This window comes from Lycorma delicatula, chromosome 3, assembly GCF_047948215.1.
Source record: "Lycorma delicatula isolate Av1 chromosome 3, ASM4794821v1, whole genome shotgun sequence".
Lineage (NCBI taxonomy): Eukaryota > Metazoa > Arthropoda > Insecta > Hemiptera > Fulgoridae > Lycorma > Lycorma delicatula.
Genome location: NC_134457.1, coordinates 21,361,554 through 21,464,374, shown reverse-complemented (window position 1 = coordinate 21,464,374; position 102,821 = coordinate 21,361,554). Strand labels below are relative to the sequence as shown.

The 102,821-nt window shown below is 29.5% G+C and overlaps 1 pseudogene; it reads left to right on the top strand.

Annotated features, from left to right (window-relative positions):
* Window positions 1-444: 444 nt before the first annotated feature.
* LOC142321435 (dynein axonemal heavy chain 1-like) lies at window positions 445-102,247 on the top strand (annotated as a pseudogene).
* The last annotated feature ends 574 nt before the right edge of the window (window positions 102,248-102,821 follow it).

Below are 102,821 nucleotides of genomic sequence, written 5' to 3'. Positions count from 1 at the left end.
GCTAGTGTTGTCTGAAATGTTCAAAATAAAGGGTCGAGAGATGGCAGGCACACATGTGTTGTTATATTATTGTTAATCAGTAATTATTATTTATTATGGTTTTATTTTAGTTTTAGTGTTAATTTAATAAAATGAAGTATAGTATTATCTACCGGTCTTATTTATTTATTTTTTAAAAACATTCGTTAAACGACTGCATCGATAAGATCAATGGACCCAAATGAGGTACGAAATTTCATCTTGTCATCTTTAATATTTAACTGCAAGGACTATCTGACGATTATTTTTAGCCGACGGCGGTTTATTAATCCGCAATTGTATAAATAGAAATTATGTGATCTAATACTACAAAGTTAGTTTGTTTTGTTTCGTCTTGCATGTCAGATTTCCCCTATCGGTTAAGAAAGGTTATGGTCACTTGAAGAGTAGGCCGATTTGACCTACACTTGAATTTTATATTTAATACGTAAATAAATAAGTGTAGCACGTAATGAGATGTCAATCAGTGTGTGTCTTATTTTGAATTATTGTTTAATTGTTTGTTAGGTCGCTTCAAATTTCATCACTAGATTTTATCCAACTAGGTCAGTAAACTGTCTTAACCTAGCATTATTTAAATGGTCAGTACTGTTTCTTGGTTTTAAGCCATTGTTACTAAATTAAATTAATATTCCTTCTATAACCCAATTTATAATTATTGTTAATTATATGATTTGCAATTACAATCTTTCATCCTTAAATCTTTGAAATATATTTGTATGCAGTAACAGAATATTTTATTTTACTGCGCGATTTTAAGCGAATTCAATCTTAAATTATCTTATATCTTACTTGTTATATGTTATGTGACATAATTTGTATTAATAGTTTTGGTCCAAATTTGTTTAATTTAGGTTAGGAATAAGATTACCACATTGTTAATCGTTGATGAAAATCTGTTCTTTGTTTTAGGGGAAAAATGTTTTTAAAAAAACATTTAATTAGATCCTTTATTTGTAATTAATTTCAACCAGAATCATACAATTTCTCATGTTTGTCATATGTTTTCACAATTCCTAAAGGACCAATAAAAATGTTTAAAAGAAAAATATTAAACATAATTTTGATTATTTATTGGTTAAACTGTTGTTTACATGTAAATTTTAAATTGAAGTTGTAATGCGTAAATTGTTTTTTTCATAAAAAAATAGTGAACAATTACGGATAGTAATTTAATTTAATACAGACAGGTCTCATTATAGAAAAATGTTTAGATTTGTTTTAATTAGTTAAAAAATGTTATAGAGAAATTAATAAGCAGTATAAAATATTTAAAAGTTAAGATTATATATAATTCTTGGTTGTAGACAACCTTCAGTGACTTGTAGGCTGCCTTGTATTACAACTAATTATGAGATTGGTTAAATACAATAGCGTTTCCTAATCCTACAAGAGAAAATGCTTTTCATGAAGCTAGGAAATATTCTCTTCAGTGGATGCAATTTACATGTGAACTGCATACTAATAAAAAACAACAAAATTGATTTGATAATACATAGAATAATCTCATGTTATTAATCTTGCTTCCAGATTGTCGATTATAAATATGACTGTTCTTATTACATTTTAATACTATACATAGCTTACATTATTATCTGATTTATTTTTTTAACATTTTTCTATTGAAAATCAAAGATAATAATCAAAAATTTTGTTTTCTAATCAAATATAATAAAGCTTAGCCATTTTGTGCATTTGTAGTACAATAAACTGACAACCTTTGTTCATTACAATAAACACTGTTTTTACCCAACCACTGTCATAATCAGCAGTTATAAAAGACCTACATTGTCTCTGAATAATTGCCTACGACAAAGAATTATACTTATAATTTATACAAGAATTATACAGTACTGATCAGTAATTTCTCCTAAATTTTTTATATTGTCAGTCAGTTTCTCTTCAAAAGAGAAACTGACAAATTTTTATCAGCCAGTTTTTTTAATTAAATTAGAACATTTCGACAGTTTTTTTTGTAATATATCTGTATTAAATTAAATTAGTAAACTAAAAATTGTTCATTATTTTTTTTAATGAAAACAATAAACAATTTACTAATTAAAATTTGAATTTAAAATGTAAACAGCAGTTTACATCTTTTGATGCCCTTGTGTTTGACTACACATTAAATGGATCTACACTAAGGCATAAATCAAAAATCAGTGACTTCGGGACCACTCTATAGTACAATCTCAACCCTGAGGATCTATTAATAACAGGACTGCTCAAGCTCTGGGTCTTCTTATTAGAATGTCCAGGAGAGATCTGAGTGTTGAAGCGATGAGAGTGGTTTATGTTGCTCATGTTAGACCAGTTCTGTTGTTTGGGAGTGATGTTTGGTCGTCTTGTCAGCTTGGACCCATCCGGCCTCTCCAGAGCATTCATGGCAGATTTTTGCGTGTTGTTGGGTTTGGCTTTGAATACTGGTCCATACCACTAGGTGCCATGGGGGAGATCCTGGGGTTGGAGCCATTGCTGATGAGGCAGTAGTTGCACGATATGATTCTCCGTAGAGCTTATCAGCAAGGTGGACTGTCCTAAACTGCTTAATATCAGAATTCCATGTCGGACTAGTTCATCACATCTGTTCAGCATTGTGTGTGTTCTAGTTATGAGCTGCAAACTACTATTCCACGACTTCACAGACTGTGTAACTCGGTCTGTCTGCTCCATGATTTCTTTTGTGGTAGTGGCTATCAGCTGAAAAGAACATTTAAATTTTTGCAGTGTATTACTATGCCCTGTTTTCTTTGTGGAATTGTTTATTTACAACTAATTTATTGTTACTGATTGCATCTTATGTATGTTTTGCTTTTGCTTATCTTATTATTTATTTTTGCATTCAAGTCAATCGATTATCATGTCTTTCTTTTTTTGTTTTGAATTGTTGAAATCTATTGCTAACTTCGTTAAGATTATATTGCTGTTATAAATAATATAAATAACCTTGTAGTCATTATATCTTGTTATAGCTTGTAGTTGTTGCTTATTGTTGGCTTTTATTATTGTTATTTTGTTACCGGTACTTTTTATATTGTTAGATTGAGCTGATTATCATCCTGTTGTTATTTATTGTATTTGGTCTTCAAAATAAGTAATTGTTACTGGTTTTTTTTTCTATTATTGTGAATTGGCATATGCCGTTGATAAATAAATAAACAGTTTAACTGTCAATAATGCTCAGAGGTAGGTATAAATAATATCCAATTTTTCTTTTAAACTGGTTTATTGGTGCTCGAGGTATTGTAGAAACATATGACAAAACTGCAAAATTATACAATGCTGTGTGAAATTAATTCAATTTTGTATTAATTAGAAATATAAAATGTAATTGTAGTATTTTTTAAAAGAACAGTTGGTACTTACATATTAATGCCACTGCAGCTGCAGCTTTATTTAAAAACAAAGTAGTCAATCGGATTTCGGTGGAAAATGAACAGTCTCTTTATTAATTTTAATAAATGGTTATTTATATTTTTTTATTTTATAAATATAATTTAACCAAACTTAACCTATGCTCGCTAACCTTGACTAATTAACACCGCAATTTTTTGAGTATTTATTTAATAAATTCAGTAATTATTGCAATTATTTGTTATTTAAATAATCAAAACACTCCTGTTAATTAGTCAAGGTTAGCGAGCGTAGGCTAAGTTTGGTTAAATTATATTTATAAAATAAATAAATATAAATAACCTTAACCATTTATTAAAATTAATAAAGAGATATTTTTAAAAAGAAAAAAAAAAGGAATGAAGTTTGATCAAACTTCTTCTTCTTTTTAATTTAATATATTGATTTATTAATCTACGATAAATAATAATAACAATAAAAAAAATTATGATAAAATATCAGAAGTTGTTAATGAAATAAAATTTTTTATACTTTTCATTTTAAAAAGATGTGTATATCTAATTTAATATTTGTATAAGGAAGTCATGTGGTGTCCACATCAGTTTTTTACATTTTTGTTTATTTTTACTTTGTTTAGAACAGAATACAACCAGTGTTATTTGTGGAATATGTTTAAAATGAGGATAAAATGCATGTCTGCCTTATTCTGAATAATGATTTTACTTGTCATATAAATTGGATCGATTAAATTGCACGTTTGAAAAAATTTTCATTGTGTATGTTAGTATTTGTATCGTGAATTTAATTAATTGTTATCAAAGGAAGAAATTTTAAATATTAATTACTTTAAATTATTGAAGGTTAGGTACTGCAAAAGCTTAACTAAATTTTTTATCTGTGTATTTAAAATAAATGAGGTGTAGCTTAATTTAATTAATTAACTTCACTAAAATTATAAAATTTATGTGGTTTTACTTAGCTACACTGTCGATAAAACGTAAAATTTAATTTTTTTTTGTAAGTAGGTTATCTGTTTTATAAAGTTTGCAATCACAGATTTTTTTTTTTAGTATAAAAAGTGCAAACTTTTCTGTAAAAATTGAATTTTCAAAATTATTTATACTGCACATGTGTCGACCTGTATTACAAATCAGTATAAAACGATGATAAAAAATTCAAAACATTGGTGTTTAGATCTCGCTTAATTAGGTAGAAAAAATCCAAAAATGTCTCAAAGTTTGGTATTCGCTGTGTAGACGGGTGAAGCAACCCATTGGGTTGGTCTAGTGGTTAACGCGTCTTTCCAAATCAGCCGATTTGGAAAGTCGAGAGTTACAGCGTTCAAGTCCTAGTAAAGCCAGTTATTTTTACACGGATTTGAATAATAGATCGTGGATACCGGTGTTCTTTGGTGGTTTTAATTAACCACACATCTAAGGAACGGTCGAACTGAGAATGTACAAGACTACACTTCATTTACACTCGTACATATCATCCTCATTCATCCTCTGAAGAATTATCTAAACGGTAGTTACCGGAGGCTAAACAGGAAAAAAAAAGAAAACGAGAGACAGGTGAAGCAGCTTATAATTAAGACTTTGCCATTATAAAAAAAAACCTTTACATCGTCATATCAGGCAATTTTTTTATCTGCGAGATATTATCATTTTCATCACATAAAGCTGTCTGAGCTGAGCTAAGTTCTCTTCTACCATGTCAGCGTTCTCATTCCATCTATTTTCAGCTAAAACTTTTGATTTTTTGGTAGCTACCATTTCTTTATAGATCATCTATAATTTTTTACTCCTTCAGTTGTACTCCTCTGTTTTTTGCACTTTCTATAGATTGTTTTATGTATCCCTCTTCTCATGTTGAGCACCCTATCCGTACTCTAGATTTAATATTCTGAAAATATTAAACTTTTGCTTTCATTCAATTTCCCCATTACTTTTTCATTTTTAATCTGGTTGTCTATTAAATTATCTCTGACCTTCTTCATGTCTACATGTAAAACATTTTTTCTAGCTTTTTTTTTGTTCTCTTTTGTTTAACACCCATGTCTCATAATCTTTGTTTCATTCCGTCAACCTCCATGGCAGAGCGGTAGTGTTTCTGCCTGTAATCTGGAAGGTTTTGGGTTTGGATTCCAAAACCTTGGAGTTTATTTTTACAATATAAAATTCATCTAACATCAAGAAACTGTAATTGGGTATCATTCTGTTATTTCTGAAATAGATAAAATAAAAGAGTAAAATACATGGCAGATATAACGTTTATTTAAGTCTCACTCACCTTTTATTTACAATAAACCAGTGACGCCTTACTGTTCTCCAGTATTATTTTTATAAAGTTATATATTTTTAAAAATCAGCTAAAAATCTAATGGACCCGTGCTACTCCACAGCATTGCTATTAAAAAATAATGTTATATATTTATAAAACTCTGTGTAAAACCAATTCTGTTTATAACACTTCTCACCGCCAACCCATTTGATCTTTGAGTCATTCTGAGCAGAATAAAAAAAAATAAACTCTATCTGTTCAGTAGAACGCTCACATGGATTGGAAATATTTTTTCAGCACAATTTTTTTAATATGCAAGATATTTATTTTTTATCCTTCAATCTTTTACATAATTTTTTTTTTGAAAAGACATTTGTTTGCCTACTGTCATTTATTTTCATTACATTTGTTTCTTTGACATTTATTTTCATACCATGATATTAATTTAATTTTTTTTTTGTTATTAAAAAAAGAATGTCAGAATTTTTCAGCTGTCACTTTTTATTCTTGAACATTTTCTAAATTTTTGTTATTAAACTTATATATATTTATTATTATCTTTTAAACTACATAGGATCACTTTAGTCGGTCCATTATCCAAGTCTCTACGATAGGAGTGTTTGGGCCTTGCAGTCCTCCCAGTACTTTTTCATACATTCTGATCTTTGTGCCCTTTCTAGTTTAGAAAATGTTCGTATTGTGTTTTTTTGTGAGTGTGAAGCGAGTGTTTTTATATTGATTTTCTTGTTTAATTTTGTCATCTGTGGTGTATTCTGATAAAGGCAAATTTCCTTCAGATCCTCTCTTATTTCTCTGAAACCTGTGCATCTTGTCTTGATGTTTTTCAAGTCAAGATTCTACTGTACTAGCCGTTTCAGAAGGTTGAATCTTGCATCGTCATGACATGTGCAAAAAATCTTAGTTCTCCTCCGATGCGTGATATCAGTGACGGGTTCTAACTCTTTGTAAATGAATTTGTTGGGCACAATCCACCACTGCCTGTCTTTCTGGTACTTTTTATCGATGCAGGTCCTTCCAGTTCTTCTTTTGATTTTCTGAAGTCTGTGTTTGATTGTTTGTTCAGGTGGTAGAGTGTTTCTGCTGCATAAGTGGCTTCTGGTTTTATAACTGTGTTGTAGTGTCTTATTTTTGTGTTTATTAATGGACATTTTTTTATTGCAAGCGTACCAGGTTAATTTTTCAGCTTTAGTTAGTTTTTCATTTAGGTTGTTTGTTATTATTTGTTCGAGGTATTTAAATGGGTTACTATTTTGAATTTATTACCATTTATGTTTACTTTTTTTAATCGTGTTGGTTTTGTGGGCTTAATTTCTGTCTTTTCAAGTGATATTTTTAGGACAATTTTAATTGCATGTTATTAACTTCGAACTTCGTTGATGTCGTTTGTTTTTTTTTGTCTTCAGTCATTTGACTGGTTTGATGCAGCTCTCCAAGATTCCCTATCTAGTGCTAGTCGTTTCATTTCGGTATACCCCCTACATCCTACATCCCTAACAATTTGTTTTACATATTCCAAACGTGGCCTGCCTACACAATTTTTCCCTTCTACCTGTCCTTCCGATATTAAGGCGACTATTCCAGGATGCCTTAGTATGTGGTCTATAAGTCTGTCTCTTCTTTTAACTGTATTTTTCCAAATGCTTCTTTCTTCTTCTATTTGCTGCAATACCTCTTCATTTGTCACTTTATCCACCCGTATGATTTTTAACGTTCTCCTATAGCACCGCATTTCAAAAGCTTCTAATCTTTTCTTCTCAGATACTCCGATCGTCCAAGTTTCACTTCCATATAAAGCGACACTCCAAACATACACTTTCAAAAATCTTTTCCTGATGTTTAAATTAATTTTTGATGCAAACAAATTATATTTCTTACTGAAGGCTCGTTTAGCTTGTGCTATTCGACATTTTATATCGCTCCTGCTTCGTCCATCTTTAGTAATTCTACTTCCCAAATAACAAAATTCTTCTACCTCCATAATCTTTTCTCCTCCTATTTTCACATTCAGCGGTCCATCTTTGTTATTTCTACTACATTTCATTACTTTTGTTTTGTTCTTGTTTATTTTCATGCGATAGTTCTTGCGTAGGACTTCATCTATGCCGTTCATTGTTTCTTCTAAATCCTTTTTACTCTCTGCTAGAATTACTATATCATCAGCAAATCGTAGCGTCTTTATCTTTTCACCTTGTACTGTTACTCCGAATCTAAATTGTTCTTTAACATCATTAACTGCTAGTTCCATATAAAGATTAAAAAGTAACGGAGATAGGGAACATCCTTGTCGGACTCCCTTTCTTATTACGACTTCTTTCTTATGTTCTTCAATTGTTACTGTTGCTGTTTGGTTCCTGTACATGTTAGCAATTGTTCTTCTATCTCTGTATTTGAACCCTAATTTTTTTTAAATGCTGAACATTTTATTCCAGTCTACGTTATCGAAAGCCTTTTCTAGGTCTATAAATGCCAAGTATGTTTGTTTGTTTTTCTTTAATCTTCCTTCTACTATTAATCTGAGGCCTAAAATTGCTTCCCTTGTCCCTATACTTTTCCTGAAACCAAATTGGTCTTCTCCTAACACTTCTTCCACTCTCCTCTCAATTCTTCTGTATAAAATTCTAGTTAAGATTTTTGATGCATGACTAGTTAAACTAATTGTTCTGTATTCTTTACATTTATCTGCCCCTGCTTTCTTTGGTATCATAACTATAACACTTTTTTTGAAGTCTGATGGAAATTCCCCATTTTCATAAATATTACACACCAGTTTGTATAATCTATCAATCGCTTCCTCACCTGCACTGCGCAGTAATTCTACAGGTATTCCGTCTATTCCAGGAGCCTTTCTGCCATTTAAATCTTTTAATGCTCTCTTAAATTCAGATCTCAGTATTGTTTCTCCCATTTCATCCTCCTAAACTTCCTCTTCTTCCTCTATAATACCATTTTCTAATTCATTTCCTCCGTATAACTCTTCAATATATTCCACCCATCTATCGACTTTACCTTTCGTATTATATATTGGTGTACCATCTTTGTTTAACACATTATTAGATTTTAATTTATGTACCCCAAAATTTTCCTTAACTTTCCTGTATGCTCCGTCTATTTTACCAATGTTCATTTCTCTTTCCACTTCTGAATACTTTTCTTTAATCCACTCTTCTTTCGCTAGTTTGCACTTCCTATTTATTTTCTTAATTGCCGATAGTTCCTTTTACTTTCTTCATCACTAGCATTCTTATATTTTCTACGTTCATCCATCAGCTGCAATATATCATCTGAAACCCAAGGTTTTCTACCAGTTCTCTTTATTCCGCCTAAGTTTGCTTCTGCTGATTTAAGAATTTCCTTTTTAACATTTTCTCATTCTTCTTCTACATTTTCTACCTTATCTTTTTTACTCAGACCTCTTGCGATGTCCTCCTCAAAAATCTTCTTTACCTCCTCTTCTTCAAGCTTCTCTAAATTCCACCGATTCATCTGACACCTTTTCTTCAGGTTTTTAAACCCCAATCTACATTTCATTATCACCGAATTATGGTCGCTATCAATGTCTGCTCCAGGGTAAGTTTTGCAGTCAACGAGTTGATTTCTAAATTCGTTTGTTAGCAGTGCCAAATTGTTGGCAAAACCAACACGGTTTGTTTTGATTTTTCAGCCTATTTTTACTTTTGGGGGCATTTTTAAGCCATTCCCTCATTACCATTTCTAGTAGTTGTGTGACCTCATCCGCCTTGGTGCATGTATACATGTCTATAATTTATTTTTTTTAATTATCTATGTCTTAATTTTTCATTACTCTATTGACACTGGTAAAATAATAGTGCAAGACAAAAATACTTTATATAGATTTGAATACTAGATCGTGGATACCGGTGTTCTTTGGCGGTTGGGTTTCAATTAACCACACATCTCAGTAACGGTCGACCTGAGACTGTGCAAGACCGCACTTCATTTACATTCATACATATCAACCTCATTCATCCTCTGAAGTAATACCTTATGGTGGTTTCAGAGGCTAAACAAAAAAAGAAGACAAAATACAAAACTTGACAACATATTTTTTCATATGTTTTGTAAATGAACAGATTTCATCGTGTTTTTATAAATCAAGACATGAATGAAGTTTTATTAGTAACAACTTTAATTTTGTGATTTATTTATTAAATGTATGTAAGGAAATGAAAGATTTCCTTTCGTAAGAGATCTTGTAAAACCTGAGGTATTAATAGTATGAACAGTTTTTACCAAAATAAGTGATCAGATTCTCTTATGAAGTAATTATGAAGGATACTTAAAAAAGTATGGGTAAAGGCATATAAGAGGATTTTGCTGTTTCTTGCCTCCTACTAAATAAAGCAGAGTTTAAAGATGTTAAAGGATGCCTCCTATGATGCATATGTAATAAAGAAAAAAGTCTTCCAGTAACATTTAAATACAGATCAAATTTTATTATATAAGGAAGATTAAACAAATTTTCTGTTTTAGACAATAAATCAAATTTAAATTTAAATCTCAACTTTGGAAAAATATACATTATCAGTAATTCCAATTGAAAATTCAAATCCATCGATTGATTTTTACATTTAATTTAAATCTTTCAAAAAATTGTAATTTACAATTAAAAATTACCGTAAATTTTATTTGGTGGCAAAATATTGGTTTCATTATTTATCAACTGTTTGAAGTAGCAGCAGTTGTAATTCTTATTTTTATTATTAATGACTCGAGTAATTAACATTTACGTCATAGATTTTAATGTTTTATTATTACTTTATTTTTTTATTAAGAAGTCATATTCGGATTCTCTGAAAAAGCAGATATCTTAACGAAACTGTGTTAAATTTTTATAAAAAAAAAAGGAAGCGGTAAGCACTGAATAATAAAATTTAGTGAAATGATCATATTCTGTTACTAGCATGCGATATGCTAAACTATGTGATCGTGCAGCTGTTTGCTGTTTTATGGTCAGAAAAAACATTCAAACCACACTCTCAACATGATTTTGATGTATTATTGAAAGTAATAAATAATCTTGTAATAAGATTTTGTAAAAATATTTTTGTTATGCATCTGTAATTTATTTAAATTAAATTTGTAAACTACATTAGTCACAAATATAATATTTGCCTAACATAATGCTTTCATTATTCCTTATAACATGTTTATTCTATTTTTAAAACACAACACACACACACACACACACACACATATACACACACACATATATATATATAGACACGAGGTGCTACCCAAAAGTTCGGGGAATTTTACCATAAAAATGAAATAGCTTACCATAACTTCCACTATCTCCTTCAAAGTAATCCCCTTGGGCATTGATACAGTGATCCCAGCGTTTTCCCCATGATTCCATGCATCTCCGGAAGTCTGCAGCTGTTACTGTTCGAAGCACGTTCTGCGTTTCTTCCTGAATCTCCTCAATTGTGTTAAAACGACGGCCTTTCGATTGAAATTTTATTTTCGGAAAGAGAAAAAAGTCACACGGGGCAACATCAGGCGAATAGAGTGGGTGGGGAATCACTACCGTCTTTTTGGAAGCCAAGAAATTCCAAACGGCTAGCGATGGTGCATAACCCAGCAGTTGTTACCCCACAGATCTGAACGTTTGCGCCTAATGCTTTCACGTAACCGCTTTAAAACTTCACAATAGAACATCCCATTGACAGTTTGACCAAGAGGAACAAATTTCTTATGGATAGTGCCTTTGATGTCGAAAAAAACAATCATCGTGGACTTCACGTTGCTGTGAACTTGGCGTACTTTTTTTAGCCGCGGTGAACTTGGCGACTTCCACTGCGACGACGGCTCCTTAGTTTCAGGATCATACCCGTACACCCATGTCTCATCACCGGTTATGATGTTCGAGATGAAGTTAGCGTCATCTCTTGCTGAATTTTTCAATTCGCTACAGACAGTTACGCGATTTTGTTTCTGGTCGCTGTTCGACAGTCTCTGTACTAATTTTGCAGCGATGCGTCTCATGTTCAAATTGTCCGACAAGATGCGTTGCACGGACCCGTATGACGTTTGTAAGATTGCACAAACATCATGGATTGTTTTTCTATGATCTGCAACAATAGCCTCTCGCACTTTCGGATGTTTTCCGGTGTTGCGCTTGTTGATGGTCTTCCTGAATGATCATCGTCATCGACTGTCGTTCGCCATCTTTGAATTGTTTGTACTGTAAAAGAGTTTTAATTTTATTCATCGCATTATTACCAAATGCTTCCACAAGCATGCGATGGGTTTCTGCACCGGTTTTTTTATGCATGAAGCAAAATTTGATGCGGGTTCATTGCCGTTTAAAATCTGCCATTTAGAACTTCGCCGAAGCAGTAAAACCCAATGTTATTTTACCGCACGAAAGTTAACAATGCAGCCTCTCACCATCGCAGCTGTTGGTTACTGATTCACAAAGAGAGCCACTCTAGGTGGCAGCAGGTCGGACCAGTAATGGTTCGTGCGCGAAACTCAAATTGCCCGAACTTTTGGGTAACATATATATATATATATATTACAATATAAAACATAGTTACAGCCTGAAACAGTTAGAAATTTTAATTAAAGAGGCCTATCTATGTATTTCTTGGTAGTGTGTTGTGTGTGTGTGTAGGTCAAAGTAAATTGATTTTTTTTTCAGTGGTGTATTGAATTACATATTGAAATTTGTATTTGAAATATTTTTTTACTATCAATTTGTTTATTTCTATGATTAAAAAGTTATTTATTTTTTAACTTGATTGTTTTGTGTAGTTTACTAAGATCATTTTGGAAATGTGTTTGTTTTTGTAATATTTTGAATTTTTTTTTATTATTAATGAAGTGTTTTCTTTGTGTATGTATATATATATTTATTTATATATACCTTTTCAGTATTTGTCTATCTTTTTCTTTTCTTTGCGGTATTTTTAATTATTTTTAGTTCTAAAAGCATAAATACTGTATTCACTTTATCATAAATTTTATTTTCGCTTAAATAATAAAGCAATTGTATGTATTTCCTTTTTTTTTGTAATTGTGATATAACAATCTTACTCTTATCTTAGTGGTTTAAATAATTAGTTTTAATGAATTATACAGAAACGTTCCCTAAGCAGTGGAAAAAATTTCAGGACATTTTTCTACCGGTAAAAAATAAAAAAAGGATTGTATAAATGTGGATTCAGAAACTCTTCATTTTCATATTATAGCTTGTGAACATTTCTGTCCTGATTTTGCTTAAAGAGTAAACTGAAACCTTATTGAAGTTCTGAGAACTTAAATTAAGGATAAATTTCACGGTTTCAAACAGTACCCGCAACTTTGTTTCTAGTAAATTTTATAAAAGCTCTTGTAAAACACAGTTTTTTAGTTTTAATATTTAATTACCATTAACCTAAAATTTTGTTAAAATAATTTAAGAGAGTTTTAATTCTGAGAAAATCAGTTAATGTTAAATTAACGTGAAGAGTTTAAGAAGTTTGACTTTTATTAAAAAAACAAGACAGATTGTAATGTAATAGAAAATTACTGTACTATTACAAGACTCATTTCAATAATTGAAAATATGTTGAAACAAAAAATAATTATTAAAAATATATAAATAAATAAAATGTTTTGTAACTTACTATTACAATAATCGTTCAAAATATTCTCTTTCACTATTTACACAATATTCTACTCTGTTTAAAATTCCTGTGTGGATCTTCTTAATATATCAGGATTGCTTTTTATAATTTGAACTGTGTTGAAAATTATTCTTTTATGATTAAATTTTGTTATACATACTAATGATTTCATACGACCCCCGCAAATAAGTAATCTATTAATGTTAGGACAGTGACTTAGGAGACCGATTAATTGGTTCACCTTGCCCGATCGGTTGTTGGTAAATCTTATATTCAAATAACTCCCAACTTCTTGACAAAAATGATGGGAAGCCTTTTCATGTTGATCATTTTATGTTAAGACGCTTTTGAGTTATCATTGCTCGGAATAAACTTATAACAAAAGAAAAAACTAAGTACTAAATTAAAACTAAGTATTAAAAATTTAAACTTACTATAAATAACACAGATAGAATATCGCAAAAAAAACTTACGATTAATATTTCAGTTTGAATTTAACAATAAGCTAAATTTATTTAAAAAGAAACACAAAAATAAAAATATAAAATTTAACAAAGTCCAAGCGGGTTGTAAGGGCCCCTTCTCGCATAACAGAATGAAAAACTAATGTAAAAATTATAACAATTGAAAGAAAAAACAGCTGCATTAAAAAAACTATTCCCGGTACAAAATATAAATGATTTTACAAAAATATTAAATTTTACGTGTAATACTAAGATGTTGTAAAAATAGAAACATCCAGTCTAAAACCTCCTTATCTTTGCCCAAAATTTGACAAATGTTTCTGGGTAATTTAAATTTACGATGCAAGGCCACATAACGTACAATCCATAAAGATGTGTCACACAGTTAAGCGGCGACTGCATCGTACACATAACGGTGCATTTTCTGCTGACATGAGATACCTGTGAGTGATTTTATGTCCTAACCGTTTGTCTCGGTAATGGAACGTCTTCTAAAAGAGTAATGGAAAATTATATTGTAAGAAACTGAAGTACATATTCCTCTGAAGCGATCATAAAAAAAATAAATAAATGGTCCATTAATCAGCTCATCAATAATACTATACCACACATTATTATAAAACTTCTGTTGGTAATTACTTTTTACAGTAAAAAGTAATATGGTTATTGAAACTCCAGTGATTATTTCATAGATAATTAAGCATATTATTATTATTATTTTTTTTGTAAAAATTGGTTTTAGTAAATGAGATAGAAATTACTTTATAATGGCTGTCTTGAAGTTAGTGAGGAAATTTAGATGCAAAAACTCCTGACTAAAAGTCTAATTCATTTTCAGTTGATGTTACAGAGATTTTCTCAGAATTAAATTCTCTATAAATTTTGGTGCAAAATTTTACTTGTTTACCAGTAATTTAATAATGTTATTGTACTTTAAAATAACAAAGTTGTGCTTTGTGACAGCAGTTTTTCGTTTTAAAATGATTTTCAAAAAAATTATAGTTGGAACTTGTTTTATTTAATTTTTCAGTTCAATACCATATAAAACTATCTAATTTAACTCTTGATTCAAGTTTTAAGAATTTTAGCAAGGCTTTATTTTATCCTTAGAGCAGAAATCTGAATGAAATCTTTTGTTAGCTTTAACCCAAAAAGTTTCCAGACCTATTTTTATATGATCCTTTTTTTCTACTCTTTTTGTAGAAGGTGTCATGAATTCTTTGCATTTTACTTGTGAGAAACTGCTACATATATATATCTGCTATCTCTCCCTCACTCTCATCTCTAGGGCTCCTCTGTCTCTTCCCCTCTCTTCACTCTCCCACTCAACACTCCCCTACCCCTCTCTCATATATATATATATATATATATATATATATATATATAAGAGAGAGAGATAAATAATCTGTATATTGGACGTAGATGATATTTATGAAATTAAGTTTAATATTATAGTATCTAAATTTATAAAAGTCGAAGTACAGTGTAGATTATGAAAGACAAATTTTATTTTCCGATTGAGTCAAACATAAATGTGTTGAACTGAAGTGTAATAGAATTAGATAGAAAGAGTAAGAGAAAATCATAATGTAAGTCAGCAACGTCATGTGAAATAACTTAAGTGCTCTAATGGAATATGATGATTGAGCTTTGAGAAGGTACAGATGAATCTTAACATGAATAAGACAGGCCCTTAAATATTTATAATGAAAATTTCCGTTTGCAGAAATACATTCGGATCAAATGATAATTATTGAGGAGAGTGAGAGGCTCGAGTTTAGCTAAGTCTTAAATCTTAAATCTTGGGGCTTATTATATAGCCACTGTACAGAAATTGAACTCGACCAATCACCTCAAAAGCAGTATCCTTACCAGATACAAAGATACATCACTCTTTAGATTCTGGTATCTTCAGCATGGAAAACCTGGTAGAGTTAGACCTGCACCCCCTTAATTGATATTGGAGAAGAAGGAATCTATTGGTATAGACAATCTTGCCCGGCACCAAAAAATAAACCAAAAAAATAAAAACTAATTATACAAGGAAATTTTACAATATACTAGATATGTTCATTAATTTTTTCTAATTTATTTATTAAAACAAACTAGAAGTTTGAAATTAAATTGTTAAAGAAAGCAATTTCTTCTGCTAATGTGTGCAGTCGCAGAATCTAACTTCTAAAAATTTGTTTCCATTGTAAACAGTGAATAAACTTCTTTGGGTTTTAGGTTCATATTATTATATGAAATCAATAAATTTAATGGATTAGCACATTTAATTTAATTAAAGATTTTCACAATTGTTAAAGTGATTAAAAGCACAAGAAACTTTGTGAAAACATGCTTATGCTCCTATTTATTATAATTGTAATTTTATTTTCAGCAATTGTCTAAATTTTTATATTGCAAACTATTTTAAATTGCAGTGTTTCTTTTTTCATCAGGAGCTTTCTTATGTTTTATTAATTTGAGAAAAACTGTATGTATTTTCAACATCCAGCTTTCTGCTAGTTTTGTATCGTGTTCATACTGTTAAAGCTTCCGGTGTATCTAGGACAGTTCTGTGTTATAAGAGCAAATTGTGTTGTTACATCTTGTTTTGAAATATTTTTATTAATAAATAACCATTTTATGTTATTTTAATTCACAAACAAAATCTGTTATACTTTACTTGACATGATAAGATTTTATAAAAATACAGAAATTGATTTTTAATATATGTGCAGGTTAAGTAAAACGCATAACATTTTAAATACTGTTAAAATGAACAAACATAACTACTTAATGAAACATTCTAATTAGTTTAAAGAAAATCTTTTATCGTCTAAAGATTTTTAAACAAAATTATTTTTTTGTTATAAAATTTTAATTACAAAACGTTATATAAGTTTGAAATGATAATTTTTTTACATGTCCTTTAAATAGTGTGATGTGTATACCGTTTTAGAAGTTAGTTTGTTGTTTCACTCACAGGTAGTGACACTGTAACTGTTTTTGTAAGTTATATCTACTAATTGTTTATCCGGTATATTTGTGGTATACGCTATTCTGTTTTATTATTCATCTTTCTCTTTCTGTTTATCAGTGTCTTTTTCCTGCCCTCTCTTCCCCCTGACCAATAAAATATAAATATTTTATTTTTTATTCTTTTGTGTCTAATCACATTGAAGTGTATACTTGTTTTTTTTTTTTTTTTATTTGTAATATGTTTTTGATGCTGTGATTTTTTTAAATTAAGTTTACTTACTTTGCAGTCACATTAGTCTTACAAGTGGGTATTAATTAAATTAATTTCTTGTGTTATAATTATGCCTGTGAAGAATCTTCAGGTTAAAATAAGGTTTATTGTTTACTAGTTTTTTAATACTTAATTTAATCTCGGAAAAAAATTGTTACTAGTTTGTAAATTAAAATTTTCATCATTAAATTACTTACAAAACTGTATTTTACATTACTTAAAATTAAAAATGTAAATGATGTGCAAAAGATTTATCTTATTGAAACTTAAGTAAAAACTAATTTTTTGTGATTTTCTAAAACAAATGTTGTATGTCTACCTGTTGAAAGTTTTTTATAGCTTAATTAAAAAGAAAATAATAGTAATGATTATAAATGAATAAGGAAATTATGTAAAAAGTATCTACAAGAGAGATGTGTGTATATAAACTTTAAAAATTTCTATCGGTAAAATGTGTTAACTTAAATTAAAAATGATTTATATAGGTTGGTAATATAATTTTTCATAAAAAAAATTTATTTAAGGTATCTAGAAAAAACTTACTGTAGAACAACCAGAAGAATTTGTTTCCCCTACAAAATACTAAAGACCTGTTAATTTGGTGAAGAGTAATGCTTGAACATGCATTAAAAAAAAAAAAAATGTACTTATGCTGGGTTTTGTATTGTGAAATAAATAAATAAATTTTGTATTGTGAAATAAAACTCAGTCTTTTTTTATACTTATTATGAACTTTAATCAATTATATATTTTCCATTTTGCCATCTTTCTAGTAACTTCATGATTCCACACTCATAGAGCATGAGATTCTCATCCTTATCAGAAAAAAACTAAACTCAGTGAGATTTCAGGTCGCATCAACATTAGTGAAAGTTTTACTATTCAGAGTTTTTGCAAATATGAATCTGATGGTGCAAAATCAGGGCTGTACGGGGGAGATGAGACGATCACTTACTGACCGAGCACCAATAATTTTCCATGAGTTACCAAAGATGGGTGAGACCTTGCATCGTCTTTGTGAAATATCCATTCCTTTGCAATTTGGTAGTTCTGGCTGTTTTTCTTTTTATTGCTTTCTCCAGTTTTATTAGTTGTTGACAGTAAACAACTGAATTGATTCCTTGAAGCAGCTCAAAATACACAACAAACACTTTGTAATCCCACTGGTATGATGTTTTTTTAATGTGATTCAGCTTTTGATGTGGTTCATCACGCTTGGACCGTGATTGTTTGTGATTGGTGTTACTATAGACTATTCCTTTATCATCACCAGTGATGATTTGTTTCAAAAAAAGGTTTGACTTCATCGTGAAGGTCTCGGTGAACCTCTCGATTCGTGCGGAATCCAAACATCAAGGCAAACAAGTCCAAGACATTCAGTGTAATTTTCAATCATTGTGTGCGATACATTTAACCTTTCTGTGATCGCTTGCACAGTTAAAATGTTAATCTGATTCAAATATGGCATTTATTTGGTCTTCATTGACTTAAGTAGATCGACCAGAATGACGGTCATTTTTGAGTGAAAAATCTCCTGACTGGAATTTTTTGATATGTGCTTCTTTTAAGTGATCGATACCATAAACGTCATGAATCTCTTTGTGAGCCTCAGCAGTTTTTTGCTTTTATTGAAATAAAAAAGTTGAAAATGTTCCTTTTTTGGACTCATTGACATAAACTAACCGATGTAAAGTTTCACTCGGTTTGCTTCTAAAGCATGATAATAGTGACAGCTATCAAATTCCAAGAGAAAAAATTCACAATATCGATAGAAGTCCTTCAAAACAAACATAAAGCTGAAAACCGGAATTATTTTCTTCCCTCTTTTGTTGGTCTATTAAAAAGAAATGGTTTTTGTTTTCGAGCCTGTCTTCTGAGATTAATTTTGAATAGTAAAGTTACTTCATTTGTCGGCATAATTTTTTGTAAACCGAATTAATCTTTATTTCATTTGTTTTTTTTAAAATTGTAAAATATTAAATGACTATTAGATTTACAGTGCAAATATTAGATTTACTGATCTAAACTAAAATATAATGAATGAGAAAAAAATAATCCAGAATTTGAATGGGTAACGAGTGTGCGGATTCTGCTGCTAAAGATACATGTAGCCAACCGTCTTTCTCCACTTGTGTTACAACTACCAATTTCATAAATTCCATTAAAAGTACATTTTGAAGAAGTCTGAAGATTGACCGGATTGCTATAGCAAATAATAAACTCTGACATATAAAAATCACTGTGATGCCAAGGGACTCATCATGCAGGAAAGTTCGCCGAGAGGAAGTAATCCTCTGTTTTGATTGCGTTTAGGACATACCAAGGCTACTCACAGACACCTGATGTCAACGGAGAGCACACCATTGTGCGTCTGATGCGACTGCAGTTTGACTGTGCACCATATCCTTGTGGACTGCATATGCTATGCGGCCGTACATCGTAACTCTAAATTGCTGAGGGACATATGGCACGTCCTCAAAAATGACAAGAACGTACTAAACCGGGAATTATTACTTCTAAAAAGAATTAATATGCTTAATAAGATTTAACCCTCCAAAATGTTTGTATTATTTTGTTATTTGTATTATTTTCATGTATTATCCTAATTGTTTTGTTTCTTTTACTATTTGAATTTTATTCCTATTATCTTAGTTTTAACCCTATTTTGCTAATATTTTTATATCGGAGAAGTTTTGTTATTATTTTAACTTGGGTGATTGTATCACGAAAGCATTTTTTGCCCCCAAAAAAAGAGAAAATAAGTTGAATGAATGCTTAGTTTTATTTCTGAAATTTAATGAGTTATAAAAAAAAAGGTTACGGATTAATTAAAAATAAAAATTTGAAGAAGATAGCCTGATTTTGGTATATGTATCTTTCTTTGTGTGTGTATGTTTTTTTTTCTTTATATATTTTATTCAGATCTTATCATGAAAAAGAATATTATTTATCTAATCAATAAATTAATAAGTGCATTTGTTGTTTTGTTGCAGGATGTAGTGGTCATAATTTGTTAAACACAGTAGCATTTTAATACATGTATGTATCGTTCACATACTGTACATGTGTAATAGTTAATACATACATGTATATGTTGAAGTACCTGTGTAATATTGTTAAATATATTCATTAATTATTGAAGTATACTTTATATATACGTATCGGTTTATTTAATATTATACTGTAAATAAAAATGATGGAAAATCAAGTCGCCGGTAGAAGAAGAACTACCACTAAACACTCGGCTGAGGATCAAGCGCTTGATCAGATTGCCAAAGAGGTATGTAATAAAAAAATATTTTTTTCTTTATTATACTTTTTTTTTTTTGTTGCTGGTTTAAAAATCTTTGTTCATTAAACTGCTATTACTGCAGAGTCATTTATAAGAAAACTTGTCAAAAAAAATAGTGAATCTAAATGGTATGGTGATTTTATTACAGTATGATTTAGTTATTTCTTTCTGATTAGTTAGCGATTTCTGATCGGTATATGTCAAGTAATTTGAAATTAAATTAAGTCTATAAGTTTGTCTTTTACCAGTAAAAAGCAGCATTTCATTATTATTTAAGTTATATAGTTGAACAATTGATGTTTACTTGATAAAATTATTATATAAAATAAAAAAATCTTGCTCGCCTCATATTTAAAATTTTCTAATTTTAAAACAATTTGCTTTCCAATTATTAGAAGATTTCTTCTGTAAGTTTTATACAGTTAGTTAATTCTAATCTATTCCTTTCTCGATTGGAATATCCTGTTACAGTGTCGACAGTCGTGTTCATCTTTAATCTTATGAAATCCCTGTATAACCAAATTATATTTTTGACCTATCTTGTGTTGTTTGTTTATATTCTATTTTATCAATTCAATGCAGCTGTAAATCTTTTATCGTTTGATTCAGCTGAGATTTAGTTTTTTTATCTGCTACGTGTAAAATTTGCTTGTAATTGATCTTATATCTACGCTTTATTCTACGAAGCAGTTTGAAAAATTGAATAATGTTGTTCCGTGTAGTGCTTGTTTGTATCGCTTGTATCTAAATAAATCTGCATCAACATTAAAATTTTAGAAAATGGCACATTAAAAAAACCAGAGCTGAACAGATTTCATTTGAAAAATATTAAAATTACAGATGGATTAAATTTGATAAAAATGATATATTAAATCTATAGATCTAAACAGTTCAAATGCATTATTTGATTACAGTATTGTGCAAATTAATCTGAACACAGACTTTATTTAATAAAAAGTAACTTTATTTAGAAAAAAGAAATCATGTACAAAAAAAATTGTATAATTTGCGAATATCTAGTAGTTAATATGCTCTCTTTTTTTATCACATACTTGATTTAGCATTTATTCAGCAAGTACACTACACTTTTTTTGATTTCTTCATCATTAAACCATACCAATATTATTGCTTTAAAGAGGTTAATTTTTGTAATACAATTCATTGTTGAGAGCCGTTTTTTGACTTGCCCAAAGATTTTCAATTGGGTTTTTTTTAGTTTGGGGAATCGCCTGCTCACAGGAGCACTTTAATGTTATGTTCTTGGAAGAATCATTCTGCTTTTTTGGCAGTATGACATGGTGCTAAATCGTGTTGGAACACTTCGCCGCCTTGTGGGGATTTGTGTCGCCATCCTTTTCTTCAGAATTTTGATATACCCATTACTTTTCAACATACCATCTATGGAAGAAATTAACAAGGGTGTTCAAATGTGAAACAACCTCCAAAATAGTTTTTTTATGGGATTGTTTAACCGATAGGTTATAGATATAAGTCGAGGATGTATTTTCATCTGATGCTTTTGTAACGTATGTAACTCTTTGCCCTTGAACATAAAAATGTGATTCGTTGGAAAACAACATTTTTCCAGTTATCTTTGGTCCAGTTAGCATGTGCTTTGCCCCACAGGAGCTTTTTTTGTCAGTTGCTGTTGTTGAAATATGCTTTTTAACTGACTTGATGAGCTTTCCCTCCAGCTGCAAGAACTTGGCGTCTAACAGTTGTCACATGTAAATTTGTTCCATCAGCTGCTAATTCTCAATTTTATTCGAAAGCGGAAAATTTTGGATTAAGTTTATTTTTTCTCACTAATAACCCGTTCTGCGTTGGAGTAGTTTCTCTTTTACGGCCACATTTGCCTTTCGTTTGAGGTGAAAAGGAACCAACTTCTTTAAATTGTTTTAAAATAGCATTCACTGTCCCTATTTCAACACCACACTCAGATGCTATTAGTCGTATCCTATTGGTATGCTGGAAAAGTGAAATTTTTTAATACTTTTTTGGAGTTATGTCCATTATTTGTATGCTCGAGACACAGAACAAAAAAAACAAAAATATAATTTTGTGATAAAAAAAACTTTCACAGAACACTATTTATTGCTAAATAACCAAAGAATAATAACCTCACTTTACACAAACAACTTAAAGATTGGGTGCGATCAATTAAAATAGCCACAAGATAAACAAAAAATTCCTGGTGTTTGGATTAATTTGCACGCTACTGTATTTTAAAATGGTTTTCTAATCGTTTTTAAAGATAGATGTCACTAACAGCATGTGTTGTTAGTTTTTCTGTCAAGAATATTCAAAAGATTTTACAGATGAAAAATTTATTGTAATTTGTATAGAAAAGTAGTAATTTAATATTAGATAATTTAAAGATTTTTTTTTTATCAAGTTAAATGTTTTTGAAAAGCAAGGATAGATAAAGATCTATCCTGATAAAATTAAGAAAACCTAATTTTACTAGAAATGGTTTTCTTAAGATAAGATACATCAATGGTTCTATTTATTTCTTCTTTTTTTTTTGGTAATATTTTAAATGAAAACTATACAGAATTGAATGAGGAAGGAAGTTTATTGTTCAGAATGTTTGAATGAAAAGAGCTAGGACTACACTCTGTGAGAGGAAGTAGAATTCTGCGAGTAATAATATTTGTATTGTTTTTTTAGTGGATAGTTTATATAAATAGTATAAATGTAAGAGTTAACTAAAAGTTAATATACAAAAAAACTGCTTACCAACAGTCAACTTTGAAGCATTCAAGTGCTTTCAGAATTAAATTCCATCTTTAGGAACAATCATATTCATCCTATTTGTAATAGTACTTAAAACATCACAAGTAAATTATAAAATATCGTCATATTTATTTAAAATATAACAGTTGATCATCATATTTTATAAAATTATTTTAACGTAAACGTCCTGTCAATTTGGTTGTCTCAATTGTTGTGTTAAAATAAATGCGGATAACATACGACAACCAACTGTTATGTTTTAAGTAAATATCGTGATTTTTTATAATTTACATGTGAAGTTTTAATTACTATTACAAATAGGACAAATGTGAGAGAGAATTTAACACAGAAAGCACTTAAAAGCTTTGAATTCGATTGTTGGTAAGCGATTTTTTTGTATATTAACTTTAATTATATATTTATACCAACAGGTCATGCTTAACAAAATCAGTTAACTAATTGCTTATACTTATATGTATTTAATGTATTCATAGGGGATAATTTTCGGTTACAAGTTCTCGATAAATTTTTCACGCGTAAACTAAGAAAATATTTGGTCACTGGAAACATGTAAACACGGAGAAGAAAAGTTCAGATACCCACGGGTTAATTTACTAGTTAATAATTTTTATTTTATACGGTAAAGCCGGCTGTTTGGCGAAATGAATTTGATGTTACTAATTCACATTGCGGGGTAGAAAGTACAATGTTCTGCTACAAACTCTTTTTTATGTTTAATATCTTCAAAAAATCGTTCAGTCATTTATGATTTAGTTATTTATTATGAAGTACTTAATAAATTTTATTGGATAGTTAAAGAGTCTGGTAAGATAAGTCACTGTAAGTCCATTAAATCATAAATTTATTGTTATTTTCTGAAAGACCATGTATTAATTGTTCATACAACTTTTTAATTAATTAATTTTTTTTAAAGTAAATATTTGTATTACCGTATAAAATTATTTAAAATGTTTTAAAATTATTCCATCGTGTATAACATTTACTGTTATTGTAAAATTATAGTAACCGGTTACCCACAGTAATGTAACAACACTGTAAATCGTAAAGCAGAGAATACCGTTTTGGTTTACTTGTTCCTTTGTAATATGTACTCTTGCACAAATTTAACCGGTTGTACCGGCCGAGTTGTGTTTTTTAGCTACACATCAGTAAGAGTTCTAGTTTAGAGTGTAGGTAATCCTAAACCTGATATTTGATCTAGCTAGACTTAAGCAGTTACTGGAGTAAAATAATTGCTATCGCTGAAAACAATGATGCAGCCAGTTCCTGCATTGAAGATTAGTGTTTTATTTTTGGGCTAAATATTGCCTGCATTTCGGTGAGCTGGGCATACTTATGAGAGATCAGCATATCTGACTTAGTAAAAATGAAACTATTTAAACTCATCACTTTCCCTAACATGTTACGATTATTATTTTTTAGGACAGCTTGTTATTTTTGGGAGTTACTTGTGTTAAATCACCTATATAATTATTATTATAGTTATGGTACTTAACATATATATATATATATATATATATACTCTTAGATTTCGTTTGTTACCTTTTCACTATTATTTTGATAAATATATGTTTTTGTTTATTTATTTTCTTTTCTTTCTGTTTATATTTTTGGGCAGTAGATTTCTATATCTATCTTAATCAATCTTTTCTTCTGTTTATAAAGAACCTTTACATCATTTTATTTTTGTTTCTGATTGACTGTATAATGCAGTCATATCTATTCTTGCTTCATGTATATCTATTCTTTTACAACTTTATTTCATGTTAATGTTTTATATAATTCATGTATACTGTAGCAAGAAGCTAAATGCTCTACAGTCAGAAGTAGAAAGAGGAGTAAAGGAGTGTATGTTGTACACGTAAAAACATCAGTTATTGATATAAACTATTTAAGTAACTAACACTATAAATTAAAACAATGAAAACACAAGCAAAGTGACTTTTGTTGATATGCCAAAAACAATAGAAGCACGAAACTGTTTAACAGGCTTCAGAATTTTTCCTTTTGTCAGCAAAACTTTTATGATCTTTTTTTTAATTGTTATTTTTTTATTCATCAGTTATTTGCATGATTTAATGCTATTCCTTATAATTTAATAACTACATTATACGACCTCAACTTTCTGTTATTTTTTCCTCATTGAAGTTTCTACCCTCTACATATATATTTCTATTACCAAATTAACCAAAATCGAGGGCTTGTATTTTGAAATTAATTTTCACTCTTTGCTTTTTATTTCTTTCTTTTTTCTATTTTCTGTTTTTTAAAACTAAAGGTTTGAAAAATGGGAGTGTAAAATAGAAAAGTGAAGAGTGAAAAGAACAAAGTAAGTAAGAAATTGTTATTTTGTATATGAAATAACTTCACTTCATGTAAAAAGTGAAGATTGAACTTTGTTTTTTAAAAGAATTTTCTGACTTTTCAGAGCGTGTACTTTTCAAAATTAAACTTTTTCCAAGAAAAAAATTAAATGGATTTAAAAAAAAACAAGAAATCGTAGTTATGAATATGCCAGTTCTTCATTTCAAATGAAAGGAATGTTTTTGCAAAATTTGAACAGGATAACCTCCATTTGTAAAATAACTGCTAAGAGATGAAAATTAAATTTTTAAGCTGAGATAAGCACTTTCAGCAGAACTTAAAGAAAAATATTATGTAGTAGGTTTATTTGCAAATAAAAAATAGAGTTTGCCAAATAATGAACGGAGTTTTTTTAATACTAAATTTGTAAAGTTTTTAAACAATTTGCATTTAAAACAATATGAAAATTTTTTTTTTAACTTTTCACTTTTTCAAAATTAGTATAAAAAACACTTTTTTTAAAAAGTGCACATAAATAAATTATCTAAAGTGGAAACTGAACGTTAGAGTGCTCTTTATTTAAAACAGTAAAATATGTAAATTATGTTAAAAAAAAGACAGAATATTTTACAAATTACAGATTACTTTACAAATTTTGCAGAATAAAAAGGAAGTGAAAATTTGAAATGTAGTTTCAAAAATCAAGCCCCTGTAGGTTAAATATATGGCTAATCTAATTTATCTCTTTACAAGAGTACCCGTAATATATCTCCATTTATATTTGTTTTACTATCTTATTTTGAATATTATGTACTCGCCTAATTTTCAAATTCTCTCTCCTTCCACCTTTTTGGTGGATTATGGAAATTAGTTGGGTAGAGAAGTTTTTTTAGTAAATACATGGAACTAAAGTTTTCGACCTGTATTTTGTGTATTTAATGAATTGCATCCACTGCTTCATAGGAATTCTTTTATATATATATATATATGTATAAAATGATGTATTTAATCAGATTTTATTAACTTTTCAATGCAGCAGAAATTTTTATAAAACTATTTAATGAAGATACCAGATTAAAGCAGTAAATGATAAAAAATAGCTAGCAAAGGATTGCAAACACAGTGCTGTCCCGTATATTCAGTATAATTTAAAAATGTAAATTATACATTAAAACTAAGTTGTAAAGTAAGATTTATTTAATTTTAAATTAAAATTAGTAAATAATATTAATATTACTTTGTGGATCTTCATGACAGAGTGGTAGCGCCTCGGCCTTTCATCCACAGGTCCTGGGTTTGAATCGCGGTCAGGCATGGCATTTTTCATCTGCTATAAAATTCATTTGGGCTAAATGACCGAAGCAGTCATTGCTCGAAATCAGAAAAAAAAAATATTCAGCTTATACAAATGCAAAAATCAAACTGTATTCGGTGCTATGAAAATAATAATTTTTTAAACAAAGTAAATGGAAATAAAATAGTTTATTAGCATTACATTTCAAAAAATATGTTTTTCACTTTTTGAAAATTTGGGGGCTTTTTTAATGATTAAAATATTCACCAAAATTGATTTTAAATAAATGAAAATCATAATTTAAATAAACAATTTTGATATTTTTAAAAATTTGGTAGCCCCCCAACAAGGAAGCAGTTAAAAACGAAATAGATTTTCAGCATTAAAAATTAAAATTGTGAAAACAATTTTTTTTTTCATTTTGGGGCCTTCCTGACTCAAGGAGAAGTATTTGGATAAAATTAATATTTAAGAAAATTATCCCTAAGTGGTGATAATAAATTTAAAAAAAGAACTTTTTAAAATTGTTTAATACCTACAAAGATACAACTGTAATTTAAATAAGTAAAGTTGAAATTTTTCTAGGGTGGAAGTCTGGTTAATTTTTCTCCAAGAAATATTAAAGAGAAAGGGCTATCAAGAAAGTAAGATTTTTACATTTTAGGTGAGATTAGTAGCTTTTCAGATGGATTTAATCTAAAAAAAATATTTTATGTTACCTCAGACCACTGGAGTGGGATGGACAGAAAAGTTTATAGCAGTTTGAAAATCTTATCAATATAGAAAATATATATGCAAAAAAATTCCCATTAACTCCTTTACTGAAGTAAGACATAGCTAAAAAATAAAATTAGTCTTTTTTTGGTGAGGGAGTGAGTATTAAATAAACAGTTTTGGTAATTTGTAATCTTGATAAAAAATTTTAACTTTGTTATAAATCTTTTTTTTTAAAACACCCATAAAGATTTGAAATTTTATTTCTGCCAAAACACCTGTACTCTTTTTTCCAGTTTTTTCAAAAATTTAATAGACCCCCCTCCCCTGAAGGCAGTACCTATCTACCAAGTTTGAAGAAAATCGGTGTATGGAGTCCAGAGAAGAGAAATAAGACCAAGAACAGACCAACATATGCACAAACTGCCTGACAAATCTTTTTGGCTTGGAAGCAGTGGAATAAAACATTTTTTGTAGATTACTTTTTATTTAAATCTATTTTTTTATTTATTTATTTTCTTAAATTGTTTTTTTTTAATGTCTCCTTAAGGCACAAAACCCAAAAAAATACCATTTTTTTTTTGACTGATCTTTTTACGTTCCTTTTAATAGCTATTGCAGCATGTATCACTGTAGCCAGGAAAATAAAAAATGTAAGTCTTTTATTATTATGTTTAATAAAACTAATTGTTCTAAGATTTTATTTGATTTATAAAATGTATGCCTGATCTATTGAAAAATATAATGAATTGTGGAGATATTAAACGGAGGGCAAATAGATTGTTTAATGAGAGTAATTGAACTTAGATTTCTGAGCTGATATCTTGGACTATGGTTCGTTAAGGACTTGTGAATTAATATTTATTTGCATTTATTTTGTGATATATCTTCAAAACACGCTATGCAAAAAGTAGTTATAGATAGATCCTGTAACTATATGCATTTCTTAATAATGTTTTACAAATTACTACAGCTACTGGATTTTTCTTTTTATAAATCCATTAATTCTCTGACAGTTATGTTGATTTAGGTGCACATATTTATAAATACACTAGATGTAAAATTAGAGTATAATAATCCAGTCAGTTTATTGCAGCTACTTGAAAATAATTTGTAATATTTGCTCATTCCTTAGTATTTAAATTTTATTATAAAGCCCATTTTCATTTCAAATCTGTTTTAAATTTTAAGCTTCCTTTCACGGCGAGTATAATTCAGAATCATTATTAAGTAGCTGCCTTGTTAACAGAAAAAACGTTTTTCACAAATTTTTTTGTAAAATTAGGTATACGTTCCACTATTTATATTAAGTTATCATCCTTAATATTAATAATACGATTCAGTATTTTTAATTCTTCCAAATCTTTTTACTTCAGTTCTTTATTCTAACATTCTAAAAATTGTTATGTGTAAGAAGATTCAACATCTGAGAATTATTCAGCATCTATTTTGTGCACAAGAAATACATTTTGTTTTAAGTTAGCGTAATTTTAATAGCAGGCAAGATGCCTAAAAATAATATATTTGATCATAATTTTAACGTGATATCCAGTTTGATAAATATAAAAAAACAGCGTGAAACAAGATCAATAAATAAATGAAATAAAAAAAAAATTTATTAACATTGAAATCATAAAATAAATATTTCTAATTTCTAATTTAAAATAGAATACAATACAATTGATATATATTTTTAGTTGCTTATGCAGTATTGAAATCCTGTTTGCAATAGAATATTTCGCTGTTCCTGTTAGTCCTACTAAAAATTTGACGTTGTAGGAAAATGGTTAATATAGATATATAAGAGAACGGTTAGTATCTGTTTTAATGGAAAATGGTTTTTTTTTGCAATAATAATATTGGAAGCATTACGGCGAGGGAGGGAGGTAAGAAGCAGAATATTTTCAAGGAAAGGAACTGTTGAAAAGATGAAAGAATTACTGACAGAAAGTTCTAATTAAGACTAAGAGTTCTAATTAAACCGAGGAAGTGGTTTGTCAAATTACTCTTTGTGCGGAAAGTGGTATTTTATGTTTCGAATCAGATTTGGTCAAAAAGGAGAAAGAGATCTTGTCATTGGATTGTTTGAAGTGAACTGACAAAATGAGAAATTAGTAAGAATTGAGAATAATAGGAGAAGGGCAGAATTTGATGAAAGCGATAAAGACGAGGAAAACATGTTAATTAGGATATAGCCTACGTAGAATTTTCTTTCTATGAAGGATCGTAGAGGAAAAATAAAAGAAGTGGAAGAAGGATTGGCATATTTGCTAGACATCAAGAAGGGAAGAAAATGAAAGAAAACTCTGTACCAAGAAAAATGGAGGATGCTTAGTATAAACCTGTTGAAAGACAGATTCGCTGAAGAAGAAGATATTAGTATTATTCAAGAAACAATCGATATTTAATGCTCCAATATTTTGTTTTAAGAGGGATTTACTTGCAGTAAAAGTTGTACCACATATCAGGTTGTTTACTTTTCTAAAAGTAGAATTTGTTTTATCTTTGTGTAATGTACAAGTTAATTTTTAATTCTTGTGACTATCGCAATTACTTATTAATGAGTAATTACTCATAATGAATATAGACACAAAACAACACTTACTGTTTCTACTAGACTACAATTAGAATAACGTAGTAAATTGCATAGCTCTTTAATGTTATGTTTCAGCCACCTTTATTTTACTTCCGCATACAAGTCGAGCACTTCATAATGTGAACATAATTACCCAGCATTAGTGGGTGACAATTATTATACCATAACAGTGACTGTATCTTAATTGTATGTGGAGATGTGTTGTAATGTTACGCTATTAGAACGTACCATAATGTAAACTTAACTTTACAGAATTAAAATTTATTCTAGAAACAAAGAAAAATTTTCCTAATAGTATTGATGTGTATCATTCCACTTAACATTATTCTGGAGATCTGTAGTTTCTTGTCACTTAAAATAAAAATAATTTCAGAAGGATTAGCTTCTTTATTTCTCTACCACCACACAAATTCATGTAGATAAAGAGTTCAATAACTCGTGGGATGTACCCCATTATTTTTAATCTGCATTTTACATTTCTTCTTAATATTTTATGTATGCGTGCCCGATTCTAGATCTTCAAAATTGAGAGAATGGTTAACAGTAAATTGATTGAAGTGCTCCGAACAAAGTCAGTTACAACTGTTCCACTCTCCGACACAATTGTTGTCCCTAGCCTAATAAAGCAGAACAAGAGGTATGGGTATTGTCTCTTGTAGGAATAGCGATTAACAAACGCTGTTTAGTGTTCCTCAATATTCCCCTGAATATCCAATACCGGTCTACTTGCCTACTTCTTTTGTATTTTTCTCTCACGATGAAACCTTACTTCATCTATTTGTATAACTTGATCAACCCTCTGATCGCTTTCAGGTATAGCAGTAGAATATTAGCAGATTTGTCTGCAGTTTAGTCTACAATAGTGTTTTTATTCATTTTCAGTTCTTTTTTGCAACATTTTCAGTTGTCAGATGCCCGCCCAGTATTGAATTAATTGAACAACTTTCACAAGAGGTAATTTAGAATTAACAAGCCGCTTACCGCTAGTTTTTAGAGCATATTATATAAATAAAAATGGTTTTCATAAAAAAATTATTTTTCTATATATGGCAACTCTGTAAACAATTTTTAAAAGTTTAAAAGTAAACAAAAAAGTTCATTTAGGCATATTCCCTATCTCGCTTCATTTTCCCCTCTTGTCTGTCATTTTCTGTTTATTTTCTGCTATTTTTTTTGGAATTCCCCCATAAAAAAAAAAAACACTTTTTTTAATCAATTGGCCAAAAATTGATGTATTTTTAGTATCCAATAAGAATTAGGTAGGAATATTCTTGTTTAAAATTAAATTCAGAATTTTATTTTGAAACATGTGTATTACCATTGAATTCTTATTGGATATTAAAAATTCATCAAATTGTGGTCCATTGATTAAAATTAAGTGTTTTTGGGGGGGGGGGGAAATCTGAAAAGATCCTTTTTTTTAAATAATAAAAATTGTTTCTTAAGAATGGATTGAGGTATTTTAATGAAATATGGTGAACATTTTCCCAATAATATCATCTTCAAAATATAAATAAGTTTTATAATTATCCCTTTGAAAATTGTAAATTGGCACCCATTAACATTTTTTAATCACCATATTAGTAGTGTTGAAATATGTTTGATTTGATAAAATATTAAGCATTTTATTATGAACAATGTAACAGTTGTGTGTCTAAAAAAAATGTTTGTAAAACATCTTGAGGTATAGTTGAAATTGCTAAACTGGATTACAAAAATTATTCACTTTGACAATATTGTGCATGTTTTATTATTACTAATAATATAAATTGTTATTAATTATTTTTAATTCAGTTAATGAAGAAAGTGAAAACCGGTTCCAAATTATCAAACATATCATTTTTGTAATCTAGTTTAGCAATATCAGTCATATTTTTAGCAGTTAATCAACCAGTTGCTATTTTATTCAAAATATAAGGTTTAACATTTTGTGTAATAAAACGTAATTCAATCAAAGTAACATTTACAGAGCTATTAATGATAACAGAATTTAAATGTCTACCATTTTTGAATTTTTAAATGTAATATTTTAAAAATTATTTACTTTGTAGAAGTTCAATTTATATATACTTGTGCGCGCGCACGTGTGTGTGTGTGTGTGTGTGTGTGTGTGTGTGTGTGTGTGTGTGTGTGTGTTTAAATTCTATTAATAGAAACCAGCTACCTTAAAATTAAGGTAAGATGTGTTTTATCTCAATTTTCTGTATTGGGTGGTTTATATTAATGGAAATAAAATACAGTGTGTTGGGAAAGTTGCTGTGCACTGGAATTATAGAACTAATGATGAAAATAATATATAGTTATAGTTTTTAATTATTTCTTTGCATTCTTATTTCGTTATTTTATAGAAACTGATATTAGAATAACCGGAATAGTTTATAAAAGGTATTGATAATGACCTTCTCCAACATGAATACAATACTGCACACATTTCAACAATTTGTTTTCAAACACTTTAAACAGCTGATGTTCTGGAATGAATGCCGTTATTCCGGTTTTTAGTTCGTCAATCATGTGTGGTCTGTTGCGATACACTGCTTGTTTCACTGCTCTCCCACATAAAGTAATCTGGGGCTATTGTGCAGACCGGGCTCAGATCGGGCTATTGTACAGACCACAAACCCCTCAAAGACATTTAGTAAAAAGCCATTAACTTGCTAGCTGTGTGCGCTGTGGCGCTATCGATTGTGATTGAGTTCCACTTCAGTTAACTATGAAGTTAAGAGAAGTACTGAAGTTACTAAGTATTGAAGTGTGTTGAAACAGCACAATAACGATCACTATTGATTGTATTTTAAAAAAAAAATGGACCCACAATTCATGTTCTACTCATACTGACCCAGACTGCAATTTTCGCTTTATGTAAAGATTATTCATGTAATTATTGGAGGTTAGTTGTTGACCACAGTCGTGTATTTTGTAAGTTAATATACCCACCCAGATGAAACTACACTTGATCTGTAAAACAAACATAATATCGAGGATACCTAAAAAAATTTTGGTCAATAAAATGTTTAAATCATTGAATAATTTAAATTTAGTCTTTTGGCATAATCTGTGGGTTTGAGCTCTTGAATACACATTACTTTGTAGGAAAACATTTCGGTTCTTTTCTTACAGCTTTATGTGTGGTAGCAAGTCCAATATCTTGTTGTTGCGCTACCTTTTGCATTGACTTAAATGGACTCTCGGCTATAGCATCTGAAATATCAAGCAGCTTTGCAGCTTTTGATCGTTTAATTTAGGTAGTCTTCCACTTTGATCAGTGTCTTCACCAGAATCTGTTACCCAACATTTTTCAGTAAGAGTTCAGACTGCATTGCGGAGAGGATCAGGAGTATTTGGAAACTTTTAAGAAAACTTGCGCTTCACTAAATCAGTATACTAGTCACCTTCATTAAAGACGTGTTCAATGAGAAAAAATACATTCCTCTACTGAAAGAACCATTACATTTTTCGCAACTATTGATTCCAATAAATGAAACAAAACTAAGCATATTCAATCACAACTCAATAACTCGCATCTTGTTTATTACTGAGCAGCACTCAAGTATCAACTGAACTGAAAGAACAGAATGCACTATATAATTCTAAAGCATACCGCACAGTGACTTTCCAAACACTCTGTATAATTTAACAGGTCAAAGAAATATGATTGTTAAAAAGGGTAATTTAAGTAAAATACATGTTAAGATATTGACCACTGTGCTAAAATTAATTAAATTTAATATTAAATGAAATTTAAACCACCAAAACACAGTAAATAGACAAGTCAAACTTACCATATTAATTCCAAGAATCTATTTTCACAGGATATCACATCTTCGGTTGGTGTTCAGTTCTATATTTATTTGAATTAAAATTAGTTGTTTTTAAAAATTGTTACTGTTTTTATATATTTTTAATTTGGTTAAGGACAAACGCCAATTCCTACTGTCCAGTACTGGAATGATGTAATATTTAAAATGTATTTTCTTTTGTTCTAATATCATTTTTGCCAACTGTTATAATTTATTATTTTTTAAATTAAATTATATATATATATTATATATATATTAAATTTCATTTAAGTATGTCAATCTGTTCTTAAGATATAAGTTTTTATTAAAAAAAATACAAAATTGTGTACAGCGGAAAAATGAAGCAAGGTAGAGCATTTCTCTAGATGAAGGTTTTTTTTGTTTATTTTTATGTCCTGAATCAGTTCCTTAAATTTGAGTAATACTTCCTGCGACAGTTTGTGTGTGTGTGCACGCGTTAATTAAATTTTGAAAATTTAATTAATTGATGAACTTATTATTGACAATTGTACTAATTAAGTTCAATATTAACAATTTAATCACCAAAGCAGAATAATAATAAAACCTAAAGTAAGAAACCGGTATTGATTTTTTTAGGTTTTACTTGTTACTGTGTTTTGGTGGTTAAGTTTTTACAATAAATATATAATCCTTTTTTATTTAGTTTTGTTATTTTTATTAATTATATAGTGTTCATATTGCTTTTGTGAATTCTGTTATTTTTTTATTTTTAATGGATTTTGTGATTTTGAAATGTATTAATTAATTTTATGTGTAGGATATATTTAAATAATAATAATGTGTTCATTATGTATACTGGATACTGGGTTTGGGCTGTACTGTCTGATATGTTTGGCTCCTTTCTTGTCTACTGTAGTTATATTTTTGTCCTATGCTATGTGTGTTTCTTTGTGCCCTTGTCTCCCAGCTATTAAATCACTTTGTGTGTCTACTGCTGTTGTATTATATAAGATTCTTGATTTACTTTGTATTTCTATAAAAAAAAAAAAAAAAAAGTTTGATGAGCGAGATCCCTTTCTTTTTATTAAATTTAGACATGTTCTAGTGTAATGGAGATACAGCATGTTTTTTATACTAATATGTATTACATATATAAACCAACTTTATCCACCTATCCACCTAAGTACAGAAATTACTTAGTCACCTTATTTACTTTTTAATTTCCGGTTCTTAGGTGGATCAAGTTGGATTATCTATAATATATATATATATATATATATATATATATATTGTATGCATGCTTGTTATATAATGAATAATGAAGCTAAAGTAAAATTCCTGTTTTAAATGAAATCTCTTCATCCAGAAATATTTGTTGATTTTAACTGTACTAGTCAATGTTTGGGTTGGACATATTTGTACCCACAGACTTGTATGATTCTTGTGTTGAATTTAATAAAATATTTATCAAACAACTCATCTCAATTGTGCGAATAATAGTTATGTGATGATTTTTTAAAAAAGAGATTGATGCAGTAGACTGCAGTTACTTTTAGATGAAAAACACTTATTTCACATTGTGTTTGATTTGACTACATATTATTACTTATCCATCTATATTGTTATAAAAACTTAATTTAAAAAAAAATTATAAAAATAAATTTTGTCTAAAAAATAGATTTAAGTTCTATTTTTTCAAAGATTATTTCATAAATTGGAATTTATATTTCAATTTTTATATAAATAATTTATATTAAAATAGTGGAATGTACTTCTTTTTTTTTTTAATTCATGACATTATTTTCTCGACTACACCTTTATTGCTGTTGTTGCGGCAGTGTAGGTGTAAAGAATATGTATAATGATGGCCAAACTTTTGGGTATTGGTCAGGATATTTGCAGATGTCGACATTTAAAGACCACCTTAGACCATAAAACATAAAAGAAAAGTTATAGAAATTTCTAAAAGATGCCAGTACATACCTGTGTTGGTCTGTATTTTGATAGAAATAATAATTAACAGTATCATCTAGGATCTTTTTCTATTATCTTCCAGCAATTTAATTTGCTAACTATTTCCTGTTTCTTATTCAATAAGCTAAATTATATTAACTACATCTTATCTTCAAGAAATTATGCAACATTTATTTTTAAATAACATTAAACATTTAGTTTTTAAAGTTGTGTTTCACCAATTGTTCTTTCTCTGACTAAGTGTTCCGGTTGTTTCTGTGTTACGTAAGTAAATGTTGCGATGAATTTCCTACCATTAATAGCCAAAATTGACATAAAAGATGGTGCTATATCATTCCTGACATGGAAGTATTTTGCATTACCTGTACATTTGTCTGATAACCACAAAGTGAAATTACACTACTTCACAAGATGGGTGGGAATGCTACAAATCTAACCGCTGTATGACAGATCACTTTGAGCAGATACATTTCTAACAGTTTCAAAATTATATTAAAGAATGATAATTTTGTTTATTTATTTACGGTATGAAGAGTACATCCCCAAGAAATTCTGTGAAGATGAATTCAACATAAACGAGATGTTGTGGTCGGCTGGAATTCATAATAATCCAAAAATGTAATTAATGTTAACCAATAATCCAAAAGTAACTGGTTGGTCCAGTATGCATGTGGAAATCAATGAATCGTGTTTTTTTTTTCAAAACATAAGTACAATAAGGTTTGTGTATTGCCAAACTAATCGATTTTCAGGGGAACATGTAGGAAAACAAATAAAACGCTTTTTAATATCTGCTGAAGATGGGTTAACGGTTACATAGTTATCGTTAATAATGCAATATGTTGTACCTCTCTTTTTTCTGTTTAGCCTTCCAGAAGTCAAAAAATGAACTATCAATTTGTACATCCATACTCTGCAGCAAAACATAAAGTAATAATAATGATAATGATAATGATAATATATGATATGATATAATATATGATAAAAGATAATAATTTTTTTTTTTTTGAGGAGGATGGTAGAAATGCATTTACGCACGGAGTGTCGGGCTCCCGCTGATGGTAGTATCCAATCGCTATCAGCAGACTACCATCTAAAACCTGGTCGACTAAGTCCTGGTAGAAAGGGGGTTCCCTTTCTACCATGACTCGACCCAGAACCGTTTAACACATTACTTCTTGTCGAGTCCTCCTATACTAGCCTGATTAGGTGCTACCTAATTTTCAGGACTATCCAAGTCAACCTTTTTAGCCCTGAGAATGTTGCCGTCGAATGGGCTACACTTTCCCAGCTACTCAGGTCACGGAGCATCATCGTAACTACGTTGTGAGGACTCAGTGCTCCGTGATCCGCCTCTAGTGTCCCACAATCTGCTGCCCACCGAGCACATTTAAAAAAGGTGTGCTCAGCGTCGTCCCGTAAACCGGGGCAATACAGGCAGTCAAGTGACGGCGCTTTCCCTATGACATAGAGGTAAGCGCGGAAGTTCCCGTGACCGTTAAAAATTGGGTCATGTAGTACTCCACTTCTCCATGCCGTCACTCCGTCCACGGTCTGACCAGAGGGATAAGCCTTGCGGTCCATCGTCCTGTGGTCTCGTGGTCCCAGGTCTCTTGCCATGCGAGGAACGTGCGAGTGCGGTCCTCGTTGGCAATGGTAACCCGGTCTTTGCCTGCCCATCGCCTCCTGTAGATCACCTGGCGCTCCCTTGCTAAAGTAGCAATGGGTATGAACGCCGGCGATCACAAATACTGCAGGCTAGGAGACCGTCCGATTCGCGGAAGCGACTCGCAAGGCTGCGGTGCGTTGCACCTGCGCGAGCCGCTTCCGGTTTTTCGCAACTCTTAATGCCTGGGCCCACACTTCCGACCCGTATAACAGGATGGAATGCACCGTGGACACCAGCAATCGCCGTCTGCTGGCCTTCGGTCCGCCGACATTCGCCATAAGCCGGCTGAGAGCAGTTACGGCTCTCGCAGCTTTGTCGGCGGCTGTACGAAGCTGAGTTTCCCGTCAGTCATCATACCGAGTCATCCCGTCAGTCATCATACTTTGCGGCCGGCTTGATCTCGACAACCTCTACCCCGACCCGCAGGGAGAGAATGGTGTCGATACGCTTCTTCGTGAGAACTACGATCTCCGTTTTGCTGAGGGCTAGAGACAATCCATGATTGTCCAGCCAGGCACCGACTCTGTGCATGGCCCGACCGAGCCTCAGTTGGGCGCGCTCCACGTCGCGGTCTGCGACAAGTAGCGCAACGTCGTCAGCGTACCCAACCAAGGCAGATTCTTCAGGCATCTCCAGCCTCAGCAAGCCATCGTAGACGGCGTTCCAAAGGTCGGGGCCGAGAATCGATTCCACGCCGCCCCTGACGTGATCGTAGTCCTACGCCAGACTGCTGCGGTCTCGTAAATGAGACCGCGGTTCCTCACGTATGCGTCTAACATTCTGAGAAGGTATTGAGGCACATGGAATGAATGCTCTAGGGCCCGAATAATATCGCTCCACCGTGCGGAGTTGAACGCGTTTTTTACGTCCAACGTAACGAGAAGGACCACACGTCGCGAAAAATGATTGTGGTCCTCTGCTCGCCGCACTGCCTCAACAACCTCCTGGATTGCGTCTAGGGTCGACCGACCCTGCCGGAAACCGTACTGGTTAGGTGACAGGCCACCTGCCTGATTCATCGCCGTAACCAGTCTTTTCTTTAACAGCTTCTCCAATACCTTCCCAGCTGTGTTAAGCATATACAATGGGCGGTAGGAGGACGGCGACTCTGGATTTTCTTTTCCCTTGGGAATTAGCACAAGAGGCGCGGTCTTCCACCTGGCGCTAAAAGACCCAGCCTTCAGACATGCATTATAGTAGAAGATGAGACCTGCAGCGCCCCACTAGTTTGAGTACCTCAGCCGGTATACCGTCGGGACCAGGGGCTTTTTTGCCTTTCAGCGACCGTAGGACTCCTTCCAATTCCTCCATCGAGAAGAGCAGGAAGTCGCCCATGTCGCTGAAGTCCCGCTCGGCACGGACCAAGTGGGCCGGGAACAACATCTTAACGACGTGTTCCGCTTTAGCCTCGTCTAGTGGAGCTGGTGACCGCGAGATCCCCAATCGCCGAGTTACTATCTTGTAACCTAGCCCCCAAGGGTCTGCATCCACGGTCTCCGTCAGTTCTCTCCAGCAGCGTGCCTTGCTCACGTTGATGGCTCGACGGAGCCGCTTCTTTGCTGTCTTATACTCGGCTGACCTGGCGTTCGCGTCAATGCGATTCCTCGCACGTTGGGCCACCCGTCTTAGTCGAAGACACTCTCGGCGCCACCCCGCAATCTCCGGTGTCCACCAGTACACGGGTCGCTTCTGGTGCCTCGGAATAATAATAATAATGCCCTGAGGTAGGTAATCCCTACGTCCGGAACACAACATCTACGTTCCACTTCCAGGGCTATATATAATGTACTTACGTACATTACATATAGCTGGCTAACAGGGTTCTCGGATATGCTATTTTTCGGTCGAATTTCAAAACTGGATTTCGCGGCCACCTGAGGTACGAAAACTTTTAACGAATATAGACATGTATTGATATCACCTTTAGAGGTGGCGATGTGGGGGCCACGGTTGAAGTTATTTGCAGGTGTAACGGAGACCTTTCGTTGTCCACATGCCCCCAGCGATGGCAAGCACGTAGTTAAGGTGCCCATGTTTTTCGTGGCATGGGAGCCCTGAAAACCTCGGTGTGTAAGGGCCTGGAGTCAGTGCAGAGACTGCACATCCGCTCTCTGCCAAGACATATGTCGGTTCCACCTGAGTACCGGAACGGACCTCCAGGGTTGGTAGCCCTGGAGTGGGGGTGTACCCCGGCGGCTAGCCTTACTACAGAAGGGATAAAACGATCATGCAAGTTGAACAAACAAACCTGGCAGAGGGTTCACGTAAACACCCCCGTCTAGAACCAGCCGTTTCGCCTGAGGCAAAACGGAGAAAGAGTGCGGAATCAAGAAGGATTGAGATTGAAGCTAGAAAAAGCTTACAAAAAGCTTTTTTCAAGATTAGTAATGTACCTAAACCCAAATAATACTTGGTCATTACAAAGGAGGATGGAAATTTCTCGAGGGTGAGTCCTTTTCTCATTGCTCGGGAAATAACTAAATGCGCTGGAGGGCCTGTTAAAGAAATAAGGAAGACCTTCACAGGATTTCATGTGGAGACTGTAAATGATGCTCAGTCTCAAAAGATCAAGTACTTATGGTCTACCACTTCACTCATGATGATGAGTTTGGAAAATTTCTTCACTTTATTGCCTGGTTTCTATTTTCAGTTACTATTAATAGAACTAAACTACAGTAATTTTTTTTTTTATTTGGCAGTATGAAATTGCCTGTTAACTGACCAGTTTTAGTTTCTGTGCTATGTAGCATATAGTTTGATTGTGTTACATTTTGTCCTCTCTGTTTTTTAACTGCTTATACTAATGAAATTTTTATTTTTGCTACTTTGAAACAAACTTATTGTGCTTGCTTAAATACGAACATAAGAGACGGGGACAAACCTCGCACTCCCACCCAGTTCCATCATGGAGTCTCACGTGGCATTACAAAGTCACAACTAAGGATCGTCCCCAGCAAAACAGAGCTACACCTCTCGGCTGCATGGACTACCGTACCCTCTGCAGCATAGTCACCCCCTCCCCCTGCCAGCAGCAGTCCCATTATCAAATCACAAACGATACAAAAATAACCATGGCACAATACCAATACGCCTACCTCCGACCAATCCAATGCCTAGGCTGGAACCCTAGCCACCCCGGATCGTACCATGAACAAATATCACAATCAAACACCCTCTGCAGACCTACACACCGTGAGAGTGCGAAGAAAGCCAGCCACTACAGACCACTCCTCGTGAATCATCCAATTAATATGGAGATTCAGAAAGGAATACATTCTCTCAAGTTCCCTAATCGCTCGTGAACGCTCTACCTCATATCGGGGACAGACATAGAGGAGTCCACTGTATCATCAGTTCTACAATCCAGACATTGACTCGAATCCTAGCCAAACTCGCCCGAAATGTGCCATGCCCAGAGAAAATTCCATCATCAGTGTATTTCTGCATCAAATTGATTTTTCTATTATTTTTTGATAGTAATTAATTCAGATATGAACTGGAATTATCAAGCCTTGCTTACAGGTAAATCCAAACATACTATAATAAGCTGTAGGATACAAAAAATGTTGATTCAATCTGTTACGTGTAATCAATAGAAATTTAACATTTTTTGACTCTCATAAATCAAATCGAGCAATTTGTTAAACTTTATTTAATATTTGTCATGTGTTTCAGAATGAAAAATCTAATCAGGTAGGGGTAAAAGATTATCTGTAATAAATTACTGCTTTTTAATAATAAATAATGATTGATGTTTATTTTTTCATTATTTATTGGACCTATTTGAAAGTAGTTTCAATTACTAATCCAGTAATCGATTGGTTTAAGAGTTATTCATGAATCATTCCCCAACTTCCCCTCACCAAACATTCACCATTCTTTCTATACTTTACAATTATCTCCCAGCCAGCACATGTGACCCTTCAGAAAGGGGAACGGATTGCTTCCTCCAAACACTAGGGCCCCTGAAAGGCATATTACTGTTAGGCGGAAAGGCACTACACCAAAAGTCGAGGAATTGACTGAAGTGGAATCATGTCAGAAGAACGAAGCTCATATGCGCTTAGTCTCCCATGATCAGCCCCGGTCTAATGGATTGAAATGAAAAAAATTCCATCCATAAATAAAACAAAATAACTATAACCACCATTAAATAAATAATGACCTGCTCAATAAAGGAAAGACACAGCAACAAGGGACATTTGCCCAGGTTCTGTGATTAGTAGGAAGGTACAAGCTCTCATGTTATCCTTGCATTCTGTTCCATTAGTAATTTTAGTAATAATTATACTAACATTTAAAATTCTTTTTGTTTAATATTTTTAACGTCTGAAGAATTTAAAGGAAAGGTTATGTTATTTTTTTTCTTAGAACCAACAAAGTATGTACACCAGTGTTTCTCAGCCTTTGGGGTGCATCCCCCTACGAGGTGTGATAACACTAAATGGGGGTGCAAGCATATCAAAAAGAAAATATTATTAAAAAAATCTATTAGTTTATAAACTTATAATATATTTATAAACTTATAATATATTTATAAATAAGTTAATATACTTTTAAATACGATTGTATCAATACTGCCTGATGTATTTAATAATTAACTTAGAAATAGTAAATTAAAAACAACTTTAATAATTATTAGCGACTCCCTTGAGCCTGTCTTGCAGAGCAAAGGTTTTTTGAAGGAAGGTGGAATATTAGAAATAGACATTGAGTTCTTTTTTTATATTTAGCTGAGATCTACATTTTGTCTTCTTCAAAGCAGCCATCACAGAAAATCCGGTTTCACAAAGGTAGGATGTTGAAAATGGTAATACTTAATGAAATGCTGTTGTTTTCAGTGCAGAAAACTCATCATCCACCATACCCTAAATTCAAAGCCTGATTTATTACTAAATTGTCTTTTGATTTTGCCACTTGCCGTGAAGTCTGTGAAGATCTCTTCTTCGGCATTGAGAGCCCTTCAGGAGTATTTTGAAATGGATCCCTAACCCACTTGACAACTTGCTAGCAAGTTGTTGTCAGCAAGAAAATACTTTGCAGACATGGCTAAATTATTTACAATGGTTGCAAAAACAACTTTCACATGTTGTTCTTCAGCCTTGTAAGTTTTAACTCATTCATCAACATTTGCAAACATTTCTAGGTTTTTTGCTTTAAATTTCTGCTCCACAATTCCAGTTTTCTACAGAACACATTACTTTATCTCTCGTATCCAACATAGTGTATTCACTGCTTGGAGTTGAAGATTCAAGTTATTTAATTTCTTGAATATGTTGACCAAGTAGCTCAATTCCATCACAAATAAACTCAATACTTCTCGGCTTCCAGTCAGTTTTCTTCTTCTAGAAAAATGGCAATTTCATCTCTTAATTCATAAACATGTTGCAAAAATTTCCCATGCGATAACCATCTTGCCTTATAATTAAATAGTAATGCCAAATGCACTGCACCTTTACCTTTACAAAGTGCAGAAAAGATTCTTGATTTTAAGGGTCTCATTTTTACAAAATTTATTATAGCACAATATTCAGACCAGGACTCATTTCTTTGGAAGCCGGAGCTTCTCTTTGGATCATGCAATGTGTCGAGAACACTGTGGAGATTTTCGTTTCACAAGTCCTTGTATACTTTGGAATCTTCCAGATATTGAACGAGTACCATTGGTGCATATTCTGACGCAATTTTTCCATTCTATGTTTGTGTTGTTTATAAAATCATTTAACATACCAAATAATGCGAGTTCTGTTGCTCTGAGTTCTACTGGTTTACAGAAAAGTAATGTTATATAGTTACATCTTTTATAATATCCCTTGTTTATAACACCAGATTTTATTCACTCTCTTCAATGATGCTACAACAGAGTTCCAATGTATATTTATTTTCTACTTTATATTAATTAATCACTTTTAAACCAAAACTATGAATACTATATACTTTTTGTGATACTAACAAATTCAGGTAGTGAAAAGTTACATATAATAAAGTAGTTTACTTCTAAGTTACTGAAGTAATAACATTGCTGGTCATTAAACACTGACTTATAGTTGATTTGATATTCTTGTCATTCAGTTAACTGATTACCTTAGCAATTACTCTATCAAAAAAAAGATTATAAGCTTTTTTTTTGAATAAATATAATGTTAGTATTTGTAAAGCAACAATTCATGTTAAGTTGGTCTAGTGGTGAATGCATCTTCCCAAATCAGCTGATTTGGAAGTCAAGAGTTCCAGCGTTCAAGTCATAGTAAAGGCCATTACTTTTATACAGATTTGAATACTAGATCATGGATACCAGTGTTCTTTGGTGGTTGGGTTTCAATTAACCACACATCTTAAGAATGGTCGAACTGAGACTCATTCATCCTCTGAAGTAATGCCTAAACTCCTGGAGGCTAAACAGGAAAAAGAAGGAAAGAAGTTGCTGTACAAACCTGAATTCATTCACTCTTAATTTTCCTGGTTACTCATTGTGAAAGATTATTATTGAAAAGTAATAACAAAATAACATGTTTAATAAAAAGTCTCTTCTTAAAAAACATCAAAGTATAGAATCTTGGATACAACTTTCATTTGAATAGATTATCTAACTAGATGCTTATCTAACTAGATTCTTTTAAATGGAATAAAACAATTATTGCTATTTTGATATTATATAGCAATGAATATTATTTTTTTAGACAAAAAAATTAATTAAATTTTTTATTTATAGGCTTAGATAAGTTATTGAGTACAGCTGAAGTTGTTAAAATCCTTCAAAAAGAGTTGAGTGAAATGAAACCAGAATTAGAAGCAGCACAAATAACAGCTGATGAAATGTTAAAAATGATAGAAGCTGATCGTGTAAGTGAACAGATATAACGTTTTTAAAATGTAATTTATCATGTATTTACATAATTCATTATTTTAAATCACTGAACTATTTTTAATAATGATCATGCTACACTTTATTTTTAGATGAAAATTATAAAAGCTTTATCTGTAATCTGTGTAGAAGTTCTGAAAGCTGAAATTTTGTGTTGTCTGGGGTAATAAGAAGAGTTTTTATGAATGTGTTAGTTGTGATATGTATTCTACATCATAATGGGTTTGAAGGGGTGTACCTTTATATGTGTTATGTGATTGTGAGGTAAAAGAAGTTTATACTTCCATGTTTTTCATATTCAGCTGTTTTTGTCAACTTTGTCAATATATATATATATATATATATGTGTGTTTATGATTTTTTTTTAATATTCTTTATGTAGTAGTATGTAAATATGGTGTAATTTGTGTCAGATGTTTCATTGTGTTTAGTTCTTCATTATAGTTGTTGGTAGACAAATAACCACCTGATTAATAGCTCTACATGGCCTTAACAAAAACAAGTTTTATTAATTTAGCAAATACTGTTAATAATTTTAAAGTATTATCATATTAAGTCATATGATCTAATGTATTATATTTAGTACTTTTAATTTCTCAACTATATACACTATAATACAGAAGAAATTGTACGCTAATCAGAACAGATTTTGTATATCAAGGTTTTTGCAGATCTTGACGTTTCATAACACCATATAACAAAAAGAAAAATGCATTTTATCAATGAAAAATTTCTGAAAGAATGTATGTATGTATCTAAGCCTATTTTTTCCTTGATATCTCCAAATTGAATGGACCAATTTGGATGAAATTTTTTATTGTAATTTCTGTATGTGGGGCACTGGTACCATTTAATTTAAATCGAATAGCATTTAATTTATTGATTAAGAAGCAGGGAGATAACAACTTCATGCTTCCTATATCTAATTATTTTATTCAAAGATTAGGTAATTTTTTTTTCATAATTTTCCCTTAAGATACTTAAGGTAAGGTAAGGTACTTTTTGATGGTTTTTGGTATTATTCAAAAACCCATAAAGGTGAGAAGGAGGCAGCAAGAAAACTTCACTTTTTTGTTGTTTCTGGACTCAAAAGTTACATTTTTGTATTAATGATGATTCCATTACATTAATATGTTACTTTTGTAATGTATTCAAGCAATTTCACTCATGGATGGGGATAGGTAGTACTAATTTGTTTTTCCATCAGTTATTGTTTTTCTAATACCAGTGACTGGATTAAGCGATTTTTATGAAATTTTTTATGACTTCTGAATGTGCATCAATTATCATATAATTTTGGTTACAGTAAATCAACAGGGTGGGGTGATTTTGGTCACCATGAGTTCCATATCTCAGAATTTTACTCAGAGTAGAATAATTTATTTACTTAATTACTTTACTTGCATACTTACACACTCTTGCGTTCCTCTTAATTTTCCTCCTAAGCAGTAGTCTGTTCAAAGAGAAGCTGTGTAGCTGGGAAAATATACCATAAGAAATTGTTTACTTAACAAAATAATATTACTGTTGAACTTTAATATTGTAATTTGTGAACAGATATGTTGTAATGGTTTAATTATATATAAAAATTAACTATCCTAAACAGTTATTGAAATAAAGTTCTCAAGAATCATATATTGTATTATATTCAGAAGTCATCACAAAATTAAATAAAAATGAATTAACTAGTCTAAAAATATAGAAAACAATTTGATAAAGAAAAAATTATGGTTATTATCTCCACCACTGAATGAAATTGCTCGAATACATACAAAAGAGACATTCTAATGTAATGGAATTTTTTTTTTTTTTGTCTTCAGTCCTTTGACTGGTTTGATGCAGCTCTCCAAGATTCCCTATCTAGTGCTAGTCGTTTCATTTCAGTATACCCTCTACATCCTACATCCCTAACAATTTGTTTTACATATTCCAAACGTGGCCTGCCTACACAATTTTTCCCTTCTACCTGTCCTTCCAAAATTAAAGCGACTATTCCAGGATGCCTTAGTATGTGGCCTATAAGTCTGTCTCTTCTTTTAACTATATTTTTCAAAATGCTTGTTTCTTCATCTATTTGCCGCAATACCTCCTCATTTGTCACTTTATCCACCCATCTGATTTTTAACATTCTCCTATAGCACCACATTTCAAAAGCTTCTAACCTTTTCTTCTCAGATACTCCGATTGTCCAAGTTTCACTTCCATATAAAGCGACACTCCAAACATACACTTTCAAAAATCTTTTCCTGATGTTTAAATTAATTTTTGATGTAAACAACTTATATTTCTTACTGAAGGCTCGTTTAGCTTGTGCTATTCGGCATTTTATATCGCTCCTGCTTCGTCCATCTTTAGTAATTCTACTTCCCAAATAACAAAATTCTTCTACCTCCATAATCTTTTCTCCTCCTATTTTCACATTCAGTGGTCCATCTTTGTTATTTCTACTACATTTCATTACTTTTGTTTTGTTCTTGTTTATTTTCATGCGATAGTTCTTGCGTAGGACTTCATCTATGCCGTTCATTGTTTCTTCTAAATCCTTTTTATTCTCGGCTAGAATTACTATATCATCAGCAAATCGTAGCATCTTTATCTTTTCACCTTGTACTGTTACTCCGAATCTAAATTGTTCTTTAACATCATTAACTGCTAGTTCCATGTAAAGATTAAAAAGTAACGGAGATAGAGAACATCCTTGTCGGACTCCCTTTCTTATTATGGCTTCTTTCTTATGTTCTTCAATTGCTACTGTTGCTGTTTGGTTCCTGTACATGTTAGCAATTGTTCTTCTATCTCTGTATTTGAACCCTAATTTTTTTAAAATGCTGAACATTTTATTCCAGTCTACGTTATCGAATGCCTTTTCTAGGTCTATAAACGCCAAGTATGTTGGTTTGTTTTTCTTTAATCTTCCTTCTACTATTAATCTGAGGCCTAAAATTGCTTCCCTTGTCCCTATATTTTTCCTGAAACCAAATTGGTCTTCTCCTAACACTTCCTCCACTCTCCTCTCAATTCTTCTGTATAGAATTCTAGTTAAGATTTTTGATGCATGACTAGTTAAACTAATTGTTCTGTATTCTTCACATTTATCTGCCCCTGATTTCTTTGGTATCATTACTATAACACTTTTTTTGAAGTCTGACGGAAATTCCCCTTTTTCATAAATATTACACACCAGTTTGTATAATCTATCAATCGCCTCCTCCCCTGCACTGCGCAGTAATTCTACAGGTATTCCGTCTATTCCAGGAGCCTTTCTGCCATTTAAATCTTTTAATGCTCTCTTAAATTCAGATCTCAGTATTGTTTCTCCCATTTCATCCTCCTCAACTTCCTCTTCTTCCTCTATAAAACCATTTTCTAATTCATTTCCTCCGTATAACTCTTCAATATATTCCACCCATCTATCGACTTTACCTTTCGTATTATATATAGGTGTACCATCTTTGTTTAACACATTATTAGATTTTAATTTATGTACCCCAAAATTTTCCTTAACTTTCCTGTATGCTCCGTCTATTTTACCAATGTTCATTTCTCTTTCCACTTCTGAACACTTTTCTTTAATCCACTCTTCTTTCGCCAGTTTGCACTTCCTGTTTATAGCATTTCTTAATTGCCGATAGTTCCTTTTACTTTCTTCATCACTAGCATTCTTATATTTTCTACGTTCATCCATCAGCTGCAATATATCGTCTGAAACCCAAGGTTTTCTACCAGTTCTCTTTATTCCGCCTAAGTTTGCTTCTGCTGATTTAAGAATTTCCTTTTTAACATTCTCCCATTCTTCTTCTACATTTTCTATCTTATCTTTTTTACTCAGACCTCTTGTGATGTCCTCCTCAAAAATCTTCTTTACCTCCTCTTCCTCAAGCTTCTCTAAATTCCACCGATTCATCTGACACCTTTTCTTCAGGTTTTTAAACCCCAATCTACATTTTATTATCACCAAATTATGGTCACTATCAATGTCTCCTCCAGGGTAAGTTTTGCAGTCCACGAGTTGATTTCTAAATCTTTGCTTAACCATGATATAATCTATCTGATACCTTGCAGTATCGCCTGGCTTTTTCCAAGTGTATATTCTTCTATTATGATTTTTAAATTCGGTGTTGGCAATTACTAAATTATACTTCGTGCAAAACTCTATAAGTCGGTCCCCTCTTTCATTCCTTTTGCCCAGCCCGTATTCACCCACTATATTTCCTTCCTTGCCTTTTCCAATGCTTGCATTCCAATCTCCAACTATTATTAAATTTTCATCTCCTTTTACGTGTTTAATTGCTTCATCAATCTCTTCGTATACACATTCTACCTCATCATCATCATGGGCGCTTGTAGGCATATAGACGTTAACAATCGTTGTCGGTTTAGGTTTTGAATTTATCCTTATTACAATGACTCTATCGCTATGCGTCTTGAAATACTCCACTCTCCTCCCTATTTTCTTGTTCATCACGAAACCTACTCCTGCCTGCCCATTATTTGACGCTGAGTTAATTACTCTAAAGTCACCCGACCAAAAGTCGCCTTCCTCTTCCCACCGAACCTCACTAATTCCTACTATATCCACGTTTACCCTATCCATTTCCCTTTTTAAATTCTCTAGCCTACCAACCTTTTTTAAGCTTCTAACATTCCACGCTCCGACTCGTAGAATGTTATTTTTTACTTTTCTGGTGACCCCTTCCTTAGTAGTCCCCACCCGGAGATCCGAACGGGGGACTATTTTACCTCCGGAATATTTTACCAAGGAAGGCGCCTCCATTATTGCTTTTGAAAATGCAGAGCCACATTTTCTTGGAAAAAAAAACAGCTGTAGTTTTCCATTGCTTTCAGCTGCGCAGTACTCAGAGGACTGAGTGATGTTGATATGGCCGTTTAAGTCATTGTGACTTACGCCCCTAACAACTACTGAAAGAGCTGCTGCCCTCTTTCAGGAATCATTCCTTAGTCTGGCTCTCAACAGATACCTCTCCGATATGGTTGCACCTTCGGTCCAGCTACTCTGTATCCCTGAGCACTCAAGCCCCCTCACCAACGGCAAGGTCTCATGATTCATAGAGGAGGGTAATGGAATTATCTGTTTATTATTATTTAATCACTATTTATATTATTATATTTATTGTTAGAGGTTGTCAAAAAGTGGTGCTAATTTCTTTAATAAATTAAGTCTTTGAGTTTATGATTATAATCATTTTATTGTAATTGTAAACATCTTTATACGTATAACATTAATGATTTGTAAATCTTTATGTAAGTTTATTGTATTAATAAATGTAATGACTGAAATAAGACTTGATGAGTCCTTAGAGACTTGTAGTAGTCTCTTCGAAGACTGGAATAGGACTGCTTGAATGAAGTGAGGAGCTTGCTTATATATACTGTATATAATAGAGCTGCTGAATTGTCAGGAGCTAAATGCATCCGAAAGGAGCTGTGTGAACTGTATGAAGCTGCTGAGTCATCAGAAGCCAAGCATGAATTCAACCGAAGCTGAAGATCTTTAAATGTTAAAAAGTCCTAATTTAAATGAAAATTAATATTTCTCATTAATAGTGAATTTTAAATAACATGAATAAAGCCTAAGTCTATACAGAGAAGTACATCAATTTTTTTACTTAACTGTTTTAGGATGAATATAATATTGCAGTACCCCAAATTTAACACCAAATAAAAATAAAGTAATCACTGATCTTATTAGAAATAAGCTTTAATTGAAAAATAAATTATTTTTTTTTAAATGTTATTCATTGAACACTTTGTTATCAATCAATATACATAACTTAATTTTTTATTGAATGTAAAAACACATTCATATGCTGGAGGCATACTCACATCCAATCCATATAGGTGTGGCCTATTAAACTTAAGAAAAAAATTTACTAATGGAACAAATAACATACAAATAAAATGAATTACAATCCTAAATGGATTAATTTGAAATAAAATTATCATACAATTAAAAAATATTTAATTTCCAGGTAGAAGACACTGATGTAATGAACTGGTGATATAGGAAGAAACAGTAAATAAAACAAAAAACAATCTTTGTTATGTACAAGTCAAAAATAAGACGATAAAGATTAGCAAGAAAATACATTCATTTATCGTAAAACAGCTATTACTCGAGTGATATCTTATTTGACTGATGTATTAATTATTACTTACCATATGGGATTTGATACAATAACTATATTTAAATATTAATTGAAACAAGAATGTGATACTTTTAATAAATAAGTAAATTTTTTAAAATTATTCTTAACAGGTTATTGCTGAAGAAACACGAGCAGTTGTTGAAGTGCAAGAATCAGATGCTGCTAAAATTGCTGCAGAAACTCAAGCCATTGCCGATGATGCAGCTGCAGATTTAGGTACTACATTAGATAGTACAATTTTTTATTACTATTATGTTTTAAGTTTTAGAGGCATTAACTAATGTGGGCATTAGCTCATTTCTACATCAAAAAAGAAAATAATTTCTTTCCTTTCCAGATAAAAATGCTAGCAAGGTAGCCAGAAGACTAGTTTTGTTATAACAAATCATTCAGAAATAGACTTGTTGAATGATATTAAAACTCAAAGAAACACAAGAAGTTGCAAAATAAATTAAAACATTAAATCAAAAGCACATATGAACTAACTTCTTAAAATCGAATGCCTAGGTTTACCCTTAGCCCATCTTTTCTTTCTTCTTTTTTCAACCTTCCTGAAGGCCTCAATGTAAAACTCCAGAGTGTAAGAGGCCTCAGAGATGGATTCTTCCAATCCTTCACAGAAGATCTCCTGTTGCCAACATGAGATGATACAAATTCCAATTGTGTGGTCAGCAGTAATCAGAGTAAAGACTTGATGCACTGCCCACTAAAACTTGTGGGGCAACTCACCTTCTCATTTAGAGGCCTCCGTGCCTTCAGAGGCTCCATTTTTATTTTTTCTGAATCCTCTTTTTCTAATAACATTATCTCTGGTTTGCAGTTCCCTGAATGGGAATTTTTTCAATCTAAAGTTTTACTTTTGAGGTATTTAGTTCAGGCTTTCTCTCAGTTTTGGCTTCATTTTACTTTACTACTAGTCGTAGGCCCATGCCTAGACTTTATGGAGTTCTTTTCTTTGGAAACATCTGCTTTCTTCTGTGTTGGTTTTGGGCTGTTTACTCTTGATGGTCGGCTCTTCATTCTTTGATTGATAATATGTTCAATTATGTTTGCTTGGATCAGTGCTAGTTCAGATATTATGCCCTTTGGAGCTACAGGGGCTGCAGCAACCTGCACTTATGATGCAATCTTTGGTGTTCGAATTGAGCACAATTTTCCTAGTTTCCAAGTAGTTATACATTTATATTGCCTTCACTTTCTGAACAGCTACTTCTTCCTTGTAAGTCGGGCAATTGTGGGATCTTGCAGAGGGGTGTCCATGACAATTGACACATATAGGCATTGGTCATCAGGATGAAATGACTCACCACAAATGCAGATTTGTTTTCTGGTACCTCTTGCTGCGGTCATTGACATCCAAAGCATTGCAGTAGGGTTGGGCTAAAATGATGTACATCCAATCTGTGAAATCTTGTTTTTATTTTCTCCAGATGCTTCAGTTTATTGAAGGACAGGATGTACAATGCAGAGGGAACAACTCCTTCATTTTGTCATGTATTCAATCGTCAACGCACAACATGATCATGTTCAAGAGTCATGATCATGCCTCCTGACCCTGATGCAAACAGTTAGAAGCACAATCACAACCAGCTCAGATAGCTCGGGATCGCCAATCCTACAGTCAACAGGAGAGTTCCTGAGTAAAACCATTGTTCTGTTGCCCGATATAAGTGAAGATATCGAATTTCTGTGTCATTGCTTGCCCCAGACATGTGTGTAGATGATATTGTACAAATGTGGAAGTTGGGTTTGATCCAGTGCATTATTATTATTCTTGCATTTCTATTTTAAGAGCAGTATATCACTTTATTCATTTTTAATTTAGGATTAACATGGAGGAAAATATTGGTGATTAAGTTGTGATAACATAATATGGCATCCCCTTATTTACTATTTTTTTTTATAAAGTTATTATAGTTTAATTTAGTGAAGTATTGAAGCTATTTGAAAATTCTGATTTGTTATAATTATTTCTTAATATATTACTGAATAAATTAATCTTGCTAGTCCTTCTAACTAGATGAAACTGGAGTTACCGTTTTCATATCATCTTGGTTTTCATTCTATCAAAGATTATAATTAAGCATTAGGATGTATGGAAAAAGATAATATTTATGCCTCATAGGGGTAAGAAATGTATTAAATAAGTGTTAAAGTTGTAATGGATTTTATATGTAACTGAAAGTTTGCTGTTATCTGTGATTTTATTTTTTTAATATATAAGTGACACTTTGTACATTGCTCAGATCTAAGAAATTTTTATGTTTTTTCAGTTACTATCTATCTGCTTTTCTATTGTCCATTTAGTGAATTGATAATGAAATTTTTAATGTCACTTGTAAGATATACAAAACATTCAGAAAGTCAGACAATCAGTATTTTTTTTTTTTTTTTTTTTATTTCTATTATCTGGCACATCTTAAACTATTTTTCTGTATAGTTTACATCATAATAAAGTTGTTCATTTTATTATAGAGCAAAGGTATTTATAAAAATAACGAGTAATACAGTGCTCTTTTTGTATCATTCTTGTTACGATGTTAGCTACAAGTAACCTCTTTATGCAATTTATTTAGTGGAAAGACATTTTGGTTTCAAACAACCAAAACGTGATTTCCAAAAAACCAAATGTGGCCAAGTATAACAATGTTTTGGTAATGTATTGTGCATCCATTACATGGACACTTGTTTTGATTCTGGAGTCTTGAGAGACATTCATTTTCATCTCCTGTGACAGAATGCTTAAGAACTCATCACCATCCTTCCTGTATCAGAGTAGTCTAAGCATTATCAAATTTTATACTTCTCAGAAAGTATCTCTGGCATGCAAGCATGATCACGACTCACCATGGTTTAAATAGTATACAATTTCATTGAAAATGGTGCTTGAAATTTCAGGAAAAGAAGAGATAGAGAATGAAATTGTGAATTATGTGTTCTTACAAAATTTTGATTTGATTGTATTAATTAAATTCCCTGATCGCAGATGTTCATCTGTTATATTTAGCACCTTGCGAATTATCATTCTCATATTCTTCACTGAACTGTAAACCCATTTTTCTCACCATTAAATTATTCATGGCATTTGAACACTTAATACATATGCCAATGAATTTTAGCCCATTTCTTATTTCTTACATTTAAAGAATGAATGACAAACTGTATTTCAAGATAGTGAACTCAATAAATATGTAATCACTTGATTTAATAATATAATTTTTGTCATAACTTCTAAATATTAAGTAAATTATTTTGTAGTTAATTCATTCTTAATTTAACGTGCATAGAAATGAGTAGTATTTTTTTTTTTTGCAATTTTCTATATGTTTTTTGTGCAAAACTTGTCTACTTTCGTTTTTTTATTACAATAACTCTTATATATATTTTTTTATTTTGTAATTTCCTAAAAGAAAAGCTGTTTACGTCTTTTCTAAAGTTATTATATACTGAACCCTAATAAATTTGTAATAGGTCTGTTTCCATTAATTAGCAAAAAAAAAATACATTTTTTGTAATTAATTAGTTAATTGATTGATTGATTGTTCATTTGATTAAATAGAACAAGCATTACCAATGCTACGTGCTGCTGAAGATAGTTTAAAGTCGCTAAATAAAAATGATATAACAGAAGTAAAAGCTTTAAAACAACCACCGGCTGGTGTTGTATTAGTTTTGGAAGTTATTTGTATTATTAAAGATATTAAACCTAATAAGGTAAGTTATCTCTAATTTAATTGTTATTCTTACAAAACATGAAAATCATGACAATGAAGTTCAGTCATTGCCATTTAAATGTTTTTTTGTTTTTTTTCATTTAAAGAATGAAAGGCAAAGATGTACTATTCCATTATGAAGAGTAGCATATATACTTCATTAATAATTAATATATTCAAAATGTTATGGTCCTAAGAAAATTGTTGGTTTCTGTAGTTACTGGTAGGATCCTATTTGCCGGACTATTTATTTCTTATAAACATATATTTAAAAGATTATTGCTTATTTATTTTTAAAATCTTTACCATTTTCTGTTAGTTTATATATTTAAATGATGGATTTTTACTTCCATCAACAAAATGTGTGATAAAAGAGTAAGGGAGTGTTCCGTTAATTCTGTAAATATTCCACCTTCATATTGTATTTTGTTATTTATGTTTTTTTTTTTTTTGCATTCATATAACCTAACTGGTTATTCACCCATTAAAAAACAAGGAAAAAATTCTGCTATCTAATAACAACTAACTCTCTTTTTCGTGTTTCATTAATGTTAACAGAACATAGACTATTTCTTCTTATATTCTATTTATTTTATATATATTTGCCATACATATATTTTCCTTCTTTATAATTAATTTTTTTTGCAGGATTTCCTTGAACTTTAGTTATTTTTATTTTTAATTATTAATTTTGATCTCAGATAAATCTTCTACATAAAATTAAACACCGAATTTTGTTTTTGAAAAGATACATTTTTGCTGGTAGTAATGTAAACTGTTACCTTTTTTCTCATCCTGTCTAATTTTTTATCAATAATGATCCAGTACAAATAAAATACATCTTCGCAGCACTTGCATACATAAGTTATACAGTAATTACACGTATGTTACACTTAAGGAAATTAACTCACTTGCCTACCTACTCATGGTAAAATTAAAGTTTCTAAAAAGTAGCTGATAGTTTGACCAAAGTTTTCCCTGTATGATTTTTATAAATGAAATAACAAAATAAAATTAAGTATTTTTTTCTAAATTTGTGACTAACATGTGAAAAATGACTGTAAAATATAAGACATTTTTTATTCAATTTTTCTGAAAATCCAATAATGATGTTAAATGGATAAATGTATGCCTAAAATCAATAGTTCAATAAAAACTTTGGAAAAAGAATTATTTGATTTAAATGAACATTGGTACATACATTTATAAAACATAGTACAGGTTCTCTCTTTATATTCCTTGCCATATTTCTTACTTTGTCATGCTTTTTTCTTTCTTTTTCCTGTTTAGCCTCCGGTAACTACCGTTTAGATAATTCTTCAGAGGATGAATGAGGATGATATGTATGAGTGTGAATCAAGTGTAGTCTTGTACATTCTCAGTTCGACCATTCCTGAGATGTGTGGTTAATTGAAACCCAACCACCAAAGAATACCGGTATCCACGATCTAGTATTCAAATCCGTGTAAAAATAACTGGCTTTACTAGGACTTGAACGCTGTAACTCTCGACTTCCAAATCAGCTGATTTGGGAAGACGTGTTAACCACTAGACCAACCCGGTGGGTTTACTTTGTCATGCTGGAGGTTTTTACCTTTTTTTTGTGAATTTTTTACTGATTTTTTTTTTATTCAACTGAAAATTTGGAAAATTTAATCAATTTAAAAAAAAAAACAGATTTAAAAAAAAGTGTCTCTACTTGAAGTAAAAAATAATACTTTCAATGTTTCTTTTAAATTTTGACTTTTAAGGTTGATGGAAAATTAATGATCAGTTAATTTTTTTAATTTAATTTTGGCATCAACTTCTTTAATTTAAATTTAAGATAATAATTATTATGTCTTAATTTTTAGTGAATGATTGAGCTCATGCGTGAGCGCACACGCGCGTGTGTGTCAATTTAGTTGTATTTTTGGTTTAACTATTATGATTAATATATTACTATATCTTATTATGATTAATAAATTAGTGACAATGGTGAAGAATAGATGATGTGAGAAATGGACTTTCAAAATGCTGATAAATAATTTTTTTGATTATCCATATGAACTATATAACTATGTATGGGGAGTTAGGTATTTTAGACTAATGTAGTGAGTAAACTTACTACAATAAGTTACATCCTATTTATTTTTCAAACATACATTTTGAGTAATATGTTTCAATAATTTCTGTTTTATCATCTTATTTTGGAATAAAATAAACACTCATGTAATTTTATGATCCCTTTATTTAATTTTTTATTATATTACCAAAATACAATTTTTTTCTAGCTTCCTGGGGCCATGCCAGGCGAAAAGATATTAGATTACTGGGAACCTGGAAGAATTATGTTAAGTGATCCAGGTGCATTTTTAAATTCATTGGTTAATTACGATAAAGAAAATATGAGTGAAACATTAATTAATAAATTAAAACCATACATCAACAATCCTGATTTTCAGCCAGCTAAAATAATAACTGTAAGCTTTATCTTTTGTTCCATTATCTTATTTATTTCTATAATTCTTTTCTATAATCTTAAATTTCTAAAAGAAATTATGGAACATATGGAAAATATGGAAGAAAAAATGGAACAGTTATACAATTTTTATGATTATGAGAAAGAAACAAGCTCTTTATTATTTGTGTAACTTAATGTACACTTTAGTACATGTGTTGTAGTTAACTTTGCTTGTGAATACTTTTTTTAGTGTCAGTTAAAAGCAGTACAATATAAAATGCTTGATCATCATCATGAATAAGTTGTAAACTCCGTAAGTAAATTGCTGTGAAATACGTATTTCATGAAGATGTATGTTTATATATATGTTGTAGTTCCATTACTCTGCTAATGAACTTACCTTCATGTATAGAGTTATGCATGGTTAAGGATGAAGATGTAATTCAATAAACCAAGCAGTAAAATAAATCTAATTTGTAATTAAATAAATCAAGCAGTAAGATGCATTCTTACTAGGTAAGATGCAGTAAGAAGCAAGGTGTTGTAAGAAGCATTCTTACTTGCATTTGCATTCTATGTTGAGAATGCAAATGAGCATAGAGAAAAGCCAAATACTGATAATAACAAACAATGAATAAATTAAGTGGCATTACGTAAATACAAGGAAAAACACTAGAAATTATTAAAAGTGTAGGTTAAGGTGTGAAACATCTGAAGATGGGAAAATCATTTGAGAAACGTAAATTGGTAGTAGAGACAGATAACACAGTAAACTTATCAAAGTGTTTGTAGTTTTATGTAGAATAAAGAAGTATCAGTGAAATGTAAAACAGAAATATTTACAAATTATGAACTTAATATTCTATCATACGGTTCAGAATCAGGAGTTACTATAAGAAGAGTAGATAGTAAAATACATACACTATGGTGAAGCATCTAAGAAGAATGGTAGGTAAGGTAACTAAAATGATAAAGCAAGAAATGCTGCAATAAAAGAAGATGAAGAATTTAGAACAGTACTGGGGGGAATCAAAGTTTGGTTACTTAGAGAATGCAAAATTAAAGAAATAGAAAAACTAGTAATTTAATCCAAGTAGAAATAAAACCTAATGGCACAGCCTGAGAGTAGGATGTACAGATAGTGTAAAGGAAGTCATGATAAAGATAGCAGTGATGGAAAAGGTTTTTTTTAGGTAAGATTGTGGAGAGAATACTGTAAACACATACACTGTTGTTCCAATGATATCTGTTAAATATTTTTTTTTTTTTTTTTTTTAATTTGATTTTATAAATAAAACAATAAATATAAAATAGAACAATTTTGCTGAGACTTTGTATAATTTCTTTTATTACTTTTTAAGCTTAATCTGTTAAAATGAATATGTAGTCCTTCTTTATTTAATATATTTTTTTATATTTTTGCAGGTATCAAAAGCATGCACATCATTATGTATGTGGGTACATGCAATTTATAAATATTATTTTGTTAATCAAGCTGTACGCCCAAAAAAAGCAGCATTAGCAGTAGCAAATCAGCGTCTTTCTTAAAAATTAATTTAAACATCAGGAAAGCTTTTTGAAAGTATATGTTTGGAGCGTAGCTTTACATAGAAGTGAAACTTGGATGATCAGAGTACCTGAGAAGAAACGATTTTGAAAAGAAGCTTTTGAAATGTGGTACTGTAGGAGAATGTTAAAAATCAGGTGGGTGGATAAAGTGATAAATGAAGAGGTATTGCACCAAATTGATGAAGAAAGAAGCATTTGGAAAAATATAGCTAAAAGAAGAGACAAATTATATATATATATATATTAGTTTTACTTTCATGAAAATAATTTATTTTGACCATGTGCACACATAGCATGCTGTGAATAGTCAAGTGCATTTATGATTTACTTCAACAAATTTGGAACCCATCAAAGGGAAAGCTATTTATTCAAAAAAATCATCAGGGAAAATATAATGGACATGGTCTATCAAGATGTTTGCAATGTCAGCAGGTTCGCATACTTTCAATCAGTGATTGTTAAATGTGGTATTGTGAATTTTTTAGGTAGTATTGTTAATGATAGCAGTTTTTGGGATTCCTGAGCATTTATAATCTCAAATGGATGTATGAACAACTTTAAATTCACCAGCTCATTTTTAGGAATTCTTAAAAACTTTTTGTATATCTGTCGATGTTAAACCTTCTAAAACAAAGCACTTAATATCTTGTTTGCTTTACTCAATTGCAAAAACCAAGCGTTTGAAACTAACAGTATGCCATCTAATTTGTCATACTTGACAAATATCATGGTCATTTTTTCATACCTCCACCATTTCTGTGTCAAGCTGAGAGTCTTCAATCTACAATGATTCTTCGTATTATATGAAGATATTTAAATATATGCTTCTTTTTTGTTTTTTTGTATTTGGAAATTGTGTATTTTGTTTTATTTTGAAGTCTTGTTTTATTATTAATGTTTTTGCAGCCTTTACTCAAGATTTTATTACTTTTTCATAGTTTGAAGCAGTGGAGCATTTTATTGTTCATGTTTTTCAAGCAGTAATGATCAAAGTTACCCTTTAAAAAAAAACCTGGCATGTTTGAGCATGGTACATAAATTAATTCATTCAACTTCATTTTAGGATAATGGTGCTTATCACACATGACGTACATGTTTTCATTTATGCTATGTGTCTTATATAACTACGTACATGTCACAAATTTGATAGAACTGGAGTTCATCTATAATGAGTGGGTATCTCAAATTGGAAACATTAATTTTTCATCAAGCTCTCAAAGTATAAGTTGTGTAATGTCTATTTGTGAGGTTATTTAAAATCACATGTTTACATAAAGAAACCAAGATGAATTTAATTTTTTTTTAGAGATGAACAATTGATTACATAAATAACACAACCAAAACAATGTTATACCCCAGCTATCTATGAAAACAAATATGAAAAGTTTTGGAAAAGTTACAAAAAAAAATAAACAGATTCCATTTCCATGTAAAATATTCAAAGCTTATATGAATTAATTCAATTAATAATTCATTAATAAAAAATAAATAAAAGAAAAAGAAAAAAGTTAAATATTTTGTTCTATGTTTAGGTTTTAGATGGTTTGGTAGAATTAGAAAAAACACTTCAAAAAACAATGGACCATAAACGTATGTTGGAAGCAAATGCCAAATTATGTGAGGACCGTATGAATCGTGCCTTTAGATTAATTGGAGGATTATCAGATGAGAGAGAAAGATGGATTAACACAATTGCTGCATTTGAAGTTGCTTTAGTTAATGTTGTTGGTGATATACTTATCAGTTCAGGTAGGTTTAATCTGTTTCCCTTCATTTTAATAATTTTTACTTCATTGTACAAAGTAAAAAGATAAATGAAATAAAATAGGTTAAAAAAATAATAAACTGATCTCATAAATTCCATTAAAAAGATAATACTTTTTCAATTATTCTTAAAAAATTACTTTTTAAAGTTTGTATCAAATTAACAAATTGTTGGTAGTTTTAATTTAATGTTGACTTCAAAAAGTTAAAATTTATAAGAAAATTGAAAAAGCATAATATTTTTTTTAGACAGTTTTTTAAGATCTGTTTTATTGTTATATTTTTTTAAGTATATTTTAGTAAAAGATCAGAGTAATATACCCTAAAGATTTGAAATTTTACATTATTTGATTGTGTGATTCAATAATTTTCATTTATAAATCAATAATTTTGATTTACCAAACTATAGTTATATATTAAACTAGCAAACCCAGCAATGCTTCAATATTGCTAGATTTGAGTAATATATATATATATATATATATATACATATATACAATTGAAAGTTTGATAAATCATATTGTCATATGATTTATGAACATTATGAAACTTCAGCAAATTTAACCTTTCCCTTTTCCCTTTCCCACCATTTCTTTTTTCCTTTCCTCCTTTCTTTTTCTCCTTTTTTCCATTTTCATTTTTACCATATTCCATTTTACCCTTTTCCTCCCCTTTCCCTTTCCTTCCCCTTTGTCTCTTTTCATTGTTTCTCTTTCACCTTCATATTTCCCCCTTTCCCTTTGTCTTTTCTGTCTTTTGTCTCCTTTCCTCTTTCCATTTCCTTTTTCTGTTTTCCTTTCCGCCTTTTTCTTTTTCCTTTTTCTGCTTCTTCTGTTTTACCTTTTTTTATTTTTCCCTTTTCTGATTTTTCCCTTTTTCCCCACCCGTAAATTGGTACAATAGTTTTTTAGTCTATAGCAGACACACATATCGAAAACACTGAAATGGAATCGTAAAATATTTAGTATAGCATATGTTACTTTTACGTCCAACAGACAGCACTGTTTTTCAAAAAAAGCATGTTTTTACCTGTCACAGGTGTGATACCTTAGGTATATAAATAGCTGGTATATAAAAACACACGCGTACTCAAATACAATGTTGTGTCAAAATTTCAAAGCATTTATCTTAAATGACATATATATATATATTAAAACAAATTTTTTACAGATTATCTGAAACAGTGATGTAACGAAAATATGATTCAGTCTGTTTTTGATATTACAAGATATATTTTTTTTAAATTATAGAATGATTATATTTCTTATTTCTACAAATGCAAATTGTACAACATTTTTTAATAATCATTTGTTTCAAATTAAAGGCTTTAGTTTTTATTAAGCTTCCATCTCTTTTATTAATCTTAGAATTACTTGATTCTTTGTACAGAAAGCTAGTTGTATTTCAAATCATTGCATCTTTAAGAATAATATACATAGTTGCTGTAGGTATTATTTGAAGGCAACTCATTACTTGATTCAAGGCACTTTAATTTAATTAAAACATAGCTTAATTCTAGTAATTTAAGGAATGTGTAAACGTATTTGAAAGGTAAGTAAAACACTTTCTTTTATTTTAACAGGTGCTGTTGCATATTTAACTCCATTTACTGATAAATATCGTAGAGGTTTACTAAGTGAATGGTTGAAAATATTAATAGATATGAATGTACCTCACACAGAAAAATGTTCACCAGTTGCAACACTTGGCGAACCAGTTGTTATTCGTAAGTGGCAATTAGAAGGTTTACCGCGTGATTATTTATCAACTGAAAATGCCATTCTTGTTTTTAATTCTAGAAGGTGGCCACTTTTTATTGATCCACAAGGTCAAGCGAATAGATGGGTTAAAAATATGGTAAAAAATTCCATGCTTTTTATGAAATTTTTAATTTTATAAAAATATTTTTTAGTGTTTATGAAATACTTAATTTTAGGATTTTCTAGCATAACATTAATTTTTTATGATTAAATAAAAAAAAACTGGGTTACTGGTTGTTTTATTTGAAAGCTTGCTGCCCATAATTTGTGATGGTGAAAATGACATGAAATTATTTTTTTAAGGTGAACTGAAACCAAATTAAAAACACAAAAGAATCTTTTGTATTTTTATATTAAAAATATTTTAGAAATTAATATAGATATTAGTGGATGAAGGTGTGCAACTTGTATAAAATACAACTTTTATATTTTTATTTGTTTTCTATACCTTAAAAGAAAATAATTACAATCTTATATAATCTCTGCCATTGATCATTACGAAGAAGATATTCATGTAGAATTACGATTTAGGTAAATTTATTAATTTTAATTGTACTAGTGGAGCAGAAACAATTAGACGATTTAAAACTTGAAAATGAACACTTTAATTGCAGATGAAATACTAACTAGGTACACCATTATAAAGAACAAGGCCAAGCATTTATTTTTTTCACTCACATTTTGAAGATAACATCATGCAAGTAATTATTTGCAATAAAGCACATCTCTGTACATTGTCTGATATCGTCCATGAATTTTCTCAGCAGATCCACTGGAATTGCATGAATTTCTGCCTGGATGAAATCTTTCAGTTCCTGTATAGAGAAAGTCAGGAACTCTTACTGGCCCAATTTCATTGTTTAATAAGTGCAATCGAGCTGGTAAGAGTTTTGTAACAAATATTTATATTTTTTGATTATTAAATGGAATGCTTAAATATTGTTTTTTATCTATTTATATTATCTATTTGTTTATTATTTATTATTGTACACCGATTGTCTATTTCATAACATGTATTTTTTTTAAACAAAATTCTAAATTTATAACAGATTCTGATAATAGAAAAGTAGTGTCTTACTATTTTTGATATCAATATCATTTTGTTAAAAACAGTTTTATTTTGTTTTACAGAAATTTTTATTTTTTGAGTGGAAGAAATGATAATTTCAAGACTCTTGGCAACGGTTTAAAATTTCATTGTAATTTTTTAGGATAAAATTTTACATTTTAATAATCAATGATTTGAAACCTGGACTTGCTTTAAATCAGAGCTATCAGTTTGTGTTTATTACAGTAGGGATATTAAAAAAAAAATACTTATTATATTGTACCATATATATACATATTATTGTACCATATAATATACACATTTTCAGGGGATTTTATTTATGGTATAAATAATAAAAGAGTGAACTTGTACATATCTCCAAAGGAGGAATCATGTTGAAAAATTAATTTGTGATTCATAATATTTTTGTCATTGATCTGAATGCAGAGTCAATTTTATTATTTTTTTTAAAACTATTTCATTTGAATTTGGCCCAAAATTCAAATGGAATTGGACCAAAAAGTTTATTTGAATTATTTTTAACTCAGTAGGTTCTTTCGTTTAATTTTCTGTTGTTTGAAACAGTTTACTTTAATAATTTTATAAATTGTCCTTCTGCCATTCTAATTTTTTTTTAAGATCTCATTTGAAGAAGGTTTATTTTTCATAAAACTATAAGTAATTGAGCATTTACTACTGCTAATCTCTTTATATTAGGGTAAGTCAAGCAATCTGACTATTTGTAAACTAAGTGATCGTGATCTGATGAGAACTATTGAGTCAGCTGTACGATTTGGTAAAGAAGTATTAATTGAAAATGTTTTAGAAGAATTAGATCCAGCTCTTGATCCAATATTGACAAAACAAACATTTACACAGAATAATCAATTAGTGAGTAACATAAATTTTAATTTCTTTTATACTATTTTACTACTGCTATTTTTTGGAAATATATTATTTACAGTCAAATTTTAGGATATGAATATTTAATAAATGGTTAGTTATACACATAAAATTTAGCTTGTTTAGTGTGATATATGTTGATTATCTTTAAAAAATGTTTTTTATATTGGGAAGTTTTTTAACTTTAAAACTTACAAATATGTTGAAAAAAAAGAACAGGATGCTTTTAGAGCTCTGCTTTAGAAAACCTTAACTTGATTATAATTTATTAAATTTGTAACCAGATTGATTGAAATTTTCAAGTATTGTTTATGTTGTACTATAAATAGTTTTATCAAATCTCAGAATAATACTTTTGTACATTTCCATATTTTATGTTTTCTATGAAGACATGTATATCTGCAACAATAACTCATAGAAGTATGAGACAAATGATTCAATACTGACTGATGCCACTTAGGCAACAAAAATTATAACTTTTGAGAATTCTGTTTATTTTAATTTTTTTATGTAAATTTAATAATCCGTTTCTGAGATATCTATTCTCAAAATCAACTGCAAATAATGCTTCGTCAGATGGTAGAGCACTCCAGAAGTGTACAATATAAATTTTCAGTTGCAGAATATATTCACTGATTGTGCTTAACTTTATTTAGTGTCATATGATAATTGATGTATTGTCGTGCCTAAATAGATATATTTAAATAATTTTATATATATATTTTATGTTATCTTCCTAAAGTAATACAAAGTAAATTCTTATCTTTTTATTTTTCTCTTACCTATATTACCTACAGTATTATATCAAACATTTTTTTGCACTTTCTTTACATATTTAAATCATAAAAACTTACATAATAACTTTCCAAAAAAATTGTCAGTAGGTTCCTATCAGTTTCTTAGCATTAATTTTTGCTGTACATCATTTTAATTTAATGTTTTAAATATTGTATTTGCTCAATTGTTGGGTCAATAAAATTATATTTGTGATTCAACTCCTCCAAAAATCACATATGCAAATCCTTAATCTTTCTTTTCATAAATGATTGCAGTTATTGTGACAGCACATCTGCCAAGAATTCCATGAATGACCATGAAAATGCCCTGAATTTTATAAACACCTACAGCTTTGATAAAATATGGTTATTATTGTATTTATTTTTTGAAAACAAATGTTATCATTTTCTGCTATTAGATTGCTTCTCCAATTTCTCCAGTACTTTCTCTGTTTGCTAGATTAGCAGATGCTTCTGTTAAATGCATATTCCATTTGATAAGTGCTATTATCAATTACTAATTTATGTTCACAAAAAGCAGTATTAGTACTGTTCTACTAGTAAATAGATTGAGAACTGTCTAGGCAGGCAATTATCCATCCTTATTCTACTAGTTCCTTAAAAATTCTATAACACTAAAAAATCTTTCAGTTAAATCTCGTGGTATCTTCTAATTAAAGTTATTTTACTTTCCTAGCATCATAGGTCTAGAGCTACGCTGTAAGCAGGAAAGTATGGTAATCAGTCAAATGAGGCATGTGCTTTTTTTTGTATTACTTGAAATTTCATCATGATTCAGAAACCCCAAAAAAACAATAAATAAATATACTGTGAGTGAAGACATAAATATAAAAATCACTTGGTTCCAAGTCCAGGCTGTAAGAGGGATGATCAAAAATATCCCACTGGAATTGATTCAAAAGTTCTTGAGTTTTTTGAGTACTGTGCAGACTAGCATTGTCATGCAAAAACACAACATCAGATAATAGCATACTGCGATAGCTGGCCTAAGTTTCTTTAAATTTCACCATAGACTTGCATCAAATGGCTTGTGTTTCAGCACTTTGATGATGATGATGACGAACTTCAAAATGCTGTGAAAGGTTGGCTCAGTACTCAGGAACTGAGTACTGAGCTGAACTGTATGAAAAATGTATTTGTAAATTAGTGAAACGCTATGATGAATGGTTGAATTTAAATGGTGACTGTTGAAAAACAGTTAAAAAGCTGTATATAATAACAAAATGTTTTTATCTGTGCAGGTTTTTTATATATAGCCAAACATAGGTTACTTTCCAAACCGCCCTCATCCAAAAAAAAGGGAGAGGTAATGTTTATATGTATATACGTGTTTGAAACCTAATAACTTTTGACTGGATAAACAGATTTCGGTGACTTTTTGACTATATGAGGCAATTTGTTTGTAAACTTTTGGTATCAATATCTCTAGGGGAAGTGTTGATAATTTTTTGGGTTCAATTTTCTCAAAATTTTACAAACATAATCCCACTCTATATTAAGCTCATTACATGTGCATGCTTGTCTTAACTATTTTTTTTTTTTAATTTTGCACCAAAATTTCCCCTTCCCCAAAAATCAGAAAGCTATATTTTTATTTATGCATATTTTTTAATCAAAGTTTTTTGTCTTCCTAGGCATAACAGTAGTACAAGTGAGCCAAAAAATGCTTTGGCATCAATATTGGTGGTGGGAGAGCCGATCAAAGTTTTAAAAATAATTTAAATTTTAATGAATTTCTTAAAACTTTTTTTGTTTATTTTCATGTATCGTTATTTTTCCATTATATAAGAATAAATAATTAATGCCAGGAAAGTTGTATTCCTGTTAGCTTTTTTGTCAGCTGCTTTTTAATATAAACTTAATAAATATCATAGACATTATCAAATATCATATTAAAGGTGGAAAAAAGAAGATTTTTTTTTGAATGTATTTTCACCAACCAACTTTCTTTTCTTATAAAACTGAAGTAAATTTTTTTAAATCTAAATACCATGAGTTTCAGATAATAAATGATCTAAATATGTTAATGTTGTTTACTTTATTATTGAGCTGTTTTCGTTTCTTTTTTTTATGAAAAATAATATTATAAACTAATTTTTTATCCTTTAATCATTACATTTGTTTTTTTACAGGTTATAAAAATTGGAGATTCAGTTGTTCCATACAGTACAGATTTTCGTTTATATATTACTACAAAGCTAAGAAATCCTCATTACTTACCTGAAGTATCAATCAAAGTGTTACTTGTTAATTTTACTTTGGTTCCAAGGTAATTCAATTTAAATTAGTCATTTTTAAATTAATTTCTCTGTTCATTCATTTCAGAATAATACTTTTAAAAAAATCTCTGCATGGAACTAATTTAACATTTTCAAAACAACCTCTATTGGCCTACTCCATCATAGCTTGTCATGCTTTTGTACATTTCTCTTAACAATTATTTTTTAATACACTTTCTTTTCATAGATTTAAGTTAGGTTTGTAAACACAAAAAGTTGATACGAGTACATTTTGTTTGCCTCTGAGTATATGTAGGTGTTAGTGAAGGGATATAGTGAGAGTACATAGGATGAGAAAGGGAATGAGGGAGGCTTCAACTGCAGAATGTATGCATGTATGGACATACTCAGGCGAGTGTGTGTATGGTGTTTTACCCCACTCTGTTGCTGTAACAGTATAGTTCCGAGTTGCATCTGAAATACTCTTTTTAACCTGTATGAAAACTATACTTACAAAACTTACTATCCTTTAAATATATTTTTTCTTTAGGATATCATTTTAAAAAATGTACTTATGTAAGTTTTCAATTTACTAGAGATTATTTGATTAATAGATACATAAATTTAGGAATTTGTGTAAAAAACGTATTCTAAAAGTAAAACAAAGGATTTTTTACAATTTTAAAACTTTATAGTTATAAATAAATTTGTTTTTTAATCATCTAGTTATAAACCAATTAAAATGAGATAAAATAATTTCTTTTTTTAATTATCTTTACACTAAAAACTATTCAATAATCAGTAATAATTACAACATATATCTTAAATATTTTGTTTTTTATTATCAGAAACTAATTATAATCAGCTATTAGCACTTGATGTAAGTCGTCCTTTGAAAATTGTGTAGTTATGATCAAGAAAAACAATAATCTCAAGTCAGAAATATTGGTAAAGTGAAGAAGAGGTTTGTTGTTTCCTTCTGTACCAAGTAACATATCCCTACAACAAACTAAGTCTGTTTCAGTATAGGTAATATTTAGTTTTACATTACACTTGCATTCTGTTCACTTAAAAAACTGGCTGTATACTAAACATTTGGAATATTGTAAATTAGAGAAAGCTGTAAAATATAATTTAATGTAAATTATGTTTTTTTTACACCAGTCCAGTAATTTCACTGACATAAATTGAGCTAGTACATTCTGTTCAAACAGAAAGTTCAATATTTGTCTGAACTGTTTACAGTTGAATCTGTCATGTGAATCCTAGTTTACTTACTGTTTCATTGATGTCCCAGTCTTCATACCAGTTTATGTGACTTGGTTGTTACATCACAAAAGTGTTGTTTTTAACTGTGATCTTTATTTTACATAATCTGTGCCTGATCATGCTACTATAATAAATAATAAATGATTTCAATGCACTTTCTCACCATTCTTACAATTTTCCATTTTTTATTGTACTTATTAATAAATAGTTTAGCAAAATGAATCCTAGCAGCAGAATATAATTATTTACAAAATTATTTTTTTTACTTACAGTTTTATCTTATTTTTATTTAATACTTTTACAAATATCTATGCTTCATCAAAGTGTTTTATATGAAATTAAATTAAACGCTTCATTAATTATATTTATGTTTTCCAATTCAATCACTGATGTAAAATAAACTAGAATATTACAATCTTTACCAAATGCAAATATATAAATTAAAACACTTAAACTTTAACAATATAGACATGACATTTCCAGATTGTTTGCCAGAATCAGTAAATTGATAACCAATTACAATTAAATATAAAAATAACAATAAATTAAACAGATTAGATAAATTAAAATGAGTAAGTAATACACTAACCTGATCAGTAAATTAAATGGCATACAGTAAATTAACATTTCTCTCAGAAAAAAAGGCAAATATCTAATTAATTAAATTAATTAGCTAAATTTACTAGCTCTATACTAATATAATTTATAACGCACGTGCACGCACACACACACACACACACACACACATTTATATGTGAAATATATATAATATAGCAAAGTATTTTATATAATACTTTTTTATGTGAAAAAAAAAAATAATATATCACATAATGTAATATAAGAAAAACATATATAGACCATTGTATATAATTATATAAAATAAATAATTTCTGTTATTCAAATTTATTATAATATTCCTGCACAACAAGGGAATTAGCCACAACGATAGAAAAAATATATATAAATATAAGACGAATTATTCTGTTCCAATAAGTTCATTTTATATCAGCAACTGATGTGGTACATTCTCCATATTTTTAAATTTTAGATTATGTTTGTTAATTTAATTTATTCTACATAAAATACTCTGATGAAGCAGAGATCTCTGCAAAAATTCTTACATGGAAGGAAAAAACAAGTTATGTAAAGAACAAATTAATTCTATAAATAATATTACTATTATATTTTTTTCCTTATCTATTTTATTTATAAAAATTTTATGTACCAAATTGGTTTATGCAAGTTAGTTTTTTATTTTCATTAACTAGAAGATGACATTACTTTTTTTATTTCTTAGATACTGCTAAAATCAATGTATTAGTCTAAGAGCAAAAATAGAATACAAAATGTAAAACAACTTAGTATATGTATATTTTAATTTCTCAGATTTTTTGAAAATATTATAATTTGGATTAAAAATAATTGCTTAAAAAACAATCTAATATTAATTTTGAAAGCAACTGTATTGTACGTAATTCATTAATGATTGATCAATGTTATAAAATTAGTGGCTTACTAAAAGGTACAGTGTAGATGTAAGAATCCTATGAAATATATATCAGGTCTTACTTTCTTTCTTTTTTTTTTTTACCAGTGGATCTGAAGGTTAGTGGTGTATTCTAATCAAGGTCTACAAAACTGACATAAAGCCATGGGTAAATAATCTTGTACTGCAAAGAAAAGTCAGAAAGCATGGTCAAAATATGTGTTTCTTACCATATTAGTTGCCATAACAAATTAACCAGATATATATTAAATACTCTGATATTAAATACCTGTTTAAGCATTGGTTAACTAGTGATTCTTGAAATCAAGAACTAGAGTTAGATCTAACTCATGGTATTGTTACTTTTATTTGGATTTGAATACTTACGTTATCATACCAGTTTGACTGTTGGGATTCAGTTATCATTACTGTCTCAGGAAAAATGGCCTACATCTATCAAGATCAATTATTGAATTAGAAATGATTCAACAAAGATTTTTTGGTTACATTATCTTAAAAACGTATTATTTTTATTTATTTTTTCCTCAACAGTGGTTTACAAGATCAATTGTTATCATTGGTTGTAATGCAAGAAAGACCTGATTTAGAAGAAGAACGCTGAGCAATTGTTATCAGTAGTGCCCAAATGAAATTTGAATTAAAAGAAATTGAAGATAGGATCTTACATAGATTAAGTACTTCCACAGGATCACCAGTAGATGATATCGATCTTATTATCACATTAGAAGCTTCAAAAGTAAAAAGTGAAGAGATTAAGGTAAATAGATAATATAATAATATTTAATCTGCATTTTCTTAATATGTTGACCATAGTTTTATAAGTCTTTTCTAGAATAGATATTTTGTTATGTATTATTTTGATAACCGCTTAGCTTAGTTATAAAAACTATTATCTTTCCATACAAAAGAAAACATACAATTAATAATCGGTTTAGAATTAATTTATTTCTTTACATAGATAGTTTGCTTCATTTATAATTGGAGCCAAGACATGACATTAATTAAATGGTGCAAACAACTAGAGATAAGCATATATACTGTTGTTTGAAGAACTGCATAAGAGAAAATGCATATTGATGTTTCAGCAACAATCCTCTTGATGGCAAAAGTTTTTTTGTGAAAGCCAAAGAAGGAATGAAGCAGAATAATGTCAGGTAAATGTTTTTATAGCAGGAGATGTTCAATGGAATCTGAAGATAGACAAGGGTCCTTCCTACAAATTATATCCAACTGATTGTTTAGCTTAATAGTAGATCACACAGAAATTAGTATTTCTTAGGGATAAGTCACTTATTTCAATTTATGGTAGGCATATTTTACCACTACATTTGAAAACACAGGGTTCTAATATTTTAAATGATCCATTGATATAATTTTGTAAACCCATAGAACAAAACACATTCACAAAAATCAGAAGACTATGGAGAAAATTGGGGGAACAAACATCTCTAAAGTTCAATGAAGCATTGTTTTGCAGGATTCCAGTGTCACCATACTATTAAATAAACTGTTATCATCTAATAAGTCATATTCAGAAAGAGGTACAATATATAACTTTTAGAAGCAATTAATTTTATTCAGCATAGTTAGGAATAAAAACAAGCGGGCCGCTATTAATAATTAAGTAAATTTCTTTTATTCATTGTTCATCATGATAAACTTTGTTTTCTTTTAAAAATAATGTAATTTAATACACGACACTTTCTAAATAGGAGGAAGAATAACTTTCCACCAAATTAACTGCACCAGATTCCCACATAAATTGGTAATATAAAATAATTGATTCCCACATTTGGTGGTAGTTAATTCTAACTACCAAATTCCCAACATAAACAATATTGTAGACATTATTGATTCCCATTAACAACACATTTGCGATAATGTTGAAGAAAAAATGTGAGAATAAATGCAAACTGATCTTTCCAAATCAGACCTCTATGTGTTTAGAAAATGAGACACATTATAAGTTACTTTTTAAATAAAAACTAATTTTATTTGTCAATATCTTTATTTGTCAATCTAAAGAAATTAGTCTCATATAAAAATTGAAAAGTTTCGATATTTGAAGCCCAATATCTCATTTGAGCGACTTAAAATATATTTAAGTTCAGTAATTTAGAGTACAGCAGTAAAAATTCTAATTATTATCTGCTGTTATTCCTACATTTTTCAGAATTATATACTAGATTTTCATGGGAGGGAACCTATCTTCCTCATAGCATTGGCTAGGTCATAACAACACGCTACCATTACTGTTCAATTGAATTCACACACTGAACTGGATCATCACACTCACAATCGTAACTTACCACAATCTGTTTTGTCAATCACTTGGAAACTGTTTGTTACTTGCTGCTTTCACAGTATGAAAGGAGGAAAGAAAGAGGTATTACATGTATAAAGACTAGCAACAATGTTTAAAGTTAGCTCATCTCTTCCTTATTCTCTATACATTCATCTCTATAAAAGAGTGGCACTCAAAAAAAAAAAAAAATATATATATTAGGTTCACAAAAATATGAGAGCCCTGGTACAGTATTAATAAATTGGTAAAAATGTGATTTTTCCCCGAAAAAATGATTAAAATTTTTTTGAAAATTCTAAAATATGCATGTGATGACTTAAAGAAATCTTTTATACTTGTGTGTATAAAATGATGGAGTAAAAATATTTGGAATATTATTACCAACTAGTAAATATAAAGGTAATGTATGTGTAAATTAAAAAAAACTACGTTTATTGATTTTACAATATCTTTGCATTGGTATCAAACTCTAGCTTTCTCAGTGTATTTTTTGTATTTTTTTGTTACATTTTTGTTGTTTTCCACCAGGGAATGGATATGCTGTAGAGTAATTAATTCTCCAAAGATGATAAACATGTTAGAATGTTATATTTGTTGGTATCCCTGTACAATTTCAGAAGAGCTGAACTGATTTTCATAAAATGGATATAAAAAGGATATGTCTTAATCTTTGGAATAACATTGGAAATATGACGGAATTTTGGAAAACAAAAACTTATATGCTTATAATTCATAGATAAATATAAAACAAAATTATCTTAAAAACAGATAAAACAATGTTATACATGACTGATTATAAACTTAAGATTAATATTACTTTTTTTTTTAAATTGTTACGAAAATATTAACATAAATAATGTGAAGAACATTTAACAATTAATAAGTAGACATCAAAATTAATGTGAATAGTTTCATGAATTATTCCCTAGAAAGTGAATAAATTACCAATGATCCAAACAGTTTGGGATATAGAAAATTTAAAAAATATTATTTACTACTTCTAAAACTATTAGCATCGATGACATTTTTAATATTTGTAATTTATTTAGTTATGTCCTATGAATAAATGTTGTTCAAATGAGTAATATTTTTTTCTAGATAAATTTTTGTTTAAAAAAGTTAGTTAATTTTAATATGTATAATTATTTATATATATTTATCAATATTATTTTTTTTTTTTTTTTTTTTTTTTAAGGCACTCGAAAATCCTGCTCCAACATGGCTGTCTGTTCGTTCTTGGAGAGAGATTCTTTCATTAGAAATCTTTCAAGGTTTTTCTGAAAGATTTAAAAATAATGTTGAATATTACAAAGAAATTTTTGATTCTGAAGAGCCTCATAGGTCATTTAAGTTTTTTTTTATTTATGCATTTAAAATTATTTTATTTCTCTGTTTAAATGTTTGCATTTTATTATTAAAAATTAGAAACTTAGTGAGAGGAGTTCAGAAGTTTATTACTTTCTGAGTTTTTTATTATTTAATTATTTTTTCTATGAAACTTGTTTTTCATGCTTAGATATGATGCAAAAACTAAACAAAATTACTTCTGTAAATACAGATCAATTTTCATAATAGTAGACAATTTTTTTTGTATTATATTAGTCTAATGACTATTTTAAGATTCACTACACAGAAGAATAATTTTTTAAATGAGTGACATTTTACTTACATTTATATAGATTACTACAAATAATTTTCAAATCAACCATTCAGGTAGAAATAAAATAATGCATCTGTTTCTACAAATAATACAAGAAAACTAGGTATTACACGATTAAAAATGTTACAATTGTAATCTGTAATTAATGAAAATATTTAATTATGCATAACAGTCAACAAAATCTAACAGTTTTTTTGTTGTTTGTTAAGGGGAATCTATAAATCGAATAAGAGGAAACATGAAATAAAAGGAATAAATATTGTATAAAAGGATAACATGCATCATGTTTTTTAGCAGTGACATTGGGTTATGATAATTAGAAGTAGTTGAATATATTCATTATTCGACAAAGCCAACTAGCTAGTACAAATACTAGTGTAATGTCTTCCAATAAGTACACCACTGGAGAATTTTTTATAAAAAAAGTGATGTCTTTCAAAAGAATTATTTTCATTTTGTATTCATTATTTCTTATTTACTATTTATTATGTAATATTTGTTATTTTGAGAATAACTACATATTAATTTGATTGTTGTATTGTCAAATGTAGGCATTTATTACTGTATTAATTTAAAACTGCTATGTTATATAAAAAGTATACTTATTTCATTACAAAGTAATAACAACTGCAATTTATTGATCATTAATTCAGCTAAATAAAAAATAATTTTGCAATATATTTCAGTAAAAAATTAAGGTTTTGTTTTTTGCAATTATTCTCTATCTGTAGTATGTAATAATGATTTATAGTTATAACCTATCACATACAATGCAACAAAAAGAACTGTAGTCCTTTTTACAATTCACTTTTTATATACATTAACTGACAAGTTTAGTTCCTCATAATGAATAATCAGTTCACTTTGTTATGTTAAACATGTCTATTCTTTATTTGTATACCAGTTTATTAAAAGACAACAAAAGACATCTAAATAGATTTTTTTTTAAAGAACAAATGTGTTTGATTTACCACAGATTAAAATGATGTCATCAAAATCAAATTTTTCTTGGGTTGGCTAAATGAATTAATTATAACAAAGTGTTTTGTAGTATTTGAGATTTTTGCAAAGTAATTAATTAAAATTAATTATTGATGTGATCAATTTGGAGAACGCATAAAATACAAAAATTCACATCGATTGATTTGTTAAACAGTTATTAATAAATGCCAACGTTATGGAGTGAAACTGTGTTTCCCAACATTGGGTAAACTATGGGAATAGGTTATTGAACATGGTTTTCTGAGATTTTCCAGTTGTTATCGAATTGTCAGATTGTAAGGGATGCAAATCGATTATCATACTCAACCCTGACTCAGAAACTAATTTGAAAATTTTAGAGAGTTTTTAGATCATTAATAAAAGAAATTTTTGAGAAAATATTGCATGTATAAATATAAAAATAAGATTTGTTTATTGATCTAAATCTTACCATGCTCTTATTACTACTAAAATATTTTTAATGTTTTAAATTTTTTTAAAACCTTAAGTTAGTTTGGCTGATATTCATTCAATAAAGATATCTTCTCAGTTTAATTTAATTCTTTTCTAAACTCTTCATGGCTAATGATAGGAGATTTTATACAAGTTCTGAATACTAGAAAAGAATTCTAATATTTTTTGATTATAAACTGAATTAATTTGAAAGTTTTTAATTGAGATCAAACAAGATAATCATATATGCTGGAAAATGTATTTTCATCACAAATCATTATTACTAGAACTTAGGAAAAACCAATAATATTTTTTTTTATGTTTATAAACAGGAAACGTTTACCACAGCCTTGGGATAAGAAATTAGATTCTTTTCAATTTCTTATTGTATTAAAATGTCTCAGACCGGATAAAATTAGTAATGCTATGCAAGATTTCCTAACTAAACATCTTGGTTCTAGATTTATTGAACCACAAACATCAGATTTAATTGCAATGTATCAAGAATCTCGACCTAATGTACCATTAATTTTTGTTTTATCTCCTGGTACAGATCCAGCTGCTGATTTATATAAATTTGCTGATAAGGTATGTAATAATGTACATTTTAGATTTTATTTTCTACTTTTTTTTACCTTTATAATTATTATAGTCTCCACAGTTTTTCAACTCCAAATTTTTATAAATCTATACTGATGCCATATTTATCTGCATATTTTCAATGGTTTCTTTTTTTTAATCAGTAATGTCTGTTTTCATACCTTTTTATTCATTAGAAATCTTTAAGTGAAACATTTTTTTTTTTCATAAATACAAGTACTCTTCCGTTTTATTCAGTTATCTAATATATTTTTTTATATTACTGTCCGTGACAGTCTTTGGGCAGAATTAATTATACAAAATCTTTAATGACATATAGAATCAAATTTTCTTTGAAATAGATATATTTTTATAAGAGTATTTTTAGGTTGCAAAAGCAATTTAAAGCATTAGGATACAGATTAAAAGTGTATATCATTGTAAAGTTCATTACAGTAATAAAATTTCAGACATAACACTTTCTTCATAAAAAAATTTTGGTGTTACATATTCTCAGGAGTAGGATTTAATTTAAGTCCTTGTCGGATATAATTAAGCTATTACAAAAAGGTAGAAACCAGTCTTAAACTTTTTTTGTAGGATTATTGTATTTCTGTGAATCCTTTGGATTTATGTATTATGTGAATATTTAATCAGATATTTATTAGTATTATTGTAGTATATAAAATACAAATTTCTAAAATATCATATTGAGAAAAAAGTTGAAAATAAGTTGATAGATTACAAGCAAAGGTTTATAATATATCATATTTTAAACAAAATTAAAATTTTGAAGCAAATAATTGTAGCAAAACATTATCCCACTACAGTTAAGATTAATTGAACTAAGTGTAATAAGTATTGTAGTATTCAAAATAATCATATAGTTTTTCAAAATGTAGCTTTCATGTCATAATGCTTTCAATCACTTCGTAACCATGTTCAGTGACTGATACTCTTATCTTAATATTATCAGTTGTTACTGGTATTTTTTTTCTACTTACACACATTTAGTACATAATTGAAAGTGCATTGTATTTGTTAATTTATTGTGTGTTTGCATATTTCATATTGTACAAGTGATTAAAGATGTGATCGCGCATGATTAAAGTGATTAAAGATGTGTGTGCGCGCGCATGCACACACACACAGTTATAAGAACATTATTAATGTTGTCTCTTATGTGGCTGTGGAGAGTTTTTTTTACTTGTAAATGTAATTAATTTTATTTATCATTTAATATTTTTTGTAGATGAGAATGACTAAAAGAATGTTATCAATATCACTTGGGCAAGGCAAAGGACCAGTTGCTGAAAAAATGTTCATTGAAGCAATAGAAATGGGCAGTTGGGTTTTCTTTCAGGTAAGTTTTTTTTATTTATTGTAGTTCTGTTAATTACTTTACTTTATTTCATAAATAAATGACACAACATAAATTATTTTGTTTGAAAAAATTCCAATTTTATACTGCTTTATATTTTTATATGTTTTTTGAATTATCAATAAAAGTCTTAGTAAAGGTGTTAAAAATATTCTTATCTCAATTAAAACTGATTACACCCTTACTCCAGAATAACCTTCAGCCATCTGACTGACATGCTGTTCAAAAAATTCATCTGAATTATACATAGCTGACACATCATTTCTTAATAGTCTCTTTTAACATCCAAAAAGAAAATTTTGATGCCTGCCAACTGTAATTTTTCCCTACTTGCTACTGTCTTTTCCAGTCATTCAAAAATGACCTTCCTTTCAAACTGTCTTTAATTTTTGTAAGTAGGAAAGTCAAGGGCCTAATGATTAATATTGATTATCTGTGCATGAAACTCCAAATTTTTCAAAATACTTTTTTGTGCAGTTAATTTCCTCCAAATAGAGGGCAACTTTCCTCAGCTTCCTTTGCCATTTTTTTTATATATCTTTTAATCAATATAAGAAGTTAAAATTGAATTTTAGATTAATTGTTCATTATATCTGAAGTTAACTCTAGTCAGTCCTTTCTTCCTAAATTTAGTGTTTTCAATTTTTTAGCTGTGAAACATTTTTCGCTACACCATCACAAAGGCTGGTGTTTGATCTCTGAATGATAGTTTGTATAACTATGCTTCATAAACAGTAATCTGATTAAAAAAACTGTCAATTAGCATATGATTTATTTCATTATCAGATCTAAAATCAATATTAGATAATTTAATATTCTAATAGATCTTTATCAAAATTAGATATGATTTCTTGATCAGTATCTGATTACATAGTTGTTAAAGAAATGCAAATACTTAGAATTACCTTAATTTACATCCAGAAGAATAGTTCTATTATTTACGGATAAGAATTGTATTATTTTATATTCTTCAGTTTTTTCGACAAAACAAAAAACCACTCCAATTACATTAAAAAAAAATGTATTATTTAAATTTTGGAAAATAAAGTGGACCAACATATTTTACCTACAATAAAATGATAACATTCATTCTTTAAAAAATGTTTATAGATTAACTTCCAGTCAAGAAGTTTATAAATTTTTATTTTCCAGTATATTACATATTGAACAGTTTTCTTATCCAATGAATTTATCTTCATTCATAGAAAAAACATTTGAAGTTTTTTTTTAAATCTGACCAGCTGTTTCTTTTTTATACTTTTTTCATTAATAGTTATATACAATTTTAGAAGTTACATATAATTTATAGACATTGGTAGTTATGGTATAAACGTTCAAAGAACGTGCCCTAAACACACTTACCACTGACACACACACGCGTGTGCGTGCATGCATCATGCACATGCACATACATACATACATGGGCATGTGTATGTATAAAGATGTGACTACCAACTTTATAAATTCATTGCCTTTTGCTAAGTCTTTAACTATTGACCCATTAAAGACAGTCTGCTTATAGTTAAGTAATAATACCAACATGCATCATTGGATAGCCTTGGGGTTAGCATCTAGGATTTTTTTTGTTTCTGAATTACATTTGTTAATATTGGAATGGTTCTTTTTTTATTTTAGATGAAATTTTGATTGAAAGAATCCCATCTCAAGTTAAATTAACTGTTGAATTAGAATCTTCAAATTATCATTCAATTGTTTTACTATGTTTTCTATTTAAAGATAATAATAAGCCTCCTCAGAAATGTTTTAATATATTTTCACAATTATAAATGCAATCGGAACAAAGAATAAATATTTTATTTGTTACTGAACAGAATAAAAGGAAACTGAGGTAGAATCTCGATCAGAGCCACATTATAAAATTCTCAATAAAAAATTCTAATGAAAGTAGAAAAGATGAAAGACTATTATTGAGCAGAGAAAGAGCTATAAATTTCATTTTAATGGCTATTAAAATAACTTTTAATAAAATAAATTGATTTTTATTTAGAATAGTAACAGTTTAGATATATAGAGTAAGCTAGAAGATAATTGTTAAACAATTGAGATGAGAACTTAGTTTTAGGTTTTAATTCTATTTTTAGGATTTTTATTTCTAAATTTATTAATACTGATGATTAAATTGAATATTTAAATATGTGATTATTTTTTTCCATTTTTATTTTTATAGAATTGTCATTTAGCACCTAGTTGGATGCCAAGGTTGGAATTTCTTATTGACAACATTGATCTTGATGTAACACATCGTGATTTTAGAATTTGGTTGACTTCTTCACCTACACCATCATTCCCAGCATCAATATTACAAAATGGTAGAAAATGACTGTTGAACCACCTCGTGGAATTAAGGTATTAATATACCTTAATTTGTTTAAAATAAAATTGGAAACCAATTATATTTTAAACAAAGACTTGTTTTGTTCATTTATGTTATTAAAATTGTCACACCAGAACAAATATGAATTGTTTTTTATTTAATGAATTAATCCACCAGAAGCTTATAGAGAAGCTTGTGGGAATATAGACATGGAGTTTTGCAGCATATGAGTAATTCCATGCCTGATCAGAGTTCAAACTCAGGTCTCCCAGATGAAAGGGTGAGACGCTACCACTCTGCCACCGTGATGTACAAATTTAAATTCTTAAATTAATTATTAAAATTTCATTGACTTTAATATCAAACTCGATGTATTTTGAAGTTGTGTGTAGGAAAGTTGTTGTTATTAATATCTTGTCACAAAATTAAAAAAAAAAACATTTTAGACTGAAGATTAACTTTTTGACCTCTTACCTATTACACGAGTATTTATTTTATATAATACAGCTTTGTTTTTTTTTTTTAATACCATCTCTTAATAACTAAGTATAAGGTTCTAAAGTTAAATCCCCTAATGTTAAATATATAACTAATTGACTTCTGATTAGGAAGGAAAAAATTCTTCAGTTGAGTAAACTCTTTTTTTTTTATTAAAAACTGCTCTAGTCTTTTGATAAATTTTTTTTATGATTATAAGTATCAATGTAATATAATAATTTCCCATGAACTTTAGCTTGACATAACTGTTGTATTCTAACAGTATTTTATGGACTTTCACAAACCTATTTGTTCCATTTCTTTCATTGTAATTATAATTGTCTGAAATTCTTTTAAAAATCTGTATATCTACAATTTATTATTTCATAAGTAAATAATGAAGGAATGGTGGAACAACCATTAATTTAAATTAATAAAAGATTGTCTACAGTTTTAATATTTATTCATTTGTTGCCTAAAAACTACCTCAGAATTTTATTTATGTAATCCTAAATTCTGTTGATTATTATATATAAGAGATTATCTATGCATAATAAACTTCTCTAATCAGTTTATCATTACCAAACCTAGATATTAAAGGAATATAATAGGAATATTTTAGCCTATTTTTTAAAAATATAATTGTATATAGTCATTTGAAGAGAGGTTATGATGATAAACTATTTTATATAAGAACTTTATTATTTATGTCTGTTCTGTAGCACTATTACCTACTATTAATATTATCTTCCTATTTACTATTAAAATTAGATTTATTATCATTTGTTTATCATTACTATATTAAATTGTACCAAATGAGATGATGAATAGCTGGCTTGTGTTTATAAAAGCATTTATTGCAATTAATTTAGCAAGTATTTAGCAATGGATTGTATCAGTGTTGTACCATTGCTTAAAGTATTATTGATTCACTTAAACACTATATCTGTATAATATTCAGAATGATTCATGAAGGATGTAACAGACTTTCAGGACATGTTCTACTGATGAAAATAGAGAAGAAGTCCATATAAAAATAGGTTCACAAGTGCTTCAATATGCATGAAGTCTGACGAAAAGATTCGCCAGATTTCTTTGGAAAATTTATAAGACATTGTTATAAATGATTTACATGCACTATTCTATTCACTTATTTAAATGTTTATTGCTGTTCGAATGCAATAACACTTGCATTTAATTAGGTGATCGTGGAAAGAAGCCATACAAAAGCGATAGTAAGTTGTCAAAATACACTGATGAAAATGTCTGCCGAGGCATTGACATCGGTGGGATCCTGATAGTGGCTAAACTGATGTCTCTGATGTATTATTAGGTTTAGAGGGTCTAAAACAGTGTTTTTAACCCCACTCTTTTGTCTTTTACCCAAATTTCTTGAAAAATACAGTTCTGGGATCAATTTTTAAAAGGTGTTTAGGCCAGATTTTTAAGGTTACTATATTTACCCCTTAATTTAGATTTTAAGAACTTCAGTTTGGCTTAATTTTACAAAGGAGCAGAAATCAGAGCTAAATCTTTCACCAGCCAACACTCGCTTTCTGAATCAATGTTTATATGTACTTTCTTCTTTATTTTCATCAGTAAAACATTCCCTGAAAGTTTGAATCACAAGCATGAATCGCCTGTGTGCATGCGTGTGTGCGCGTTATCTAGTATTGAATTTTGTGGTGCACCAGCTAAAAATTTGATAAATTTGGATTTATAAAACTACTTCTTTTGTCTCTTATTTTATACATATTGTTTCCTACCTAGAAGGTATGATCTGAACCAGTTACCGGCTGCACCTCTACAAGATGTGATCTATCAGTTATTGGCTACATTTGTAATTCTATTTTTTCCCGTTTTTATTGAAGGCTTTCAAAATTAAAAATAAGTTTTTAAAACACTTTTCTCATACTATTTGGTGTTTGGTGTGTCATTATACTATTGCCAATTATCATAGGGAGGAACATGACAAATTAATTAAACATTGAATAACTGGCTTGAATGTTTAGAAAAATACCACAGCATTGTATGAAATCAAATTTACAGTAAGACCAGTAATTCACATACAATAACAATAAATGAATGGAAGAGTAAGTTGTTGTCATTTTTGAAAGATGGAAACACAAACATCATACCTAATGGTAATGAAACTGGGTAATTTTTTTTCACTGCCTTCAAGATCTTTCCAGGGGGAATAAATGTATTGAATAATTTAATAGTGTAATGAATTTATTGAAATTTATTTTCTATTTTAAGTTCATTACAACTGTTCTCAATACTCCATTTAAATTTTAACTAATAAGCTAATTAAATTATAAAAATTGTATTTATTTTTTTATCTTAATTTGCATCATTTCATAACATGAAACCATCTGCTCTTTAAGTAGAAATTTTATTGTTGTTCCATTGGTGTCCATTTAAAAAAATTTTATTGTATTTAGAATATTTATGATTTTTTGTAGCAGCATCTTCATTTTTCTTACTTATATTTATTTATGTTTTTTTTTCTAAATAAAGGCAAACATGCTACGTGCATTTACTGGTCAAGTTGTTGAGTATTCTGATTTCATATCTTCTGAAAAACCAAAAGTATCTGAATTTAAATGGCTGTTATTTTCATTATGTCTGTTCCATGGTGTTTGTCTTGAAAGGCGTAAGTTTGGACCTCTTGGATTTAACATACCGTATGAATTTACAGATGGTGATTTACGTATATGTATATCACAGCTTCATATGTTCTTAACAGAATATTCTGATGTTCCATTTAAGGTAATTTTAATTTTTTTTTTAAATCTTAATTAAAATTACTTTTAGTTTATTGTTATTAATATACAACTCTTTACAAAATGGTGTTTAATAAAATAAATGAATAACTTAAATAATTAAGGAGAATATTGATTCCAAATAGAAAAACAGAGTGATGGATTCACATTTTTGTAAAAACTGGACAACTGTAATACAGGAGTTTCATTAAAAAGAAGAAAAGTACAAACTTCTGTTTTCAAGAGAATGTTTAAAGAGAACTTCTATTTCAAGAGATATTTGTTCATTTGGGGAAAAGTAATTTTAAATAAAAACTTTTACTAATTTGAAATTAATAACTAATATTACTAATCACAAAATTAACAGTAAAAATTTACTGTAATAACTATTCTGAACTAAGGATAAATAAAATTTAATTTAGCATTGACTAGAAAAAGTTAAAATTTTAAAAGAATTAAAACTTGTTACATTTTACATCTTAATATAATTTTGAAATTGATATTATTTATTAGTTTTAAATTTATTATACATTAAATTGTTATTTTATTAAAAATGTTTACATAGTTATAAAAAAAATATATTTTACATGAAAAAAGCTAATGACAAGAAATGTAAACATTAGAAGTAGCGAGAAAGTAGTAAAATATGAATAAAATAATAAATAATGATATATAATGAAATAAAAGGCTAGAAAATAACACTGTTTCCTTTATAACATTTTATAAAATAATTCTAATTTTTTCAATTTTTATTTTTTTAATCTTTTTCAAACATAAAAGGCACTTTTTTTATTATTATCATTATTTATTCAAACTAAAAAAATAATTTAACAATCTCAGTGTAAAATTGACTCTCATATTAAAAATGGAAAGTTTATTTTTATAATTATTTGTATTAGATAATTTTGATAATTATCTAATACTAGAAAATTTAGATAAAATATTTTTATATTTCAAAAACTTAAAAAGGAACTCGAAGAAATTTGTAGTACACTACAAATCATATGCTAAGGCTCTCAGCAATACAGGAATAAGTCTTATTTTTTTACTACTTTTTTATAAAAATAAGAAATGGAATGGGGAGAAACAGTGTAAGCCACTGTGACCAAGTATGACCTGCATAATACACGAATATATAATTTTTTACAAAAAGTTCTTTAACAAATTTGATGTAAAAACACTTTGATGTCATGAGGCTGTATGGGTATAGAGATATGTAATAAAAGAGTTAACCCTAAAAAAAATGAAACTATAGAATAAATTATTTCACTGTTCTATTTAGAATTTTGAATGTTTTGCAATAGTGACAATACCTGATTTAAGACAAGTAATGATGGTATTAAGAGAAAATATATAATAAAATCCCTTTTAAAAATTTCTTCATTCACAGTATTAATGTTATGTAAAAAGTGGTCAATCATCTATTTACCAATGTATTTTTAAAATGTGAATAGGTCTTCATTTTCATTAATGATCCATCTGTTTAATCTTTTTTGACCTACTTTTAGCAGTAAAATAATAGTATGTTAGTGAAATTTAAAAAGGAATCGAGCAACAAACTGAATGAAATTTTTTTTATTTATTTTTATTAAAAAGAGTAAAAAAAAGAAAAACAAAATCAGTTTAGATACATCTTAAGAAAAAACAGAATTTATAACCTATGATAAGAACTATGTAGATGAAGTAATCTTCGAAAAGAGACAAAAAATACACGAAGTAGGCAAATTTAGGTATCTTTGGGAGATAGTAACACACCGACTGTACTTGAAAAGAAAGAATTAAAAGTAGAATTCGTAAAATTGAAACAACTTATAGACTGACAGTGGATATTTATAATAAGAAATCTTTAAGCTATAAATCCAAATTGTGATACTAAAAAAACAGTAATTTGTCCAGAAGCCTTATATGCAAGTGATTGGAAAGTTTAATGTAAGAAATCTTTTATAAGAAAAAAGAAGAATCTTAAGGAATATTTTTGAACCCAAAAGAACTAATGAAGGTTATAGGCTAAAATTTAACAAAGAAATTTACCGAGAAATAAAAGATTTATAAATGGAAATACAGAAAAGAAGAATGAGGTTTTTGGCCATATTTATAGAATGAGTGACAATAGATTTACGAAACAATTATTTAACTTTTACAGGAAAAAAAATAGCTGGCATCAGGAAGTAAACCAAGACCTAGAAAAACTAAATAAAGATTTGAAAAAAATAATAACGGGTAGAATAGAATTTGTAAAACAACTGAGTTTTTCTAACTAAATGAACAAGAAAAACTAAAGAACGCCTCTAGAAAATTTATAGAAGAGCAAAAACAAGCACTCTTGGAAAGAATTAGAAAGTACTGGAAGCAATGGAAAGAAGAGAAAAAGAAAAAATAAAATGCAGCAAGATCTAAAAAAATATAATCAAAAGAAGAGTGAAATTTTTCCATCTCTTATTAACAAATAATATTATCCCGGTCAGGCATGTAATTTTTCATATGTTTCAAAATTTCCATATTCCACACACAAGCTTCAAGCTTATGTTGCAATATTATCAAGCCAAAAGAAAAAGAGAATTATTTTACAATCGTGGTTATAAAAAATATTTTAATAATAGTTAGTTTCAATTTCATTGTTCAGTTAAAAATACTTTGTTTTTCTGCATATTATTTGTTTTTTTGAATTTTTAACTTTTACATTTTTTAATTTGTTAACTTGCTACAGTAGCATGAAAATTAATCTGATTAAGATGTTATTTAATAAAAAGTAACTTTATTTAGATAAAAGATATTTACATGAACAATTACAATTTATAAATATCTAGTAAATCATATGTCCTTAATTCTTAATCACTTCACATACACGATTTAGCATCAGTTCAAGTGTACAACACATTTTTTTTTAATTTCTTCATTATTTAACGATATCAACAATATTGCTTTAATGAAATTGATTTTTGTGACAATCCATTTTTGAGAGTCATTTTTTGACAATTGCCCAAGGATTTTCAATTGGATTTAAGTTTGGGGAGTTAAGTGGCTGTGGAAGAACTTTAATTTCATTCTTCAAAATGTTTTTCCACTTTTTTGGCAGTATGGCACGGCGCAAATCTTGTTGAAACACTCCATTGTTTTGTTTAAATTTGTTTTGAAGGTATTTCATAAGACTTTCCTTCAGAATCTTATATATCCACTGCTGGTTCATCTACTGCTGTGGGCCTTCAAATTTGAAACAACCCAAAAATTTTTTTCTGGCGATGTTTAACTGGTTGTTGGATATGAGCCAGTGATGCTATCTGATGTTCTAACATATGGAACCGTTTTTCTCTGATCATAAAAATGTGACTCATCTGAAAACATTTGTAGTCTTCTTTGGTCCACAAGAGTCTTTTTTTTTTCAAGTTGCTGGTGTTAAAAACTGTTTTTTAGCTGGCTACGAGCTTTTCTTCCAGCTGCAAGAAATTGGTGTCTAAGTTGTCACTTGTAAATCTGTTCCACTGACAACTAGTTCTCGATTTAAGTCCACAGCAGGCAATTTTGGATCAGTTTTTATTTTTCTTACTAATAACCAATTGTCTGTTGGATTAGTTTTTCTTTTACAGCCACCTTTACCTTTCCTTTGAGGTGAGAAAACCAATTTCTTTAAATTGTTTTAAATTACCATTCACTGTCACTAGTCCAACACCACTCGCAGAAGCTATTTGTCATGTGTGATACTGGTATACTCGGAAAGAGGAACTATTTTTAAATATTTTTGTTGTTGTTATGTCCGTTATTGTATATTCAAGACACACTATTAGATAAGATATTATATACAGCTGCCTAAGGTAAACACATTAAACTGCTACTTCTTGCAAAGTTTGGTCTTGGCTGCATTTGATTGTCATTAAATAGTTAACGAATTGTCAGTCAGTTTATAAAATCTGTTTATTTTAAAATATTTTTTATAAATTTGTGATTATTTTTTTATAATTCAGCCATTAAAAATTTTCATGTTTTTCTAAACCTTTATATTACACCATTATTAATAAATTAACATTAGACATTGAGAAAATAATAATTGAACAGCTGATCTAGAATTTTATTAATATGTTCAAACATTCAAAAATATGCAATTAAAAGATAATTGTATTTAACATTAAAGAAAAAGGCTTTGTTTTTTACCTTTTTTTTAGGGAAAAAGCAGTAAGCATTTTTCTCTAATTAATAGTTATAATAATTCTACTGCTATAATGATAATCAATAAATTATTCTTTAATAAAGTTAAGTATTAATTTTTTTTTGTCATATTTTAATGCTACTCTTTGCTGCCCTTGTTTCTTTGTGTGTAAAATTTTAGCAGTTCTTTTCTTTGTTAGTTGGTCATAACAGTACTGCTACACTTACCTAATTTATTATCAATTGTGCCTTGGATGAGGCACATTTTCTGTATAGCAGCATTGATGCCATTGAATTTTGCTCACAATCTGTTAAGTTGGAAATATAGACCTTATGGGTCTCTAACTCAAAATTTTACTGAAAAGATAGATAATTTTTTTCATATAATTTAAATGTCTCTTGAGTATCTAAGATACCTGATCTTATTCAAACCCCCATTAAAGGGGCAGAGGCAAAAAAATGTTTTTCTCTTTTGTCATTTTTGGATTCAAAATTACATTCTTGTTCTAATTAGATGATTCCATTACACTAATATGTGTGTTGGTTGTGTATTCAAGCAATTTCATTTAGGGGAAAGGATAACAGCCCTATTTTGTATCCATCAGTTATTGTTTTTCTAATAACTTTAGACTGAATTAAATAATATTTATGAAATTTTGTAGAGATCATTGATCCCATTTAATTTTGGTTAAAATTATTCCAGGGGGTAGGGAGATAGAGTCATCTAGGATCATGTATTGTAAAATTTTACTGGAAGAGTAGAGTAATTTTTTTACTTGTATACTTGAATGTACCACTTAATTTTATTTAGTAGTAGTAGTATTTTAGAAGTAGTGGTATGGTTTTGCTGCAAGTAGTTTGTCCTGGACTAACTAATAACTGGCTGTTTTCAATTTATATGTATTTATTTATTTCCCTTATTATACAGAGGTTCAACATCACTAATGTATGTACACATTCTGATACACTATTCTGATTGTAATTGAGTGGTTTAAATTTAAAAAAAAAAAAACAATTTTAAATGATATATGAGGTTTGTTCAGAAAATAACCAAACATTTTTAATTACGCACCAATGAAGATATTCAATGAAGTACGGATGGCAACATTGTGTTCCTCATAACCTCCTCTGTAACCACATTTCTTGGATTGTTGATTTTTAGTTTTCATGTTATTGTTATTTGCGTGCAATATATTCAAGTGTTAGTAGCGATTTTCATAATGTTCGATTTTCAGGAGAAATGATACAACGTAAAATTTTGCGTGAAGCATTTCAACTTTTGAAACAAGCTTACAGAGATGATCCTCTGGGTCATGTGCAATGTTACGAATGGTTTTCACGACTTAAAAGTGGTCATCAGTCCATTGAAGATGACACTCGTCCAGGAAGGCCTTGACTTCAACTGATGACACCCGCATTCAAAAAACCAACAATCTGGTGTTTGCAAATCTCAAATTGACTGTCAGAGAACATGCAGATGAGATTAGCATCTCAATTAGATAATATCCTGACATTTTGACTGAAAAATTGAACATGCATCAAGTTGAAGCAAAGTTTGTTCCCCGTTTGATGAAATGATTATTAAACTAACAGCAGAAAGAACATCGAGTGAGTGTTTATCGGCAACTTCTTGAACAAGTCAATGATGATGAAACATTCATGCAAAGGATCATATAGGGAGACGAAAACTGAGTTTATGGCTATGACATTGAGAGAAAAGTTCAAGCATCCAAAAATTGCACATTACAAAAATCGCTACTAATACTTAAACACATTACACTTAAATGACAATAACATGAAAACTTGACGAAATACCAACAATTCAAGAACATGTGGTTACAAAGGAGGTTATGCAGAACATAATGCTGCCAATTGTACATCACTGAATGTTTCTGTTGGCGCGTAATTAAAAATGTTTAGTTATTTTCTGAATAGATGTACACTCTTATCCACTGTATAACAACAGGTAAAAATATTTTTAAAATTTTGAAACTGATAAACAGTTGTTTCCAATTTTTCCATTTTAAATAGAAGTCTTTCTATTTATAGTTCTTTAAGTTATAGCTGGAGTACAAAACCACAGATTATCTTATAAGCATCTCTGTCATGATAGAGTGGTTAATGAGAGTAGGCACTTGAATTTTAGTTGATATAACCTGGTAACCAAGCTCATAAAAGACATAACATATACGAAACTAAAGTTTGCTCATTATATTTTTAACAACTCATTTAAATAACAAGAAACATCTCATATATTGAGATCCATGAGATAGAAATATCTCATGGAAAAATACGATTCATTTTATTTGTTTTACATATATATATCAATTTTTTAGTATCATAACACTGACAAAAAAAAAAATCAGTACAATATGTAGACAATAAATATTAAAATATGGACTTATACCGCACTCATAGAAAATTTGAGTTCATCTCAGTGATTATTTCAGTTACAGTGGGTCTTTTAAAAAAATTGTATCGATTTGCAGTAATTATATCGAAATGATCTTTTGACATTAATAGTTAAAGTAGAAATGCAAGAATTAGTTCTTTGTGAAATCGGAATCATATTTATCAATAAACTCAAAAAGAAAGTTTTTGTTTACATTCTAATAATTGTTCACATGAAGGAGTGAATCAAGTACATTTTGTAGTTATATAAATTACAGTCTGTAAATATTTACAGTCTAAGGCAATAACCAACTAAATTTGAAGCAATAAATGCTCTGCTTTTAAAAAAACATAAATACTTAATGATTCATTTAATAGTAATTGCAATAAATTGCAGTTACAAATTACTTGATAGTGGTGGCAAATAATTTTCAAAAAAAATTTCAACTAAATATTAATTTTCTATAATTAAACATTACAAAATAAATCAAAGTAGGTATATATTATACACAAATCACATAAAAATATAGTGTTATACTTTATATTTAATAAATTAAATAAAAATGATACATTTTTAAGGAAATAAAATTATTTTAATTATAAATGGATTATGAAAATATAAAAGAATTAGTATTTTTATAATTTGGAGTGATCTGTATTTTCTTCATCAGAATGCTATTAATATAATAAGTTATATAATAATAAGTATAATATATAATAAGTTAGCTTAGTTTAAAAAACTAAAAGTTTTTTAAATGGCTCTCTGATTTCATTAATTTTACTCTATTAACAAAGCATCCAAGTTAATAAATATAAATTTGTAGTCAACAACTTTTTTTTTAAATTTCTTCTGTAAAAATATTCTCAGAGAATTATTTTAATAAGATTACTGAAAATTAACATAATGATTTATTAAAAACACCTATTGTTCCTTATTAGCAGAGTGATCTGAAATTTTATGAAGGTAAAGGTTTATAATTTAGCATGCATTACTTACATATTTTATAGGATTGATTTGTCGATTATTATAAAACTTGGAAATTGCACATATCAAAAACATTTAAAAATGCAACACCACATTTTCATATTCTTAAATTACATGTTTCTTGCTAATTAAATGGGTTCTTAATAAAATAGTGTAAAACAAATAGGCTTTAATTAGTAACAGTTTATATATTTAACAATTATTTACAACCGTCACAAGTCAAACTCTGGTACCTTCTTTCATTAGCCTTTTCTATTTTTCACGCTTTTCTGTAATTCAGTTTATAATATTCAAGTTTCATGCTTTTCTATAAATTCTTTCTTGAAGAATCTCTTTGTTGTTTCTTTCAGATTTTTCTTTCTCTTTCTTCTTTTGGAAGTTTCTCTGTCGGATAGAATATTTTATTAAGAATCCTGTAAGTCAGAGTCCTGTTTATACTTGTATTCTTTAAATTTTTCTGAATTTTTTCAGGTTTTGACATATACTGCTGGCCAAATAAATTATGGTGGTAGAGTAACTGATGATTGGGATAGATGATGTATCATGAATATACTGGGTGATTATTATAAATCTGAAGTGATTAATGGGCAATATAATTTTGATGAGAGCGGAGTTTATCATCAGGTTGTAAAATAATCTTATTAAATGTTAAAAGTTTTTGCTTTAATAATATAAAGATGTTTCTTTTTATAAAATATAATATACTTTGAAGGCAGAATAACAAGGTTAATTTATATGATTCTTTATACACTGCTTTACATACTTTATATTTAGTTAAAAAAGTTTTTACATCTTACAGCAAACACAATAATCAATATTTTGATAAACTTAGACAAGTTTTACCTCTGAAACCTGATTTTATTTTAAAGGTTTAGAGGATTCTCTAATGTCCTGATGAACTTGTTTAAGGATTTTAACTAGGACTAATTAAATAAGAATGAGGTATTTTATAAAGTCAACTTTGATTTACAATCTATTAAAATTGATTGCACCTCCTTGTATGCTTTTAATTGTTCAAAACTCTCTCTACTTCAATGCAAGGAGTCTGCAATTAATACAAATTATGAGGACTAGGTTGTTTTGAACTACAAGTAAATGTAACCTTAACATCTTTATAATATATTCACCTACTTAAAAGGTGATAGTAACAACACTTCTTTTCTGCTTGAATAATATGTATTGCTCTTTAATGTGTTTTATATGTGGCAGTGTGTAGATCTTCTATTCTTAAATGTAGAAATTTGTATTGTGATCTGATCATAGGTAACTTTTTGTTTTTTAGGTTCAATAACATTTATAGTTAGCATCTCTCTTTCATTTAACTCAAGTAAGTACCAACTTAGAAAAAAGAAATTGGTGAATTATATTTTAAAATATTATAAACCACATTTCTTCTTATTGGTTTAAATAGTTGCTCAACCATATTCTGAAAAGCCAGTTGAAGGAGGCTTGGTGGAATTAAGCATGTCACATTAAAGCTTAATATTGTCATGGAAACCATTAGTGTGAGACAAACTATGAAGTATTACTATATTATATAAACTGTGTGTTGGGACACTAAATATTCATATGGATTCCTTATATCATCTGGTAATGCTTCCCTATGTTCATTAGATAACCAACTGCCATATGACAATTCATATCATTCTTATTGATTGTGTTTACTTATAAGGCATTATATCATGATATTATGTATTCTAAATAGCACACTGACTCAGTGATAATATTTCAAATAATGATGTGACTAAAATTTATATATCTTTTAGATTCCTTGAATGAACAATGTATGTGGTTATTTGTCTTTATAAAACATATCTCACAATCTGCAATTATATTTTTGTTATATTATTTGTAATTGGGAAAAGAGTTATGTAAAACATTGAAAGTTTTAAGTAATACTTAAATATTTATATAAAATAAAATTTAAATAAATATTATTTATGATTATATATATATTACTTATTTCAGTTGCCAGAAGGTACAGCACTAGTCGATAATGTGGGATATATTAGATCATTACCCGTAAATGACTCACCCAGTTTGTTTGGTTTACATCCAAATGCTGATATAACATGTGCTCAATCAGAAACTTTTTCATGTCTAAGTGTTTTATTATCACTGCAGCCATGTAGTGTAGGTTCTGCAGCAGCCAGTCAAGAAGATGTCACCTTCCACTTGGCAGAAAATATTATCAGTCAGGTTCCTAAACCAAAAGGAAAAGAAGCCATTGAACAAATACAAAACAAGTATGAAATTCAAACTAATTTTTATCTACTTATATTTATGTTAGCTAGATAAATAGTGTTTATTATATTTTTATAAATTGGGTTTTATTAAGAGTATAAGATATCCAAGCTTTGTGTCTTATGATACACATTTTTCTGTGAAACTCCACTACTATAGCTGAATCCCCAACGTTACCTTTTGTCCAAAATAATGTAAAAACAAAAAAATCATGTAGTTAATTGACATAAATCATTGGTTTTTGTAAATCGTAGACAACATTTAATTAATACGTTTTGCTGCTTCTCTCTTTCAGAATAAGAGAACCATAGTACAAGCTTTTGTTTTATCAGGTTTTGATGTGAATTACATTAATTTTATACTTTAAAGTATCAAAAATCAATAGTTTATAGCAGGTGAACTTGTGAGTGCTCTAGCATGTGCACTTACAGGGATGTACAATTATGTGTGCAAATCATTTATTGTAACTGCGTATATTTTTACAGATTATAATTTTATTAAACTTGTTATCAAATAATTATTAATAAAAATCATCTATTAGTATACCAAAATATCAAAAGTAAGTAAGTATACCAAAAGCAAGCTTAATGTAAATTTTCCAATTTAGATAAAAAGCTTTTTGAATCTATGGATTCAACATCAGTTATAAAATATAGCTTTACATAAAATAGTTTATTGTGACAATCCAGTAAGTGAATTTTAAAAAGCTTTTTATATAAACTAGTCAGTTTACATTAAGCTTTTTATTTTGGAATGCCCGTAGACAATTTTTGTTAATATTTGTGGGTTGTGTAGTTATCTAAAAGTTACAAAATGTACAAGAATAATTACCAGAATACAATCAAAACATTCTAATAGATGGATGTAGGTGAGGTAAACACCTGAATTTGAACCCAGGGCGTCTCGGCCTTTCACCTGGAGGTCCTGGGTTCAAATCCTAGTCAGGCATGACATTTTTCACACGCGCTATGCAGCACTCATCTTATCCTCTGCGGAAAAAAATTGCTTAACTGTGGACACAGAGATTAGATTAAAAAAAAGGTGAGGTAAACAAAATTAATATTTGAACTAAACTGTAAATTGTTTTGTCAGAACTAAAAATCTGATGTGGACACCACATGACTTCCTTGTACACCTATTAAATACATACACACATTTTTTTAAAATGAAAACACGTAAAATTGTATTTCATTAATAACTTCTGATTTTTTTTTTATTATTATTATTGAATTATTATTTATCGTAGATTTTTTTTACTATCAGAGGTTAATAAATATATTAATAAATCAATATATTTAAATTTAAAAAAAAAGTTGAGAAGTCTGATTCAAATCAATGTGCCTTTCCCTTGTAAGATTCAAATATTTCATTAATTAAAATTTTATTTGGCTATAACTCTGGAACCAATGAAAATAAGTACCACTTATGATATACCCTGTTGAAAACCTCTCTCAATGAGGGCTTATTACTGCAGTTAAGAAAAAGTCCAAAATCTAAATTTTTATTCTGGGCTTTTTTGGACACGTTTGGTCCAGTCAATTGCAATCAAAAGAGGAGGTGCACAACTAGATGTTACAGCAGTCCTAATTCAAAAATTTCAACATCCTATGGCTAATTGTTTTTGAGTTATGCGAGATACATATACGTATGTACATATGTACGTACAGACACCACACCAAAATTAGTCAAAATGTCAAAATGCATGTTTCTGTTGGAATCTGAAAACCAAATTTTTTGTGATCACAGTACTCCTTTACTTCATACAAGGAAGTAAAATTAATTAACCTAAGAATTACATACGATTTTTATATATTTAAAGTAAAAATATTTCTTTAATAACAGCTCTTTTTCTGCAAGAAAATTTCAGTTATATCATATGTGGTACTATGCTCAAAAATTCAGATATTTTACTATTCATATTAGCTGCATTTATAAATATTTCAAAGAAACCATTATTTGCTTGTAAAAAAAAAAAGAAAAACCCAGATTAATATCTGTTGCTGTGTCAGTAATTCCAAATACTTTTTAAAATGTTAATGATGAGTTGAGAAAGGGTGAGATTTTTATTGTTGGGCTGGATGGGTATGTGAGGAAGTTTGTTCTTAAAATTCTGCGACAATATTTCTAAGTTCTTTAGGCATGACTGGAAAAATTTTATTTTGGTATAAATTTTCTAATACAGATGTTTCAAACCGTTATTTCTGGATTGCACTTGTCTTGGTGTAGTCATACGAAAATAAGCAATTGATATATATATGCAATGAAAGTTATATACCATTATAAAATGCATGAAAGTAGATCAATTATTACTTGAATTACAAAGTGCAAATTCTTACTTTTTGAAATTACTATTGAAAGTCTTACAATTTACTCCACTAAATGAATTACAAATTCAAGACCAGTTTTAGTTTCTATACATATAGCATATAGGGAATTGTGTTACATTTTGTTTCTTATTAACTGCTTATACTAATAAAATTTTATTTTTTCTGCTTAAAAAACAAACATATTGTCCTTACTTAAATATAAAGATAATTTAATATTAAGTATAAATTATCAATTTTAGTTGCCATTATCAAAATTAACATAGTATCTGAATAGATTTTAACTTAAAAATTACATTATTTTTTTTAGGATCTTAGTGAAGATGTTATCAATGATGTGGAGGAAAGAAGTATTGAAAGTAGTTTACAGACATCAAAATGTGTGGCTTGCAGTAAATTAAAATATAACTGTATATGTGATAATGTCGGTAAGGAATGTGATGATTTCAACAACTTTTCTTATAAAGAAAAATGCTTGCAAATTACAGAAAAAACAATAAAAGAAAGAAACATCATAACATCTAATCTTCCTATTCACACATGTGTTATTTGTCAGAAGTCTTTCACACAGAGATCTACTTTAGAGTCCCACTTATCTATTCATTTTGTTAACAAAAAATATTTGTAAAAAAACCTATAGTCGACCCCGTAATTTAAAAACCATTCTCTCTATTCATACTGGAGAGAAAAAATTCACTTGTAATTTTTGCAAAAAAACATTTAGGCTGAAGGGTAATTTAAAAACACATCTCTCTATTCATACTGGAGAGAAAAAATTCACTTGCAATTTTTGTAAAAAAACGTTTAATCAAAGTAGTAGTTTAAAAACACATCCATCTCTCTATTCATACTGGTGAAAAGAAATTCACGTGTAATTATTGTAAAAAAACTTTTAATCAGAGTTGTAATTCAAAAAGACATCCCTGTATTCATACTGGTGAGAAAAAGTTCACTTGTAATTTTTGTAAGAAAACCTTTAGTCAAAGCTGTAATTTAAAAACACATCTCTCTATTCATACTGGTAAGAAAAAATTCACATGTAATTTTTGTAAGAAAACCTTTAGGCTCAAGTGTAGTTTAAAAAGCCATCTCTATTCACACTGGTGAGAAGAAGTTCACTTGTAGTTTTTGTAAAAAAAGGTTTAATGATAGCAGTAGTTTAAAAATACATTTCACTATTCATACTGGTGAAAAGAAATTCACTTGTAATTTTTGTAAGAAAACATTTAATCAAAGGAGTCATTTAAAAACTCATCTCTCTACTCATACTGGTGAGAAAAAGTTCACTTGTAATTTTTGTAAGAAAACCTTTAGTCAAAGCTGTAATTTAAAAAGACATCTCTCTATTCATACTGGTGAGAAAAATTTCACTTGTAGTTTTTGTAAAAAAACTTTTAATCAGAGCAGTAGTTTAAAATCACATCTCTCTATTCATACTGGTGGGAAAAAATTCACTTGTAATTTTTGTAAGAAAACATTTAATCAAAGAAGTCATTTAAAAAGACATCTCTCTACTCATACTGATGAGAAAAAGTTCACTTGTAGTTTTGTAAAAATTCTTTAATCAAAGCAGTAATTTAAAAATACATTATTTAAATATGAAGATAATTTAATATTAAGTATAAAAATTGTCAATTTATACTTAATAAAAGTTGGCATTATTGAAATTAACAGAGTATCCGAATAGATTTTTAACTTAACAGTTAAATTAATTTTTTTAGCATCTTAGTGAAGAAGCTATCAAGCTATCAATGATGTGGAGGAAAGAGTAGTGAATGTAGTTTACAGATATCAAAATGTGTTTTGAAGTAAATAAAAATATAAAGTTATATGTGTTGATGTCATTTCTTATAGAGAAAAGTGCTTGCAAATTACAGAAAAATCAGTAAAAGAAAGAAACATCATAACTTCTCATTTTCCTATACACACATGTGTTTTTTTTCAGGAGGCTTTCACACAGAGATCTATTTTAGAGTTCCACTTATCTGTTCATGTTGTTAAAAAAAACTTAACAAGAAATTTTTGTAAAAAAACATATAGTCTACGCAGTAATTTAAAAAACATTCCTCTATTCATACTGAGAGAAAAAATTCAATTGTAATTTTTGTAAAAAAGTATTTAGGTTCGAGGGTAATTTAAAAACACATCTATCTATTCATACTGGAGAGAAAAAATTCACTTTTAATTTTTGTAAGAAAACCTTTAGTCAAAGCTGTCATTTAAAACACATCTCTCTGTTTATACTGGTGAAATGAAATTCATTTTTAAATTTTGTAAATAAACTTTTAATCACAGCAGTAATTTTAAAAGCCATCTTTCTGTTCATACTGGTGAGAAGAAATTCACTACTAATGGTTGATAATAAATTTTAGATAACTTACCTGGTAAAGCCAGTAAAATTTTGCCTACCGAGATTTTTATTTTCAAAAAACTTACTATTCAAAAGAAAATTTGACACTAACATTATAAATATGGAAGGAACATGTGGTGGATTGTAACTTCCTGCACCTTTGACCGATTATAACAAAGAATGGAATGGAGTCAATAACCTGTATACTGATTTTCAGAAAATTAAAAAAAAATTGGTTAATTTATTTTGAAGATATAAAGGAAAATGATAACTTATGAAAATAAAATAGGATTATTACCCTCCCCCATCCCAAAATGAAATTTCAAAAATCCATAATGAAAGTGCCATACTTACTTAGGAATCTAAAAAGGAACGCGTAAAACCATTCCTACATATATATATTTTTTTTTTCTTCAGTCATTTTACTGGTTTTATGCAGCTCTCCTAGATTCACTATCTAGTGCTAGTTGTTTCATTTCAGTATACCCCCTACATCCCACATCCCTAACAATTTGTTTTACATATTCCAAACATTGCCTGCCTACACAATTCTTTCTTCTACCTGTCCCTCCAATATTAAAGCGACTATTCCAAGATACCTTAATATGTGGCCTATAAGTCTGTCTCTTCTTTTAACTATATTTTTCCAAATGCTTCTTTCTTCATCAATTTGTTGCAACGCCTCTTCATTTCTCACTTTATCTACCCATATGATTTTTAACATTCTCCTGCAGTACCACATTTGAAAAGTTTCAATTTTTTTTTTGTCAGGTACTCTGATCGTCCAAGTTTCACTGCAGTATAAAGCTATGCTGCGAACATATACTTTCAAACATCATTTCCTGAAGTTTAAATTAATTTTTGATGTAAACAAATTATATTTCTGACTGAAGACTCGCTTCGCCTGTGCTATTTGGCATTTTTTATTGCTGCTGCTTCGTCCATCTTTAGTAATTCTATTTCCTAAATAACAAAATTCTTCTACCTCCATAATCTTTTCCCTAAAATTGCTTCCCTTGTCCCTATACTTTTCCTGAAACCAAATTGGTCTTCTCCTAACACTTCTTCCACTGTCCTCTCAATTCTTCTGTATAGAATTCTAGTTAAGATTTTTGATGCATGACTAGTTAAACTAATTGTTCTGTATTCTTCACATTTATCTGCCCTGCTTTCTTTGGTATCATGACTATAACACTTTTTTTGAAGTCTGATGGAACTTCCCCTTTTTCATAAATATTACACACCAGTTTGTATAATCTATCAATCGCTTCCTCACCTGCACTGCACAGTAATTCTACAGGTATTCCGTCTATTCCAGGAGCCTTTCTGCCATTTAAATCTTTTAATGCTCTCTTAAATTCAGATCTCAGTATTGTTTCTCCCATTTCATCCTCCTCAACTTCCTCTTCTTCCTGTATAACACCATTTTCTACTTCATTTCCTCCGTATAACTCTTCAATATATTCCACCCATCTATCGACTTTACCTTTCGTATTATATATTGGTGTACCATCTTTGTTTAACACATTATTAGATTTTAATTTATGTACCCCAAAGTTTTCCTTTAATTTCCTGTATGCTCCGTCTATTTTACCAATGTTCATTTCTCTTTCCACTTCTGAACACTTTTCTTTAGTCCACTCTTCTTTCGCCAGTTTGCACTTCCTGTTTATAGCATTTCTTAATTGCCGATAGTTCCTTTTACTTTCTTCATCACCAGCATTCTTATATTTTCTACGTTCATCCATCAGCTGCAATATATTGCCTGAAACCCAAGGTTTTCTACCAGTTCTCTTTATTCCGCCTAAGTTTGCTTCTGCTGATTTAAGAATTTCCTTTTTAACATTCTCCCATTCTTCTTCTATATTTTCTACCTTATCTTTTTTACCCAGACCTCTTGCGATGTCCTCCTCAAAAATCTTCTTTACCTCCTCTTCCTCAAGCTTCTCTAAATTCCACCGATTCATCTGACACCTTTTCTTCAGGTTTTTAAACCCCAATCTACATTTCATTATCACCAAATTATGGTCGCTATCAATGTCTGCTCCAGGGTAAGTTTTGCAGTCAACGAGTTGATTTCTAAATCTTTGCTTAACCATGATATAATCTATCTGATACCTTGCAGTATCGCCTGGCTTTTTCCAAGTGTATATTCTTCTATTATGATTTTTAAATTGGGTGTTGGCAATTACTAAATTATACTTCGTGCAAAACTCTATAAGTCAGTCCCCTCTTTCATTCCTTTTGCCCAGCCCGTATTCACCCACTATATTTCCTTCCTTGCCTTTTCCAATGCTTGCATTCCAATCTCCAACTATTATTAAATTTTCATCTCCTTTTACGTGTTTAATTGCTTCATCAATCTCTTCGTATACACACTCTACCTCATCATTATCATGGGGGCTTGTAGGCATATAGACGTTAACAATCGTTGTCGGTTTAGGTTTTGATTTTATCCTTATTAAAATGATTCTATCGCTATGCGTCTTGAAATACTCCACTCTCCTCCCTATCTTCTTGTTCATCACAAAACCTACTCCTGCCTGCCCATTATTTGAAGCTGAGTTAATTACTCTAAAATCACCTGACCAAAAGTCGCCTTCCTCTTACCACCGAACCTCACTAATTCCTACTACATCCACATTTATCCTATCCAATTCCTTTTTTAAATTTTCTAGCCTACCAACCTTTTTTAAGCTTCTAACATTCCACGCTCCGACTCGTAGAATGTTATTTTTTAATTTTCTGGTGACCCCTTCCTTAGTAGTCCCCACCCGGAGATCTGAACGGGGGACTATTTTACCTCCGGAATATTTTACCAAGGAAGGCGCCTCCATCATTGCTATATGAAAATGCAGAGAGCCACATTTTCTTGGAAAAAAAAGCAGCTGTAGTTTTCCATTGCTTTCAGCTGCGCAGTACTCACGAGGACTGAGTGATGTTGATATGGCCGTTTAAGTCATTGTGACTCACACCCCTAACAACTACTGAAAGAGCTGCTGCCCTCTTTCAGGAATCATTCCTTAGTCTGGCTCTCAACAGATACCTCTCCGATATGGTTGCACCTTCGGTCCAGCTGCTCTGTATCCCTGAGCACTCAAGCCCCCTCTCACCAACGGCAAGGTTTCATGATTCATAGAGGAGTTCTATGTAAATATTAAAAAATAACGGTGATAGAGAACTTCCTTGTCAGACTCCCTTTCTTATTACGGTTTCTTTCTTATGTTCTTCAGTTATTAATGTTGCTGTTTGGTTCCTGTACATGTTAGCAATTGTTCTTCTATCTCTGTATTAGAACCGTAATTTTTTTTTAAATGCTGAACATTTTATTCCAGTTTACATTATTGAATGCCTTTTCTAGGTCTATAAATGCCAAGTATGTTGGTTTGTTTTTCTTTCCACTATAAATCTGAATCCTAAACTTGCTTCCCTTGTCCCTATACTTTTCCTGAAACCAAATTGGTCTTCTCCTAACGCTGCTTCCACTCTCCTCCCAACTTTTCTGTACAGAATTCTAAAGATTTTTGATGCATGACTAGTTTAAGCAGATTTTTCTGTATTCTTCACATTTATCTGCTCCTGCTTTCTTTGGTATCATGACTAACACTTTTTTGAAGTCAATATTTTTTTTTTGTAAATATTACACACCAGTTTCTATAATCTATCAATCGCTTCCTCAGTTATGTTGCGCAGTAATTCAGCAGCTATTCCAGGAGCCTTTCTGCCATTCAGATCTTTTAATGTTTTCTTAAATTCAGATCTCAGTATTGTTTCTCCCTTTCATTCTCTTTGATTTCTAATTCTTCCTCTATTACACCATTTTCTAATTCATTTCCTCTTTATAACTCTTCAATATATTCCACCCACCTATCGACTTTTCCTTTCGTGTTATAAATTGGTGTACCATTATTGTTTAATTATTGATTTTAATTTATGTACCACAAAATTTTCCATAATATTTCACCCACTATACTTCCTTCCTTGCCTTTTCTAATCTTAAACTAATATTAAATTTTCATTCCCTATTATGTGTTTAATTGCTTCGTCAATTTCTTCGTATATACACTCTACTTCATTATCTTCATGGGTGCTTGTAGACATTAACAATTGTTGTGGGTTTACGTTTTTATTTTATCCTTATTACAATGATTCTATCGCTATGCATTTTGAAATTCTCTACTCTCTTCTCTATCTTCTTGTTCATTATGAAACCTACTCCTGCCTGCCCATTATTTGAAGCTGAGTTAATTATTCTAAAATCACCTGACCAAAAGTCGTTTTCCCGTTCTCACCAAACCTCGCTAATTCCTACTACATCTACATTTATCCTATTCATTTCCCTCTTTAAATTTTCTAACCTACCAGCCTTTTTTCTGGTGACCACTTCCTTAGTAGTCCCCATCCGGAGATCTGAATGTGCGACTGGTTTACTTCCAGAATATTTTATCAAGGAAGGCACTTCCATCTTTGTTATATGAAAATGCAGAGAGCTACATTTTATTGGAAAAACAGCTGCAATTTTCCATTGCTTTCAGCTGTGCAGTACTCAGAGGATTGAATAATTTTGATATGGCTGTTTAAGTCATCCTGACCTATGCCCTTAACAACTACTGAAAGAGCTGCTGCCCTCTTTCAGGAATCATTCCTTAGTCTGGCTCTCAACAGATACCTCTTCGATATGGTTCGATCTTTGGTCCAGCTACTCTGTATCACTGAGCACTCAAGCCCCCTCACCTTCAGCAAGGTCTCATGATTCATAGAGGGAGATATACATATCTCCTCCTATGAATCATGCATACATATATGAGTGAATTCTTTTCCAACTTGTACTTTTTTTTCATCAGACAAGATATAAAGTATCAATACATTTGCTGGTTTTTTCGTTGTTGATTATAATAAAAAATTATTCACATTCAATTCAATCATTTCAAATTAATCGGGTACGAGTTTAATTTCGATTAGATTATATAAAACTTTATTTACTTGTAAAAATAATTATGTAGAAATATTTTCAGTAGCAAAAAATAAATCTAATACCTTCTATACTAAAAATCCAAATTAAAACTTTCCCCAATTTGTTTAAAAAGCTGGCAAAGTATCGCATGACTCCACTGGCTACGATGGTCAAGTACCTTGCTGGCTTTTATTATTTTATATTATGTATTATTATTTTTGTATTATATAATAATAATATAATTGTAATATAAATTAAAAAATTTTAATTTTCAAAAAATATTTTCTGCATTTTAGGTTTGGATCTGTAATTTAAAATAAAAAATGTACAAATTTATGTGTGAAGTGTAACCTTCAAAAAAGTATTTAAACCGGAGGTAGAACATAAGAACAAAAAGTATATATTTCAGTTTTAAGAAGAAGGGATTGATTTTTTGAAAGGTTGTTTATATTTATATATGCATTTTATGTAAAAAATTCACTTTAATAAAATTTTATCTAAAACGCCATCGAAGAAAATCAAAATCGATTTTTCTGTGATATCCAACTCTTCTGAACAAATTTTCCTGTATAGAAATGTTTGAGCCAAATTTGAAGAAAATCAGTTCTGTCAATCCTGAGATATAAGGCCAAAAGCAGTGCAACACACTTCATATATCTTGTCTTTTTGGTCTAAATAAACAGACTAAAGCATAAAGATTTACAACAAAAAACCCGGTACCCTATCTTTGACACGATCACTGTACTTTCCTTTCAATATAACTATTCTAGCCATATTCACCAGAAAATAAATATTCATTTATAAAATAACGCTAAATTAAATACATATAATATAATAAGACCATTGTTGAAAACTTGGTAAGTGCATTTCTTCACATAATATAATTCAACTAATATAGTTAAGGTACTTTCTAATGGTATTTTATCTTAATTTAAACCCCCCATAAAGAAGCGGGGGAAAGAGGTTTAATTTTTTCTTTCTGAGTTCAAATTCTCATCCATGAATTTTACTACATCAAATTTTGTTCATCATATATTCTAAAATATTGGCAGGGCAGCAGATACCATATATTTTATCAAAAC